The 121,573-nt window shown below is 39.5% G+C and overlaps 2 protein-coding genes, 1 long non-coding RNA gene and 1 pseudogene across 3 annotated transcripts; 2 read left to right on the top strand and 2 right to left on the bottom strand.

The window, feature by feature from the left end:
- The first annotated feature begins 16,492 nt into the window (after positions 1 to 16,492).
- On the top strand, positions 16,493 to 27,979 carry LOC130095073 (nucleoside diphosphate kinase A-like). Its single transcript, XM_056261736.1, has 5 exons — positions 16,493 to 16,661; positions 24,246 to 24,376; positions 24,464 to 24,565; positions 24,776 to 24,888; positions 27,826 to 27,979. Exons 1-5 carry the CDS (start codon positions 16,547 to 16,549, stop codon positions 27,944 to 27,946), a joined length of 582 nt encoding a protein of 193 aa, XP_056117711.1. The 5' UTR covers positions 16,493 to 16,546; the 3' UTR covers positions 27,947 to 27,979.
- Positions 27,980 to 28,949: 970 nt separating this feature from the next.
- On the top strand, positions 28,950 to 84,835 carry LOC130095104 (exportin-6-like; annotated as a pseudogene).
- Positions 84,836 to 88,461: 3,626 nt separating this feature from the next.
- Positions 88,462 to 106,585, bottom strand: LOC130095103 (butyrophilin subfamily 1 member A1-like). Its single transcript, XM_056261759.1, has 9 exons — positions 106,458 to 106,585; positions 106,123 to 106,164; positions 105,968 to 106,041; positions 105,493 to 105,840; positions 105,128 to 105,397; positions 104,764 to 104,871; positions 97,610 to 97,683; positions 97,389 to 97,413; positions 88,462 to 89,583 (listed from the first exon to the last, which is right to left on the bottom strand). The coding sequence occupies exons 3-9, from the start codon at positions 106,023 to 106,025 to the stop codon at positions 89,060 to 89,062; spliced, it is 1,407 nt and encodes a 468-aa protein (XP_056117734.1). The 5' UTR covers positions 106,026 to 106,041; positions 106,123 to 106,164; positions 106,458 to 106,585; the 3' UTR covers positions 88,462 to 89,059.
- Positions 89,495 to 97,526, bottom strand: LOC130095077 (uncharacterized). The gene is made up of 4 exons (XR_008808038.1): positions 97,389 to 97,526; positions 96,960 to 97,004; positions 96,672 to 96,698; positions 89,495 to 89,583 (listed from the first exon to the last, which is right to left on the bottom strand). It is a non-coding gene; the product is annotated as an uncharacterized LOC130095077 (long non-coding RNA).
- Positions 106,586 to 121,573: the final 14,988 nt, after the last annotated feature.

The following is a 121,573-nucleotide window of genomic DNA, read 5'->3' as shown; positions in this document are numbered from 1 at the left end:
AGCAGCAGTGCTTCTCAGTGAGGAGAAGTAGAAAATAAGTGTAGTAAGTGAGTTTAAAGAGAAAAATCACGGATTATGAATCAAATCAATGGAGCTCAAACACAAACAACGCGTTGTTGGAAGTTGTTGCGAACGCGCAAACACACAGCAGGCAGCGAGGCAGACAGGAGCAATCGATCGAGCAAAATCGAGCAACCAGAAAAAGGTAGGTAGTCACGACCTGACATGTGGCATAGCAATGCCACATGTCAGCCAAGAGCAAAGAATTAAACCAGAACTGGACTTTATCTGAGCCACAAAATCTGTGTATATTAAATATGGAGTCATCTCAGCCTTATAAGCCTGTTAACAAGCAGAATCACTGAAGGAAAGAAGAGAACAGAAAACAATTCTGTTGTTAAACAACTCCACAAACAGCATTACCAGCTTCACTTATTCTTCGGCTGGGATTGTGTAAAGCCTTTGAAGCTGCATTGAAACGGCAATTTGGGCCTTCAACCATTGGACCCCATTGAAGTCCACTATATGGAGAAAAATCCTGGAATGTTTTCCTCAAAAACCTTAATTTCTTTTTGACTAAAGAAAGTCCTGAACATCTTGGATTACGTGGGTGAGTAAATTATCAGGAAATCTTAATTCTGAAGTGAACTAATATTTTAAGTCTTTAAGTAAATACCATTCTCTTCTGTCATGATCATTTTACGATCTAGTTTTCAGTCAACTGGTGAAATGGTGAGGTTGTGTGGTTGTTCTATGGAGATGTGTTAAGGGTGAGTTTTAGGGTAGTGCTGCGGGGCTACCGGCCCGACAGTGGGAACGCACCTTGATTTTGGGCGAGAGGCTGCAGAGCCAATGGGTGGAGCTTGACGACTCTATCACTAAACATAACGTCTCAGGTTACGACTGTAACCTATGTTCCCTGAGAACAGGGAACGAGACAATGCGTCATCGACGCTATGGGGAACGCCTCAGGCGTGACAGGTGTCTGAAATCACTATCAAATCACGTCAATCACATTGACCGGCGACAGCCCGTGAATCATTTGAGGTGAATGATTAACGTGCGACCTGGAAGAATATAAGGGCGCCTTGCAAACATGACAAATCACCTTATCGTCTGAAGGGACTGTACGGTAGGCAAGCCCCGAGGCATGGCAGGGAGACGTATTGTCTCGTTCCCTGTTCTCAGGGAACATAGGTTACAGTCGTAACCTGAGACGTTCCCTTTCGAAGTGAACTCAACAATACGTCATCGACGCTATGGGGAACAAAATACCCACTCTGCCATGCTGAGGGGAGTGCATGCCCAAGGGCAGTGATAACTGTCAGAACCAGCAACTTCAAATGAAACGCTAGAACCACTCACCGTCAGGTCACACTGGGCTGTCAGTGACAGCATTCCCTACGGTCATAGCCCAAGCTATAAGCCTCGCAGGACAACCTCCATAAACAAGGTTAAATGAAAAGGCCTACCTGGGCCTGCTCAAAGGCCTAGGACCACAACTTCAAATTAGAAGGGGTCCCTTCTAAGGAATGTGGCTAGGGAACCCGAAGGAACCCCAGCCAGTCACTATTCAGGGGAACGTACTCACCCCGAAGTGCCACCAGGACGGCCTGACCTGGCGTCAGTTGCATAGACACTTAGTCTGGCCACTTCCTGTCTGTCTGAAGACAGAGCCCCTGGACACTTGCCTTTAGGTAAGGCATCCAACCCGAGGGACTGCGAAGCTGGCAGTGAACCACTCGACCTGGATCTCAGAGACGGGATATCCCGGAGAGTATGACTCAGCATAGTGCTTTCCCAACCCTTGCTAGCGAGGGGAGTTTCTCTACTCGATCCATGGATCAACCCAGTGTCTGTGTTTCAAAACACTGAGGAGGCCTGTGAAGGCCTAAGGGCTGATCTAACTGGGAGGCCTCACGAGAGGCCTGCGACCGTCTGACCAGACTCAGGAGGCCGCATGCTCATACTGACCCTCGGTGAGGGGAGCACGAGGTCCGCCTGGTAGGCAAACCAGGCTGTAGGCAGGAAAGGTTCCGGAAGGGAAGCCGTAGCAGAGAATGAACACTTTACCGAGCCAGGGCGCAGGCTCGCCTTCAGCAGCTGCCTACTAAGGCTAGCTGAGACTGATAGCAAGAGGCCACTAGCTTCATAAACCCAGCACCATTAGGGAACCATGCACAGGGAGGCCTGTAGAGGCCTACAACCTGATAACCACAGTATGTGGGGACCCTCAGGGAGGCCTGGAGAGGCCTACAACCTGATAACCACAGCATGTCGGGACCCTCAGGGAGGCCTGGATAAGCCTACAACCTGATAACCACAGTATGTGGGGACCCTAAGGGAGGCCTGGAGAGGCCTACTACCTGATAACCACAGCATGTGGGGACCCACAGGGAGGCCTGGAGAGGTCTACTACCTGATAACCACAGTATGTGGGGACCCTCAGGGAGGCCTGGAGAGGCCTACAACCTGATAACCACAGCATGTGGGGACCCTCAGGGAGGCCTGGAGAGGCCTACTACCTGATAACCATAATCTGTGGGAACTTACCTTCAGGGAGGTCTGGTGAGGCCTACTACCTGACCGTACTCACTCAAGGAGGCCTGGGGGAGCCTACTACCCGATAACCACAATCTGTGGAAACTCACTGTCAAAGAGGCCTGGTGAGGCCTACTACCTGACCGTTCTCATTGAAGGAGGCCTGGAGGAGCCTAGTACCTGATAATCACAACATGTGGGAACTCACCTTCAGGGAGGCCTGGTGAGGCCTACTACCTGACAGCCAAAATATTTTGGAGCTCACATTCAGGGAGGCCCAGGGAGGCCTACTACCTGACAGCCACAATATTTGGGAGCTCACATTCAGGGAGGCCCAGAGAGGCCTACTACCTGACAGCCACAATATTTGGGAGCTCACAGTCAGGGAGGCCCAGAGAGGCCTACTACCTGATAGCCAACGTAGGTGGAAATTCGCCTTCAGGGCGGCCGGGTGAGGCCTACTACCTGATAACTATCTTAAGTGGGAATTCACCTTCAGGGAGGCCTGAGTAGCCTACTATCTGACAACCACTGGTAGCTACGAGCCCTGAGTCCAGGTGATAGTACAAGGTGGCCTGCTAAGGCCAGCCAGCTGGGGACTCGCCTATCAGGGAGGCCTGGTCGGGCCTACTAGCTGATAGCAAGTCACATTCTGCTATAACATACACTGTTGGAAACCATACTACACAAGCATATTTTACTACGGGTCTTCCCGTAGCGCTATAGAGTATGTCCTACAATGTTGGGACTCACCTCCGAGGAGGCCTGTTTAAGGCCTACTACCCATCAGTGAGTCAACTGCCCGAACCACCAAGGCCAACCACGCAAAGTGAGCTGGCCTACAGCGCCCTCTTGGGGGCTGTCCAATCAAGGAGGCCTGCTGAGGCCTACTACCTAATGGCGCAGCCTTCGTTGGCAGATAAGCTGTTTACACAGCACCTACAGCATCCTGGTGCCTAATCACATTGCCCATGGCAGTGTACTCCGCAAGAAAGCTAGCACCCTTAAAGCAAGGGGAGTACAACATACGCCACTCTGCCTCAGTTAGTCAGGGGCCTACCATCTATGCATGGGCGTCAGCTCAGGGCAGTGCTTTAGCTTCAGGAGAGCATACTTCAACCAAAGAAGAAGTGAAGGCTTACTTCATACTCTACCCGAGCCATAGTGGTGCGAGGTTGAATAAAACAGAACTGGGAGTGAAGTGCTCAGACCTACCCTGTATCACAGGGGAATACTCACACCTCACCCTGAAGTTACCAGGGTGCGGGCCTGCCAGCGGCTCTAGGGGTGACAGAAATGTATCTGTGCCCAACCTAGGGGAGTGGGGCTTGAATGAAAGCCAACCACCTACAACTGGTGGCCTAAATCCGTAGGCCAGTTCAGCACGGCAGGGTCGGGCAGGAGACCCAGTCTTCTTCGTGAAGCGAAAGACGGCCTAACCCTGCTCAATGAAGACATGTATACCACGGAGGCCTGTTTGAGGCCTACCATGTCCTTATAACCCATCCTCTGCACCACGCTGCATTACTCTAGTCACCCCAGAATGCAGAGAAGGGGGCGGGCCTTGGCCTAACGACTCCCATAGGAGGAGGCTGTTTATACAGGGATGCTAAAAACCTACATTCACACAGTGAAGGGTCAGAGGAAGAAATGCTAATTTTAGCAGAACGCCTCTATTGTCCCTGGCACAGCCTAGGCCAGCTACAGAGGCGGCCCTGGTGAGGCCCAGCCTGCAAGCATAGATCTATCTGAGGGCTCGGAGGAGCCACAGCCTAACAAGGAATAAAGTCTGTATTATTCTATACAAAGGGCTGCAGAATCGCTCAGCCTAATGAAAACCCAAACAGAGCTCAAGGGGGGAAATACTCAGGAAAAGTCAAACGGTCCCGTGGGCCGGACTTAAGATCTATCTAAAGCTCTAGCGTCAGTCAACACTCTAGCGTCAGTCAAGTAAATATTTCTAAGAGAGAGACCAACTACTCTACCCTGAGGTGGTTAACAGCCCGAAGGCTAACATAGTTATCGTTCTGGCCACCTAACGGGGAACTGTAGGGCCCTAATAATCCAGGAAACTTCTCTTACCTTATTACCTTGACATGACCCCATAGCTCTATACAGGGAACGAGGTCTGTAGAGAGATATATTTCGGAATTTTAATTCACACAAAAAAATTACTCTTAAAAAAGACCAGTCAGCTCACCTGCTGCGTGCAGAGTGAAGACTCCCCAGATTGTTCATTATGAACCTGGGGTCCACCACTTTACATGCCTAAAAGAGGCGTTTCTATTAACCAAGCCTAGGCGGGCCATTGGAACATCGTCTTATCATAGGCCCAGCCCCAGGCCTGATGTAATGAACGTTTGGGGAGTCAGAAGAGAGGAGAGGGCTGTGATGTAATGAAGCCCTCCGGGGATATTATCCATCAGCGACGCTGTGTGCGCTTGTGCTGGATAACCTCCCTTGGATCCCTCTTCTTGCGGGAGTCACTCCTCTGCGCCCTGTTCCTCCACGGAGGGGGCGTACGAGAGGCGACACTGGCTCTCTGGCCCTGTCTACGGTCCTCAGACCGTGAAGGGCAAGGCCCTCCCGCCTGCCTGGGCGTGGAACCGGATCTCCGCGATATGCAGGCCTGGTCTGCCTGCAGCACCGCCATGGTGTGCAGGAAAGCGCCAGCCTGAACCGCTGCCATGTATGCTCTCCCATTCAAACGCGCTGTTGTCTTAGCGGTTTGGATGGCAGGGTTGGAGCTCTCAGTGTTGACGCCTGCCCCGACACGAGATAGTTCGCAAACGACTCGTCAATGGGCGGCATCGACACATACCCATGCTCTGCGATCCCCTCAACATCAGCGAAACTAACCTCGCTGTACATTTCATTTTCTTTCTCTTACCGTTTCTTTGAGTAGCATTTTCAAACAGACAGTCCCTGAAGACGATGAGATGATTTGTCATGTTTGCAAGGCGCCCTTATATACTTCCAGGTCGCACGTTAATCGTTCACCTCTAATGATTCACGGCCTGTCACCGGTCAATGTGATTGACGTGATTTGATAGTGATTTCAGACACCTGTCACGCCTGAGGTTCCCCATAGCGTCGATGACGTATTGTTCGAAAGGGAACTCCACCCATTAGATCCACAGAGGTAGAGCTGGTCAGCTGGACTAGATCAAACTCCACCCGTTACGTTCAGAGAGGGGGAGCTGGACTTCATTTGGCTCTGCAGCAACACTTGATTTTGGGCTCAGTGCTTGGAGGTCTGAGGCCATTGGGCTCGGGCTCGGTGCTGGAGGTCTGAGGCCACTTTTTGTGTATAAAGGACAACATTTTATTTTTGTAATTCAGTACCGGGATAATACCATATAATATGATAAAAGCTTCAGCAATAATTGTGACATGTATCATAATTTTGCTTGTAATGTCTCCTTGTATCACTTTATTAAGGAAAGACACATTATTTGATACATTTGCATTGCACTCCTAAAGTTTTTTTAATGTGCTCCTACATTTTTCGACTCACGAGCACATGTGCTCCTTGGGAAAAAAGAAAGCGTCAAGCCCTGGAAGGCTACTCCCCGTTCACTGCTGGCAGTGCTTATACCCGTTTAATGTAAACTACAGGCTCCTGCCAGAATGTTATTAACTAAGATTAATAACTAACAAATGTATTCCTCATTGTTCGTTAATGTTAGTAAATGCATTAAAAGTAGGGTAGGCAATTTTCGGAGAAGCTGGCAATACCAAGCTATATTGAAAGGATTAGATCCGACCCTCCCTTCGCGGTGCTATGACATCATGATTGACAGCTGTGATTGACAGCTTCTCTGTGCGAAGTAGTCACTGAAGTCCTAACAGACTTTTTTTCATAATGTTGACTATGTGGTTAGTAGTTGTATTTACCTTATTTTAACGAGGTACTGCAATCAGCAGACATCATTGGAGAGGAACGGAGCAGACAAGGCCACTTAAGAAAAGTGCAGGGCGTGTGCTTACGATTGATTCAACGAGAGTGAGGGCAGGGCCTTGATTTCGCGGCTTTACTTCCTGCTCACGACTGCGCATGACTGGTCCCGAAAACGCTACTGCGCAGACTCAAGTTCCAATATGTCAGCGCCAGAGCCATAGAGAGAAAGAGTTGCGACACCATAGATATAAACACTAGATGTCGCCTTGGCTACGGCAGTTTATTGGAACGAATGCGTCAATAGAGCAGGGGAACCCCTCATCAGCGTCAATGTAGGAAAAGGTCTAACGGAAATAAAATCACCATAAATCGTCATGAATGCGATGTTTATGTTTATATCTATGTGCGACACTCCCATAGACCGCCATAGGAACTTTGGAATGCGGAAGTAACGCGTGTCGAGCCAAATAGTTCCAAACACTGATAGTTTCTCCATTGAACCCCATTCATTTTCAGTGCTTCCGAAGTACGCTCGCTAGTAAATGAATGAAATTACTGTATTTTTTTTTACCTTTACACACATTAGCCGACCTCTTGTGAATCTAGTCTGTAGTTATATTTCATGTAGCCAGTTTTAGTAAATGTTTATTGGAAGATAATAGGTTTATTTCAGCTATAGCTTACGTGACCAACACTTCACTAACGTTAGCTAACTTACGGTAACCTGATGTATATAATATATAATATTTTATATGTATGTATATATATAGCCTATATATAATATTATATATACACACACACACACAATTCATTTATTTAAATGGGTTAGGGTTATGCATATATGTGCTTATATGTATTTAGGTACATAGTTAATTCACTCATTAACTATCTCTCCGGTTTAATTTTATGAAGACTATTTTTCGGTTGAATATTTACCGAACATTGCTGTATATAGTCGTTGCTTTCTACGTTATGGGAGCAGTCTATTTCCCTCCTAAATCATTCATTTGTACATGCACAGCGTAATTATTTATATTTTATGTTGGTTGGAGTTCTGAACGGACTGCAGTCCTCTTTGCGTGATCACGAAGGTATAGGCTAATGGCTGAATCGGAATTTAAAAGCAAGATCACGGGAATCAATAGCCTAATACAGCCCAGTTGTGCTAAAATAAATATCATGAGACATCCATCATCAGATGAATGACATGGAAAAGTTAAGTTAGAGCCGTTAAGCCAGTGCTACTACCCATGCGAACATGAACACTAAGCTTTTCCCTCCAAAAAAATAGCCTAAAACTTATCTAAGTTGTCACCCTGCCTCTCCAAATGCAAAACTGACATTAACAAAATGCAATAACAGCTTAAAAAGTATTTGGGTGTGTGTTTTATTTTATATTTACCGTTTAATAATGCAATCGCTGCTGTCTGTCCATAGAAGAACATGACAGCCCGCGTGTGTTTTGGAACTATTGGGGCTTACATGAACCACGTGACAGCCGTCGCGGCGGCATCAAAGAGTGTCGCAACTCTTTGGTCAGCGCCATATCGGGACACTGGCGGCTTCAGTTCTCTCCAATGGAAAAGAGCGAAGGGGCGTCGTCCATCTTTTTTTACAGTCTATGGGCTTAATGCATTAGACTGATTTAAAAGAAATGAATGATATTATCAAACTTAGTAAACACCATACTAATAATGCATACTACAGAAAAGCAGATGAGCACAGAATATGAACAGTGGTATTAAAAGACCAAACTCAGGAAACACCATAAATAGGCCTAAAGCATACAGAAATCAGAAGAGCAGAATATGAACGCAACTCGTTTAATTGTATGTTAAGCATTTTCCTCTCATAGAAAACCAAGAAAACGCTTAATGAAGCAACAGTTATATATATAAAAAAAACACAATTCGTTATACATTATTAATAAAACACAGGCAGCTGAGCTGGTTTAATTGCACTGAACACAAATTTGCTTCCTTTCGTCATATTCTGTGCTCATCTGTTTTTCTGTAGTATAGCCTACATTATTAGTATGGGGTTTACTAAGTTTGATAATATCATTCATTTCTTTTAAATCAGTCTAATGCATTAAGCCATGTTAGCGTTTCCGAACATCCACGAGGAGGCGGGTTTCGTGACAGATGAGCACAGAATATGACGAAAGAAAGCAAATTTGTGTTCAATCCACGTTCACGAGTCCGCAGTGATGCTGCTGACGTAAGACGCTGCTGACGTAAGACGCTGCTGACGTGTATCTGGTGCGTCCGTGTATTCGGGTTCAAATAAATATGGCTGGGCAAAAAAATACAAGACTTACTCAGTGTCGAAATCCTTAGACATGTTTGCGAAGATTGTTTTGTTTACAGCGTGCGTCTCCCTCAGACTGTAAACGAAGCTCGGAAGCACCAGATACACGTCAGCAGCGTCTTACGTCAGCAGCGTCACTGAACGTGGATTGACAACAGAGCCGGAAGACAATACAATGCTGAATAAAGTCGTAGTTTTTTTTGTTATTTTTGGACCAAAATGTATTTTCGATGCACTCTAACTAACCACTGATGTCACATGGACTACTTTGATGATGTCTTTATTTCCTTTCTGGACAAGGACAGTATATCGTACATACATTTTCAATGGAGGGACAGAAAGCTCTCGGACTAAATCTAAACTGTGTTCTGAAGAATAATAGTCTTACAGGCTTGGAACGACATGAGGGTGAGTCATTAATGACATAATTTTCATTTTTGGGTGAACTAACCCTTTAACTTAGTGATTGCTATCAGGATGTGTAGAGACTTTACAACAATAACATAAAAATTCCCTGCCTTTAACTAATGTTATGTAACAAGTTCTTGTAGTAAAGTGCTAGCCTGGCAAGCCAGACCTACATCAAGATGTTAGGTCTGGGAACTCACAATTGGCATACCTCAATAAACGGTTGTCTTTCAATATCCCTCGGCACGCAATAGGATACAACCAACCAGAGCAACGAACGGCTGTGGCTGAGTGAGTCCCATGCCTTTTTCCACCAGTGAACCAGCTAGTTGGTATATTAAACTTTTGCCGTATCCGGTCGTCAAAACTATGAACACATCTTCCTTTTTTAGGAATGACTTAAGTGACGTTCTCTTAACTCCAAGTCATCCAGAGTCGCGGGCAAAGCCGATTCGAAAGACCGCTGTTCGCCAGCAGCATCTTCTTTGTTTTCAAGCAGAGGGAAATCACCTATGGAAATCACGCGGAACCGTCATAACTCTGCCGTCATATGTTAAGCCCGCCCGCCAACTCTACACGATCTGATTGGCCGGACCAGTTTTTGTTTTTTCCAGGTCAAAAGTCTATGGAGAGTTGCTAGACCACACTTTGCTGCAAAATAATTTTTGCTGCCGCTAGGGCGCGTCTAGATTTCTAGGCTAGTAAAGTGCAGGAATCCTATTTAACTTCTCATTCCAGTGTGATTTCCCTGTTTACATCACCTTCATTGAGGCAAGTTGAGGCCTGTTCTTCCAGTCTTGGGAGGAAAGCCTTTTTTCTTTCTTTCTTCTTTTTTTTTTTTTTTTTGAGTGTGTGTGTCTGGAATTTATAATGCAATAAATATTGAGCTGGTTTAAAATGACGCATCTAATAAAACCAGTCATACAACCATGTTAAAGGTATTGTAGGTAGGAATTTTTTTTAAAACTTTTTGCCAAATTTGTTTAAACTTTCTATATATATCAATGCATAATTAAAATATAAGTACTCTGGAAAAGAGAGTATAAAAATCGAGTGTCTGTAGTCCTCTCGGGGCTGTAATAAACACAGCTACTTATCTCCATTCACTTCCACCCCCTCCATTCTGGGCTCCTTCCAAAACCACGCCCCCAAAACACATGAACGCGCGATGCCGACAGCTCACAGCTGGAGGACGCGCTTACCAGCGCCCAGCGGAGAGGAGCAGTGCATGTAGTGACATCATGTCATACCACTGGCGTAGCCACGGGTGTGCCAGGGTGTGCCGGTGCCACCCACAGTGGCAGCTGGCACACCTAAAAATAGTCCAGAATAATTTTTTAAGTCTTGATATAAAGAAAAAAAATCTAAACTTGACCTATTGTTATTTACTTACAATTTGTTAATTTAAAATGTAATTAAATGTTTTAATTGTTATCGTTAAAAAAAATCTGCCGACATTTGGACTGCCAATCCGCAAACATGCCTCTGACTGTCTTAACACGGTTGCGCTGTTGAGGCTCGTGCCTCATGAGAAATGGAAACAAATGAGCCCAGATCACACAAAGAAACTTAATGAACATACACAGCGGTAAAAATTCATGTGGAGTTCTTATATTTATAACATATGATATGATACAGTTAAGCAACATCACACAACCACAAGTGCAATACCATCACGATTGAAAATGTACCACTGATTTCATATGATATGACAGTTTAATAAACAAATTAATATTAAGTCACTTACATTTTAGACACAATATTGACTGTTTTTTGTTGTATTTGAGCAGCGAAAATAGTTCCAAACAAAGATCACAGCAGAACCACAGCACATCTCACCAGAACACATAACCGCATTACTGAATCATGATTCAGCGTTTTGAATGAATCGGTTGAGTCAAAGATTCAATGACCCATTAAACAAATGCCTCATTCTTAAACAATTCAGCGTTTTGAAAGAATCGTTTGAATAAATGGCTCAACGACTCACTCAGTAAGACGGCGATCTGCCGCCACCTATTGGTGGTTTAGTTTTGTGTTTAAAAGTATCATTCTTTCCAATATTTCATATTTGTATATTCAAAAAACATTTAAAACAATCTCATAACATTATTTAATGCCATTGTAATTTTTCACTGTAAATTATTTAATTTGATTGGTAGCAGCCAGTGTCTTATTATTTTAATTTAATTTATTGATCAAATTTAAGAATTTAAAATGAAAGATGAAGCATAGCTATATTTAAAACGATTAAGGAAAAATGCTCTTTATAAAGGTTAAAATATCATAAATATGCTGATTTAAATATGTCAAAGTTGACTCAACACTGATGAGAATATTGCTTTATTATTGCATTTTTAGTAATTTTTTTACTTGACAAGTGACCGATTTACTTGTTCGAAGGACAAGCACATGAAGAGGCTTTATGTCGAGCCCTGAGTTATATTTTATATAGTATTATGGTTATTTGGCGCTGAGTAGCCTATAGTTTTACACATCAGCCCAGTCTATTCTGTAAAGTTAGAGATAGGCAAAGTCTGGGTTTATTCCACATTAATCTGACAATAAATGTGGCACACCCAGTTTTTCTTATGCACACCCAGAGACTCTTTTCTGGCTACCCTAGTGTGTCATACTCACATGTAATAAAATACCTAACTTTATCATTATGAATATAAACAACTAACATGGCTGTTAGTACTCACTATCAAGCTAGCATATCGATACTGGTAAAGTTTAAAATATATTGAGTTTGATTCGTTAACGAGCTAGTAACATAAAGCAAAGCTAAAAACAGGTTGCATTGATACACGTTTTCCCATTACAATCAGTTACACTGTGATGAAGGTGAATTTCGTGTAAGATTCATAACATATACGCCGTGTTTTGCATGTAATTGTGTCTCTTACTAGTCTCTTACCCTCCTCGAGTCAAACGAGTGCGCGCATGTGGGCAGCGCATGTAGCAGCGGGGGTGTTGCCATGGTTGCGAGAGAGTGACAGTCGCCTAAGCCAATCCATGTTTCCATCCACTTGTCAATAGCTGGGTTTCAGTCACGTGATTATGATGACGCGCGGAATTCAGATGGAGGGCAGGGGAGTGAAGAGCGCAATGGACGAGATGGAGGAAAGTCCGTACTGTACTACTTTACACGCTATTACAAGAGAAAGATGTAAACAAAAAATCAAACATATGTTGGACGTGATCCTTACGTTATGAAGAGGAGCGATTTTCAACTGAATTGAAAGATTTTCCTGCCATCGAGGTGGTAGATATCAGCAACTACCTCGTCTTAGAGACATACTTTGACTTTACAAAGTTCGTAAATGTTACACGTTACACAAACATAGCCACTTAAGTTGTATTAACTCACCATTGACGAAGTGATCACTGCACAAACGGGCATTTTCCCATTCGGCTCCTCCCGACCGCAGACGTAGGTTTGCAAGCCGTTTTTCCGGAGTTTTTCGGTCAATTTCTTGCATTTTCCCCCTTTATGAACAACAACTTTTGGTACACGATAAAAACTCCTCGTGGTTTGATCGATTTAAGTAACCATAAACGACGCAAAACATAGGCATTTTGCGTTTGTTATAGTGCTTTCTAAATACAGCAAATCACTTCCTGCCCTCCATTTGCATTTCGCGCCATGGCAACGCAGTGGCGTGACGTCATATGAAAACAAGCTATCGAATTATCTGAAGTTCGGTAAAAAACCTCATGCGAATAAAGCTGGTGAAAGTGTGTTTCCATCAAACGGCTTTAAAGCGGATAAAAACCTGTGCGTAATGACGTCACATGCTGTTTTGCGATCAAATTGGTATATCGAATTGATTTGAGACATGTTAAGGTGTTTCCATTCATTTTCTCATCGAATTGCACAACATTCAAGCCAACATTTGCGAACAAAGTTTTACTAGGCAAAATGGATCGCACCATAATAACGTTTCCATCCGCGTTTATCGCATAAGACGTATCAAGATCAAATTCGATGAGACCGATCGTATTTCATTTGAGTCGATATTCATGAAATTCAATCGAATTTTACTGTTTCCATAAGGCATTTTTCATTCGATATCACTTAATGCGGATAAAAGCGTGTGGATGGAAACATAGCTAGTTTCGTCCCGGAAGGAAATAATGAGCTGTGTTTAGTGCAGATTAAACGGTCTAGAGTCACTCGATTTTTATACTCTTTGCATCAGAGTACTTACATTTTAATTATGCATTGATATATATAGAAAGTTTAAACAAATTTGGGAAAAAGTTTTTTAGACCAAAAACGACCTACCCTACCTTTAATTACACATGCACCTTGAATGTCACAGAACGAATGAGATTAAATGAAGCGCTACTGGTAAAGTATGTAAACCGGGACCTCTAGTGGTCAGTGATGATGTATATTTACATTCCCTCACGTCATTCATGATAGATTTAAGATTTCTGGAGTAAAATTTCTAAGTTTAGCTGAATGTTAAATTCTCTTAATAACACTTAATCATTTGCAATACCCTTTCTCTGCTGTCTCACATTATCAGTGATCAAGGCTAGAATTATTCACCCGTGGGCCGTGGCCTACATTTCTACTATCAGTTATCAGTTAATGGGATTGAATCTTCTGTTTGAAATGATCAAAAGTAGCCAGTTCTATTTGTGCTTGTTCTCCAAAGGCTAACATTGTTTCCCTGCCAGCAATCGATTAATGTGTGTTTGTCTTTCGACCTCACTTCACTTTTGGGAAAGAATAGCTGAAAAATGTCCCTTGAAATTAAAATAAAATCTGACAAAATATTCTTCTATTGAATCAAAATAATTTAAAGAACAAACTATTAATTCAGTTCCGTTTTTTATTTAGCTGTCTTTTTCATATGGCTAAATGCATTTTTGTGCGCCTATAAGATATCTTTCATGGGTCTCTAAACAGGAAATTGTGTTAATTAAGAGGTCGTGTTTGTGCAGTGCACGTGATGACCGGTAATTACTTTGCGGGTCTTTTGCGGGTCTCTTCTTCCCATGACACGCACTTCATCTGAACATCATAGCTGAACATATAATACTGTGACTGCTCGTGCTCGCTTGACTTTGACCTGTCATGTGAATGACCGCGCGCGTGCGTATGTCTGTAACGGTCCGGGGGTTAAAAGTATCGGACCTCTCTTAACCCTTTGATGCGCAAGCTATGGATACCCCTTCTAATGCGCAACATGGGTCTAAAAAGACCCGTATTCATTTCCTATGTTATTTCAGTGATGGCTGAATGTTTCTTTGCTGAATCTTTAAAATATATGTATTTTATCATTTGTTATTCCAGGTATTGATTAAATATCTTGTTTTTGATTTCCACAAATCATTATGTTTATGTTTCCTTTCTTACTTTATAAACAAACACAGTTTTTGTATTTCTACATCAATTTTACATACACAGGTCTAAAAAGACCCGTATTCATTTCCTATGTTATTTCAATCATGGCTGAGTGTTTCTTTGCTGAATCTTTAAAATATATGCATTTTATCATTTGTTATTCCAGGTATTCATTAAATATTTTTTGTTTTTGATTTCCACAAATCATTATGTTTATGTTTTCTTTCTTACTTTATAAACAAACACAGTTTTTGTATTTCTACATCAATTTTACATACACGGGTCTAAAATGACCGTATTCATTTCCTATGTTATTTCAGGTGGCTTTGACAGTTACAGATTTTAAAATCAAAAGGCGGGGAAAAAAGGACCCTAAACTCTTAACACATCGAACCATTTCAGCATAATGGCTTATTCAAGACTATACGGTTCTTAATAGAACTTTTAGGCCTATTACATGTAAATAAGCTTTAAAGGGGCATTTGGCAACTATTTCAACTTAATAAAACCGTTTAGAAATCATTTGGATGGTTTAATAACCTGTTCTGGTGAAAATGGTGACTTTCTCTGCTCCCCCCAACGTTCCTAGGCGGAAAACCAACCTTGCAACATGGGGACTAACGTCCCAGTAAGTTGGAAACAGGAAGTCTTGTGAGAAGCGAGAACGAGTGAGAAACACTAAATGCTTTATGGCAATTCGACATAAACACACACGCCGCCCTCAATGTGTATGATGTATTACCCACCTCGGTATAGCTCCACACGATAAAGTTGGCCGGCTCCGATAATAACAGATGCACATGAGCAGCGGTAGAAAGGGGGAGGAGGGGCCGCAAGTGAGTTTTTTTTACAACATTGTTGTGAAATATACGTCCCACAGCTGTAGGGGGAGCTCGTTGAGAAAACATGCGACAACAAAAGTGAAAATCAGCGAAGAAATAGCTAGAGTTGCTGAGTTTCCCTTTAAAAACCCATCTTTTTTTAGTGTAGCTAACATTAGCTAGCTAGAATAGAATAGGTCGACAGCTAGCTAGCTAATAGTATTGGATATGTTTCTCTTTCTCACAAGTAATTTCTCACTAGGATTTCATGGTCAAGTAACCTAATATTCAAATATTATGTCCAGTTATCTTTTACAAAATATCAAATATTTTCTGTGGTTAAAATAAAATAAAATAAGACTTGCATCAAATATACAAAAGCAGCAGTGTTGAGTTGTGAAATGTGTGGCAGGTGAATAATATTATGTAATAATACTATAGTAATAGTATTTATGCAGTAAATATGTTCCTACTTGCAAATATGTGCAAATATCAAAGGTTTCTATATGGGTCATTTTTGACCCATGTATGTAAAATGTATGTAGAAATACAAAAACTCTGTTTGTATATAAAGTAAGAAAGAAAACATAAATATCAATATTTAATGAATATCTGGAATAACAAATGATAAAATGCATATATTTTAAAGATTCAGCAAAGAAACACTCAGCCATGATTGAAATAACATAGGAAATGAATACGGGTCTTTTTAGACCCGTGTATGTAAAATTGATGTAGAAATACAAAAACTGTGTTTGTTTATAAAGTAAGAAAGGAAACATAAACACAATGATTTGTGGAAATCAAAAACAAGATATTTAATGAATACCTGGAATAACAAATGATAAAATACATATATTTTAAAGATTCAGCAAAGAAAACACTCAGCCATCACTGAAATAACATAGGAAATGAATACGGGTCTTTTTAGACCCATGTTGCGCATTAGAAGGGTTGTGATACAAAAACTATTTTTATTCAAAAAGTAAGAAAGTAAAAATAAAAATAAGGATTTGTGATGATCAAAAACAAGTTAATTGAGGAATACCTGGAATACTGAATGATGAAATTAATTTCTTGCAAAGATATAGAAAATTAAAACTCAGTCGGGTCTATTTAGACCCATGTTGTGCATCAAAGGGTTAAGTTTCGGAGTTGTAAAAGCGCCAGTCGCTGAAGTTTTGAGAAGGACTTGACCTGGAAATGAAGATGATGTTTGTGAGATTTGCTCTCGGCGTCCACGGAGCGCGAGCGGCCACACGGAGCTCCACGCGCGCTTTGGGACACGGGCACGCGCGCAGCCTCAGCAGTGACACAGGTCTGTTTACATGCATCTCTCTCTGTGTGGAGAACAAACAGGTTTAGTGCAAAAAGTGCTCTTTATGAAAAAGGTTTAGGACAGGGAAAATTAAAAGTACCATGACAATACCATTTTATTGGACGCTTAGCGTGGAAATAACATATGCGTACCATAGTAATGCTGTATAGTAAAAAAGACGACTACGATGAGTTTTGTACACGTTAGTACCTCAGAATAATACATGGCAAATACATTTCAGTACCGTTGTATTAGATTTGATAACATTGTCTTTTCTCTAGATATACGTCGACGTAACTTACCAAGAATGATTATGTAAAGGTTCATGTTGTATACAGGCCTAAACGAATGTACCACGGTATATAACCATCTGTTATCAGTACTATATATTGTAACAACCCTTACAAAAATATATCGAATTATATTTTTTAAATCAAAGTTTTATCTATAGGATAAAATAGGCTTTATGCCCAGCTGCACTACTTCCTGAACTTCAGCCAGCTCCTTGTTTCCTGTCTGACATTATTGGACAAACTGATTAACCCAGGTGTGTCTGGTATTTGTTACTGGTCAGGCACACCTGGATTAATCAGTTTGTCCAATAATGTCAGACAGGAAACAAGGAGCTGGCTGTCTCGCTGCATCCTGCGGTGGACATCCAACCCAACCACATCCAAGTGTGACGTCAGAAGCCACCACGCCCATGCCCAAATTGGACGCATTCTCATTAACATTTAAAAACAGGAAGAAGCATCGAGAAGAGAAGACTAGTAGACGAAGGTAACTGCGAAACAAAATGCACAAAACACACTTGCGGTTTTAGTATAAACACTGTTCAACATAATACGGATGAGTTGTATGAGAATGAGATGTTACCTGTTGAAAGCAGCTCTTATCACTTTAATAATAGTTTGTAATGAGGTCAGTGCGGTGCGGCTAATCACTTGACTAGCATTGTCAAAATATCGATGTAATTCGAATCAATAAGGTTTGATGATGTTGTTTTAGAGCTATGAATTATCTTCAACTTACATATTTGGTCATTTAACTCCCCTGTAATGTCTCAACTGAGTTGTGTGTTACATTTGGCTGAGTGAATTTCGTATCAGTAACTCCGTTAGATTCTCAACTGAGAATTTTGTTTTGTATACTATTACTATTATACTATACCAACTAACTGCATTATTATATCACCAATGTCATGTTGTTATTTGGATTAAGGGTAAATATGAAAAATATATTATTTCAGTGCTTATGTGTGACGTTACATCCTGTAAATCTTATTCTGCTTGTAAAGAATATGAGATTTGATTGTCACTCTGTCAGTTGTAAATACTCCATATTGAAAAAGTTTGAAGTTGTTCTGTCATTGCTTATATGCAAAGAAGTTATACATGTTTAGATAATGTAATGTGATGATAAACTGTTGTAATATGAATAAGTTTTATTATTGATTCATAGTAAATACAGTGACAGCAAGCCAGCCATCACATCAGCAGACTTTCCTAACTATATTATACTTCTTTTCAGGAGTACTACAATTTTGAAAGCAAGTGATTGTTTGCCATGTCGGTAAGTAAAAATAAACTTTGGTTTGTATCCTAATCAAGTTAGCGTAATGTTAACTGTCGGGCCAAAGGTTTGTCTGAATTGGAATTAACAACTTAACGATAGCTAGGTTAAAACGTTTTGGTCTGATCACTTACAACCCTAACTTATCACTTCAAAGTAACTTGGTTGACCAACCGAATCATTTCACTACATCTTACTTGATAACTCTGTGTATGTGCCAAATTATCTATCTATTCTAGATTAATGGAAAGATCACATAATTATTGTCATTGTCATGTTTTACAGCATCCTACACATTTTCAGTTCAAGCCTGATGCAGATCAATTCTGCCTGGATGGGTGGTTCGAATGTCCCTGCTGCAGTTTTATGACTAAAGAGAAATTCTCATTTTCTATTCATCCATTGCAGGTCAGAGTAGATTATTAATTATTTTTGCACAATGCCCAGTGCACCCTTTTGTTACTGATATTTCTGTTAACACAACAGTGACTGTTCTCTGAAAACTATTTCAGTGAAGTAGAAGATTTTAACCGACAAATTGACAAACAATTGAGGAAAGAAGGGAGACCATTTAATTGATAGGTGTTGCTCTTACATTTACACATTTGGAGTTTGGAATTAGATGTCAGTAACATGAATATTCTTTTTGACTTTCTCTCTCTACAACTCCAACATTTCATAAGTGTTAAGTGTTAAATCAGAAATAGACATTTGTTTAACATGTTCAACTGAAATATATATTTCTCTCTCTCTCTCTCTCTCTCTCTCTCTCTCTCTCTCTCTCTCTCTCTCTCTCTCTCTCTCTCTCTCTCTCTCTCTCTCTCTCTCTCTCAGAGTTGAAGCCATTCTTGCAGCAACTGGTGGAAAAGGGGATCTTTTTGGTGCTTTTGTTCTAGCACAAATAATTTTGTTCTTTCATATAATATAAATAAATACATGTGTATATATAAATAAATTCATGCTTGAATCATTCTCGAGTTTTGCCTTCTGATATCTGGCCATATCATTTAGTGACTGCATATGCTGATTCCATCGTTATTTTACCTGATAATGAGCAAATTAGTTAAACTTAAGGAGGTTTAACAATATACAGTATAATTCAAGAAACTAAGACTCACTCAACTTTTTCAGTTGTTTAAGGATTGATGTACATTTTTTATTTGTTTTGTGTAAATAAATTTTTTTCAAAATGCCTCTGATACATTTTGAATAAAAAAAAACACATTTTATAAAAATACTCCTGAGATTAAATGTCTTTCGACCTATGTATGTACAAACTAAAAAACTAGGGTCCTGTAACCGGGGTCCTAAAGCTGCAGCCTCCGATTGTGCAGGAATATACTATTGATTTTAAGTAGTATAGTGAATGTGTTGCTCTGAACAACTGTGACATTGGTTATTTTAACTAAAAGTTATCACACTTGCATAGATGGGTCATTTTAGACCCATGTGATGTATTAACTTGATGTATTAACACAAAATATTAAATAAAAAATTAATTTGTGACCAAGATATTTTGAACTATGATGATATTTTGATATGTTAAACTCATAAAACCTGTACAGAAGGTGAAGCGAGAGATTAACTGTTTTTTATGTATTAGAATATTGTGGAAAAGTTCATTTATTTCAGTAATTCAACATAGCTGTAAGCCATAATCATCAAATTTATAACACATAAAGGCTTGAAATATCTCACTTTGCATCATGTAATGAGTCTATATTATATATTAGTATCACCTTTTAGTTGAATTACTGAAATAAATGAACTTTTGCACGATATTCAAATTTTTCAAGTTTCACCATATTGGTTCTTTACGGTTTACATAAATTCCATTCTGCTGTTTTATTATTTGATTTCAAAGTCATTTGCTATAACAGGCATTAACTAATAAGTGAATTCTTAATTTGGTTGTAAAAATGCAATATTTCTATAACCACATAGAAAGAAATGTAAAAAAAGTTTACATTTATTTTTTTTATTTAGGAGGGGTAACTATAAGTGCAGTTTGGATCCCATATAATTAAGAAAGTGACAAAAACTCGTTTTAGTTTAAGTATAGATGCTCCCTTATACGTTTATAATAGCAAAACCATGATTATTTATTACCATTTGTGTAACAGAAATACAAGAGAAATACAAAAATATCGTTTTAAGGTACATTGTTTACTTGTACTACCATGTCATTAACTTACAAAACCAGTGAGCAATGCTCACTGTTAAGGGAGTGATTGTGATTTAGACCATTCCAAGCCTGCCAAAGCGTCACAATTTAACTGCACCAATAATAGCGTCACACTTCTATACAAATAAATAACCTCATCTTTAAATCGAGTCACGTGCCATATTTGGACATGGGCGAGGCTTCCGACGTCACACTTGGATGGGCGTGGCTTCTGACGTCACACTTGGATGTGGGCCGGGTTGGATTGGATATCCACCGCAGGATGCAGCGAGCTGTACTTGGAAGTTCAGGAAGTAGTGCAGCTGTGCATAAAGCCTATTGTATGTGCTCTGTTTCACTACTTGCTCTGTCCTCAGGCGATCAGTGATTGGTTAATTGTGTTATTGCGTCCTCACGTGGGTGAGTGCTGACTACATTAGGAGCTCGTGCAAGTCGTTGTCTCACACTAGTTGCAGAGGTCAACATTGAAATGGATTTCTGTATCACACACTGAAACTGAAATCATACACAAACTACACTTAAGCATAGAAATACTCCCCATCTCAAACTTGAAACTCCTTCAACTGTAATCCACCAAAAAGCACATTATATTTTGCATTGATATCATGGTAATTCCATTGGTTTGCACATGTGTTGAATATATTTCAGTTAAATGAAATAAAGCTGTTTTTTTTTTTTTAACTAAATGAAAACAAGAAATGTTGCCTTGGTAATAAGCTGAAATTAGTTTGTTGAAGCACTAAAATTATTAAATAGAAATACAGTAGTCAACATTTGAAGTGGATCAAAACCTTTCATCAAAGTTACATTAATTTTTAACAATACCTGTTCTTGTCTTAGGACAACTTTGAACTTTTTTTTTATCCACTTCCACTTGACTGTAAATACATCTAAATCTTAAAAAGGCCGGTTAGACCTGACTAACTGGTGACCTCGAACTCCCTCTTCACAGTGCGTGTGATTGGTCCGTCTGGAGGCCAATCAGAGTGTTGTATGAATGCATCTTGGCAGCATTTGGGCTCAAACTGAGCACATTAATCTCTCTCTCTGTGTGTGTGTGTGTGTGTGTGTGTGTGTGTGTGTGTGTGTGTGTGTGTGTGTGTGTGTGTGTGTGGAACCACCTTAATTTTATGAAGCTTCAAGGAATGACTGTAAGTGATCGCGTGTCTGTCACGTTTGCAGGAACTTTTCTTCATAGAGACTGTTAGTGTTCCTGTAAGAGATGGTCTGGCAAAACTCATCATTTGTCTGATGATATCAGATGAAATATCACTCTGTTCCTGCAATGAATATTCAAAATGCTGCTAAATGACCAATAATGAGAGACAATGACTGAATGTTAATGGCAGTAAGCTTTTAGTTTATAAAGTTTCTGCATTTTCTTTGTTAGGATCCCTCCAAATCTTACTTGAACAACACCTACTTTCAGAAGAACATGTTTTCAAATTTATAAGACAAACAAGTAATACATAATTAAAATGTAAGTGCTAAAATACTCTAAACATTTAAAGGGACACTTCACCCATTTGCATTAAGCTTTGTATTGTTAGAAACCCAGTCATATTTTATAATGATCGTGGATTTTTCCTTTATTTTTCCCTGAGATGGGAGAAATAAGGATTTAAGTGTTTTACTTCCTGCTTATGACGTAAAAATCGTCATTTTGCGTCATAATAAGCAGGAAGTCACATTTCATTGAAAAGTGCAGAGACTACAAACACTAGCTCATCATTTATTCAGGGTGTGGGACCCACTCACGCTACATGACTGTTACCGTCAGCGTTAATCACAGGTTCGTGTTTAAAGTCTGATCATTTCGACGGAGGTGAATCAATCAAAGTTAACTTTAGCTGGAAGTAACATTATTCAAGAACCGCTATAACGCCAAAACAATCTGTTACCTTAAATGATATGTTTATCTCTGTAAAGCTGCTTTGAAACAACCCACTGACTTGACTTGACTATTACAGATGTGGGTGGTACTTCACTTGCAGATACTGAAATCAATATCAGCCATCTTGTTTGGAAGCTAAGCTAACAAGCGCTGTGGAGATTGGAAGTTACGACAATGACGGAAAAAATAAACATGATATGGAAGAAGAGGATTTTAATGGAGGAACAGGAGGCGGCTGCCTGTCGCGGACGAGCTCGAGCTGGGCGGACTGCTGTTGCCTGTGCTCTCGCTGTGCGCTACGGACTCTGTGTCCGTCTGCTGCAGAGAATTTCAACGATGGCAATTTCCTGGACGAAATCTCTGAATCGAGATAGGTCCGACTGCAGAACCGCAGAACCATATACGTCATAGCAGTGTGAGGATGACAGCGCCAGCCTAACCGTCTGATGCCGGAAGTGGGCGTGGCCAGGCATTGCGCTACTTCTGTGTTTTCTGAAGGAAAATCAACAGTTCTGCGGTTCTGCAGTCGGTTACTATTGTCTGAATCAGACGAGCACACGGATGTTTGTGTTGTGATGTGAACCATCCTAGTGTCGCACCGCATGTTCTGACTGAACATCCAGGTATCATGTAATAATTCACCATATAGAAAGAAATACAAACGAGGAGTAATTCACTAGCTGCTAATGAGTTTGCCAATGTAACGGGATTCGTTGTTGTGGGAAGAAGGAGGCGGGAACCGGCGAACATTTAAACATTTTAATAGTAAAATAAACAAATACAAAACAAAAGTATAAGCCAGCAGCCCCTCGCGGACGACTGCTGGCCACACACAACAGAAACAAAACGCAACATAAAATCAGGCCTGTTCCTCTCTCGATCTGCCCTGTCGTCGCTCCTCCTTTTAAGCTTCAGCTCCTCCGTGAGAGATGCGAGCCCGGTGCGTCTCACAGGTGTCGTTTAATATCACTCACGCCACCGGCCTCGCGCCGTCCTCTCACGTCCCTCGCCCTCGTCCTGCTCGCCACAGCCAACTAACTAGACATTTTGTGTGAAATGAATTTCTAACTCTGGTGGCAGCTAAAGTTAGCCTTGTAGACGAAAGGGTGATTTCTCTGATGTTTGCGCTGTTCTGGATTAGTGGGAGTGGCTTGCGGAGCTGTGCAATGTGGTGCATTGCGAGAGTTGTTGTCTTACATGCAAATGCGCCCTAAAGTTATTTTCTGTCTTTTCTCGGTCAAGAGGGCACAAAATTCAAAAATGATTTTACATTTCGACTACATATATGACCCACTTTCAATAAAGATTAATGTTGAAATGGGTGAAGTGCTCCTTTAAGTCTGTTGTCATTAATCCAAAATGTGTAATTATTACAACAGCCACAAACAGTGTAAAAAGCATTGACATTCTGATTCATAAAATGCCAGATTGTCATTATTTTAGTAAACAAAATATCAAAGCAAGTATAGTGAATAAAAACAACACAAGTCAACACTTGAAGCTAAATATTTTTTTACAAAAAGAAGTTTAAAATAATAAATGCTTTGGTATTTTAAATTTAACAAAAAGACATCCAGATATTATAAATGTAGTCCAAATTAAAAATTTTCTTGACCTAAAATCTCAAAGGAAGTGCATAATTTTAAAGTCACAATGACATCAAATTGGACAGATCTATTTTATTTTATACAAAATGTTTGCCATTTTTATTATACAGGATTTATCATTGCACTTTTTTTTTTTTTAAATTCGTGTGCACTTGTAAACTTTAATGTTAACCTCCCCCTGGAAACGGCATTGTTTGGTGTGTCTCACACTTGGGCAGTAGATGGCGCTGTTTGCTTTTTAACAAATTTATCAGTAATCTGAAGAAAAAAAATGTGTAGTCGCCATGAAAACGGACATGTATTGATATGTTTCTGAACTGCTGTAGATTTGTCGGGCTTTAAAGAACGGACTTTGGTCGCTGTGAAACCTGATGGCGTTCAGAGGCGTCTGATCGGTGACGTCATCAAGCGCTTTGAGCAGCGAGGATTCCGATTGGTGGGTCTGAAGATGCTGCAGGTGCGGGATACACACACAAGACGTTCATGAGTGTGTGTGTGTGTGTGTGTGTGACGTGTTTGTTCATCATGTGTCTGTATTTTTCAGGCTTCTGACAAGCTTTTGGCTCAGCATTACATCTCGCTGCGGAAGAAACCCTTCTACTCCAGCCTTCTGTACTACATGACCTCTGGCCCTGTAGTCGCCATGGTAGAGTAACGGCCAGTTATGAATATCATACAGCTGTAATACTATTTCTGCAGGATGCAAATAAGAGTGCAAAACCCTAATGCATGTGACAAAATGTGTCCAACCAGAACATACTGTGCGCAATGCACTTTGATTTCCAATGTGATTAATGAACATTCAAAAGTAGTTTTACACAATTTATTTGAGGAGTTCTCATTGGCTTGTTTTCAGGTGTGGGAGGGGCATAATGTGGTGAGGTCATCGCGTATGCTGGTGGGAGACACTGACCCTGCTGACGCTTCACCTGGAACTATTAGAGGAGATTTCAGCGTTCACATCAGCAGGTACTTACATACATAAACTCATTATGAATACCAGTGTACTGCACACTATATATTTCTTTTTCCCCCCAAATATTGTTCAAATATTATGTTCAATAATAAACTGTTTTTTTAGTTTGTTTAAAGAAATAATAAATACAATATTAAAAATAAATAAATAGATAGATATTTAAACAGTAGTATACTATATTGTTGCCACATGAGCAGAAATGAAAAATGTTTGTTTTGGGTTTTAAACTTTTTGCAAAAACTCTTGGTAACATTTAAAAAAAAAAAATCAAGAAACATATTTTGTAAAATTTTACAATAAGGTTCCATTTGTTAACATTACTTAGTTCATGTTAACTAATCTAATTAACAAAGAAAAATACTTCTAAAGCATCTATTAATATTTATTTAAATATTTGCAAACACATTATTAAAGTGCTCCTATTATGCGATTTTAAGGTTTGTTTGGGAATTTTCTAGGGCTGGGATAAACGATTATTTTTTAAACGATTAATCTAGCGATTATTTTTTCGATGCATCGATTAATCTAACGATTCATTTTTCCAGTCCGATTCGATTTCGATTCGGTTATCGATTATCTCCCCATTAATTGACTAATAGCAATTTATACATGTTGATTTACATATCTGAATGAAAAAACATGAATTCCTTAACATTGCAATATATGTTTATTGCTCTTAAAATTCCAAAATAAAAGACTATACAAGTGCAAAGTAATGCATTCTTAGTCAGAGGTAGCATTCAATAAAGCCTTGAAAACACATAGGCCTAGCTTACTGAAAAAAGTGCATCTTGTAATTCTTCTTTAAGATGAAAATAATAACTTTATGTCTAGCATTCAAAAAAAAAAAAAAATTCTATAAATATTTTTGAGTCTTCATTTTCTTTTCTGACATACATACCCACTCCAGTTCTTGTTAAAACACACCAGACATGCAAATTATGTGCATTTTCTGCACTTTTTGGGTGAAATCATATTTATTTTGTCCATCAAAAGTGTGCTTTCACTTTAATTGAGCGTGGGCAGCAGCAAATTAAGACTCTGCGCCGAAACCCGCGCTTCACTGTTGCTCACGCGCTGCTCCTGCTCCCGCTCCCGGTGTGAATGCACTCATTGATTAACATGCACGCCAGGGGGAAAAAAACCCGCACTCAGACATCCCAAACCTCCCGGAAGTTCCGGGAGTCCCCCGCATATTGATAGCGTCTCCCTGATGCCCGCAAATTAGTTCAGATCTCCCAGAATCTAGAGCGCGCATGCGAGACAGAACATACTGCGCGCATAACATACATAGCGCGCGCACGGCTGAGAGAGACCTTGCGTGTGTCTCTCGCTCTCTCCCTCTCTGCCGTACGCGCGCTATGTATGTTATGCGCGCAGTATAGTCAACAATCCAGTCAGCTACTACTCTCCGGCGCCGCCATCTTTGTTTTGGGTCTGACGTATTTTTTGCGTCGACTTCATTGATGACGTCGACGCGTTGTCCCAGCCCTAGAATTTTCCTAGAATAGGTTTACATGCATCAAAGGTCAAAAACACTTTAATTTTTTCATAATATACATCGCACATCACCTTATTTTTCAAATAGTCTTAAAATGGTTTGTACGAAGATTCATGCTGCGTATGAAAATGCCTACTTCCATTCTATATAGTACGTGAAAAACAGTATGTGAGCCGATGAGTGTCCAAAATCATGGTATTCATAATAAAAGAGTAAGCGAAAAGTACCCGGATGACCAACTACTTCTGGCGTGATTCTGAAGTGAGCATATGATGGACACTTTACTATCCCATGAGGCCACGGGAGAGGATTTATGAATGGAGGTGAAGCGATGCAACTGACAACGTAGGTCACATGACAATGATCGCATGGTGAATTTAGTATGTCCGGTTTACATTCATACTACACACACACTCATACTATATAGAAGGTACTTTTTCAACGCTCACAGAGTAAGTAACTACGTGAACTATCTCGAGACCCACAGAGTAGGAAATGAATAGTTGAATAAAGTTTTTTTTTTTTATGCGCACAAAAAGTATTCTCGTCTCGTCTCGTCTATTCTTTTAAGAATGTCTTTAATAACTTTTCTGGGCCGGCAAGTTTCAATCCCTTAGAAGCCTATGGAGGAGTGAGCCAGCTCTCAGATTTAATCAAAAATATCTTAATTTGTGTTCCGAAGATGAACGAAAGTCTTACGGGGTTGAACAACATGAGGGCGAGTAATTACTGACAGAATTTTCATTTTGGGGTGAACTAACCCTTTAAGAAGAGGATCTTTGATAATGTCAGTTTTACCGTATCAATTTGAGCGCTAGTCCTCATCCTTTGGAAGTGCAGTAAAGTGGATTTGCTTTCGCAGTGATGAAAACAGCGTCTTCTCAACATGTCGACAACACGAACCAAACTCTTCCAGTCTCGGCTTCAACTACAGTGTTTGAAGTAAATGATGTTCACGAGCAACCAATGAAGACTGTAGATCTTCACTGAGACTGGAATTACTACAGTTCAGTATTTTTTTTTTTTTTTAGGAGATAACTTTATTTATAGTGCATTTTGATCTTTGAAACTTTGTAGACAAAGTTTACATTCACAAACAGCTAAATTTCACTCTACATGGAAGATAATATTTTAAAAAGCATAATAGGGGCACTTTAAAAACAAAAGGTTTTCTATTAATATTATTTAATGGAGCAGACATTAACTAACAATGAACAGTTGGTTTACTTGAACATAGATGAATAAATAATACTGTAACAAATGTATTACTCATTGTTAGTTAGTGCTATTTAATGCAATAACTAATGGGGCTTTGTTATAAAGTGTTACCAAGAATCTCAGCTGTAATTATGTGTTTAAACCCTAAATGTTTGGCATGTATATGAGAGGCATGGTTGCAATGACTTTCATGACTGTTATATTCCTTCAGAAATGTGGTGCATGCCTCTGATTCTGTGGAAGGAGCGGAGCGGGAGATCTCGCTGTGGTTTGATTGCTCAGAGCTCATCGACTGGGAGGGATGCGATCATAAAAACATTTACCACATTTAAGAGGGGCCGGCGACTATGCGTTCAATTTACTGGTCCGATCACCCTCAGCTGGGACGATTTCAGGTCAATTTACTCAATAGCACATAAATGCTGATTAAAGGCAGTTTTTGACTGTAAGTGCACAAATGATGTACTGTAATTTTAATTTTTTTGCATGTAAATAAATTGAAATGTTATATATTATTAAAATAAAATAAGTAAAAAAAAAAAACCTTTTGGAGAAAATATTTACAAATATTTTGAAAAGAACTTATTTTCGCTTTGATGCACTAGCGAAGTCAAGTTTTATGGTTCATAATTATTTCTAAAAAGCTATTTTTGTTACATTTTTAATTGGTTACATTCTTTAACAAGTGACCACACACACAGTGTTTTAACTAACTTCTGTAAACGATATACTTTAATGTTTTTTCAATGTTTTTTCAAATAAATGACTACTCGCCTTTTACCAGATTTTTGTGATCCGAACACAATCCTATGGGGGAAATTCATTAAATAATTATTTATAGACTGTTAATTTAACATGAAGAAGGTACATTAAATAAATACTCAAATGTAACTTAAAAATGTGTTTGTGAATATATTTACATATTACATTGGAGCTGTAAGCCCATCTATTGGTCCAAAGAGGGTTTCCAATAATACGGGTTTCCAATAAGGTCTCTGCGTGTTGCTGTCTTTCCATTTATGCAACACAACAAGATTAAATGGAACATAGTTTCTCATATGTATTTTCTCGTTATTTCATCTGACTCCATAAATGAAAAAAGGTTTTAATGATATCTGTGTATCATCAAATGTTAACGAATGTTTGAACTTTTTAACTCTTATTTTACCCGCTCAGATTAGGAAACTATAGCACTTTGAGGTCCGTGCGTCTTTCGCAGGTCTCCGACACAATCTTGCCAGTTTCCAGTCATCAAACAGGGCGATTGGCTAAATATCTGAGATTTGCCGTATTCACACGTACACAATCAAAAGATACTTTAATAACCCCGTTGAAATGCCTCCACGTGAATTTAATTCAATAGATTTACTTCAATAGAGTTTTTGGCCCCCATTAAAAGACGTCAGTCGATCAGCTTCACTTCTCTAAAAATGGTTTTTGATTGGCCAAGCCCGTGATCACTCACGCACGCGTATCAAAGTAACATTAAATCAAAACAGAGGTATTCGAGACACACCCGAATCTAAGCTGATCAAACAGCACATTTGCCGTTACTTAGACAGAAATATCTTGTCTCTGCACCCAAGCACGCTTGAAGTGATGTCGGATACTAGTCGTCACTAATCTGATGCAAAACTTGTGGAAGTATACGGATCCGATAATCTATTTGGGAAAAATAATCTTAGAGTCAGTCAGAATAAAATCAAACGTTTACAATTTATTGACCAGGTAATGAAGCAATAATTCAAAATCCAATTCATGAAATCATCAGTTGTTCATATCATAACAACAATTCAGAAATCGAGAAATCTGGAGAAATTATTACCTGGCAACGGAAATTACACACAGCGGTTGTGCGGGAAGTCAACCTACAGACTCCTCGAACTTTTCTGCTCCTTTTCCTTATAAACCCAGAAATTCAATATTCTTTACCAAATAGTGGTCTGTCATTATAATTCGATTTTGGTCCCCTAACGAGGGGTTCATTGCTTGAATGGGTTCTTGTTTTACATACAGGAGGTAGTATGAATGGAGGATCTGAGGGAGGGAACACCTTTAAGGGACACATCACTTTTCTCATACTTTATAACTTCTTTTAGCTTTTCATTATAGTTGGGAGAATGAGACCATTTTACCAGGCGCACTGAGACACTTAAAATGAGACCAAACATGTATTGTTACTTTTTGTACACACATAATATTGCATGGGTTTTCAGTGAGGTGAGGAGGAGAAGAGGGGGAGCAGGGGCATGTGATGAGTAAGGTGTGAACTGCACTGTGTGCTGCGTCTGCGTTAATTCTCAGGAGAGCCTTTTGCTCTCTCGAGGGGGACGTACTCCCGGCTTACTGAGCATGATCAATATGTTACTAAACCAGTGATTCTCAACATAGAAACAGACACTAATGAGACATCTATGTATATTATCTATATATGTTCACTCTGTATCTATGTTGGAACAAGTTGACTGTGCATCTGCAATAGACATTAGCAGATGATTTACACAGCATTTAGTGTTGATCATTTAGGACATGGTATTGCATATTGAGTTATACATTAAAGGGTTAGTTCACCCAAAAATGAAAATTATGTCATTAATGACTCACCCTCCGAAAACTTATAAAACTTAGTCCGAGAGTTTTCTGAAAATGTATGTACGGTATACTGTCCTTGTCCATGGTATGGCAGTGAAGTTTCTTGATTATTACGCAGGAATGAGAGTATAGTTCCTATATCAGCCTAGAAAATCGCAACTTTACATTTTCCGTCGGTCTTAGTGCACGATGTAACTACAGAAGAGTCAAGTTTTAAATAGGAAAAATATCAAAACTCTTTGGTCATTTTTTTTTTAGAAATGCTAATGGTCTTGTCCACTTCAATGATGTATGCTAAGCTATGCTAAAAGTGGTACCGCCAGAACCGGAGATCGGCTGAATGGATTCAAAAACGGTAAAACTCAACATTTTAACTCTGGGGGAGTTGTAAAATGAGCCTATTTCCAAAAAAAGTGGAGTATCCCTTTAAAGGCAACAAACCTAAGTAAACATTACTAACTTTCACTGCGTGCTTTGTTTCAATTAGATGAGAATGTGTTTTGTAATGATTGTTGTGTGGTGTTGTTTATCGCAGAAGAGCTGCTGAACAGTTTCGCGGGGCAGCCCGGCTCGTGGAGGCTCTGCCTCTACTTCCTCTCCAACAGCAGGAACGAATATGTCATGATGTACAGCCTTACTGTGTTTGAGGTAAAGTTAACCCTTCACTTCATTATCTTATGTAGAGTGAACTTTGCCAAACATTGCCAATGTTCAAGTCACACACTAATGTTCAAAAGTTTGGAGTCTCTTCTGCTGAGGCAGAAATACAGAAAAAAAACCCAGTAATATTGTGAAATATGATTACGATTTTAAATAACTGTCTTCTATTTGAATATATTTTAAAATGTAATTTATCCTTGTGATGAAAAAGTTGAATTTTCAGCATCTTTACTGAAAATTATTTATAATTATTCTAAAAAATCATTAAATATGCTGTTTTGCTGCTCAAGAAACACATATTTTTTATAAATGTTGAAAACTGTTGTGTGTAATATATTTTTTATATTTATTTGATATTTATAGAGGGTTCAAAAGCATTTATTTGAAATAGAAATCTTTATGAATTGAACATTATAAACTTTATGAACATTATGAATGTCATTCTTGTGACTTTTATTCACCCCCTAATTATCATTGCTGTATTTTTTTAAAAGAAATTATCATTATAATGATATATTTAAATCGTACATTAAAGTATACCATGTGACCTGCATAGTAGCATTTATTTGTACTGCATTTATTTTTATTATAATTTTAATTAAAAAAAGAAGTTCCTTTGGAGGATTTTTTTCATTAGTACAATAATGCCAGTCTTTTGGTTTGTAATTTTAAGGGAAATTAGCATGATGATAATATCACAATGCAAATAAACAGACCTTACTTGTAAAAAAACCCAAATAGGTTTAATTTTCTTGAAATATGACCTGGATATACACTCACCGGCCACTTTATTAGGTGCCCCATGCTAGTAACGGGTTGGACCCCCTTTTGCCTTCAGAACTGCCTCAATTCTTCGTGGCATAGATTCAACAAGGTGCTGGAAGCATTCCTCAGGGACTTTGGTCCATATTGACATGATGGCATCACACAGTTGCCGCAGATTTGTCGGCTGCACATCCATGATGCGAATCTCCCGTTCCACCACATCCCAAAGATGCTCTATTGGGTTGAGATCTAGTGACTGTGGAGGCCATTTTAGTACAGTGAACTCATTGTCATGTTCAAGAAACCAATTTGAAATGATTAGAGCTTTGTGACATGGTGGAAGTAGCCATCAGAGGATGGGTACATGGTGGCCATAAAGGGATGGACATGGTCAGAAACAATGCTCAGGTAGGCCGTGGCATTTAAACGATGCCCAATTGGCACTAAGGGGCCTAAAGTGTGCCAGGAAAACATCCCCCACACCATTACACCACCACCACCAGCCTGCACAGTGGTAACAAGGCATGATGGTTCCATGTTCTCATTCTGTTTACGCCAAATTCTGACTCTAACATCTGAATGTCTCAACAGAAATCGAGGCTCATCAGACCAGGCAACATTTTTCCAGTCTTCAACTGTTCAATTTTGGTGAGCTCTTGCAAATTGTAGCCTCTTTTTCCTATTTGTAGTGGAGATGAGTGGTACCCGGTGGAGTCTTCTGCTGTTGTAGCCCATCCGCCTCAAGGTTGTGCGTGTTGTGGCTTCACAAATGCTTTGCTGCATACCTCGGTTGTAACGAGTGGTTATTTCAGTCACTGTTGCCCTTCTATCAGCTCGAACCAGTCTGGCCATTCTCCTCTGACCTCTGGCATCAACAAGGCATTTCCGCCCACAGAACTGCCGCTCACTGGATGTTTTTTCTTTTTCGGACCATTCTCTGTAAACCCTAGAGATGGTTGTGCGTGAAAATCCCAGTAGATTAGCAGTTTCTGAAATACTCAGACCAGCCCTTCTGGCACCAACAATCATGCCACGTTCAAAGTCACTCAAATCAACTTTCTTCCCCATACTGATGCTTGGTTTGAACTGCAGGAGATTTTCTTGACCATGTCTACATGCCTAAATGCACTGAGTTGCCGCCATGTGATTGGCTGCTTAGAAATTAAGTGTTAACGAGCAGTTGGACAGGTGTACCTAATAAAGTGGCCGGTGAGTGTATTTGTGTAATTATCCTAAAACACAATAGGCAAGCACAGGTATCCTCTGCTGTGTTTACGATATGAGATATGATGACAATAAACGTTTCGGTCGTCCTCTGCAGAATCTTGTGAACAAGATGTGGGTTGGCGTAGCCAGTGAGGACAAAGCAGAACTTCGGAGCTGCTTGCCCAAGCTTCTGCTATCCCAGCATGCACTGCTGCCTTTCTTCATCCGAAACAAACTCTGCAAAGTGATCGTTGACATTGGACGCCAGGACTGGCCTATGTTCTACCATGACTTCTTCAGCAACACCTTACAGGTACCTGTTATTCTTTACTGCAGTTACTATTAGATTATATTAAACCGAACTGAACTGGCTCCATCTTTGTGGTTTGTGTTGCAGTTAGTGCAGTCGCCGTCTCTCGCGCCGCTGGGTTTGGTTCTGCTCAAGATGACCTCAGAAGAGCTGGTCTGTCCCAGAGAAGACTTGAGCGTCGCTCGTAAAGAGGAGCTGAAGAAACTCCTGCTGGATCAGATCCCCACCGTACTGAACCTTCTGACTGGTGAGACACTCAGTACTGATTAACTGAAAGTATATGCGGGTGTAACTATTCGTTAAGCACTGGAACGTGTATCATGTGATGTATCAAGCTCTTCAATACTTTTGAAGAGTATTCACGTAAAAACAGTGGGTTATGACTTAAAGGCACACTGTGGAACTTTTCAACCTTTATAATATATTACCAAAACCCATTGAGATGGTACATCGACTTACAATAGGTTGAATGACACGTCTGCCGTAGCCTGAAGGTGTCTGTATCGCTTTTCCTAGCACTATGTAACTTCGGGTTTCGGGTAGGAACCCGAGCACAAAAAGAACTACAAAATTCGACCGCTTTACGGCATACGTCACTTCCCCCACCACCCACAACTTCCTCAGATTCTGACGTGAGTGCTCAACTCGCGTTTGATTGCCGTCTGTATGTTTTCGTCATGGCTGAACCAACAGCTACAAGGAAGGAAGAAGGCAAAGGTTTTGTCAGAGGACACAAAAAAAAAAGAAAAAGGCATAGCTGCTAGTGACAAATGAAAAGCCAGGACGAGGATCACCATTGGTCCAGCGTTCGCTCGCTGGCGTGAGCTACAGGAGGAGGAGGGGTGCCCGACCGATGCTGACGCTTGCCTGCACACAAATGCCGTTTCCAAGGTGACACAGATAAATCATATAAGCAGTGTAGTATTTTCTGGTATTCCGGCCACAGCCGATGGTGTTATGAGTGTAATAAAATGCCCACAGCCCATTGTTCATTTCTACACACAAACACAGCCCGCCACAGTGCAGGGCTCGCACAAATAAAATCGACTCATGTCAAATGTACATTAAATGTAGTGAACGTTCCCACGACTCAGTGCCCACAAACACTACAGACAACATGTCCCACGGTTTCTGTAAAACGAAACCAACACACATAAGTTACAGTCAGTTATGAGTCTTCCCCTACCATCCTGTGGAAAAAAATATCGCGCCCGGCCCGCCGTCCCGCGCCCACATTCACTCACAGACATGTTAGCACTAAGCCGCTCGCTCTCTCTCAGCAGACTGCTATAAGGGAATCGAGCGCGGCCAGGCTGCCCGCCTCAAACACTGCAAGCACACACAATCTAAAGACACGGGAAGCTGACCCACTGTCTATGGGCGGACCGGTTGACTGTTTGTTGACTTTTGCGACAGTGCCGCGGAGCTTGTGGCCTCTAGGGACGCTAGACGTGAAAGTTACAGGTCGAGCGCCACTAGTGGCCAAAAGTTCCGCAGTGTGCCTTTAAGGAAACGTACACAGTTGAGGAAAAAAAATGCATGTGTAACAGAATTGAATCTGTGCATTAGCTAAGAACAAAGAAAATAATTACAAACAAAACAGACAAATGAATACAACAGAACGAAAATGCAAATCAAATAAACAAGTTTTTCTGGAAGATGTACTAACAGTGGTATTCAGATAAGTAATGGCCTTTCCTACAACAACAACAAAATGTATAATCAAATGTAAAATAATATTTCATAGTCTTACTGTAACACATGTATAGTTTATCCTTATTAAAGCTACTTCAGTTATTCGGTCAAGATCAGTGAGTGATATTCTTTTGTTATTTGTTGTTTGATTCACGTTACTGACACACACAGCTCAGGTTTATTAGGCTGCTGTCACTTTAAAAGTGTATTGCTGACTGTTTACTTGACTTACGTAATTGTTTTGAGGACCTTTTTCTTACATTATTTAACCTAGTATTAGTTTTTCCTGAAGTATTGATAATTGTGAAATTTCACTGATATTTAAAATTACTCATCGTATCGCCATCATATCATCCTCCAATAATCGTGTTAAATACATTCAAATATACATACATAGCGCGATTTCAACATTGACCAAAAATTATCGTGATTATGATTTTTGTCATAATGAAGCAGTCCTAGTCATCAACCAGTACTGATATGATAACCACAAAATGGTCTGTCACTAGTTGAAACCAATAAATGACGGTTGTCTTTTGTCGTGTTCTGCAGGTGTTTTGGGGGGCAACAGCACACAGATGATCCTGGAAGCTGAAAGTGCCGCTCTGTGTCTGCTAGCGCTGGAGTGTTTGGCCCATCTCTTTAGCTGGATTCCTCTCTCCACTTCTATCACTCCATCCCTCCTCGCTTCTAATTTTCATTTCGCTCGCTTCGGATGCCAGCAGCCAATCAAAACGAAACATCTGCCCACTTCGAATGGAGACTCCGCCCCTGGAAATCTCCCAGCCAATGAAGGCCGTGGACACTGCAGGACTGGTCAGATGGTGGGCCAATCCGATCGCGCCAGGCTGGGCGTCATGGCCATGAACTGCATCAACGAGTTAATGTGCAAAAACTGCGTCCCCGTGGACTTTGAGGAGTTTCTGCTACGCATGTTTCAACAGACGTTCTACCTACTTCAAAGACTCACAAATACACACTCGCACACCAACACACACACTATCAAAAGCAGATTGCAAGAATTAGATGAAAGGTAAGAGATAGATGCTCTTGATTCAAACATTTAACTCATTGATGCTGCTGCTTTTTAACCCTCTCCATCTGTCTGTCTGTGTCTATCAGCTATGTGGAAAAGTTCACCGATTTCCTCAGGCTTTTTGTTAGTGTTCATCTGCGGAGGATCGAATCTAACGCCCAGTTTCCTCTAGTGGAATTTCTCGCTTTGCTCTTCAAATTCATTCTGGAAACTTTTGGCCCACATCAACCCGCTCACAAAACCCAGACACCTCTGGCTTGTCCACAACAATGGGCTGAGGAAACACCTTACCACCAGCAATATCGTTGCCTAATATCAAACCTACTCCTTCTATCGGAAGCTGAGCACGTACTCCCAAACATACAACTCCAGTGAACAAATCAGATTGGAGGTAAACAGAGTGCAAGGGAACTTTAACACAACCGAGTTCAATGCCACGGATTAGCACGCTAGATCCGCAGTATGACCGTTCTGAGAAGTCGAGTGCGCTCTCCACAATAAAAGATTGAACCGAACCAGTATCTCGCAAGATTGTAATCGGCTTCAAGTGTCCCTGTTCACCTGAGAGAGATACTGAACCGTTCATAATAAATGGGCAGTATAAGTTTGTATGCGAATTAATAGAGTTCCACGCAGAGGGCGCAATATGAACTAGAGCAACTCCCTTTGGTTTCTCAGATGGTTTATTCTGATTCCAGCGCTTACAATCTGCAATCAAATGACCCGGCTCACGACAGAAAAAACACACGCGCCTCTCTCCCTCACGAGCCACATTTGTATTACGAAACACACTAGAGGCTGCCTCTCTATTCTCTCGTTTTCCCTTACCCTTAAAAAAAACCCTTGAATCGTTTCTCACAGGAAATTCAACAGATGAACCATGTTTCTCTCTACACACAGACGGAGTAAAAACAGTTTTGTGCGTGAGCACAAATTCATCTGCCAAAACAGCGCCATTAGTCACGGATAAGACCTTCTGCTCATTCAGATACACCACGATGTCCTCTGAAACACAACTTTTAAAGTCCTCTAGCAACAAGAGTTCGCGTAATTGCTCAAATGTTGTAACTCTGCTTGCGGCACACCATTTGTCAAACAACACAGTTTTCTCGCGAGCAAACTCGCCAAATGTTTGACTGGAAATTTTCTGATGGTTTCTGAATTTCTGACGATAAGCTTCAGGTACTAATTCGTATGCTCTCAAAACAGCAGCTTTAACAGTATCGTAATTCAAACTTTGTTCAATAGGTAAAGATGTGCACACTTCCTGAGCTTTACCCACTAATTTACATTGCAATAACAGCGACCACAACTCTTTTGGCCAATGTAATGTAGCTGCTATGCGCTCAAAAGCGACAAAATACGAGTCTACCTCCGTCTCTCTGAAAGGAGGAACAAGTGTAATGTATTTACTCACATCAAAGCTGGTCACAGACGCACCAACAGAGGAGGTAATGGGTAGACTTTGATTCGGTGCAGGTGAAACAGTTATCCTTTAACCAGGTAAAACTCTTTCATTTAATGTTCCTGGAAGCACCAACTCTAACACAACATATTCATGTCTAATGATATTTCCTTTTCCTGTACTTTGATTACCCAAACTTTCCTTGTTCCTCTAACTTTTGACACATCACCATACTTTTTTTTATTGTTTTTGAACATATTTTAATGCACATACCTGGTTTGGGGGTATTTTCATTAATGGTTTCCTGGTAATCTTTGAATTTCTGTTGAAAAAGACTAGACGTGAAGGTGCTTTTTTACTCTTGCCCATGGCTTCATTGGTAATGTCATGTTCAGTATTAAACCACAAGATGTGCGTTATCATGACTAACATTAAAGGGGTCATGTCTTTTGACACATGCAAGAGGTTATTGTACTATTAAAACATCCTGTAAGTTTCACAACTCAACTTCCTCATTAGTTCAAAAAAAGCTTTCATTGAATCCAAGCTCAGAAAACGACTCGTTTCGGATTGTCAAGTTATGATGTAATAGTGCAACCAAATACCGCCTTTGCAGAATTAGTGCGTTAGTGAGATAAACAGGAGAGATACAAGATCACTGGACTAAAGATATCATTAGTTTCCAAAGGATCCTAGTGCTAAGACAGTGGTTATTTATTTTCAGATTTAGCATATTAATAATGCATGCACCTCATAAATCATGACACACTGCTCTAGCACAGGAAAGTGCTTTTAAAATGAAAAAGTATCGTTATCGATATCGGCAATACTGGCTCTGTATTTACTTGGTAGCGTTCTCTCTCTCTCTCTCTCTCTCTCTCTCTCTCTCTCTCTCTCTCTCTCTCTCTCTCTCTCTCTCTCTCTCTCTCTCTCTCTCTCTCTCTCTCTCTCTCTCTCTCTCTCTCTCTCTCTCTCTCTCTCTCTCTGTGCGCATGTGCGAGTGTTTGCGGAGCGAGTGAGAAGAGCGTGTGGTGAGTGACGCCTGAGTGTGTTTTCTAACTGTTTTTGTGTTTTGTTTTGTATGTTTATGTTTTTCGTGTGTTATTTTGTGTAGGGGAGTAGTTTTCTTTAGAGAAAGTTGTGGGAGTCTACTCCCGGCGTCCTTTTTTTGCCGGGAAGCATGGCTGCTTCAGGTGTTATGAGTAGTGATGGTCTAACTCGGCGTCATGGGATTAAGATTTTGTGCAAATTAAGTTTAGAGGAATGTGCGTTAGCGGTTGGCAATGTAGTTGGTTATAATTCGATTGTTTCTGCATCTAAAATGAACAACGCGGTTGTTTTATTTTTAAACGCGATCGAAAAAGCCAACGAGGTTGTTCAAACTGGAGTCGTAATTGATGATACGCTTACACATGTACTGCCTCTTAGTAGCCCATCTAGAAAGATTGTTGTGTCAAATGTTCCTCCTTTTGTTTCTGATGCAAGTATTGCTAAAGAATTGTCTTCCTTTGGTAAGATAGTCTCTCCCATTAGAAAAATTGCTCTTAGCTGTAAATCACCCTTGCTGAAACACGTCGTATCTTTTCGGAGACAGGTCTACATGATTCTGAAAAATAATGCTGACGAGCTGAACCTGTCCTTTAATGTTAAAGTTGAGGATTTTAACTATACAGTTTATGCAACGTCTGAAAGTGTAATGAAATGCTTTGGCTGTGGCAAAATTGGCCATCTGATACGTGCTTGTCCTGACAAACTGGACGAAAACGCTCCTGTACAGACAAACTCTCAGAGTAATCGTTCTGAAGCTGTGTCTGTCGCAGAGGATGCTGTGGCCCCTGCTGCTGTTGGGTCAGGTTCTGGTGGGTCGGTTGGGAATAAACCCACTATGGCTGAGGTTACTGCTGGTCTGTCCACTGTACCTGATCTCATGGTTTATGAGACGGGTAATTCAAGCAGTGACATCAATACAGATAAAACGACAACCACTGATAAACGGGTCAGTGAGGGTGTTGTTGAATTGGAGATGGAAACAGAGGCAGTCTTCAAAGTTCCTATTAAAAGAAAAAAAGTCTATCAGAGCAAGGTCATTAAACAAGTAAAAAAAGACAAAAATGAGGCTGAAAGTGTAGTCTCAGATAATGACAGTGATTCTACAGTTTCCAATATTTCTGATTGTTCTTATCTTTCATCGCAAAATGAAAATAAAAATTCAACTACAGTGTATAAAGTTGAGGACATTAGTAAATTTGTGAAAGAAACTAAGGGCTTACCTGGAGTTCAGGTTGAAGATTACTTCCCTGATTGCTTAACTTTCATTAACGATGCAAGAATTCTAATGAAAGAAGGTGCTTTTGCAGATAAAGAAGTTTACCGTCTCAGGAAAATTGTGAGTAAACTTAGAAAGTAAAATCTTAATGATGAAAAACAAGATATGGTATAATATCTTTTTTTCTGGTAGAAGTCTTTGCCTTGCTGACTGTTTCTCTTAATTACCTATGTCTTTTTAAAACATCATTTTTTATGAGACTTTAAAATTGGAACTCTCAATTTAAATGGTGCCAGAGACAGTCAGAAGAGAATGTGTTTGTTTGAATTTATTAAACAAAAACATTTTGATGTTACTTTTGTTCAGGAATCACATAGTGACTTAAAAAATCAGGTAGACTGGAAAAAGAATGGGATGGACAAATTGTTTTGAGTCATTTGTCTTCTAATAGTGGAGGAGTGGCTGTTCTGTTTTCAAAGAAATCCATACCAATTTCTTGTGAAATAGCTTTAACTTTTAAAAAACGGCCTTTAATTATTTCTTCTAAGTTTGAAAACACTATAATGACTTTTTTAAATATTTATGCCCCCACAAAAGGGGCTGAAAGAATTGTTTTTTTTTATACAATTAGTGTTGTTATGAAAGACCTAAACTCAGAAGAATTATTTTTCCTCGGTGGAGATTTTAACTGTACTGAAAATGATAAATTAGACAGAAATCATTTAGAGCCACATATTGCCTCACAAAAAGCGTTCACGCAATTGATAAGAACTTTTGATCTATGTGATGTTTGGAGGAATGTGCATCGCAACCATAGACAATACACTTGGGCACATAGTAGAGATAATCTTATTTCTATGGCAAGACTAGATAGGCTCTATGTGTCTAATTATCAAGCAAATCTGATTAGAGAATGTAAAATAATTCCAGTTGGTTTTTCCGATCACTGTTCTGTTGTTTGTAATATTTTTATTAATTCTGTGTATTTAAAGAGTGCTTATTGGCATTTTAATACATCCCTTTTAAATGATAAAAAAGTTTATTGAAATTTTTAATTTGTTTTGGGAAAACTTTAAGAAACAAAAGCAGTTTTATACTTCCTTACAGCAATGGTGGGATTGTGGCAAGGTCCACATTAAACAGTTATGTCAAGAGTACACTCTTAATGCCACTAAAGATATGGCCCAATCAATGAAGTTTTTAGAAAATGAAATTATAGAACTTTTAAATACAACAGTTTCTACAGGTGATGGTGAGTGTTTTGAAAGCAGTAAATCCAAAAAAGAATTGCTTGCAGATTTATTGGGTACGAAAGCTCAAGGGGCGTTAATTCGTTCGCGTTTTCAAAATATCTCACAAATGGATGCACCATCTAAATTTTTTTTCAATTTAGAAAGAAAAAACGGCCAAAGTCGTATTATTCATTCACTACGCTCTGACACAGGGGAAGAGTTTACTGAGCCTAGCGAAATACGCAAACATGCAGTTAGTTTCTACTCAAACTTATACAAATGCGAATTGTCTCAAAGAGATAATGAAGATTCAAATTTTCTTAATGATCTTCCAAAGATTGATGAAGAGTCTAACACTATGCTTGAACAAACTCTGTCACAAAAAGAATTATACACAGCTATGATGAATATGGAAAATGGAAAGACTCCTGGCATTGACGGGATTCCTGTTGATTTTTATAAAATTTTATGGCCAGTGATTGGTGAAGATTTCTTTTTAGTTCTTAACGATAGCTTGAACAAAGGACTGTTACCGTTAAGCTGTAGAAGAGCTGTTATTACCCTGTTGCCCAAGAAGGGAGATCTCCAGAACATAAGCAACTGGAGACCGATATCTCTTTTATGTGCAGACTATAAAATTCTATCAAAGGCTTTAGCTACAAGGTTAAGTCAAGTTCTGAGTCAAGTTATACATTCCGATCAGAATTATTGTATACCCGATAGGTCAATCTTCGATAACATCTCATTGGTTAGAGATGTTTTAGAGGTTGCAAGGCTATTTGGTGTAAATGGTGGTCTAATTTCGTTAGACCAAGAAAAAGCCTTTGATCGTGTAGTAGAACATGCATATTTGAGAGATGTTTTAGAAGCTTTTGGTTTTAGTCAGGTTTTTAAAAATATGATTGAGGCCATGTATCGTGACATCGAGAGTGTACTCAAAGTCAATGGTGGTTTGAGTGCTCCTTTTAGGATTCAGAGGGGAGTTAGGCAGGGATGTGCTATGTCGGGTATGCTATACTCCCTGGCTATCGAACCTCTGCTTCATAAATTAAGAACTGAGTTGAGTGGGTTTACTATACCACACTGTAATGTTACATTGCACCTTTCTGCCTATGCTGACGATGTAGTTGTTTTTATATCTGGTGCTGATGATATCGAAAAGTTGAAGATTATTGTTAACAGTTTTAAAAAAATTTCCTCTGCAAAAGTTAACTGGGGGAAAAGTGAGGCCCTTTTAATGGGCGATTGGAATAGAGGTCCTCCCAGTTTACCTGGAGGTAATAATCTGGAAGAAAGGTGGAGTGAAATATCTTGGAATTTTTCTAGGTAATGATGATTTTGTTAGACAAAATTGGGATTGTATGCTAGAAAAAATTAAAGGACGATTACAGAAATGGAAATGGCTACTCCCCAAATTGTCTTATCGAGGGCGTACACTCATAATTAACAATCTGGTGGGGTCCTCGTTATGGCATAAACTTGCTTGTGTCGATCCGCCTCTGGGACTGTTACCAAAACTTCAAGCAGAAATGGTCAATTTTTTCTGGGACAATCTGCACTGGACACCTCAAAGTGTTCTTTTCCTGCCAAGGGATGAAGGAGGTCAAGGTTTGGTGAATCTGGTCACCAGAGGAGCGACTTTTAGGTTACAGTTCATTCAACGATTGCTGATGGGACCCCAGAATCTAGTGTGGAGACCATTAGCACAAACTATTTTATCTGGGGTGAACGGAATGAGACTTCATGCTGTACTGTTTTTAACGGAATATAATCTCCTGGATTTGTCTAGACTACCTTCATTTTATAAAAGTCTTTTTAAAGTGTGGAGACTTTTTAAGCATGAATGGGTAGAGTCAGCCACATCTCTTTTCTGGTTGCTCGAGGAACCTGTGGTGTTTGGAAGTCGCCTTGATCTGTCAGGAGTTGACCTTCCAGGGCTAAAAGACTTCCTTGTGTCAAAGAAACTATTGCAATTGAAAGATATTGTTGAAAAAGCCGGACCTGGACTAAAAAATGCAGAAACTGTTGCTATACATCTGGGAATAAGATCAGTGAGATTTGTTAGAAGTTTTCTGAACAAACTGGATGGGGTTTTAAACTCCAAGGAAAAAGCTCTACGAGAGTTACAGTATGGGTGATATTGTCCCTGATGCTAATGACCTCTTCCCAGGCATCAGAAGTACACCTGATCTTGAGGAATCCTCACATAATAGTCCTCTGTTGTGTTTGAATGCAAATGAAAATGTTGATTTTTGTACAGTTAAAGGAAAGATCTTATACAAATGTATTGTGAAGGTAATAAATAAACATACATTAAAAGGCAGAATTGACACAGTATGGAGAGACAAACTAGGAGTGGTAGAGGAATTAAAACCAGAGTGGAGAGTACTCTACAAACCACCATTGACTAAAAGAGCAGGCGATCTCCAGTGGAGAATCCTGCATGGTGCAATCGCTGTAAACGCCTTTGTGGCGAAATTGAATCCCACTGTAAATGATAATTGTCCTTTCTGTTTAGAGAGAGAAACAATATTCCATTGTTTTATGAATTGTGACAGACTTCTTCCGCTCTTTGATCTTCTAGAATTTTTATTCTCTTTACTAGGGATTTCTTTTACAAAGCAATGTTTTATATTTGGCTTCAAGTATAGTAGACTACAGAAATACAAGTGTCAATTAATTAACTTTATTGTTGGTCAAGCCAAATTAGCAATTTATATTTCCAGAAGAAATGAAATAGAACAGAGAAATGGGCAACACATTGTATCAGTTTTTAAGAATATGTTTAAATCAAGAATTCTTGTTGATTTTAATTATTACAAGATGATGAATGCAATCAACGTTTTTGAGATTGAATGGTGTTGTGATGTTGGTATGTGTTCTATACTTAATGAGTTGTTTTTTATATGTGATTTAAGGTAAAGTCATGTAGTGTTGTTGTTGTTGTTGTTGTTTTTTGGTTGTTGTTGTGTTTTCTTTTGTTAAATAACAAATAACTGTTGTCTGTTGTTAAATAAAGCGTTTTAAAACTCAATTCTCTCTCTCTCTCTCTCTCTCTCTCTCTCTCTCTCTCTCTCTCTCTCTCTCTCTCTCTCTCTCTCTCTCTCTCTCTCTCTCTCTCTCTCTCCCATCCATCCATCCAGCATTCATGGAGGATTTATGATTTTAAATCAAATTCTGCTGTAATCCACATGAGGAAGAGTATTAGAGCTGTCGATCAATATAAATGTTTCATCAAATGCCCAATATAAATATATCTATCTGTCTGTCTGTCTAATTCTTTTTTTTTTTTTATCCATCTAAGTGTATTTTTTATTAGATATTTTAGATATAGATATTTTATTATATCTATTTACTGTATATTTCTTATCTTTCTATCTATCAATCACATTTTTCCTGTTATTATTAATTCCATTAAATTTGCATGTTAAATGACATTGAGTATATAATGAGCAGAGCATGATTATGTGTGTGTTTTAGTTTCCGGTGCTCCAGGAGGATCTGGACGTTTATCTTGGGCTGCAACAGTATATCGTGAGATCAGGATCAAGTGAGTTTCTCTTCATGGTCACAGTCTGAATATTCAGCAGTTTTGTAGATATTAGCTTTGTTTTCAAACCCGTTCAGCTGCACACCCAGATTACACCTTTAAATGCAAACGCAGTTCTTAACAGAATTATTAGATGCATTGTTTTGGATGAACTGTTTGTCTTGGAGAACGCATTGCAACAATGCTAATGTGTCGTTTTCACTCAGCATCCAAATGTCACTGTTTGTATGTCTAATCCACTGAAGCATAAAGGGGGAATTTGTTGGAAATATGATATCTTTGACAAATGTCCTTGTTCTTCAGGCTGTACTTTTGTTTTCTTCAGGGTTTTTTCTTCTTTTGCTATCTGACTTCCTTCTATCAAATATCTTGTATAAATATGTTGCTGCCATGGCATGTGGAATTTGATTTTTTTTTACCTAAGTGTATAATAATCAGCCCAAGTAAGCAGGCTTATTAAACGAAGGCAGACAAGATGAAATATAGAGGAGGAAGTTCTACGAGAACTGTAACACATACTTTACCGTTCAGAAGTTTGGGGCAGTACGGTTTTTGTTTGTTTTTGAAAGAAGTCTCTTATGCTCACCAAGGCTAAGTAAAAACAGTAATATTGAGAAATATTTTAATTAAAAATGTGTTTAAACATTTAACATTTAAATGTGTATTAAATTGTAGTTTATTCCTAGCCTGGTAATACCAGACTCTGCTACTTCACTTTGCTTCGTAGACAGAGTCTGGAATGGCATAATAGAGAAGTGTTTTCTCTCTCGCTAGGGGGCGCTTGTCTGAAGTTTAAAATCATTGGTTACCCGTAAGCCTTACAGATAAGTTTATATATGACTATGTTATGTGCCAACACAGCCGCATCGAACCACAGACATCATGCATCGAACTCAAATCTATGATCGAACTTCCACTGTAAACCTGCTGTAAACACTTGATGATGCGAGCGAAATACCGGAGTGAACATGGCTGTAAACGACTTTTGCAGATTATGCGAAGTTAATCTACGCATCCACGGTACAATCAGGGCCTCTAAACTGATATTTGACAGTAGAGAGAAACAAAAAAATATTTGCAGCCAACTGTCAAAGTTAGGATTAGTTCTGTTAAACACAGCTCTTTGTTCATCTCGAGTCTGTCGGAAGTGCTGCAACTTAATTGCAAGATTACAGCATGTCATGGCAATATTTAAGACCTGGAAAAGAAAGGAGACACTGACCTGTCAAAAGGCTCCCCAGTTTCTCGCTGACGATCGGTAATAGTTGATAAATTAAACTTTTCCCAAAGGGAGTAGGGCCACAACATCACCTCCATTCAAAATGTTTCATACACACTCTTCTTGTTCGGGCTTCAGTTTGCTAATGCCGGGAATATTCTCCACAACAGAGCGAATTGCATACGCGTCTCCATATCCGCGGTCGTTTTCGATTTCCCTGAACTAATCTTAAACTCAGCGCTTAGCGACTACGTCACGGCTTTCAGCCCGCCCTCTGTTCGTTGATTGGCCGGCTGTTTTCAGGCCGGAGGAAAACGGATAGATAGGCCGCTGTCTCAGACTGAGTACAGAAGCGAAATGAAATTGAGCGGAACTATGAAGTCTGACGTAGTCAGGCTAGTTTATTCCTGTGATCAAAGCTGTATTTTCAGCATTATTGCTCCAGTCTTCAGTGTCACATGATCCTTCAGAAATCCCTCTAATATGATGATTTGATGCTTGAGAAACAATTATTATTATTATCAATGTCTTAAACAGTTGTGCTGCTTCATATTTTTGTGGAAACTGATACATGCATGTCTTTACTGACACTTTTGGTTAATTTAATGCATTCTTGCTAGAAAAAAAGTATTAATTTCTTCTTTTTAAACTTACTGACCCCAAACCTTTGAACAGTAGGTTACCTTCTATTGATTGCTTGAGCATTTAGAGACTCAGTATTTTAGTAGTATCTGGTCTTGTAATGTTCAGTCTGATGGTGCTTTGTGGCGGGTCTGTTCTCATGTGGCTTGTGAGCTGTTGTCAGCTGTTGTTGAGTGGTTTTACACCTCTCTCTCTCTCTCTGTGTGTGTGTGAACAGGTCGCCGGCTGAACATCACAGCGGAGGCCGACTGCAGAAGACTTCACTGCGCTCTCAGAGACCTGAGCTCTCTGCTGCAGGCCGTGGGACGCCTGGCTGAGTTCTTCACAGGGGACGTTTTCACCGCCCGCTTTAATGACGCTCTCGCCATCGTGCAGAGGTCAGTTCCTGATTCCCAATTCCTCATTTAACAACAACACTACCTCATGTGTGCACTTCAATGTCCTCTGTATTTGCTTATGTTTTATGCCATGTTTTTTTATGTATATTATAAGTGGTCTTATTACTGGTTTTGTTGTGTTGTGTAGTGTGCTTCACATGGCTATTGATGATTTCTTTTTGCATTACGCCAAATTTAGTTGTTTTTTTACACTTTTCATAAATAACTTTTGCTATTATGCCCTTTTACAAAGTCTTGTCACGTAAACCTGTTACGATCTGTGATTCACATCTTGATTTTGGGTCTGATACAACACATCGAAGAAGTCAGTGTGTTTGGGGAGTTAGGACTACTTAAAGGAGACCCCATAAAAATAGTCCTAAAAGAAAACGCTAAGCCATACAGCGTCGCAGCCCCTCGCCGTATACTCATTCCACTGCTACCTAAAGTAGAAGAGGAGCTGAACCGAATGGAAGAAAATGGCATAATAGAGCGCGTGACGGAGCCCACAGAATGGGTAGCGCCTAGGGGTGGAACGGTACATGTATTCGTATTGAACCGAAACGATACGGGCGTCACGGTTCGGTGCACGGATTTACACGGAATAAAAATAAATAAAACTCGCGTGCAAATTAATTAATGTAATGCGGAACTACTGTTAGATACGCGGGTTCTTTAGGGACACATAATCTGTACCATCGGCTTAGCTCTGAACGCGCGTTCACTTCAAACGTTGGCTTTATACGCGCGTCCTACTCGCTTTGGACTAGCGTCGAACTAGACGCGAATTTGACGCTCTATTCGCGTTTGGTGTGACCGCATAATGAACAGGCTGCGATGTCAAGATTGCAATGCTGGAGTGTGTGTGTGTGTGTGCGCGCGAGAGAGAGAGAGAGGCGGGCGCGATCGAACAGTGGAAACATAAAAAACATACTCCGTCATTTTGTTCATACAGATCATTAAACCTGCAAAGTGTTTACTTATATTTGTGTACACTCGCAATAAAACACAACATTGTGCTTTTGTCACACTGTAACCTACAACTGTCACCAGGGACGGACTGGGGCTAAAAAACAGCCCTGGACTTTCTCCCAAATAGGCCCATCATCCAGCCATTCGCCCCTAGCCACTAGGATGTCCTGATACTATGCCACAATACTGTAACCTATATGAGACAAGGTATTCACAGCAAGTAATATCTCAAAAACAATGATGACAATTGGGGTTTTGTTTATTAATGAAGCCTCAGTCTTCAAATAAAAAACAACAAAATGTACAATGCCATTACATCTGCATTGAAAATAAAATACAAATAATGAAATGTCACTGGCTACAGAAACCCTAATTACACAAACTTGTAATTATAAAACATATAGTTACTATATACCAGGCGTCTCCAACCTTTTTGTGTGCGAGGGCTAAAGGGATAAAATAATCTAGAAGGGCTATACTCAAAAATATTTATTATACATATAACATGGTGGTGTGTTTTTTACCTTACCTTTACTTTTAACTTTAACTTTTTTACTTTTCACCATCATATGCGAAATAATAAAATATCTTGATATTCTGGTTCAACAATTCCTGAAAAATTTGTAATATATATATATATATTATTCTCTAAAAACCTATTGTAGCATAAACATTTAGTATAAATATTTAATGCAAAATAAATAAATAAACTGCCATAACTTCTAAACAAAAACATTACTGCATTACATTTAATAGCCTACAATTATAGGCCTACATGACTATTAATATAACAGCATTTTTAATATGAAAACAGGCACATTTCTGCCAAAATTTTTTTTTTACTAAGTTACAGTTAATTCATAAGTTGTGGAGTGAAATGTCTTCTAACTGGTTTGTTCTTGGAACAATGTTTCACCTGTTTTTTTGCGTCAAGATGTTGAGAATATCATCGCTGTTTAATCTGGCTTTTAACTAGCTTAAATCACAGCCATCTGTGGGTTTATAATAGAGATAGAGAATTCTGCACTGAATTGAAATGCTTCTCAGTGCATCGCGCAACTCTGTGTAATAATGTTCGCGTGATCAGGGCCGGCTCTAACCCTTTGGTTGCCCTAGGCGATATTGAGTTTTGCGCCCCCCCCATTTAAAAAAATTATAAGTATTTATTAAACTAAACATGCTCTTATAGTTACTCAAAAACTTAAACAATAAATTGTTCATACAAATGCTACAAAGAACGTTCAAGGATATTTATATCATAGTATCATAGTTGCATTGTACAACTATATTTTATCTGACCATAAATAACTTTTAGTAGATAAATTACAACTACTACCACCATAGGCCTACTATTATTACAATCTATATGGCTGCTACAAGGTTAAGGGGGTTTCGGGGGTATTTCCCCGTAAGAAAATTTTGTGCATTTTATAAACTAATTATATATAACTATTGTCAGTGCACTACAAATAAACTGGTTCTATGCCTTTATTAATAAAACTTATTTAAAAAATACAATGCCTTCTGCATTTTTGTTTTTCTTTTTCCCTCCATTGTACCGAAATCGTACCGAACCGTGATGTCTGAACCGAGGTGTGAACCGAACCGTGACTTCTGTGTACCGTTCCACCCCTACCGGCTATATAGTGCCTGTGATTAAGCCGCTGATACTGTTTTAAACGGCTCCCATTCGGCCAGGTTATCAGTCAGGAGGGCGTGACTCCAACCCCAGAAAGAGTGTCCGCCATCACCGCCCTGGAGACACCTACAAATGTGAGTCAGTTAAAAACGGTACTTGGTATGGTGAATTATGTTGGCAGATACATCCCCAACTGATCCCCGGAGGCAGAACAAGTGTACAAATCATTTATCTTGGAGGATGACGAGGAAGTTTTCAAGAAGGTAAAAACACTGATATCCTCTGCACCTGTTCTTCAGTACTTTGATCCAAAACTGCCCACTGTAGTGGGTGCTGACGCATCCAGTTATGGATTAGGAGGACTACTGCTGCAAAATCATGGAGGCACACTCAAACCAGTAGCCTATTGCTCTCGTACACTAAATGAAGCGGAAAAGAAGTACGCACAGATAGAAAATGAGTGTCTAGCTAGTGTATGGGCTTCAGAAAAGTTCAATCTATATCTGTGTGGTCTGGAAAGCTACAAATTACTTACCGACCATAAACCACTGGTGACACTCATCAACCACAGAGACCTAGACAAAACTCCACTGAGGTGTCAGCGACTTCTGATCCGCCTAATGAAGTTCAACCCTGTCGCTGAGTACATTCCAGGTAAGAACCTGATAGTACCTGACGTGCTGTCGAGACTTCCCAGAGTCAAAAGTGGACGACACAAAACTGAGCGAGGACATTCAGGCATACGTGGATGCCATCGAAGAGCTGGAAAGGCCTAAAACCGTGCTGGAGGGCATAAAGGCAGAGACAGAGAAGGATGAAACCCTGCAGAAGGTCAGACTATACATCAGGTCTGGCTGGCCGTGATATAAAAGGGATGTCGTCAGACCAGCTTTAGACTATTTTATGGAGAGAAGTAGTCTTAGTGAGCATAATGGACTGATAAAGAAGGGAAACCAAATAGTGATCCCACAAACAATGAGAACTGAGATGCCAGAGAGGATCCACCACGGGCCTAAACAAATCCAGGGAGAGATACAATAATGCCATCTGGTGGCCAAAGATTAGCCATGCGGTAAAGGAGAAAGCCTCCTCATGCCCACACTGTAATGAGCACAAACCAAGCCAAAGCCAGGAACCACCCATCACAACGCCTTTGCCGGAGCTCCCTTGGCAAAAACTAGCTGCAGATCTTTGTGAGTTTAAAGGAAAGCACTTCCTGGTTATTATTGATTATTATACAAGATGGCTTGAAGTATTGAGTCTCACCCAGACCACAAGTGAAGCAGTTATAAGTAAGCTGATGAGCATATTCACACGGTTCGGGATACCTGAAGAGCTGATTACGTTCCAGGTCTTCACATCCAAGTATGACATCCAGCATACTACATCGATCCCATACTATCCCCCAGCTAATGTGATGGCCGGCGGAGCGAGCTGTCAGGACCGCTAAAAGCATCCTTAGGCAACAAGACCCCGAGCTAGCTCTCCTGATCTAAAGGGACACAGCCACGAAGCCAACAAAAGAAAGCCCAGCCAGACTCCTTAAGGGAAGGACACTGTAAACACATAGTCCCCAAGCGCCACCATCAGTTGAGACTGGCATGGCCCAATCTGTCTACAGTCAGCCAGACCGAAGCCAAATATAAGCAGGCCTACGAATACACCTACAACAGGAGATACACAGGAAAGCCGCTTCCTGCCTTAGGTGTCACGTCAGAGTGCGGCTGAAAACAGACTCAGAGAAGACATGGAGAGGGACCGGGGTGATCCAGGCTTCGGGTGCCACTCCACGTTCGTTTGTGGTGAAAAAGCCACAAGGAGACACCACTAGACGAAACCGGAGGCATCTGCAGATCGTCAACCAAGAAAGGAACGACACTCCGACACAGTCGACAGAAGTCTCCACCCCACCGGGTAGCATGGCATCCGCCACCTGTCCAACCCAAACTGACTCTGAGACTGGTAGCATAACATCGTCACCCAGAGTTTTGAGGACACGCTCTGGACGTGCTGTGAAACCTGCTGTCAAGCTGACTTACTAGTCAGAAGAGATGTGTTAACTAGTAATGGAAATGATTACAGACCAGTTATGTTAAAGGAAAAAGAGAAAGGTCTGAGCAGAATGTTTGTTTATATTTGGTTGTTCATTCGTATTACTGTTAATGTCTACTTAAACAGTAAGTTTGAAAAGAATAATATTGATAAAAAGAATAAGAGAATTATGCTTATTTGATATTTATTTGGCTTATTTGGGTTTCTTAAAAGGAAGAATGCAGAAAATATTGTGTTTTCATACAAAAGGTCATTTCAGAGTATGTTTCTTAGAAACAGTTGTTTTGTTTAATACTGAATGAAACCCCAGACTAAAAGGGGGAGATGTCACGTAAACCTGTTTAACATCTGTGATTGAGCATATGTCAGTACCTACGTATACGTATGTTAATACAGGAAGTAAACAGAGCAGATTCACGTGTGTTAGGTTACGACATGTTGGAATAAAGTCGAGCTAAAGACAATCTACTGTCTCCTCATAAATATATATTATACGAAGATAGCAACACTTCACATCTTAATTTTGTTTCTGGGATCTACTAGAATAGGTTACCATGCTTGAATGTTAAAAAAAACTTTATTTTTCTCATATTTGTCATTGTTGGATCACCTCTCTTCTCAGTCTGTCAGTAACGCTCTGTTTAGTTCCTCTCTCTATGAAGCCCCTCCTTCTTAGAAGCTCAATGTGCTCTGATTGGGTAGCTGGATAAATATGTTGTGATTGGTCAACCGCTTCGGCGTGTTTTGGAAATGTCCCGCCCCTCACCATAACCGTTATTTTCAACACACTACTAACTAACTCAACCAGGTCTCGTCCTTTATTTTTGCGTATACCTTATTTTTTAAATAAGGAATATTGTGACGGGTTTGTTCCCTGGACAGACATTTTTCATGCTCAAACAGCAACATTACACACTGAAGACAGATGAACATGTTAAAACCCCATTTGATATACTGTTTACACCCTGGCTCAAAAAACACTTATCTCACTAAACAAATTATTACTAATTTAACTGTGTGAATTTGTGCAGACTGTCCAAATATAAACTAAACCAAACCTTTTTCAAAAAGCAAAGGTTTTGGTTTTGGTGCAATGTATTTTCCTGTTGACGCCAACACTGTGTCAATGTAATATGCAAATAAATGCAAACAAATACCATATTATTCATTTAGGAATTAAAAGCTTGAATTATTAATACAGATTGATTGGTGTTTGGTCAGATGTAAATAACTGAAATATGTGATGTTTAATTCTTGGTTATTGTGTTTCTCCTCCTCTCAGATTGGTGGAAGTGTCGTGTTATGGCTCTCAGATCAGCCTGTACGATGTAGAGATGGCTGTTCCTTCAGTGCTCAAACCAGATCTTATAGATGTGTAAGTAGTCATAAACATAGTTCAGTGTGCTAGTTGATGCAGGTTAACCTAAATGAGAATAGTTTTATAATAAAACCTAATGAACGTCTCTGTTTTGCAGCCACGCGCAGTCATTGGCCGCTCTGCAGGCGTATTCTCATTGGCTGGCTCAGTTCTGCGGGGAAGTGCAGCGCCAACAAGATCAAACGCAATTTGTGGATCTCATCAGGTCCAGCATGGACGCCACGACCCCTCTCATCAATTCCAAGGTCACTTGATTTTTATAAATGATAATACTTTAATGCTAATTTAAAGCAGAACACAGTTTAAAGAATTGAAGACATTTTATTAAATATGTGTATATTGATATGGCTACTACTGCTATTATGTTTTTATTTATTATTGTGAGAAATAAACTCGTAAATCTGAGGGAAAAAAGTAAGAATTTTTAGATAAAAAGTTACAATTACCTTTTTTATTTATTCCGTGTCAGAAACGAGCTTCCATAATAAACAGATTATTGTGCCGATGCTAGGAAAATCTATCTATTGTATACTAATAATTATAAACAAGCCTGAAATACACAGGGACTCTTATTTTGAAATGTATATGCTTTACTATTTCCAGCTGCTCATTCAAACAGATGAGGGAGATAAAATATGCACTACATTTACATTTACATTTATTCATTTAGCTGACGCTTTTATCCAAAGCGACTTACAATTGCTATATATGTCAGAGGTCGCACGCCTCTGGAGCAACTAGGGGTTAAGTGTCTTGCTCAGGGACACATTGGTGTCTCACAGTGGATTCGAACCCGGGTCTCTCACACCAAAGGCATGTGTCTTATCCACTGCGCCATCACCACCCCTGTTTGTTGTTTGTTGCACTTTTACAACCATCTACATAATATTGCAATATAAACACCCTAAAGTAAACATGGTCATAATTTATTCAGCCATGTCTTCATAATAAGGTTTGTAGTAGCAATGTACAAAACTATATATTTATTCGAGGGCTTGTCTTGAAACTGAAGTGTTTCTCTCAGCTGTGAGATCTACAGTAGATATTTAAATTAGACCGTCTTCTGTTTAACCAGATTTTCTTCATTCTTTCTCTTTGATAAACTGTAATCCGCCCGATCTCCGTGTGTCACAGGTTCCAGAGAAGTTGCTGTTATCGGCGTGCCATCTCTGGTCTCCATGTCCACCACCGTGCGACCGGTGTTCCTGGTGTCGCTGCCGGCGGTGCAGAATATCTTCAACCTGATCACAGAGAATCATAACCACAGATTACCTCAGGAGGTGTGTGTGTGTGCATGGGTTTATATTGGTCCGACAGTGTGTACTTGGATCCTTCTGTTGTGATGTAATGTTGTTTGTTGTTTTTTCCTCAAGGCTCACGTCCTGGGGCTCGTTCTTCGTACGTTGCTTAAAACATCCGAGATCAAATGAGACATCCAAGATGATATCATCGTGCTAATCATGATCCGGCTAATTGGATTCTTCAAACACACCTGTTGTTTATGATTAGTATCGCTGGATTGAGTTATCTGAGATAATTGCGCGTTCATGCGCTGGTTTAAAAGGGGATATGTATCGATAGTAGAAACATTGATCAGCAACGCTGCTATTGGCTGCTCACCGTGACCAAAGAGCGCGCTCAGTTCCCTTTCGAGAGGTTCCTCCTATTGCGTAAGCTTACGCTATGGGAAAACTCCTTTTCTCGAGAAATATTGAAGTCTTTATGTAAAACGCATTGCAGCTGCACAGCATACAGCAATGAGCGAGGCAGCTCGGTCATTGGCTGTGCTGCGGCAACTTGCACGAACCAATGACGGGGCGACTCTGAACCCGCTTCCAATGAGCGTGCTTCGCGCCTACGCGCGTCAGAGCCCGCCGAGATGGGCGTGGCCAAGGGCTATATATTGGGCGCCCCGTCGTCTGAGTTCTTTAGATTTAATCTCCTTCAGCAAAGAACCTTCTCTTCGCTGGATCCTCCGGATTTATTGGAGTCTTTTCGCCGCCGCCGTCGACAAGCCTACAGCAGGACTGCTTCGAGGACGCCGGCGCCTTCAGCCGCCTTCGATCGCCCTTCTGCTAAGCCATCCGGCGCGCACCATCTATATCCTTTTTCAAAAAGCTATCAGTGTTCGCCCCCGCGACACTTTTTCTAAAAGAGTCAAATTTCTCAAGGCGTTGTTTCAAATGCCTTCCTGCGCCTCGTGTCGAGGCCCTCTTCAGGACGGGGATCGTCACATCATCTGCGCCCGCTGCTTGGGACCGGACCACGCAGAGGCTGCCCTTACTCGAGGCGGATGTCCCGAGTGTGACGCCCTGGGCCTCACCGAGCTGCGCGCTCGCTTCGCCGTTTTCACCGCGAAAGAGCCCACCTCTTCCGTGCTGCCATCTCCTCTAGTCGAGCCGCGAAAGAAAAAACGCCGCTCACAGAGGCCGCCGGAGCACGCGGTTTGCAGTGATGTCACGCCGGGCCAATCCCCGCGTGCTTCACCACCACCCGAAGACTCCCCGCCGCCAGTCCAGTTCACACAGGCGGACCAGCACCCCTCCAGCGGAGCGATGGGGCTCGTCTCGTTTGGCGCGTCAGGGGATGACGATGATAAGGATGACAGTTTTTCCTGTGATGCTGCATCCGACGATTGGCCGGGCTCGTCCTTCGACCCCGCGCCATCGACATTAGCGGGCACGAGCGCGGGCTCCAGCATGGACTCTGAGATCGTCCGCATTCTCTCTAAGGCCGTGGAAGACCTCGGGCTCGATTGGTCTTCCCCGGAAGAACCCGCCCGCAGCCGACTGGACGAGTGGTTCCTGCAGGGGCGCCGACAGGCCCCTCGACAAAGACCCTCCCCCTTCTTCCCGGAAGTTCACGACGAACTCACGAAGTCGTGGAAAGCCCCGCACTCCGCTCGCCTGAAGCCTTCTTTTTCTTTGTCGCTCTCCTCTGTGGACGGCGCAAAAGAAAGAGGCTATGAGGGGACTCCGCCCCTCGAGGAAGCTGTGGCCAATCATCTGTGTCCACCCTCCAACGCTGGATGGAAAGCTAAAGCTTCTCATCCCTCGAAGCCTTGCCGATCTACTTCAGCTCTCGCCGGTCGCGCATACGCCGCCGCCGGCCAAGCTGCATCAGCGCTTCACTCTATGGCTGTCCTCCAGGTTTTTCAAGCCAAACTTCTCCGCAGTATGGACGAGTCTGGACCCGATCCTGAGGCATTTAAGGACCTACGCAGCGCCACTGACATAGCGCTGCGAGCTACAAAAGCCACCGCCCAATCCATCGGCCGTGCTATGGCTAACCTGACTGTCCTTGAGCGCCATCTGTGGCTGACGCTAACAGAAATGAAGGATGCAGATAAGGCGTCATTTCTCGACGCGCCTATCTCCCAAAGCGGCCTGTTTGGACCAGCGGTGAAGGAGTTCGCCGAGCGCTTCACCGAAGCCCGTAAGGACTCACAGGCTATGCGTCACTTCCTGCCCAAGCGATCTAGCTCATCGCAGAGCCGCCAACGGCCGCCTCAGCAGCAGCGAGCTAAGACGGCGCCCCCCGTCTCTCAGCCCAAACCTGAAACGGATTTTCGACGCCGCTCGCGCTCCGCCAACAGGAAACAGCCGCCCGAGCGACGGGGACCTCGGCCCAGGATTGTGCTGAACCCAGAGCCTCGTAAGTCCTCCTAGCTACAGGGAGGAAAAGGGAGAGCGCGTGTCTCGCAAGAGCCGGACCGTTCTCTCCAAAACGTTTAAAGCATTACCCAGTCCCCTTACAGGCGGTTGGAAATGTCTATACAGCAGCCAATGTGCCAGCCACACAGCTCGCCCACCTGCAAACAAACGCCGTTTTTACGGCGACACACAGAAATCACATAAAGAGCTATTTTCTGCCTGTGTCATTAAAGGGTCACGTGTCCACACCAAAGTGCGCATTCCCACATATCAAAACTGTAAACTCAGTGCCAAATGTTTTCCCAGCTCAGGCTGGACGCCCCATAAATGTAGATTGTGTGCCAACTGTTACGTATGCACCACTACACACAGGCACTGTTCCCACAGTTATAAACACTTCCCCAGTAAAAGCGGGAAGTTGTATAAGAGTAGCGCGTGTGCCCGCTGTTATGCACGCACCCCATCTCACAAACACTGTTTATATGGCCAAAAACCTCCCGCCACGAGCGGGAAGTTTTATGAAAGTGGCGCGCGTGCCTACCACAGTCTATGCACCCCCACCCATAAGCACTATACACACAGTGTTAAACATTTCCCCATCTCACTCTGTGAGCGTTACAGCGAGCGTGCCTGTAATCTCACACGCACCCCTGCACTCGGCATTCAACAAAGCTGCTCAGCGCGCGCCCGCGCCGCTGACAGCTGTGAGCTCGGTATTTACACAGAACGATTCGCTGGCGGGAGCCATACGTCACTGCGACACGCCCCCGGCCAGCATTCAGCCCATATCTGTGCGAGCGAAAGCTTGGGAAAATATCCCCGACATGCCGAAATGGGTTTTGAACATAATAAAACACGGTTACTCGCTCCAATTCGCTCGCAGACCGCCCCGCTTCACAGCAGTGGTAGAGACGAAAGTGAGAAAAGATGTTTCACATGTTCTACGCACCGAGATGCTCAAACTGATAGAGAAAGGTGCTATAGAAACAGTGCCCCCCTCTATGAGCGAGGCAGGTTTTTACAGCCGCTATTTTCTCGTCCCGAAAAAGGATGGCGGTCTCCGCCCCATCCTAGATCTCAGACATCTGAACAAAGCTTTAATGATTCGCTCGTTCAGAATGTTAACAACCAAGCATATCCTCGCGCAAGTTCGCCCGGGGGATTGGTTTCTGTCAGTGGATCTGAAAGACGCTTACTTTCACATTCCAATAGCGCCTCATCACAGGCCATTTCTGAGATTCGCTTTCGAGGGACAGTCATACCAGTACAAAGTACTACCATTCGGCCTGTCACTGGCACCCCGCACATTTACGAAATGTATGGATGCAGCACTTTCCCCCCTGAGACAGCGGGGAGTGCGAATACTGAATTATCTCGACGATTGGCTAATCCTAGCACAATCAGAGAGCCAGTTAGTGACACACAGGTCTTGGATTATCAGTCATCTAGAGTGCCTGGGTCTAAAAATCAATTTTGCAAAGAGCATGCTATCCCCCAGCCAGAATATTTCTTTCCTGGGAATAGTGCTAGACTCAGTGCAGATGACGGCGCGCCTCTCATCAGAGCGCGCGCTCACTATCCGGCGCCTTGCAACATCGTTCAGAGCGGGTGCGCGCGCCCCCGTCAAGCGATTTCAAGTCTCATGGCCTCAGCATCAGCTGTACTCCAGCTAGGATTGTTGCACATGCGTCCTCTCCAACGCTGGCTCAAAAGCCGTGTCCCCACTCACGCGTGGCGCTCGGGCCACTTTTTAATCAGAGCAAATCACGGCTGCATAAAAGCCCTGACGCCCTGGAAAGCTGTCGACTGGTATCAGTCCGGTGTGAGTTTGGGCGTGAACACAAGGAGAAAAATGATCACGACAGATGCCTCCAAAATAGGCTGGGGGGCCCTTTACGAGGGCAGGCCTGTCTCCGGCTTGTGGTCAAACCCGGAGAAGCGCCTACATATAAACTGTCTGGAATTGAAAGCGGTCACTTTGGCTCTCAGAGCCCTGCTCCCGTACCTGAAGGACGAGCACGTTCTAGTCCGAACGGACAACATGACGGTAGTCTCGCATATAAATCGTCAGGGTGGACTCAGATCGAGCTCCCTGCACTCGATGGCCAGGGAGCTCCTCCTATGGTCCCAGCGCAACCTGCGCTCACTGAGAGCAGCGCATGTGCCAGGCGTTCTGAACCAGGGAGCGGATATGCTGTCCAGAGACAAAGTTCTCCCAGGAGAATGGTCTCTCCACCCCCTGACGATTCAGTGGTTATGGCAAACCTTTGGCAGAGCAGAGGTCGACCTCTTTGCCTCCAAGGAAAATGCGCACTGCCCTCTCTTCTTTTCAAAGAGCACAGACGCGCTCGCCCAAGTCTGGCCGAGCCGCCCGCTGTATGCCTTCCCTCCGGTCGCGATGCTACCTCAGGTCATCAGTCGGATCAGGGAGGAGAAATGTGCAGTGCTCCTGGTAGCCCCACTCTGGAAGAACCAGACGTGGTTTCCAGAACTGATGCAGATGATGCAATCTGCCCCATGGCCGATTCCACTGAGGCTAGATCTCCTCAGGCAGGCCAACGGGATGATCCTCCATCCCCGCCCCGATCTGTGGGCCCTCCATGCGTGGCCCCTCAACGGATTCCCGGGAACCTCCCCAGTGGAGTGTTGAGAACCATCACTGAGGCGCGAGCGCCCTCTACGAGGCGCTTATATGCCCAGAAATGGAAGGTGTTCAGTGACTGGTGTAAACCCAGGAACCTGAACCCTGAGACATGCGAAGTACCGAGTGTGCTCGTTTTCTTACAAGAGCTGTTGGAGGCAGGCCGCACCCCCTCCACGCTCAAAGTATATGTGGCTGCCATAGCGGCATCACATGAACCGGTCGAAGGACGCACACTAGGGAAAAACTACCTAGTTGTTCGTTTCCTGAGGGGCGCCAGGAGGATGAATCCCCCACGCCCCCCCTCGGTGCCGATTTGGGACCTGGCCACGGTCCTGGACGCACTTAAGCGTGCCCCGTTCGAACCCCTCCGAACTGTGCACCTTAAACAGCTCTCGCTCAAAACTGCTCTCTTGCTGGCTCTCGCCTCGGTCAAGAGAGTGGGCGATCTGCACGCGCTGTCTTCAAGCGCTAACTGCCTGGAGTTTGGACCTAACGACAGCAGGGTTGTCCTCAGGCCAAAACACGGGTATATTCCTAAGGTGCTCTCTACTCCTTTCAGAGCACAGGTGATATCTTTGGCCGCGCTATCGTCCCCAGCAGACGAAGGTGACGCTAATTTACTCTGCCCGGTCAGGGCACTCAGAGTATATTTGGAACGCTCTGCCCTGTTCAGACAGACAGAGCAGTTGTTCGTATGCTTTGGCGGCCGCACTAAAGGTCTGGCTGTGTCAAAGCAAAGAATATCGCGCTGGATAGTTGATGCTATAGCGCTGGCTTATGAAGCCAAGGGCCTTCAGTGCCCCTTGGGCATCAGAGCTCACTCTACGAGAGGCATGGCCTCCTCGTGGGCGTGGTCGAGTGGGATACCCATTCAAGATATTTGTGCGGCTGCAGGCTGGGCCTCACCGTCCACATTTATCAGGTTTTATAACCTACAGGTCCCCTCATTGCATTCTAACATACTGTCGGTCTAACCATCATAGGCTGGGGTGTGTACATGCTGAGCATTGTCTCCTCCCTCATAGAATCACATCTTGAAACTGATGTGGAGGATTTTTCATACATGACAGTACATGAAAATGTGCTTGTGTGTGTCTCTGGACGCCCATCGGGCCGTTCCACGTTGTCCTTTATAAAACCCGCCTTCGGCTGGCTTGTTGGATAATCACTTTGCTCAAAGGCTCAGGCTCCGGCCTCCGGCTTGGTAGAAGCGAAGTCAGCACGCACGGCGTTTTACATGGCGTTCCCATAGCGTAAGCTTACGCAATAGGAGGAACCTCTCGAAAGGGAACGACTCGGTTACTAACGTAACCTCGGTTCCCTGAGAGGAGGGAACGAGTATTGCGTAATCTGCCGTGCTTGTGCTTGGTCAGTTTGCTTCAGTCGAATTGAACCTAAAGAACTCAGACGACGGGGCGCCCAATATATAGCCCTTGGCCACGCCCATCTCGGCGGGCTCTGACGCGCGTAGGCGCGAAGCACGCTCATTGGAAGCGGGTTCAGAGTCGCCCCGTCATTGGTTCGTGCAAGTTGCCGCAGCACAGCCAATGACCGAGCTGCCTCGCTCATTGCTGTATGCTGTGCAGCTGCAATGCGTTTTACATAAAGACTTCAATATTTCTCGAGAAAAGGAGTTTTCCCATAGCGTAAGCTTACGCAATACTCGTTCCCTCCTCTCAGGGAACCGAGGTTACGTTAGTAACCGAGTCGTTTTACTCTGCAGCAGAGCAAGAGTTATTGCTAGAAGGTTATGCTGAATTTGAAAACTTAATTACGTTAAGTTTTCACCTAAAATGTGCAAAGCCAGGAGAGAGGGCTGGCAAAAAGTAGCCAATTAAGTTTGTAGTGACCATTTAGATGTTTTTATCACTTATTACAGTATATATTTTTTTATTTGAATAATTTCTAAATAATTAATAACTTTGTTCATTGTAATCTCAGTCACCACCCACTACTAGAACATGGGAACAAGTAAAAGTGAAGTACTAGAATATTCTACATAATGGTAATTTGTAGCCTACTATAGGCTACTATAGTCTCTTTTAAAAAGGCACTGTTAATAAATGTTTGCTTGTTTATAAAAGCAACCAAGAAAAAGGCTGAGAAAAAAAGAAAAGAAAAACAAACAGGTGGTGGTCCTACACCCCCACATTATACCCCGGCAGAAGAGCTGACCTTTGGGTAGAATGTGAACCGACCCGTCCGGGGTTCAGCTCTTCCTCAGACACACAGCAGGGACCAGTAGCAGCAACTCCTTCATTACTGGTAAATGAACTTTAAATGATCTTACACTGTAAAATATTTGTTTGCTGCATTATAGGCCTATAATCCCAATGGCTGGTCCAGTCATATCAACTGTTAAACCTTGAGTAGGCCTAGTGATGAATTGCTTACTTGTGAAAGTGTGCATGTGTGAAACTACATGTAGCCTAGTTAATGAAAAAAAAATATGTTGCCATGAGTTATTGATCACATTTCCCCCCAGTGTACTTCATTGTAATGAAATTGTGTTTTCCTCTTTTGTGCAGTTTTAAACACCAACACTTGTATCTGTTCCTGGCTGAAGCATGTGCAGTAAGTGGACTTTTCCAAACTTTACATCAAAAGGGAAGAAAGTACAACACTTTGTAATGCCCATTTCCCCACCAATGCACAGGACAGTGAAGAAACTCTCTCAGATGACTGTCTTTTGGAGAAAGTATCTTTAAATAACTTTACTTAATTTACACTTGAGTACCTATTATTTCTGAATGCAACATGTGTTGCAGGAGTCCACATCTACAGAAAGGCCTACAGAAGAGTCTGCACAAAGCAGTTATACAGAGGTGGGCAGTGTATACTTTTCCTTTTATTTTTTGTTGCATAAGGCTTGTGTTGACAGGTTTAACCCAAGCCCCCCTGCCCCTAGAAAATAGAGTATTTTGAGGGGGAAAACTTGACAACTTAAAGAAAAAAAAAAACAGGCACTACAGAGTTAGAGATAGAGTTGCTTCAAAGGAACTTCAGAGTAAGTGCTAATTATTATTTCACACACAGTACTTTTGCTGACCTTGCATAGTATCTCTTATTGCAGGCAAAATATGACTTGATCACTGGCTTTTCTTTACAAAGAACAATTTAAATAAAAAATCAAAGAACTAAGCATATTTGTCTTGTCTTTTATTAAACCTTTAATGAAATGTTTTATATTTTTGCTGATGGTGGAAATGTTGTGTAAATGGCACATGTAATGTCACAGGCCCTGTCAAGTGCAACCCTCAGGCTTTTCAGACACTGAAATCTTCCCTTTAGTTGGCCAAAGTTCATTTCATTGTGTGACCATCTCTTGGCTAGAGCTGCATTGTAACTGTGTATGTAGCCTAATACAGTGAGCTTGATATTGATACCATGTTCAAGTAATGTGCATAAATGTGAATTTCTGTGCTTCCACATTTGTGATACGGAACAGTCACACACCATCTAGAGATTTTAGTCTGTCAACTGCCTTTTTTTAAATTTGATATATTACTAATCTGGAATATTAAGAATTGTAATAGTAACTTGGCTGCACATTTACATTGTGATCCTCCTTTCTGTTCACAAAATCCCCTTCATAGAGGCCTTGGGAACATGTGTGCAGTCTATTGACCAATCACATTAGTGAAGCCTGAGGGACATATCTGTGTCATATTAATCGGCGTGTTCATGATTGCATGATCTTCATTAAAAATTATAATACCTGCGTTGGCTAACATTTTTTTTTTTTTTAAACCTGCTAGCCTACAACCTTGGGTCTAAACTGGCTTGGAAATGCCACAAAAAACACCCTAAAAACTGCTTGAGCGCCAGGGTAAACTTTGTGAATGACACGACAGACAGCACTTATCAAGTCCTCCGCATCTCCAATAGTTTAAAGGAAAAGAGCCACTCGCAAATAATATCAGGACAATGCACACAATTTGTGCTGTTATTAAAGGCCGACTCCGACGAGTCGAACATTTAATGTGCGTTTCCAAAAAATAATTGATGTAAATGACATCCTCACGAGTCATGAGAAAAATTATATCTCTCAAAAAGTACACTATCGCGCTGCGTTAAAAGACTTCTCGTTTCACCTCCGCTTATAAAGCCGCGATCTAATCCTGTTTACATGAAATAAGCCTGCTCACGAGCAGGTTCAAGCTAGCGCACCTGTTGCTATGACAGCAAGTCTAGGATGAGCTTCGAAGAACCAAACGATCCAAGATCATGCCAAATCGTCAACAATCAAATCCAGCTAACTGAGTTAGCGACGTACGAAGAACGAGCCCCTGGTGTGTCGAGCTCTGTCCAACATGTTGCTGTTGCCGTGGCCCAGTCTACCAGAAGCGGAGCAGCAGTGGCCGAACCGTTCATCCAATCACGCGCGGCTCCTCAGCAGTCTGACGCAGCAGTACCGCCTCCTGCCCCGCCCACCCAGCCAGCACCCCAACAGTGAGAGCAACACATGAACATTGATCGCAATGTTAAATATTATAATATATACCATATAAAAATATGTATAGCATTTATAGCAAAGTGAATAAAGACATTTATTATGTTACAGTTTCTAAATAGATTGAAATAGATTTCTATTTCATATCAATGCTGTACTTTTGAACTTTATATTCATCAAAGAATCCTGAAAAAACATCATATTTACACAAAATATTGATAATAATATGAAAAATAGTATGCCACAACTGTTTACAACATTCATATGTTTCTTGAAATCATCATATTAGACTGATTTCTGAAGGATCGTGTGACACTGAAGGCTGGAAATATTATTACAATTCAGCTTTGATCACAGGAATAAAATGTAAAATATTTAAAAAAGAAAATGGTTAATTACATTTTTTAATAATATTTCACAATATTACTATTTTTACGGTATTTTTGATAATAAATGCGCATTTACTGAGCATTTACACTGCAGGTCTTGATGCCCAATTCTGATTTGTTACTGACCCCAAACTTTTTGAATGGTATTTTTTATTTATATATGGGTTTATTTATATATTTTTTTGATACAGCCTGTTTTTACCAGTTATTCTTCCTAAAAGTATTTTCAAAAATGGCAGTAATGTAAATAATGGTGTGTCCCTCAGGTAAAGCGGTGATCCAGCAGACTCTGTGTGTGTTGAAGGATCTGGTGGACAGTATATCAGGAGAAGCCACCAAATCACGTCAGATCTGTTACCACAGCCTGCAGGAGTCAGTCCAGGTCACGCTCGCACTGTTCCCTCACTTCATCCAGCAGCCAGGTGAACAAATCATCATCAACATCAGCGTTTATGACCACCGCTTCTCCACTGCCTTCTTCTTCTGCTGCTGGAATGCTGGAATGATCTCTCTCTCTCTCTCTCTCTCTCTCTCTCTCTCTCTCTCTCTCTCTCTCTCTCTCTCTCTCTCTCTCTCTCTCTCTCTCTCTCTCTCTCTCTCTCTCTCTCTCTCTCTCTCTCTCTCAAATTCAAATTCAAATGAGCTTTATTGGCATGACTTATACAGTATTGCCAAAGCATTGGCCATTACATAGGCAATGAACAAATAATCGATAAATTAATAATGTAAACAAATGCATGAATATATTACATTTATATCATAATGAATCAAAATGAAATATATCAAAATGAAAATAAACACACACACAAAAAAACAACAACAACACACAGTTTTGAACCAACATTCAGACTTTTTGTCCACTGGCTGACTCTCGTAGTTTGTGGCAGGCTATTACATACTTTGCTGCTGTTGTGATTGAGCAAGAGTTTTCTCCCAAAATATGAATTAATTTTTCAGAATTTGGCAATGCCATAAAATTTGGTTCTAGCTGTTGAAATCTAGTGAAATAGTCCGATCTAATGCTGTGATAGTGATCGCAGTGTATGAGGAAGTGTTCTTCTGTCTCCACCTCTCTCTGAGAGCACAGAGAACACAGTCTCTGCTCTCTCGGCTGCCATCTCTGCCGGTGCCGGCCTCTCTCTACAGCCAGACTGTGGTCACTCAGCCTGTATCTGGTTAGGGTCTTTCTCACTTTATGCTCTTTCACACAGCTCAGGTATTCTGCTGGTTTATACTCTCTTTTCAGGTTTAAATAGAGTTCCATCTTCTTTTGTAATTTAGTAGCATCTTTCCAATAGTTAATGTAATTTAGTTTTTGTAATTGTATAATTTGGTTTGGCCAGAGAGTGCTGTGCTGGTCTGGCTGTAGTTTGAGCATCAGCTGTGAGAGTGCGCTCCGGGGCCGGTTCTGCTCCTGACACCGCAGGGCTTCGGCCTGGTAAGAGCTCGGGTCACTGCGCTTCAGGTGCTGGAAGAACTTTATAGCTCTTTTTTGGATAGTGATCAATAAGGGGTATTGTCCTAATTCAGCTCTGCACGAGTTGTTTGGTGTCGCTCTGTTTACTTTTAGGATGCTTTTACAAATTTGGGTATGCAGAGTTTCAATTTCCTCTTTTTCCCATTTTGAGAAATCTTGGGTTTTTAGAGGTCCCCATACCTCACTGCCGTACAGAGCAATCGGTTCGATTATTGCTTTTAGGATTTTTAGCCAGGTTTGAATTGGAATTTCATGTCGAATAGTATTTTTAATCATGTAGAAGACCCTCATCGCTTTCGCCTTCAGTTCAGTCACAGCCAGATTAAAGTTCCCTGTCGAACTCAGTTTTAGCCCCAGATATGTGTATTCGTGGGTGTGTTGGAGAACTTGGTTTCCTGCTCTGAAGATGTATTTATTTTCCCTACACCTGGATCTATTTTGAAAAATCATTATTTTAGTTTTTGCGAGGTTAATTTTGAGAGCCCACGTTTGGCTGAATGTCTCTACGACGTCGAGGAGCTGCTGTAGTCCCTCTTTTGTTTTTGACAGAAGGACTAAATCATCTGCAAAGAGGAGACATTTAACTTCTGATTGCGTCAGGGTTGGGCCGGGGGCCGTGGAGTTATTTAAGGCTTTGGCTAGTTCGTTTATATAAATGTTAAATAGAGTGGGGCTCAATGGGCAACCTTGTCTGACTCCTCGTTGTTGGGAGAAAAATTCTGTTCGCTTATTCCCTATTTTTACAGCACATGTATTGTTTTTATACATGGTGCTTATCAAATCAAATGTTTTCCCTCCAATCCCATTTTCCAGTAGTTTTAGGAAGAGTCCTTCGTGCCAGATCGAATCGAAAGCCTTCTCAAAGTCAATAAAGCAAGCGAAGACTTTGGATTTATTTGGTATACATGTTTATCAATGATCGTGTGAAGAGTGTAAATGTGGTCAGATGTTCTGTGTTTGGGCAGAAATCCAATTTGACTTTTGTCCAGAATTTTGTGGGTTTGAGAAAGTTCTGCAATCTTATATTAATAATTGAACAGATATTTTCCCCAGGTTGCTATTGACACATATGCCTCTGTAATTTGTTTGGCTCATTTTTGTCTCCTTGTTTAAAGATTGGTGTGATTAGGCCTTGGTTCCAGGTGTCGGGGAAATATCCTACTCTCAAAATAATGTTGAATAATTTGGTTATTGCGGTTTTAAATTTGTCATTGGTGTATTTGATCATTTCATTTAATATTCCATCTATGCCACATGCCTTGTTGGGTTTCAAAGCATGTAGTCTCTCTGTAAGCTCATTTACTGTGATTGAGAAATCCAGGGGGTTCTGATTGTCTTTAATTTTTTCTTTCAGGATTTCTAATTTGGTTTTTTAATTCATTTCGAGCAGGATTTGTTTCAGTTGTTTTGTACAGATTTTCAAGTGTGTCCTCCATATGTCCCCGTTTTGAATGGCCAGTTCTTCCTGTTGTGGCCTATAGAGCTTGTTCCAATTGTTCCAGAAGTTACTGGTATTTATTGACTCCTCCATTTCTTGAAATAATTGTTCTGTGTGTTCTTCCTTTTTTACTCTAAGAGTTTGTTTGTACAGTCTAAGGGCTTCGTGATATTGATGGCGGAGTTCTTCATTGTCGGGATCTCTGTGTTTTTGATTTGACAGATTTCGTACTGTTGTTCGGATATTTTTGCACTCACTGTCAAACCACATTTCTTTGTTTTTTTTTGGTTTCCTTTTTGATGATTTATTTTTCAAATTGCACATGGATGCTGATTGGTGGAATATTTTGGTAATGTCACTAAGTGCCAGATTTATGCCTAATTTATTTTGTGAATATGTGTTCATTATAAATTTGTCCAATAATAATTTGATCGTTTGACTTTCTATTGCATTTTGATAGTTTTCTGTGCTGTTATTTGTCCACTTGTAGGGTGGTTGCAGCTTCAGTAAATGAGAGGGCTGTCTGCGTGATTCATTGGTATGAGTTCGTCTTAAATACAGTGTAATTTTACAGTGGTCTGACAGAGGTGTTTGAGGACTGACTGTGAATGCCCTGAGATGCACTGGGTCAATGTCTGTAATGAAGTAGTCTACAGTACTGTTGCCCAAGAAAGAATTAAAGGTGTAACAACCGAAAGAGTCTCCCCGTATACGGCCGTTCACTATATACAGGCCCAGTGATCGACAGAGCTCTAGCAGGCTTTTCCCACTTCTGTTTGTGAATTTGTCATAATTGTTTCTTAAGTGGTATGAGGGCAGAGAGTGGCTGGTGTTTGTGATATATTTGTCTCCCTTAACAAAGTCTGGTTCATTTCCAGTTCTGGCATTTAAATCGCCACACATTAACACATTCCCTTTAGTCTGGAAATGGCAGATCTCCTCCTGCAGGATGGAGAAGGTTTCTTCACTGTAATAGGGGGACTCAGCTGGGGGAAGGTATATAGCACACAAGAATATATGACGATCTGTGGAGACGATGTCTTTTTGGATTTTTAACCAAATATTAAATTTTCCGATTTGTATATCTGTGATTGAGTTTATGAGGTGTGCTCTATACCATATCAGCATTCCCCCTGACTCCCTGCCCTGAGTCACCACTCTTAGTTTCGCCGATGGTAGGACTATTTCCCTAAACCCAATTGGACAGCCAGTGGACAAATCTCTAACATTCCATGTTTCCTGTAGAATTATAACGTCAGAGTTCTCAATTTCTTTTTTAAAGTCCGAATGTTGGCTCTTGATACCAAAAACAGAGGACCTCAGTCCTTGAATGTTCCAACATGTGACTTTCAGGGAATATGAGCTCATTAAATAATCACATTTGTTATTTCAAAACAAGACAGACATCAGTATATTGAATTGACAAATCAAGAAGAATATATTAAATGATCCAAGAAAATAAATTAAATGTATAAATCAGGTGAAATAAATATAAAAGATATCATATTCATATTACAAATACATAGTTTTTTTTTTTTTTGTTTTTTTTAAGTATAATAAATAATATGAGGTTTCTAAAAATCTGGTATAAAATGAGTATAAAATAAAAATAAACACATAGTACACATGCATACACTTCCATACTTTTTTTCTTTTCTTTTTTTTAAGAGTAATAAATAATATGTTTCTAAGAATCTGATTTAAAATAAGTAGAAATAAAACACTCTCACACATACACACACAATCATACATACATTTTCATTTTCTTAACTCACTTTCTTTTTTTCTTTTGTCTTTTTTTTTTGTGAGTCACTAACCCATGAGATGTGAGCACAGCAGAGTCAACATGTGCTGGATGTTTGTGAGGTCTCTGGATGGAGATGAGGCCGGCTGGCTGTGGGCTGTGCTGGGGCTGCAGTGGCTCAGGATCTGCCGGCTGCTTCAGCATAGCTCCGTCTGTCCGGGTGTTGCTGCTGCTGCTGATGATGATGATGATCATGTGGATGAGAAGGCGAGGGGGCTGCAGGCCTGGTCATGCGGTGTGTTCCAGGGGGGAAGACAGAGCCTGTCGTGGGGTTCCTCCGGTCAGGGCTGAAGTGGTGGAGGGGGTGGTGTTTTGAGGGGTGTCCCTGCAGTAGCTCTATGGGGTGTCCATGAGGACGCTGCGGTGCGCTGGAGCTGCGATTGAGTGCGATGTCCTTCAGGGTTTTGGCAAAGATGGGGACTGCCCTTCTGTGGAGGTGGACATGGTCATATAGGCTGCTGAGATCCAGTGTGGGGTGCTGAGCCAGGTGTACATTGGGCTTTAGGGCACAGTCTCTGGATACTCTAGCATTTAGATGCCGGATGGTGTCTGGGTGGAAGTCCGAGCGCAGTAGCAGGGTGGAGAGGATGATTTTGGAGTTGGGGAAGTTGGAGGATGCCTTCTCAGTCACGTTTATGAGAGCTGTAGCTACTCTCTCTCGCTGAGCTCGGAGGTCGTTGGTGCCGGTGTGGATGATGATGTGGCTGGGGGAACCCAGCTGCTCTTCACACAAGAGCTCCAGGGCCTTCTGTGTGTTTGGGCACCAGATTTTTTTGACATTTTTTCTCGGAAACAGTCTCTTTTCATCTATAAACTTGCCATTGGAGTCCATGAGGAGTATAATCTGAGGCTGTGATTGGCTGTAGGAGTCTGCTGGAGGAGGGCTGCTGGGCCGGGTCTCTGTGGGCGCTGGAGAAGGAGTCTCCTCTGAGCTCTGCTGTTCTCCTCTCGGTGTCGGCTGCTTCTCCACAGCTGACAGGTGTATTGTGTGGGACTCTCTGTCCTCTCTCAGCTTTCTCATCTCCTCCCTCATTACAGACAGCTGATTGCTGTACTCCTCTCCCTGTTTTTTAATTTCTTGAGTTTCTTTCTTAAGGATTTCTATTTCTTTCCTGTAATCCTCTTCTTTCTCAGTTGGATCCGTCTCCTTCACTACTCTATGCATCTCCTCTCTCAGCTGCACCAGCTCCAGCTCCATCTCCCTGAACTTCTCCTTCATGTCGCTGATGATGCTGTGTAGAAGGGAGATCTCCTCACTGTCGTCCCGGGACTGCTCAGCTGTGGACTGATGGCTGGAGGTCGAGGGGTCTTCTGCACGCTTCTCTGTATTAGGGCTGATCTTGTTCAGCTGAGCTTTTTCTTTAATTTGCAGGAAATCCTTTTCAAATTGTTTCAGCTTCCCCTGAATCATTATAGTCCCATTTTTATATAGGTTCGCTGTTATCGTGACATCTGAATCTGGATCTTCCCCTTCCTTAATCTGCAGTTTCCATCCATTACTGATGCCCTTTCTGATTACTGTGGGGTAGTGATGTCTGATTGCTGAGTGCCAGGCTTCGGGGTCTTCTGTGTAGAATATGATGTTACTGACCTCTCCATTCCTGTACAAGTCTGAGTACAGGGTTTCTGGGTTGTCCTTCAGGAGCTTTTCTTTATGTTTTTTCTTTAGGATCTCATTGGTAGCTTTGGATGGGTATGTTATAGGGACTGATTCTGTCATTTTTCAAATATTCTGACAGTTGCTGGCAGTTTGTTGTTGTTGTTGTTTTATGAATGTTTATATCTACTGGAGTTAGCCCTTATATTGTAGCTTAATTAAATCACAGTTTTTGGGCAAATCTTCCTCCAAAACAAAGGTGGTTGATTGTAGATATTGTAGATATTTTGTGTACTCACTCGGAGTTCTTCTTTTCCTCTCTCTCGTGGCAGTTGTGGGACCTTTAAGCCTTCTGTCAGCCTTTTGTCTTTTGGTTGTCAGCTAGTTGTTTTCTGCTGATTTTTCTTGATCAATTCAATGTCCTTTTGTAGTGAATATGTTGCAGAAGGTCTTATTTGATAGATTTTTATAAAAACTGATTGTCTGTCTTGTCTTAAAACAACATTTAAAAAGCAAAAAATCAGGAGCTCATTTTCTTGCTGCTGTTGCTGAACGGAATCTCTCTCTCTCTCTCTCTCTCTCTCTCTCTCTCTCTCTCTCTCTCTCTCTCTCTCTCTCTCTCTCTCTCTCTCTCTCTCTCTCTCTCTCTCTCTCTCTCTCTCTCTCTCTCTCTCTCTCTCTCTCTCTCTCTCTCTCTCTCTCTCTGTGCATGCGGGGAGCGTTTGGGTGTGTGTGAGGGTGAACTCGTTTCGCGACTTGTTTGGAAAGTGTGACGGAGCTGAGATGGCATCCCTTCCTGAGGGGAGTGCAGCGTCTCTTTCGCTCCGTCATGGCGTCAGGTGCATGGCAGAACCTGGCGTTAAAGTGGAGGTTGTTTTGATCGCGGCTGGGGAGCAGATCGGTTACGACAATATTTGCTCGGCTTCTCGAATGAATAAGGCGGTGGTGATTTTCGTGAAAGAAGAAAATTTGGTTAATCGTCTGATAAGCAACGGTGTTGTGGTAAGTGGTACTTATATTACTGTTTCACCGCTGGTTACACCTACTACCAGAGTGACGATATCAAATTTGCCCCCATTCATAAAGAATAGTGAAATTGAACGAGCCCTTGCGAGTTACGGAAAGTTTGCTAGTCCAGTTAAAATGATTTCTCTTGGATGCAAAAATGAGGCCTTGCAGCACGTGTTGTCATTCAGAAGACAAGTTTTTATGTTTCTGAATGAACCAGATTTGAATGTTTCTTTTAGACTGTGGCATGAAGGAAAATCGTATTTGGTGTATGCGAGTACCGGGAATAATAAATGCTTTGAATGCGGAGACATTGGGCATAAGAGGGTTGCATGTCCGCATAAGGCTCAGAATGTTGAGAATTTGCAACCGAATGTAGAGAATTTGCAACCTAGTGTTGAGAATATGCAGCAGAATGTTGAGAATTTGCAACCGAATGTAGAGAATTTGCAACCTAGTGTTGAGAATATGCAGCAGAATGTTGAGAATATGCAGCAGAATGTTGAGAATATGCAGCAGAATGTTGAGAATATGCAGCAGAATGTTGAGAATATGCAGCAGAATGTTGAGAATATGCAGCAGAATGTTGAGAATATGCAGCAGAATGTTGAGAATATGCAGCAGAATGTTGAGAATATGCAGCAGAATGTTGAGAATATGCAGCAGAATGTTGAGAATATGCAGCAGAATGTTGAGAATATGCAGCAGAATGTTGAGAATATGCAGCAGAATGTTGATGATGCAGATCGTGGAATCGATCAGGGAATACAACCTCAGGTTGTGAGTGAAGTACATGATAGTGGCGTTGTTGTGGGTGATAATATGAGGCCTAGTGAGGAGGCCACTGCTATTGTGAACCAAAGCAGGGATCCTGAGGGAATGATGAGGGCTGATGAAGTTACAGTGACAGCAGGAGTAAGTGGAGTAGGTGTAGAAACGGTGATTAGTGAAGCTGGTGGAAGTGAAATTGAGCCACAACCTGAAACATCACAGGGCTTTGAATTGAGTAACGATGACAGTGAGATGGTGGATGACGATGCTTGTTCGGAAATTTCTGATTTTGGTTCCCAAGTTATGGGGGAATTGTATACATTGCAGGAAATAAATGATTTCTTGGATGTAACTTTTGGTAAAATAGTTGAAGTAAGCGACTTTTTCCCGGATGTGGATAAGTTTATAGTTTCGGTTATTGTGCTACAGAGAACGGTAAGCCATGATGAACTAAGTAAGAAGAAGAGATATCGTTTGAAGAAACTCTTAATGAAATTACGTCAGGGTAAATCTCGTGCTTCAAATTATTAAAACAATGATTAAGTTGCACGGGGTGTCTCTCTTACTATGGTTTCTTTTTCTATCCTTTTTATCCTTTCATTTTTCTATGGAGTGTCTGAGGGTTGGCTCCTTAAATATAAATGGGGGAAGAGATAGGAAGAAACTGGCAATGGTTCAGAATTTTTGAAAATAAAACAGATTAATGTTGCCTTTTTACAGGAAACGCATACTGATGATAATAATGAAATAGAATGGGGTATGTGGTGGGATGGAAAGCTCGTTCTAAGTCATGGGTCAAATAATAGTGCTGGAGTTGCTATTTTATTTTCAAAGAGCATGAATGTTAATATTTTAAATGTGGAGGAAATTGAAAAGGGGAGGATTATAATAACAAAAATAGAGTTTGGAGGTTTTTTGTTTGCTTTTGTTAATGTATATGCCCCGAACAATGGGTCAGAAAGGGTTAGGTTTTTTATGAAATTGAATGAATCTCTTAAACAAATTGATGATTGTGTGTGTATCATTGTAGGGGGAGACTGGAACTGTACAACAGATTTCACTGTTGATAGAAATGGTGAAGAACCTCATAATCAATCTAGTTTAGTATTATCCAAAATAATGGAAAAAAGAGGTTTGGTAGACATATGGAGAGTAAGGAATGGAAGGGAAAGACAGTACACATGGGTTAGAGTGACTGACAATATTGTCTGTGGGGCTAGATTGGACCGGTTTTATCTTGGAAAAATATGGAATAACAGAATAATGAATGTTTTTCATTCACCAAATGCCTTTTCAGATCATCATATGGTTGGTTTAGATCTTAACATGAAAGAATTGTCGAGACGTACATATTATTGGCATTTCAATGTTAAACTGTTACACGATGGTTTGTTTTGTGAAAGATTTACAATGTTTTGGAATGAGTGGAAATTGAAAAAGAGTTGTTTTGAGAATATTAGCCAGTGGTGGGAAGTGGGAAAAGCCCAAATAAGAGTCTTTTGTCAGAATTATACCTTGCATTCTTCATCTCACATTAAAGTAACAATACAAAGATTGGAAAGAGACATTTTGCGGTTAGAAAAAGAACTTATCGATAATTCTGGAACTGTGCAGCAAAAATACTTTTTGGAAAAGAAGAGAATGGAACTTGGATCTTTTTTACAGGAAGGGACTAAGGGAGCACTGATTAGAGCAAGGTTCTGTTCTATTAAAGACATGGATGCTCCTAGTTCTTATTTTTTTAACCTGGAAAAGAAAAATGTTCAACAGAAACAGATGTACCATCTTCGTTGTGCAAATGGAACTATAACCTCTGATCCGGTGAAAATCAGAAAAATGGCAGTGAATTTTTATGCGTCATTATATAGTAAAGAACCATGTGACTCTAAAAGTACTGAGGAATTACTGTGTGATTTACCAAAGTTACCAGATGGACATAAAAAATTGCTGGACAATGAAATTACTTTTAAGGAACTCACAGAGGCAATGCAGCAATTATCTTCAGGTCGGTCTCCAGGAATAGACGGACTGCCGGTTGAATTTTATAAGCAATTTTGGAATGTCATTGGAGTGGATTTGTATGAAGTATTTTTTAATTGTTTTAAAGAAAAGTCACTCCCGTTAAGTTGTCGTCGTGCAGTCCTCTCATTGTTACCAAAAAAAGGGGATTTATGTTTATTGAAAAATTGGAGACCAGTGTCCTTACTATGTCTGGATTATAAGATACTGTCAAAATGTCTGGCTAATAGAATTAAGCATTGTTTAGAGTTTTTGATTGATAAAGATCAAACGTATTGTGTCCCAGATAGGTCAATTATAGACAATATTTTTGTGTTGAGAGATTTAGTTGACTTTAGCCACTTTAATAATCGTGATCTTGGAATTTTGTCATTGGACCAAGAAAAGGCTTTTGATTGGGTGGATCATGGGTATCTGTTTAATGTTTTAAAACACTTTGGTTTTGGTGAAACGTTTGTATCATATGTAAAATTGTTGTACTCCAATGTGTTTGTCATGGTAAAGGCTGGTGGGGGCCTTAGTGCTCCAGTACCTATTGGCAGAGGGATCCGACAGGGCTGTCCACTGTCTGGGCAGCTGTATAGCCTAATGATTGAACCTCTCCTACATAGACTAAAAAAAGATTTACAAGGTGTGTCATTCCAAAATGGAAGTGAAAGTGTAAAATTGGTTTTGTCCGCTTATGCAGATGATATTACGGTGTTTATCACAAGGCAAGAGGATATTAGAAGGTTAAATGAGAATATTAAGCTTTATGAAAAAGCGTCCACTGCCAAAGTAAACTGGGAGAAAAGTGAGGGTTATATTATGGGTCAGTGGGATGAGGTAGGACATCCAATACTTCCAGGTGGCTTGAGATGGGGAAGGGAAGGTTTAAAAGTTTTGGGGGTTTTTATAGGCAATAGACAATATCAAATGAAGAATTGGGAGGGTATGCTGGATAAGGTGTCTGCCCGATTGTCTAAGTGGGAATGGCTGTTACCACAGTTGTCTTATAGGGGGAGAGTTCTGGTCGCCAATAACCTGGCAGCCTCTACACTGTGGCACAGGTGTGTAGTCATGGATCCACCTGAGGACATAATATGTGAAATTCAGAGGAAATTGGTCAACTTTTTCTGGAGTGGCGAGCACTGGGTCCGAGCATCAGTGATCTTTCTGCCAGTTTGCGAGGGAGGACATGGCTTGGTGGATGTTAAGAGTCGTATCCACGCGTTCAGATTACAAGCAGCAAAAAGATTTCTTTATCAAAAAGACTTATTATGGACTCCTACAGCATGTGCCATCTTGCAGAGGGCAGGTGGGCTTGGTCTTGACAAACACCTGTTTTTAATGAGACTGGAGGAGATGAGTTTGTCTGAAATTACACCTTTTTATCGGACAATGTTTCATGTTTGGAGGAATGTTTTGAAGGTGGACAGAGATAGGAGCAGTTCTATTTACTGGGCTACTGAGGAACCACTGTTTTTTAATAACTTGATCCAGACAAGACTTTTGTCCTCAGTGAGTGTGCGAGCATGTCTGCTCAGGAATGGTATCGTGAAGCTGGGTCATCTAATGGATAAAGATGGATGGAAATCTGTGGAAACTATTAAGGAAGTGACTGGTTTACGATCACAGAGACTTGTTTCAAAACTGATAGAGGAAATCTCTCTGGCAATACAAAGAACTTATGGAGAAAGTATATCAATAGCACAAATGTTAAACCAGAGTGACGTGAAAAGTTTTCCAAGGATCAGTATTTCGTCACTAATGTGTGATGAGAATGAAGGGGAAGTTGCCGATTCAATCTTGAATTCCCAGACACCTCAACTGGAGTATCTGGACTGTGCTTCAAAGAAGGCGCTTTACCACACAGCAGTAAAGGTGATACATCAGAAGTCACTGAAGAGACAGAAAGCTTCTAGATGGCTAGGGTTGTTGGGACCAGACTTCCTTGTAAGAGACAGGTGGAGGACCCTGTACAAACTCCCTGTAGAGAAGCGGACCGGTGATCTGCAGTGGAGGATAATACACGGGGCGATAGCTACGGACAGGCATGTGGCGCACCTGAACCCAGCAGTGGGGGGGGCAGTGTAGGTTCTGTGGGGAGAGTGAAGATGTAGAGCATCTGTTTTTAAAATGTAATCGATTAAATGATCTGTTTGAATTACTTGCAACTTGGTTTCAGGGGTTTGCGGAAGAATTTTCAGACAAAATATTTATAGGGGGTTTGAAGTATAGTTTTTTATTAAGAAGGAGAGTATGTTTATTGAATTATTTAATAGGGACAGAAAAATTGGCCATATGGAAGACAAGAAAGAATAAGGGCCTAGAGTTGGCAGCAACGAATTCTAGTGTAATGTATATGAGTCTGGTGGCAGCAAGATTGAGGATGGAATTTGAATATTACAGTCTCACAAATAATGTACCTGCTTTTTGTGAAATGTGGTGTATTAATGAGGTTTTATGTGTTGTACATGGTGATCAATTGGTCTTAGGTTTTTAAAAGAATATGTATTTTTACTTATTTTTTTATTTAAAGAAAAGGTTTTATTTCCCTTTCAATATTGTTTGAATTAGTGATGTAAAAATTTGTACAAGTTGATTTGTTATAATAAAGGCGAACTTAATCCTCTCTCTCTCTCTCTCTCTCTCTCTCTCTCTCTCTCTCTCTCTCTCTCTCTCTCTCTCTCTCTCTCTCTCTCTCTCTCTCTCTCTCTCTCTCTCTCTCTCTCTCTCTCTCTCTCTCAGACGTGACAGACGAGATGCTGAGTTTCTTTCTCACGCTGTTTCAAGCTCTGCGTGTTCAGATGGGTGTAGCTTTCACAGAGCAGATCATTCAGACGTTCCTCAGCATGTTCACCAGGTGACCTCGTCTTCCTCACGCTCACTCATCATCATGTGTCACTGCGTACACTGATGCTAACCGATCCTCATGTTCCTCAGGGATCAGCTGGCCGTCAGCATCTTACAGGAGGGCAGCTCGGGATCCAGAGTGGTTCAGAAGTTTCTCAAGATTCTGCAGGTGAAGCCACTTAGTGTTTGAGTTTCAGTGGTTATTAACCCTATGAAGCCCACTGTGTCATATCTGATACACAGTCTGAGGCCTCTAAATTATCAACATGATAAAACTGTTGTACACAATCTAGTACATGCCCTCTGTCTGATTGGTAGTTTATAGTTTTTTAGTAAGTTAAAGGCCTTTCGGTATATTATACAGTATGTCCACCTTCGGGTTTTTTTGCTGTGAAATCTTTACTGAAGTAAAAGCAAAAATAACTTCTATTGTTGTTAGTAATATTTTAAGATGAACTGAAGCAACTTAGGTTTACTTGATTATTCATAAATATTTTCAGAATATAAAACATCCTAGTTAACAGATAGTTAAAAGTGAGAATTGGACCCTAAACTAAAGTGTTACCCAAAACGTTCAAATGTGAGTATCAAATACATGAGGCTTTTGAGGAACATTAATTTGTTCATCTCTGTCATCATTGTATTGCATTGTGTTTTAAAACTACCAATATTTGATCATAAAACTAAGCATTTAAATATAATTTTACTAAGACATTATTTGGAGATATAAAGTGACAATTGATATTTGTATGTATTTTATGTAAGTAGTCTGTTATGCTGGTATAAAGATTTTCATTAAAAGCTATCAGAATTTCAACTTATTTTGACCATATAAGTAACATCTGCATCATATAGCATATTTCTGCTCAGTTTGGGCCTCTAATTAAAATTGAAGTGTTTTTCCTCCTCGAGTATGTGCTTCATATTCTCACTATATCAGGCAATATGAGTCATAAAAGCCTGATGTACCAAATATGATACTCAAAAAGCACACGTGCAAACTTTTATTCTCTCTCCCTAAAGGTTCAATTAACTCTTCCATTCAAAATATAGTTTTTTTTTTCTGACTTATTTCATGTCAAGCATTACAGGATTGAACATGCTGTTCATCTTTGCTTTATTGTCTCAGGTTGTGGTTCAAGAGCCTGGCCAGACCTTCAAGCCTCTGTTACCCAGCATCCTCAGCCTTTGTTTGGACCAGGTTTACCCAATAGTGGCAGAGGTACGAGACATGAATTAAGACACCCCACCTCAGAATGCTTATGGTTAAAATCCATTTCCCAGCATCACTTGATTTTCAGCATAACATAATTTTCAGCAAAAAAATAAATAAAAACGTCAACAATGTTTGCCATAAATTTACTGTAAGGAATAAACATACATTTTATTACTCGTTACCGTATATTTGATCTAATTTTCTCACAATGTACTGATAATCACCATAAAAACACAGTTTGCACAATAGAAAGTCGCATGATAAATCAGAGTTAATTGTAAGTGACATGACACTAAAATTATGCAATAAACAAAAATAACAGAAACTGTAAGACAACACACTCATAACAGAAACGATACGAAGAAACAAAATTTACACAATATAATCATGTGTTGTGCCTCGCTGGGACTTCTGGGAATAAACGTTTACTGTTTTTCACTGTATATTATACAGTAATTCATAGTTTTTACTTGCAAAAACTGTAAATTTGACAATATTTTACAATAAAATTACATATGTGATGTTGAAACATGTAGTTCTCCACCATATATTGTAAGATAACTTCGTTACCATAACCCACCTCTTTTTCTGACAAACATTTTTATAGTCTAGAAGCCATAATGCAGAACATTTAATTCATTAGCATTTACAAGACAAACACTAATCATTGTTTAGCAGAACAAAGAGTTTAGCGATTTAAAGGTACATTAAAGTCACCATGAAATCAAAATTGACTACTTATTTTATGGAATATTGTAGTATTTATTATATTATATTGTACTATTATATAATTTTTCCAATCAGTTAATCCAATCAATTCCAGATGGATAAAATGATGTTCGACCCTATTTTTGGTTGTTTGTATTTTAAAAAAAAAACTTCTGAAAAGCCGTTTCACTAGTATATATACGTCACAATAGAGAAGAAAAGATTATTGCAACTTTCATGCCGACTTTAACGGTCTTCTTTCTGTAAGCTCCTGTAATTCGCTCCTCTTCACCTCTGTGTTCTGCAGCGCTCCTGTCCGGATGTGAAAGCTGAGATGTTCGAGCTGCTCTTCCAGATTCTTCATCAGAACTGGAGGTTCTTCTTCAAGAGCTCAGTGTTGAGCAGCGTACAGAGAACCGGAGCGGAGGAACTCATGGAGAACCAAGCGCAGTTCACGGCTGCCATGCAGGTATCGACCGCACGCGTGTCACTGCCCTCAGAGCCTGGGTTACAGCATGACTTAAAGACACACTGTGTAAGAGTTGTGGATCAAAATATTCAAAAACCACTACAACAATGTTATATATCTTTTTGATTTGTGTACTTACATTATCCCAAATGTTTCTAAGAATGTTTAAATCCAGAGAAATAAGAAGTTTTAACCAGGACACGGTTAACCGTCACCTATCAATGACATCATACCCTCGATTTCCGGTTATATTTTGTAGAAACCATGGAAACACCAAAGACGCTTTATTATATTATGCGTTTTATTAGAAAGGTGAGCAACTGTTTGGATACATTCATCAACAGAAAACGAATCATTGTTATATAGCTCAACACAGTTAGTCTTTTTGTTTAATTCTTGATTTACTGCGAGTGCCATATTGACTAGGGCTGTCACTTTACGTTCGAAAATCAATTGACCTATGGCTAAGCCACGCCCCCAAACGCGATGAGCCAATCACAGTGCGCATAGCTAACCCAATACACTCGGACATTCTCTGCTTCCACGTCCATTGAAATGCATTGCAGTTTTCATTCGTTTTTATGTTTTTTCTTGTCATTTTAAGTTTAAAATGGTCAAACGGTGTGCATGGCGTACATGCAACTCCGACACTAGGTATCCCGAGAGGCAGGGTGACGGTGTGTATTTTTTACCCTTTCCCAAGCCACATCTTAACCTAGATAAGTGTCTGCTCTGGATAAAGTTATGCGGTAGACCACAACACCAACTAAACGTGGATAAATTAAACAAGGATGTCTACATCTGTTCTAAGTCAACAACGTATTTGAACGTTATCTTTAACATCTCTAACGTAACGTTAGCCTAACATTAGAAAACGTTGACGTTAGCTTCTAGCTGCGTTGTACATAACAAATGTTGGCAATGTTGTGCTGAAAGATTCATGTTAATACTGCAGTGCATGTACAATGCTGATTCTCTATCTTGTTGTCTGAGATGATGGTGATGGCAACGAGATGCGGTTTATCACGTTTACACTGTGACCTGTACATTTTTGCCTGGAGCTGAAGCTTTTCATCGATTAATATAACCCTCCAATGAATAGGTAAGGCCCTTTGGTGACTTTGAGATTATATATAATCTTTCTGTCTCCAAAAATCATCAATTGCCTCCCGTGAAATGTCTCCTACTGTGACAGCTGCCATAGCGCCCGTCACCGAATGTTGACTGTTTGTCCGAGTGAGTGGAGGGGGCGTGGCTTAGCCATAGGTCAATTGCACAATCGATCGGACCAACCAACACAAGTTTTACAATCGATTCATTTAACACTTATGTCTCAAAAATCGAACAGGATTTTTTCACAAAAGTGACAGCCATAATATTGACCATGTCTAATATCGATCTCGCTCACTGTGCAACAAGAGTCTCATATAGCAGATAGTATATATCAGCGGTCCCCAACCTTTTTAGCGCCACGGACCGGTTTAATGTCAGACAATATTTTCACGGACCTGCCTTTAAGGTGCTCCTAAAAACGCGTGGAAAACGCTAGGCGCGAGGTTGCACTCCGGAGGCGTCTGTCGTTGCTAAGCAACCATCAGCTGCGCTCTCCGTTACAGCAAGGAAATTTCAGCAATGGATTTCCACCACCGAAAAACCCTTGCTGTAACTCTGTTACAAGATTTATTTACTAAGAAGAGTAAAAAAAAAAAACGCTGCAGTGTTTGGGTGCAAGACCGTGCAACCGATAGGCCTACTACAAAAACGCAAAAACCATGGGGAATTTCACCAGCTGATTCAGGAGCTCCGCCTGGACAATGGGAGGTTCAAAGCCTATTTCAGAGTGGACAAGGACCAGTTTGATTATATTTTAAGAAAAGTTGGCCCAAGCATCAGTAAACGGAGCTTCTGCCGTGAAACTAACTTATCTCTCCTGCGCAACGGCTCTGTATTTGTCTGAGGTTAGACTATAACTGAAGTGGTCATAAAACACCAGAAATAGCAAACACATACACATTTATATATAGAATATAGAACAATTCTGTATAAACAATGATGGATTTAACAAGGAATCAGTTGTGAGCATTAATATTTTTAGTAAAAATATTTTTTACTAGTAACTAGTGCAGCAGTTTACAGTGTGGAAGATGATTGGTTGGTTCTTGTCACGTGACCTAAGTTTCGGCTGTAGAGGTGAAGACAACAACTCCCATGATTCCACCAAATCAAGGAATAAACGACCTCTAGTGGCGGAAAGTTACACAGTGTGCCTTTAACCAAGTGTGCTGTGCTGAAGCAACCTCTCTTCCATGTGGATCGAAGTGTGTGCCCTACAAGACATTTTGTTAGTCGCTATGTTCCAACTTTATTTTATTATGTTGTGTTATTTTAGTTTTATTATAATTGTAATCATTTTTTAATTAGCTTTTATTTATATTTAGTTTTCGTGTTCATTTTAGTTAAATGTTTTGTCATTTCGTTTGCTTTCATTTTGTTATCATTATTATTTTAACCATTTAGGTTTACTTTATTTTTATTTCAGTGTTAGTGTTAATTTTTCTTCATATCCAGTTAATTTTGTACTTCAACTTATTTCAATTTATGACTAAGTCAGGGCTCCAGACTGCGACCAAATTGTTTCTTGCCAGTGCGACTAAATTTTGTTAGAGGTCGCACTGCTGCGACACCGCATGGCCAACTGATAAGATATTCTGTTGCATATGAAAATGCAAATGCATTTGAATTCGTTGCAGTCTTGATAACATCGCTGTGAGATAAAGTGAGAAGCAAAAATATTCAGCACCGAATTCTGTTTTATAAACCATATCCGATCAAACAGCGCTGACGTGAAAACCAGGAGAGACATTGTGCCATGAACAAACAAGTTAAAGAAGGCTTTCAGTCCACAAATCAGCAACATTCACCATGGATTTACTGCAGTAACACTAACTGTAACCATGATATTGTGGCAGAAAAAGTCAAATGTTTTAACATTATTCATTTCAGGGTTCGTACAACTTTTTGAGAGTGAAATTCAAGCACTTTTTTCAACGACTTTTAAGTGCTTCACACTTTTTCCAGCACTTCAAAGCTCTAAATATGATCCTATTTAAATATTATTTAAATATTTAAATATTAATTTTAATAAAAATAAGTAATATCAAAAATTAAAAATTAGGTTTTTACATGTTACCGCGAAGTAATTTATTTCAATTAACGGAAATGTTTTTAATAGTTTCAGTTTTATTTGACCAATATAACCCTGCTGTTTGGTACTGAAATCCCATAGCTGTATAATAATTATTTTGTCTTTTTACTTTCTGTAAATTATTTTGCAGTTCCCAGACATTTTTTACAATACAAGACATAGTTTATAGTGTCCCCGTCACTATACTGGGGCGTTAGGACCCACACAGACCACAGGGTGAGCACCCCCTGCTGGCCTCACTAACAGCAACCTGGTTTTCTCAGAAGGTCTCCCATCCAGGTACTAACCAGGCTCAGCCCTGCTTAGCTTCAGTGGGCAACCAGTCTTGGGCTACAGGGTGATATGGCTGCTGACGGGGGGTATGGGCGGCGCCATCTTGGGAAATCCTAACCCCGCCCACCTTCTGGCCAATCCATATATGGGTAAAAGGGCGGGCTTTGTGTGAGACTGAGCCGGCCGGTGGACGCGGCGCCTCTTCAGCCAAGCAGCCTCAGCTATCTGTACCGTTACAAGATCGACTGGCAGACTAGGCTACTTTTTACAACCAGTATCATTCTTATGTTGAAACTCCTTTTCCTCGGTTTTCTGAAGCCTATATGTAAAACGCATTTGCAGCTGCATAGCTCGCTCATAGGCTGTGCTGCGGTAAACTGCACATCCAATGGCGCGGGCGCCTCTGACGTGCGACCAACTCGCTTGCAGATCAGTCTGTTCTTATGTTACATTTATTCATTTGGCAGACGCATTTACAGTGTTTCAAACGTCAGTTATAACCATCAGTAAAGTACCTCGGACGCTAACTTATCTGAGGCGATTTAATGCTAACTGTTGCAGTGCCACTGCCCACAAACATTGATGCTAAATAGTGCTAACTACGTGAAATAGTAGTGGAATGTCACTTACCAGAAAAAAGGAGCGAAGTACTCCTGGTCCTACAGTGTCGGTTAGTGCAGTTTATAGCAATGCAACCCATGTTATCTACGATATTTCAATACAAATGTTCATAAAGGATACTGAGGTGGTATGATGTGTTGTGTCAGATCATGGCCGAGACGTCAAATTTCAGGAATTCCACTCCACTCAGCCCATTATCAGCTGTCAATCAAGCTGTCAATCAAAGTTAACCACGCCCTTATTTGTCATACATTTTATATCTAAATACGATCTAAACTAACGAGTTAGAAAAAAATTCATCCCCCTCACAGTTGTCAGGCACTCGGAACCTATCGAAAAATACAATAAAAGTCCATGGGACCAACCTGTAAAAACATGAATTTATGCTGTGAAAACGGACATTTTAACATGGGGTCTGTGGATATTTGCTCCCTTTTGGGACCTTCCTCTAGCGGATTTTCGATGTATTGCAGTTTTTCGCACTTCCGGGTAGGCTTCATTTTTCAGATTAGAATGTTGCCGCTTGGTAGGGGACCCTGTCGAATGGAACGCACCTACAGCTGTCTGAAGACATTTTTTAACTTTGATTAATAAAATCAAAGTTATCTTCTTTTTAACTTTGATTAATAAAAAGTTAAAAAGAACATAATTTATTTAAAATAGAAATCTTTTGTAAAAGTATTTCAAAAACATTAAAAATAGTAATCAATGTTTCCAAACTTTTTATTTTTTATATAAATTTATTTATTTATTTATTTTCTCTTCCTCTCTCTCTATGGAAATTAGAGTGCAATACGACCAGGACATTTTTAAGACCGGTTTGGATGATGATGTCATAGGTGTACAGTGTTGCATTGTGAACCGTCTTCATGTTTTAACACGCAAGTCACGTCTCTTTTTCCCTGTCTTCTCCGCCCCTCACAGGACCTGCCGTCGTTCTCTCAGGGAGTGTATCGTATCGTGAACGATCTGCGCTTCTACAGACTGTGCAATGGAAGTCTTCCAGCGGGAACACTGAAACTATAGCAGCGCATCACGCCTGTCACAGCCAATCCCGGCCCAGCTTCTGCTAGAGGACGCGGTCACTGCTTCAGTGCTCATGTGTTTCCTTTCACACGGGCCAGCCTGAGATCTCAGTGCCGGCGTGTCCTGAGAGCCGCACGGCTTCTAGCGTCAGCTTGTTTTATGTTTATTTCTGCTAGATTTTACACGTTGCCAATGATCAAGAGGCCAAAGTGGAGGTTCAACAGATGCTGTCGAGAAACTCTTACAAAGTCAGCCGATGCGGTTCGGGTTTCACTGTTGTGTTTATTTAAATATGAGCAGTGCTTTCCCAACGACCTGTTGTTTTAAAAGGACTGGTGTAACTGAAAGCACACTTATTGTGTTGAAATGAACAGACGGCGTTTGAAATGCAGTGTGTAGAGTTGAACGAACACTTCTCAAGACGCTTCATGTGGATGTTCATACGGCTGTTGTTGAGTTCTGAATGGTTTTAAAGTGAACGGGTGCAACGCAGAACACTGAACTTTTCTTTCTCTTAAATGTCTGGTTTTATCAGTCTCTGGCTCTCACATCTTTTTCATATCATTCCATCCTGATCCAGGAGAAACAAACCTTCAATAAAGTTTTATAATGAAATACATTCTTTGTCTTTCTCGTTTTGTTTCTGTATGTGTTATCTTGTTTTCTCACACAGCAGCAATGCATGCTGGGAGCAATGGGTTTTAAACTATGGTGTCTCCCAGCATGCATTGTGGCACGAAGCATGTCACCATTGTTAAGATTCATATGCAGATTATTGATGTCTGTGTGAGTCCAAATGAATCAGTTTAAAAAAAAAACTTCAAACAAAGTCAATGTACAGTCAGATCTACAATAATACACATATACACACAGAAAACCAGACAGCCAGGGGGAAGAGAAACATAAATATATCAAAGGATTCAAAAACAGAAACAGTTTTAAGTGCTTTCTTATTGTGTGAGTGAAAAATACTCTATATACATCTGCATAAATCTTACATTTATGTATATGGAATTTAGCAAAAATGATATTTATAATATAGTATTCTTTCCTTTTATTTGAGGGGATATTAGTAAAAGTGTGGTCAATATTGTCAATTATAAAACTAGACAAATCTTTCCAAAATGTTCTTACATGGGCGCAATGCCAAAAAAAATGAAACCGGTTTCAGCCAATGTATTGCAAACCGAACAGTTCAGATAAAAATAAAATAATTTACTAGGTAGTACCTGTGTAAGATTATAAAAGTTATTTCCTTAATTTTATTTTCGAATAAATACTTGTTTGGTAAATTCCAGATGGTCTTCCATAACAAACATTCAACCAGTCTTTTACAATAAACAATACAGTCTTTGTCAGTATATGTCTTTTTGAAATAATGAACAGTTCGGCCTGGAGACAATGTCTTTTTGAAATTGAAATTAACATTTAAGACTCCGGGGGCAAAACAAAGTTTTTCCAGTATCAAATAAATGAAAGTTAGAAAGAGGCGCAATAATGGTTTGAGTGGTTCTGAGTAACGCCCAGACCGCTGTGGGAATCACATCCGACAAGAGAAACTCCCTTCATGGAAATCTAGAAACTCCGAATAAAAGTCCTTCTTGATTTAGTAATTGATCTACTCGTATTAAACCTGGCGAAACCATCTTTCAAAAAAATAAGGATTTAAAAAAAAAATATATATATATATATATTGCAATTGTTCCAAATGTAATATCTATGAGGTAAAAAATGCTATTTGATTGTTGTCATATTAATAAAAAAATATATAAAAACATGTCTGTAATTAAAGTAAAAGTGATTTATAAACAGGTTGTTCGAATGGAAATAAATAACAGTACTTGTGGGTGTCTTGTTCATTATATTTATTTTCATATAAAAGCAACAGAACTTAAATTGCATCATCAACACTGAACATGAGTGTGAATCCTGTGATATCCGTCCACTACAGCCGTTAACTCTGAACACACACTATATGATACTCATTTGTAAAAATCAAGCAAATGTGAGCTTAGAATTATACAATTCTATCTCCGTTTAGGGTAGTTCTGAGAAATCCTGGCACATTTGGAAATGGGATTTTTTAAGATGGCCCAAATGGAGACAGAACCTTGTAATTCTGAGAGCTCTGATTCTCTATCTTCACTTTTACAAATAAAACCTCACATTTCAAAGAATAAATGTATATAACCATTGATTTTAATCAATTTATATATTTATAATACATGCACACAGCTTGTAGTATATAATATATAGTATAGTATACATCAAAGCCAAGCAAGTTTGTAAGAAGAAAAAGCTTATTTTTATTTTCAAAGAACATGGACATGGAAAAATTACAGCTAAACAAAAAGTTTTTTCTTAAAAAAAATGTATTATCGTGATATAAATGGGGCAACTTTTATCAAGACACCAATAATCTAGCAAGCTTAAAAAGCTAGTTAGCGTGCATTTATGGATGGGGAGTAAGTTAGAAATTGGTGTTATGTTAGCTAAGCTGCAGTTGCCCATCTACAAGGATACAAGGATGTTTATTTGTCACATACATAGATTTACAGGTGCAAAACTGTAAGCGAGCTGTTGCTGAGCTAGTAAGCTAATGCTAACGTTCGCTAGCAAGCTAATGCTAATGTTCGCTAATGCTAAACTACCTTGGCAAACAAGCTGGTGTACATTAGCTAGCTAATGATATGTGCTTCAACTACCGATCTCTTCTAGTGCTGGCGTCTGTACATTTACGTCTTTTGGGCGCCATCGCCGGCTAGAATGTACATTTCCAGAAGAAAATGTGAAGTGGTGCTTGCAGTGGCAAAACTCACCGCTCAGTTGCTAGAGTGTGGTACATTATTGCATACGAGCCAACAACCATGTCTGTACGATGTTCTGGTGCTGAGATATGTCTTATTCATGTGTTCAGGTGGTTGCTAGGGTGTTTGGGTGGTTGCTAGGCGGTTGCTATGGTGTTCAGGGTGGTTGCTATGGTGTTGCTAGGGTATTCTGGATGGTTTCTAAGGTGTTCCTAGGTAGTTGCTAGGGTGTTCTGGGTTGTTGCTATGGTGTTGGTAGGCAGTTGCTAAGGTATTCTGGGTGGTTGCTAGGCAGTTGCTAAGGTATTGTGGGTGGGTGCCAGTGTGTTCTGGGTGGTTACTAGGCAGTTGCTAAGGAGTTTTGGGTGGTTGCTAGGGTGTTTCTAGGCGGTTGCTAGGGTGTCCAGGGCGGTTGCTATGGTATATTTGATGGTTGCTATGGGGTTACTAGGTGGTTGGTAGTTGTCACAGATGGTTACTATGGAGTTTTTATAGAGTTCTTTAAATCTTTAGTAACATGTGCCTTTAGTATGGCACTGAATCTCAGCCATTCTCATTCCATCGCTTCAAATGTCCAGGCTAATGTCCAGCCCTGAGCTCTGTGTCCAGGCTAATGTCCAGCCCTGAGCTCTGTGTCCAGGCTAATGTCCAGCCCTGAGCTCTGTGTCCAGGCTAATGTCCAGCCCTGAGCTCTGTGTCCAGGCTAATGTCCAGCCCTGAGCTCTGTGTCCAGGCTAATGTCCAGCCCTGAGCTCTGTGTCCAGGCTAATGTCCAGCCCTGAGCTCTGTGTCCAGGCTAATGTCCAGCCCTGAGCTCTGTGTCCAGGCTAATCTCCAGCCCTGAGCTCTGTGTTCAGGCTAATGTCCAGCCCTGAGCTCTGTGTCCAGGCTAATGTCCAGCCCTTAGCTCTGTGTCCAGGCTAATGTCCAGCCCTTAGCTCTGTGTCCAGGCTAATGTCCAGCCCTTAGCTCTGTGTCCAGGCTTAATGTCCAGCCCTTAGCTCTGTGTCCAGGCTTAATGTCCAGCCCTGAGCTCTGTGTCCAGGCTAATGTCCAGCCCTTAGCTCTGTGTCCAGGCTAATGTCCAGCCCTTAGCTCTGTGTCCAGGCTAATGTCCAGCCCTTAGCTCTGTGTCCAGGCTACAGAGCAAAGAGGTGGGTTTTGATTGGTCCGTCCGTGTTCATTCAGAGTTTTGATTGGATATTGAATCTACTGGAGATAGAACCTTATAATCCCAACTCGGTTTATGTTTTGTGAGATGGAACCTTTTTATTTTATTAATAACTACTAACAAAATATATATTTTTTTTTTTACAAAAATAACACCACACAGGCATTAATAAACACCTAATGGATCAGATTATGACAAAAACTCAATTTCGACCAAAAGTGGAGATAGAACCGTATAATTATAAGCTCACGCAATGGCTCAGACTCATAACATCTCAATATTGTGTTTAATAGAATAATAAAAACAGGGTTAGAAAGACATGAACATTTTCTTTTTGGGGGAACGATATCCATCCTAATAATAAAAGAATGAAAATGAAGAATACAAATGAGCACTTAAGAATATATGAATAAAGTTAAACTCATCTATTCATCTGTGTCCAAAATCTAATAAGTTATGATCAGAAGTTTGGACACGGCTAATTCTTTACACGATCCACATATAAGTCATGAAATCTGAATAACACGCATGGCATTGTGGGAATGATGTAGTGATGAAAACGTTACACACATGAATATGTCTAATATTTGAGCTTGTTTGATTCCAGCTTTCCTCAATCTGGACATTCATCAACAAACACTATTGAGGGAGGAACAGTTCCTGTGATCAGCACTTCATGATGACTTTCATTCACTATCTAGTGGAGATGAGGAGGAGCTGACGGGGAACAGGGATCAGGTGAACGACTCACACACACTTCTGTGACCACATTTGTGATTAATACTTCATATTTGTGGCTGTTACACTTATTGTATTGTTTTTCCTTCTATTTCACTTGATCATGTAAATTCATTCACTGACGTCATTAATAATCATCACAGATAATCAGTGGTGTCGAGTTATCATTCCAACTATACCCCAAACCAACAAATGGAAAGAGTTTCTCATTAAAAGACTGACTGGTGTAAGAGTGGATATGAGACATGGACTCCACATCATAAAAGGAGACGAGACCCTTCTCATAATCCACAAACACACCGATCCTCTGTGGCTTCACTCTCAGAGACAGACGGACGAGTGGAGAATCACGAGCCGAATACTCCTCATATCTCCGACTCACAGTCCAGTATCCAACATCAGGCCTCAGATAGATCAAGCTCTTCCTGTTAACAGATTCTCTGGCCACTCCTAAATCCCACCAAGTTTGATCCTTCACCTGCACCTCAAAGTAAAAACTCCCTGAGGAGAATCCGTCCTTCCCGAGAACACCAAGATAATTATCAAACCTGTGTTTTCCTGCGTTCCGGCTGTTTCCATCTCTCACTTGTTTCCCATCATCAGACACGACGAGACGTGGATGAGCTGAATCAGCATCCAGAGTCACTTTCACTGCAGAAAATATAGAAATACTGCTTTACAGACGAGCATATGACAACATACAGACAATTATTCATTTTCATAAGAATCAGGGAAACTTTAGAACAAGATAATAAAAATAATACAAAATACTGCATTAATTGTAAACTTGCAAACTTTGAAGTTGACTTGAGAAAACCAAACTAATCTTTCTTTCTTTTTTATTCTAACTAATCTATCTTTCTACATAATCTTTCTTTCTTTTTCTTTCTTTTTTTAAAACTAATCTTTTTCTTTTTTCATTCTAACTATTTCTTCATTCTTTCTTTTTTCTTTCTAACTATTCTTTCTTTCTTCCTTTCTTTCTTTTCTCTCTCTCTCTCTCTCTCTCTCTCTCTCTCTCTCTCTCTCTCTCTCTCTCTCTCTAACTAATCTCTTTCTTTCTAACTAATCTCTTTCTTTCTAACTAATCTCTTTCTTTCTAACTATTCTTTCTTTCTTCCTTTCTTTCTATTTTCTCTCTCTCTCTCTCTCTCTCTCTCTCTCTCTCTCTCTCTCTCTCTCTCTCTCTCTCTCTCTCTCTCTCTTTCTAACTAATCTCTTTCTTTCTAACTAACCTCTTTCTTTCTAACTATTCTTTCTTTCTAACTATTCTTTCTTTCTAACTAATCTCTTTCTTTCTAACTATTCTTTCTTTCTTCCTTTCTTTCTAACTATTCTTTCTTTCTTTCATTCTTTCTTTTTTCTTTCTCACTATTCTTTCTTTCTCACTATTCTTTCTTTCTAACTATTCTTTCTTTCTAACTATTCTTTCTTCCTTTCTTTCTAACTATTCTTTCTTTCATCCTTTCTTTTTTCTTTCTTTCTCTCTTTCTTTCTAACTATTCTTTCTTTCTAACTATTCTTTCTTCCTTTCTTTCTAACTATTCTTTCTTTCTTTCATCCTTTCTTTTTCTTTCTTTCTCTCTTTCTTTCTAACTATTCTTTCTTTCTAACTATTCTTTCTTCCTTTCTTTCTAACTATTCTTTCTTTCTAACTATTCTTTCTTCCTTTCTTTCTAACTATTCTTTCTTTCTTTCTAACTATTCTTTCTTTCTAACTATTCGTTCTTTCTTTTATCCTAATCTTTCTTTCTTTTTTCTTTCTAACTAATCTATCTTTCTACATAATCTTTCTTTCTTTTTTCATTCTAACTATTCATTCTTTCTTTCTTTCTTTCTAACTAATCTTCTTTTCTTTCTCTCTTTCTCACTAATCTTTCCTTTTTTCTTTTTCTTTCTTTTTCTTTTATTTTTCTCTATCTTTTTTAAAACTAATCTTTCTTTCTTTTTTCTTTCTAACTATTCTTTCTTCCTCTCTCTCTCTCTCTCTCTCTCTCTCTCTCTCTCTCTCTCTCTCTCTCTCTCTCTCTCTCTCTCTCTCTCTCTCTCTCTCTCTCTTTATTTCTAACTAATCTTTCTTTCTTTTTTCTTTCTAACGAATATTTCTTTATTTCTAACTATTCTTTCATTCTTTCTTTTTTCATTCTTTCTTTGATCCTTATCTTTATTTTTTATTTCTTTCTAACTATTTTGTCTTCCTTTCTTTCTTTCTAACTATTCTTTCTTTCTTCCTTCCTTCCTTTCTTTCTTTCTTTCTTTCTAACTAATCTTTCTCTCTCTCTCTCTCTCTCTCTCTCTCTCTCTCTTTATTTCTAACTATTCTTTCTTTCTTTCTAACTATTCTTTCTTCCTTTCTTTCTTTCTAACTATTCTTTCTTCCTTCCTTTCTTTCTAACTATTCTTTCTTCCTTCCTTTCTTTCTTTCTTTCTTTCTTTCTTTCTTTCTTTCTTTCTTTCTTTCTTTCTTTCTTTCTTTCTTTCTTTCTTTCTAACTAATCTTTCTTTCTCTCTCTCTTTATTTCTAACTATTCTTTCTTTCTTTCTAACTATTCTTTCAGTTTTTTCTTTTTTCTTTCTAACTATTCTTTCTTTCTTTCATCCTAATCTTTCTTTGTTTATTGTTTCTTTGATCCTTATCTTTTTTTTATTTCTTTCTAAATATTCTTTCTTTCTTTCTAACTATTCTTTCTTTTTTCTTTCTAACTATTCTTTCTTTCTTTCTAACTATTCTTTCTTTCTTTCTAACTATTCTTTCTTTCTAACTAACTATTCTTTCTTCCTTTCTTTCTTTCTAACTATTCTTTCTTCCTTTCTTCCTTCCTTTCTTTCTTTCTTTCTTTCTTTCTTTCTTTCTAACTAATATTTCTCTCTCTCTCTCTCTCTTTCTTTCTAACTATTCTTTCTTTCTTTCTAACTATTCTTTCTTTTTTCTTTCTAACTATTCTTTCTTTCTTTCTAACTATTCTTTCTTTCTAACTAACTATTCTTTCTTCCTTTCTTTCTAACTATTCATTCTTTCTTTTATCCTAATCTTTCTTTTTTCATTCTAACTATTTCTTCATTCTTTCTTTTTTCTTTCTAACTATTCTTTCTTTCTTCCTTTCTTTCTTTTCTCTCTCTCTCTCTCTCTCTCTCTCTCTCTCTCTCTCTCTCTCTCTCTCTCTCTCTCTCTCTCTCTCTCTCTCTCTCTCTCTCTCTCTCTCTCTCTCTCTCTCTCTCTCTCTCTCTAACTAATCTCTTTCTTTCTAACTAATCTCTTTCTTTCTAACTAATCTCTTTCTTTCTAACTATTCTTTCTTTCTTCCTTTCTTTCTATTTTCTCTCTCTCTCTCTCTCTCTCTCTCTCTCTCTCTCTCTCTCTCTCTCTCTCTCTCTCTCTCTTTCTAACTAATCTCTTTCTTTCTTACTAATCTCTTTCTTTCTAACTATTCTTTCTTTCTAACTATTCTTTCTTTCTAACTAATCTCTTTCTTTCTAACTATTCTTTCTTTCTTCCTTTCTTTCTAACTATTCTTTCTTTCTTTCATTCTTTCTTTTTTCTTTCTCACTATTCTTTCTTTCTCACTATTCTTTCTTTCTAACTATTCTTTCTTTCTAACTATTCTTTCTTCCTTTCTTTCTAACTATTCTTTCTTTCATCCTTTCTTTTTTCTTTCTTTCTCTCTTTCTTTCTAACTATTCTTTCTTTCTAACTATTCTTTCTTCCTTTCTTTCTAACTATTCTTTCTTTCTTTCATCCTTTCTTTTTTCTTTCTTTCTCTCTTTCTTTCTAACTATTCTTTCTTTCTAACTATTCTTTCTTCCTTTCTTTCTAACTATTCTTTCTTTCTTTCATCCTTTCTTTTTTCTTTCTTTCTCTCTTTCTTTCTAACTATTCTTTCTTTCTAACTATTCTTTCTTCCTTTCTTTCTAACTATTCTTTCTTTCATCCTTTCTTTTTTCTTTCTTTCTCTCTTTCTTTCTAACTATTCTTTCTTTCTAACTATTCTTTCTTCCTTTCTTTCTAACTATTCTTTCTTTCTTTCTAACTATTCTTTCTTTCTAACTATTCGTTCTTTCTTTTATCCTAATCTTTCTTTCTTTTTTCTTTCTAACTAATCTATCTTTCTACATAATCTTTCTTTCTTTTTTCATTCTAACTATTCATTCTTTCTTTCTTTCTTTCTAACTAATCTTCTTTTCTTTCTCTCTTTCTCACTAATCTTTCCTTTTTTCTTTTTCTTTCTTTTTCTTTTATTTTTCTCTATCTTTTTTAAAACTAATCTTTCTTTCTTTTTTCTTTCTAACTATTCTTTCTTCCTCTCTCTCTCTCTCTCTCTCTCTCTCTCTCTCTCTCTCTCTCTCTCTCTCTCTCTCTCTCTCTCTCTCTCTCTCTTTATTTCTAACTAATCTTTCTTTCTTTTTTCTTTCTAACGAATATTTCTTTATTTCTAACTATTCTTTCATTCTTTCTTTTTTCATTCTTTCTTTGATCCTTATCTTTATTTTTTATTTCTTTCTAACTATTTTGTCTTCCTTTCTTTCTTTCTAACTATTCTTTCTTTCTTCCTTCCTTCCTTTCTTTCTTTCTTTCTTTCTAACTAATCTTTCTCTCTCTCTCTCTCTCTCTCTCTCTTTATTTCTAACTATTCTTTCTTTCTTTCTTTCTAACTATTCTTTCTTCCTTTCTTTCTTTCTAACTATTCTTTCTTCCTTCCTTTCTTTCTAACTATTCTTTCTTCCTTCCTTTCTTCCTTTCTTTCTTTCTTTCTTTCTTTCTTTCTAACTAATCTTTCTTTCTCTCTCTCTTTATTTCTAACTATTCTTTCTTTCTTTCTAACTATTCTTTCAGTTTTTTCTTTTTTCTTTCTAACTATTCTTTCTTTCTTTCATCCTAATCTTTCTTTGTTTATTGTTTCTTTGATCCTTATCTTTTTTTTATTTCTTTCTCAATATTCTTTCTTTCTTTCTAACTATTCTTTCTTTTTTCTTTCTAACTATTCTTTCTTTCTTTCTAACTATTCTTTCTTTCTTTCTAACTATTCTTTCTTTCTAACTAACTATTCTTTCTTCCTTTCTTTCTTTCTAACTATTCTTTCTTCCTTTCTTCCTTCCTTTCTTTCTTTCTTTCTTTCTTTCTAACTAATATTTCTCTCTCTCTCTCTCTCTCTCTTTCTTTCTAACTATTCTTTCTTTCTTTCTAACTATTCTTTCTTTTTTCTTTCTAACTATTCTTTCTTTCTTTCTAACTATTCTTTCTTTCTAACTAACTATTCTTTCTTCCTTTCTTTCTAACTATTCATTCTTTCTTTTATCCTAATCTTTCTTTTTTCTTTCTTTCTAACTAATCTCTTTCTTTCTAACTATTCTTTCTTTCTTTCTAACTATTCTTTCTTCCTAACTAACTATTCTTTCTTCATTTCTTTCAAACTATTCATTCTTTCTTTTATCCTAATCTTTCTTTTTTCTTTCTTTCTAACTAATCTCTTTCTTTCTAACTATTCTTTCTTTCTTCCTTTCTTTCTTTCTTACTTCCTTTCTTTCTAACTAATCTCTTTCTAACTATTCTTTCTTTCTTCCTTTCTTTATTTCTAACTATTCTTTCTTTCTTTCATCCTTTCTTTTTCTTTATTTCTCTCTCTTTCTTTCTAACTATTCTATCTTTCTTTCTTTCTTTCTTTCTTTCTTTCTTTCTTTCTTTCTTTCTTTCTTTCTTTCTTTCTTTCTTTCTTTCTTTCTTTCTAACTATTCATTATTTTTCATCCTAATCTTTCTTTTTTCTTTCTTTCTAACTATTCTTTCTATCTTCCTTTCTTTCTTTCTAACTAATATCTTTCTTTCTAACTATTCTTTCTTTCTTCCTTTCTTTCTTTCTTTCTTTCTTTCTAACTAACTATTCATTCTTTCTTTTTTCTTTCTAACTATTCTTTCTTTCTTTCATCCTTTCTTTTTTCTTTCTTTCTGTCTTTCTCTCTCTCTTTCTTTCTAACTATTCTTTCTTTCTTTCTAACTATTCTATCTTCCTTTCATTCTAACTATTCTTTCTTTCATTATTTCTTTCTAACTATTCTTTTTTTCTAATTATTCTTTATTTATTTCTAACAGCTGCTTCAAGCATAACAAACACCTGCAAGATATTAGTTTTGACCGTAATCCACACAGCAGAACTGAATGTGGATGTGAGGACTATGATCTGCACACTCGTCGGCTTTGGTTTAAAGCATTATTGTAATGTGTGAACACGCTGGCAATGCCAGTTGCTTGTTATTTTTACGTTTTAGTCAAATAGTTAACAGTGTGTCTGATGCATTAACCGTTCAATCACCATTTTGAGTTCTTTGCACGCACATGTTTAACGTGTGACACGATGCAGTGCATGTTTAATGATGTTAATAAGGTTCCGGACGCAGCAGTAGTTTATGTATTTCTCTTGTGTGTGTTTGAGCGACACATTTGTGAGGAACCGCAAAAATTTCCACACTTTTGCTCTTTCCACTTCGTTAATGGCAGACCCACGGATGATCCTCCCTTTAATATTTGGCCACTTCTTTACGATAGAAATGTTACAGTCACTGTAATTTCTGGAACAATAACATGTGGACATCAAAACACGCAAACTAATGAGGGTTTAAACTTTTGTTTTGAAGTCACCATGAATGAACAGTTTGCCAATTTAGAAACACATTGATGTATTCTCCTGTTGGCGTAGGTTAGAGGATTTACGTTACAAATCTGGTGAAATGGCGTTCATGAACGTCATAAGTAACCCAAACTCACAGCATATGCAGAGATGGCATTTGTTAAACAAGCTGCTAAAACGCACATATATAACACACAATAATGGAATATGTTCACATAAGATATCAGGCCACTTCTTCATTTCATCCCCCACTGTGTTATACACCGCGGGAGTGATAAATATGAACCATCATGTTTAACAGTGTTTTGTACGTGCTCACACGACATGGCTTTACCTACGGCTAGTGAAACGGAGATCTTACACACTAGAAGGAAGTGCGTCATCGTATTTACTTCTGCGTTGCAAAATAAGGTGAATAGGGTCTCCTGATGCAGAGATACAGGTCTTGTTAAATCAGGGGCGTCCTCGGTCCAGCAGATTCTGTTTAGCTTTAACGTTCCTCAACACGCTGGCCTGAAAGTTTGTATGTCTAAGACCTTGATTATCTGTTTCAGGTGTGTTTATTTGGGGCTGGAGCTGAACTCCGCAGGACTGGACACCCCTGTGCTAAACGGTTGCTAGGGTACTCTGTTTGGTTGCTAGGTAGTGGCTTGGCAGTTGCCAGTGACGATGAAACTCCAACGACTGCGTGTCAGAATGAATGATATAAACCAAGCGCAATCCCTTTATGACATTCAGATTTGAAGATATCTCTCTTTGGGTTTGGGTTGCTAGGGTTCTTGACCATGGTTGTTATGGCAGGGCTAGGAAGTGTTGAAGGTGATTCGTGATTGGCTGTTTGCTGCCCACCCTCATGTTTCTATATCACACTTCTATCCCAAGATATACCATTTGATCTCTTTGAATGGAAGTCTATGGAACTTGTTGCTAGGGTGCTCTGAATAGTTGCTAGGGATCCAGTTATGTGCAATACAAAATTCGGTTACACTTTATTTTAAGATGTCATTGTTACAGTGCATTATACCAAAAACTCAAAAACAATACATACATTTATAAATGTTTGACATGATAATGAATTTGGGAAATTAAAATAAATACTAAATACTTAGATTTTACTCACCTGTGTGTGTTCTTAAATGTGGGAGAGCTAAGTATGAAACAGAAAGTATGGAGTTATAATGGGTTCATAACAGAATTCATATTTAGATCAATAATGAGATCAATCATTTTAATCACTGCTTGAAGAGCAACAAAATCCAAGAAAACTTTACACAGTTTATACTGCATATCCTATAATAAAATATAATGAATTACAGACATATATAAATACACAGTGTATGAATTCATTGTTTTGCAAAATAATTCAAAAGTAATTAATAGTTTAATAAAGGCATATAAACAAATTCACCTTTTGGTAGAATAATCTTCTGACTGTGTAAAAGTTGATCACGTTCTAAAGAAAATTCAGAAATAGACGATAAAATAACATTACAGATCTTCTGTACAGCAGAATCAAACTTGTTGCATTATTTTCCTGTTATCACTGTAAAGCTGCTTTGAAACAATCTGTATAATATACAGCGCTATACAAATAAAGGTGACTTGACATTGAAATTACAAACAAGTTACAATCATTAGTTGTGTTTATAGTGTGTGTTAACATCACACAAGTACATCTGTGACTGAATAAATTATACATAATATATATAATATAACCATTTATAGGAACCAAGACACAAAACTAAATGAATACAAACAGTCTGTTAAGTAGATATTTCATGGCTGAAATCAGACTTTAAATGAACAATTAATCAATAACTTAATAAAGAGGATTTACCATGTTGTATTGTGCTCTTCTCATCCTGTAGTTGATCGTGTGCTGAAGAAAATTCAGGATAAAGACAAGAGAAAACATAATTCAGACAACATTAGCATTAATAACATATCATTTCTGATTGAAGAACAAAAACTACAAATTACAGGAGATATACAAGTATGTGAATACATAATCTCTGTTAATTAAATATTCTGTGGATAAAAAAAAGACAACATTTATACTGAATTAAACGATTCAATAAAGACAGATTTACCATGTTGTATTGTGCTCTTCTCATCCTGTAGTTGATCGTGTGCTGAAGAAAATTCAGGATAAAGACAAGAGAAAACATAATTCAGACAACATTAGCATTGATAACATATCATTTCTGATTGAAGAACAAAAACTACAAATTACAGGAGATATACAAGTATGTGAATACATAATCTCTGTTAATTAAATATTCTGTGGATAAAAAAAAGACAACATTTATACTGAATTAAACGATTCAATAAAGACAGATTTACCATGTTGTATTTTCCTGTGCTTATCCTGTAGTTGATCGTGTGCTGAAGAAAATTCAGGATAAAGACAAGAGAAAACATAATTCAGACAACATTAGCATTGATAACATATCATTTCTGATTGAAGAACAAAAACTACAAATTACAGGAGATATACAAGTATGTGAATACATAATCTCTGTTAATTAAATATTCTGTGCATAAAAAAAAGACAACATTTATACTGAATTAAACGATTCAATAAAGACAGATTTACCATGTTGTATTTTCCTGTGCTCATCCTGTAGTTGATCGTGTGCTGAAGAAAATTCAGAATAAAGACAAGAGAAAACAGCATTAATATACTATACTGTAGCTTATATAAATACATCTCCTTCCATAGTGTTTGGGGCAAAGACATTTTCCTCAGTACTTCACATCAGGGAACATGATGCGTGAGAGCCAATACCTGTCTTACAAGCACTGCACTGTCAACAGTCAACACTTTACTTAACTTTTTGGGTTATCTTTTTACATGGACCAGTTAAGCTGTATATACTTATCAACTTGAAAATTTTAGTTATTTGATCTCAGCAGAGGAGGATGAAACTAGCCTGACAAGCCAGACCCACATCAAGATGTTGGGAACACACCATTGGCACGGCTCAATCCGAGGGGCGGGATAAACGGTTGTCTTTCAAATTTCCACTGAACGCAATAGGATAACGCTACAACCAACCAGAGCAACGAAGAAGGTGACGTAGTCAGAGCGAAGGACTTCAGTGCCGTTGTTGTGCCGAATTTCGACCCCCGCCAAATTATTACCATTGGTAGGTTTAGGATTAGTTGTGGGGGAGGGGTTAGGATTAGGGGCGGGGTTGGGATTAGGCAATCAGGTACTGACTTCAACGAGGGGGGTAATAATTTGGCAGGGGGTCGAAATTCGGCACAACACCGTTCTTTGATCTTTTCTCAAAGAAAAGCTGAACTCCAAGTCTTCCGGAGTCGCGGCAAAAGCCGATTTGAAAGACCGTTGTTTGACCCAAAATGGCAAAAATGACATGATTGTAACAGCGCGCGCCTCCGCATCCACTAGACACCATTTACTACACACAATAGGCTTTTTTCTCTGATTTTGAAAACTCTTCGCGATCGACTTAAAATGCTTCCAAAATCGACTTGTCGACCGCGATCGACGGATTGGTGATTCCTGTAACATACTGTTTTACGGTCAAGAGTACTAATCAGCTGTCTCACGAACGTAACCAGCTCATTTTTCCCAACATAGCAAAGCCATAACACAGCGAGGGAGAAGAACTAAGTTACATGAAACAATCCAACTACATATTTTACACCACTGACAAGGGAAAAGTCACTACTCACGGTGTCTATGGCTAGCTTCTAGCTTTCTGCTGCTTCTCTTTCAAGGTAGTGACGAAACGCGCTCTGTAGCGCTGTTTGTTCGCGTTCGGCTACGGTAGAAACATGACGTCACAATATGTCGACCTTCATAGAAGGGGGTGCCCGCGGTTATGTAGATATAAATGTCTCAATAAACCGTAATGTTTTTATTACCTTAGAATAAGTAAGTTCTTTATACACCACCGAAAACATAGTTATGTTAATAGATACTCAAAATGTTTACACATTGCACCTTTAAGATCATCTGCCCCAGTAGCATATTTCATATCAATAGTTAAAGCTGCTGTAGGTAACTTTTGAAAAAATGTATTTGCTAAGACTGTCATTATGTCCTGACAGTAGAATATGAGACAAATAATCTGTGTAAAAATCAAGCTCCTCTGGCTCCTCCTAGTGGTCCTATTGCCATTTGCAAGAAACACACGCACCCGGTCAGAAACAACCAATCAGAGCCAGGAGGAATGTCTTAGCAGTGTCAATCACGCTCGTTTACGCGCTGATCACACCCCTCTCTTGCACAGCGCGAGCCGTCGTTCAAACTCAAGATTGCCGGCGTGCCGCAGCTGTGCTTATGACGGAGAAACAACCTAAACGGCCAATTCTCGAGTGACACCTGCTCATAAAACAAAGAGGTAAAAGGAAAAAGACTGGTGACGATAAATAAGCGAAAAAGAAAGAATTACACAGAGCCCATTGACTCGGTGTCAAAACTCTAGCCGCATAACATGTAGATAAAATGTCACGCACTCTGCTAAGCAACAATTGAAACCTGCTAACTCACTGGCTTGTCATGTTGCTGAAATAATGTACTAGCACACCTTATCTAGCATTATATATCGCTAGAATAATTACTTACATACTGTAACGTTAGTTACCGTTATATTAACGTTATCTTACTAGCTATTTATAACTTATAGAAAGAGTGCAACGTTATAAAGTTACATGTAGGCTACTGCAAAATACATAATGATTTGAGGACCAAGTTTGTAGTCAAAGTATGGGCAGGCCGTAGTCAATGTAAGGCATATTGTTGACGTTTAGTCCCTATTAGTGAATGTGCCATATAACTTTTTATCCGCCGTCATCGGTGGCCCTGTTTACTAGCCTGCGCGTTCACGACGGGCTCCGCTGTGGAGGACGAGCTGTGGAGGGAGGGCTGTAGTGCAGCAGAGAGCAAGGGGGTGGGACCTGTAAGTTGTGCTTTTTCAAATTTTCAAGCTAAGTCAACGTTTTTCTCAAAACTCCCTACTGGGGCTTTAAAAGAGCTTTAAGAACTTCCTCAGAGGTAACCCACTGAAATGAGAAAGAGGAGTTCACAACTTCATCCAGAGCTATTTCTCTTAGGTGCTACTAGCTTCACAATCAGTCCTTTCTGGGAGCACCACATCATTACAATTTTCACCCTCAAACAAATTACCAGCTGTAAACAAATGTTGATTGAACGCGTCACAAATTTCAATTTTGTCATTTACAGTTTTAGAATGAAATATAATCAGAGAGGAATGGCAACTTCGTTTTAGGTATTTTATGGCTTTCCAGAATTTAGTCGGATCACCTTGACTGTTGTTTAAATGTCAGCCAGTCCCCACCCAGTCCAGTATGTCTGGTTTTAGACCAGGCTTTATTTCTTAACGGAAATAATTCTGAAAGTTTTGTAGTGAACCATGGGTTTATCTATGGTATATTTATCCGCCACTAAATTAAAAATACTTGTAAATGTTTTAAAAGCCAATTCCACATCTGAAATATTAAAAACACTTGGTACATCAGAACAATAAAGATCATGCGATAAACTCCAACAACAGAGACAAACACATTACGAAAGATTTCTACATTAATAACAAGAAGCTCATATTGTTTAGGAACAGAGATACTAAAAGATTGTGTGGCCTTAAAATCCTTATGTACAGTACATACAGACGCCTCAACCCTCAACCCGCCTCAATCACATCTAAAGACATTATAATCATTAATTACAATAACATCATCACCATCAGAGGATTTGAGCCAAGTTTCAGAGCACACTAAAATGTCAGGTTTGGAAATTAGTCTGTCAAGTTTAGGGATAATGCTTTGAACGTTAATGTGCATTAACCCAAGCCCTTGTCTTGTTTTTAAGTCAGAGGGACAATATGATATTTGCAAAGGAGCTAGATTACAAGTGCTTACATTGATAACTAGGTTAATAGATTATTATGCCTAACATAACTAGAAAACCCAACAGTATCTGTAGATCTATGAAAAAAGCACTTTGAAATTACAGTAGGGATTACTTGCCCAGGATTAGAGGTGTTAGCAATTGTATACCACATCTAACCATTAGTGTAAAATTAATGAATAGATAATATTGTCAATATCCACCTTTGATTTAGATGTCCTAGCAATGTCCCTTCATCCGATAGTGTTCAAAAGGAAGTCAATATGAGAAGACAGTAGGTGTGCCCCTTTTTCATTTTGGATGACACCTATCAAGACTAAAAAGTTCATATTTTCCCCAAAAAGAATCAAAATTATCAACAAAGGGAAATCCATTATCTAGTGTGCTAGTTATGTGAGCATGTTAACTTTTTTTTTTTTTTTTAAGTAAAGTGAACCAAATTAAACAAAAACAAGAAACATCCATTTAACTCTAATCTCTTTCAGATAACTGCTAACAACAGCATGAGCTAATATACAGTCATGGTCAGAATTAATGGCACCCCTGGTAAATATGACCAAAACTGGCTGTAAAAAATAAATCTGCATTGTTTATCCTTTTGATTTTTCATTAAAAAAAACAGCAAAATTCTAACCTTTCATTGAAGTAAAAGAATTGAAAGTGGGGGGAAATTACATTATGAAATAAATGTTTTTCTCCAAAACACGTTGGCCACAATTATTGGCACCCCTACATTTTTTTTACCAGTAAAATATCTCTGAAGTATATTCCCATTAATATTTACCTTTTTTAGCACACCAGGGTGACTAGGAACATGAAATTGTCCAGCCATGACTTCGTGTTTCACAGGAGTTTGAATTTGAGGAAACACAAATGCCAAATCCCCTTAATCATCCATCACAATGAGTAAAACCAAAGAATATAGTTCTGATGTCCATTAAAAAATTGTTGACCATTACAAAATAGAAAGTGGCTGTAAGAAAATAGCTAAAGAATTGAAAATCCCCATTTTGACCATCAGGGCAATAATTAAGAAGTTCAAATCAACTAAAGATGTTAGGAATCTGCCAGGAAGAGGACGTGTGTCTATATTGCCTTAATGGACGGTGAGGAGGAAAGTTTGAGTGGCCAAAGACTCTTCAAGGATCACAGATGGAGAATTGCAGAGATTAGTTGAGTCTTGGGGGTCAGAAAGCCACAAAAAAATCAAACAACCCCTACATCAAGACATGTTGTTTGGGAGGGTTTCAAGAAGAATCCTCCTCGCTCGTCCAAAAGCAAACTCCAGCATATTCAGTTGTCAGACACGACTGGATCTTCTGGGACCTGATTCTATGGTCAGATGAAACTTTAAAAAAAGCTTTTTGGCAGCAAACCCACCAGATGTGTTTGGTGCAAACAAGGATAACAAGTACCCCATGCCTACGGTTAAATATACTACTGGATCTTTAATGTTGTGGGCCTATTTTTCTGCTGGAGGTCCTGGACTTCTTGTTCAGATACATGGCATCGTGGATTCTATCAAATATCAACAGATAAAAAATTAAAACCTGACGCCTTCTGCTAGAAATCTTATAACGGTCCGTGGTTGGATCTTCCATCAGGACAACCATCCAAAACAAACATCAAAATCAACACAAAAATTTGTTACGAAGCACAAAATGGAGCTTCTGCCATGACCGTCCCAGTTCCCTGACCTGATGAGTGCAGAACTGAAGAGAAGAAGCACAAACATGGATCTGGGAATCTGCAGGATCTGGAGAGATTCTGTATGGAGGAATGGTCTCTGATCTCAGGTCAGTTGTTCTCCAAACTCATCAGGCATTATAGGAGAAGACTCAGAGCTGGTATCTTGTCAAAAGGAGATTGCAAAAAGTATTTAATAAAAGGGTGCCAATAATTGTGGCCAACGTGTTTTGGAGAAAAACATTTATTTCATAATGTGATTTCCCCCCCACTTTCAATTCTTTTACTTCAATGAAAGGTTAGAATTTTGCCAATTTTTTTAATGAAAGATCAAAAGGATAAACAATGCAGATTTATTTTTTACAGCCCGTTTTGATCATATTTACCAGGGGTGCCATCAATTCTGACCATGACTGTAATTAGCCAACAGCTTTTCACTGCATCAGCAACTACAGTTACTGGTTTTAAATAAAGCAACATGCAGAATATCATCAGTGTTTCATGATCTTCTGCAGGACTGAAGCACAGGCTCTACTCTTCAGCACAATGACCCACAAAACTCAGACAACAGAAACCCTTTCAATCCCCACAGAACATTAATGAGTTAATGAGAGAATTAAGTGCTGTTAACAAGCAGAATCACTGAAGGAAAGAGAAACAACAAGAACAGAAAAAGAGAAGAGACAAGCAGAAACACAAGAACTAATACTGACTTCCAGCCATTACACATCATTACATTTATTACTATCCAGTTTTACTGTATTTCTGTTTTACGTCAGAAGCTATTATTGAGAAAAAGCAGAGGTTTAAATATTTATGTTTAATTTAAATTTTTTTAGTTCAGCTCATGACCCTTGACTTTTTAACATAATTTTTTTCTCCAGCTGCTTTAACTGTGTTTAAAAAACATTTATGGCAGAAAAGAGAGGAAATGTGATCAGTGAATGCTGATAGTTATTTGTTGTGATAAAAACTATCCCCAGGCTGCCATACTTATTTACATAAAAAATATAAAATTACAAGAAAACAAGAACTTTGGATGAGTCTCTTGATCTTATCCAGTGTTCAATCCTTTATCAAAAGTGTTACATTATTAACACTTAAACTTTACATTACTACCACTGTGAAACTACAGCAAGAGATCCAACAGCAATCAGTTATAATGAAGGATTTTAAAAACACATCATGAACAAAAACAGAGTTATAACATCACTTAGACTTAGACATCAATGACATCAAAAATTAGCCCATGAATCTCAACAATGGTGACAGTAAAAAGTAAAATAATACTCTGAACATCACAAAACAGGGTACAAAAAAAGTCAACAAAAACATTAGCAAAAAAACAAGCAAACACAGAAAATGGTAAGACTATATAATTTATCAGCTGTATAATATATTCATGCTGCAATGCATGCTGGGAGTTTTGTACTATGCTGGCACCCAGCATGCATTGCGACATGAAACCTTTGATTGTCACCATTGTTGAGATTCATGTGCAGATTGTTGATGTCTGTGTGTAAGTTATGCATTATATGTTCATAAATAAAAATTAGTAAAAAATTATCCCCAGTCTGTCTTATTTATTTACATAAAACATAAAATAGCAAGAAAACAAGAACCTTACCTCTTTTATTATGAGCAAACACAGTGATCAGTATTCCAGCAATCACAACGAGCACAACAAAAACTGACATCAGGATGACTGACGTCCTCCAAGAAATAAACCTATTATCTGCAAAACAAATTGTGTAAATCAAACATATTTTTACAGGTGTTTACATAATGTTCAGTTCTGAATGGCTCACACACATTTGTATCAATAATGTTGATACAAAACTCTATTCTAAACCTAATGCTGCTATTGCTTTTAGCGTTACATTGCTTTTAGCTTTACATAATAAGCGGATAATCATTAATGTTTTTACTGCATCAAAAATATCATGTGAAACATAACTGACAAGTACAGTAACAGAAGTGTCAGTACTCACTTGTGGTGTTGATCAGTGTCTCCAGCATGTGATGTCTCAGTTTGACTCTGCAGTGAATCTTGCCACTGTGATAAACAATGACGGCCTGTTTGACACTGAATCTGTCTGTGTTTCTGTGTGTCTCTGTAGTTTCTGAACTCAAACTGACTCCTTCACTGTCCAGCCACTCAAGATCAGGTTCAGGATACCAACCTTCAGATTCACACTGTAGATGAAGCCCTCCTGAGCGATCAAACCCATCTACAGTGATCACTGGAGGACGTCCCACAGCTGCAGATCAACAAGAACATGATGTTGTTATTCTGGCTTTTTTTAGTTAGTTTGTTCTGTGAAAAGATCATGCTAGTTCTCACTGGTTTCCTCACCTTCAACTCTGACATCAACAGTGGCGTCATCAGACCAGGATTTAGACTGAATAAAACACTTATAAACTCCTTCATCAGAGACTCGGACTGTTGAGAGTTTGAGTGATGCGTTTCCTCTTTGTAGTTCTTGATGGATCAGTTTTGTTCTTCCTCTGTAGGACTGAATTTGCTCTGTGTTTCTGTCTTCATGATCATCATAGAGATGCACTGAGTCTTTCTGATCAAGTCTGAACCACTCCACTCTCATGTCCACAACACTGATGCTGGGTTTGACTGAACAGGGCAGAATCACATCTTCACCAGCGACAGCAAATACAGGATCTGCTGGTCCCACTACTTCAAACTGCTCTGTTACAAGAGAAAGAGCAGATCTGAACTACACATCCTAAAGGTTTTTACCCTAATGTTGTTCCAGACGAACATTACTGTGCAATAAATAAATATAAAGTTTTGTTCACAATGATGAATAAATTACCTGATCTTGAATCTGTAATTCCACTAACAAGCAGGAGAGTCAAACAAATGAACTTCATCTCTGAGACACAGATGCTAAAAAGAAAATATGAAAAAAGAGAAAACATTACAGAAAACTGTCAGCATTCATGCATTTTGCCGTAGAATAACACTTACACTTAACCTTCTGTCCAAAAGCGAGATACACATTTACAATCACTTTCTGTTCAAAGAAAACCGGTTAAACGGGTCAAGACAAAACAGGATACAAATACACAATGTGTATCTACATGTAGTACAAATAAATACATATAGACACATGTTGAAGGTCGTTGAATCAGGATTTCATTTTCAAAAATGCAAACATATATATAATTTTGATTCAAAAACCTTTAATTTATTTACAAGATTAAGTATTACATGCATTAAACCTGTTGAACTCAAACATGGTCATCGAGTCACACTCGTTCCAGACTTCAGGTAAATGTGTGTCCGATTCTTCCATGACTTACCTTCAACTCAACATTCACTGTGTTCTCAAGACTGTCTTAATAAATTGTGTCCATATGAAAGTTTAGTACGATCGTAAGGAGATCCTTCCTGGTTTATTTCTCTTGTAACGCCTGAACAGACACAGTCCCTCCCATAATTCAGGCTGATAAACCTGCTGCAGTTTCTTCTGTCACAGACTGACACTCCTCACTTTATTCTGATGTGAAATATAGCAGACATGTTACATGGAATTAAACGAAAATGCAAACACAAATGTGGATGATGAAACATGCATCCACAAATATAGGGAGAACTGTGACCCCACTACTGACAATATACCAGAAACACATTTCAAAAGACAGTTTACATTTATAAAAATATCATATAACATTTCATGTAAATTTAAAAATAAAATAAGTTTAGATAATAAAAAAAAAAGTATCACAAAGTTTTAGACATTTATCAAAATGAATCAATCTAAAGTCATTAGTTTACGAATCGTCACAGAAGTTTAGTGTATTTATTGCACTGGTTTTGCTGGTCTTTCTTCCTCATCACATAAAAAGAAAATTAGAGGTGAACTCAAGTAATTTAATTCTCATTGAAAAAGTTTTGTTTAAAATCATGTACTCCCACATTGACTCAAATCAGTGGACTAATAATAAAAAAAAAAAATCATGACCGACTAAACAGAGCATTTCTACAATGGTTGTTGCATGATGTCACTGACGATGAATTCATGCCATTAGGCGTCATTTACTAGCCTGACTACGTCAGACTTCGTACTTCCGCTCAATTTCATTTCGCTTCTGTACTCAGTCTGAGACAGCGGCCTATCTATCCGTTTTCCTCCGGCCTGAAAACAACCGGCCAATCAACGAACAGCGGGCTGAAAGCCGTGACGTAGTCGCTAAGCGCTGATTTTAAGATTAGGTCAGAGAAATGATGGGGAGCCAAGATGGCAGCGGTGTGAATAGTCACGTTAGTTAAGCGTCCAAATAGTTTGAGGAGTTTAAAGTTAACAAGACAAGATGAGATGTAATTTTTGAGTAATGATTAGTGTGTGATTATTTCTATCGATTATTTTTAGCAATTCTTTATTTTTTGACTTGTTGAAATGGGCAAAAAAAGGAAGAATCAGTCCCTTCAAGAAAGCGCTATATTAGCTGGACACCTCCTGGAAGAAGAGAGCTGGAGTCGGCCGACCTGGAGATTGTTAATATTGAGACAGAAGTCGGTGCCTTTGAAGAGGTTTTTGCAAGGCCTGTTTCCTCTACTCCATCCAAGAATATGTCGAATGCAAAAGGCAAGAACGATGTTTCTTTATCTACAATCCTTGACGCGATCCAGAAGCTAACTACTAAAGTGGGTGAAACGCACGGCAAGGTTGCCGTTTCTTGCGAAAAACTCGACAAACTGTCTGAAAAGGTCTCTCAAATTAGTGAAGAAGTCATGAGGCACGATGTCAAGATCGTTCAACTTGAAAAGGAGAATAAGAATCTGCGAGCTGAAAACGTATGTCTAAAAGAAAACCTGGATGAAATGCAGCGGTACTCGCGTAGATGGAATCTCAAACTGCAAGGGGTCCCTGAACGCGATGGCGAAGATGCGAGAAGCGTGACGATCGACATAATGATCCCTAGTATCCAAAACAAATTGTATGATGTAATCGATGTTGTACACCGTCTAGGACCAAGGAGATCCGACGGAGCACACCGAAATATCATCATGCGTTTTACCATGCGAACCTACAGAGACATGGTATGGCGGGCAGCAAAAGACTCTCGCTTTCTAAAGGATAATAAGTTTCGCATCAAAGAGGCGTTGATCAAGCAGGATGTGGATGCTAGAGCCAAATTATGGCCGCTTGTCAAGAAGGCTCGTGAGGATGGAAAGGTTGTTTCATGGAAGGGACCCCATGCTTTTGTTGCTGGGAAAAGGCTTGAAATTAACCCCTGAGATACAACTTCGAGGTGTAACAGCGTTCAAGTTTAATTCCCGAGAGGTGAACTGATTTCTCTAATTCACAGTCTACATTCATGAAGCACCTGCAATCGAACTTGACTCTTGATTTGCACATGGACACTCGATATTTGCGGTCTGCCTTCAGGGAGCAACGTTAACGTTGGTTGTATTCTGTTGTGGTTCCTACAGCATCGTAAGTTTTGTCCTCCCTTACAGTTGCACTTTTGCCTAAGACTCAATATATATGTTAACTTTAACTACCTCCGTGTTAGCTCACGTTTACAGCGGTAAGCAAAACCTTCTGTGTTCTTCTTGTTATTGTTCTGGGTTTCATTCTTATTATCCAAACAATATTCCAAGAAATTTTTTTCTTGTCTTTTTTTTATACTCTTTTCTTTTTCTTTGTGTAAATGCAAGACGTGGAATTTAATTCTTTGAGTATTATTTCATTAAACACTCGTGGCTTGAGAGATCTCACTAAAAGAAAGGCTCTATTCTTATACTGTAGAACAAATGCTGACTTAATACTCTTACAAGAAACTCATTCCTGTGAGAATGATGCTCGTTTTTGGAAATCACAATAAGGTATACTTTAGTCATGGCTCTAATCATTCTGCTGGTGTTCTCATTTTGATCAACAAGTTTAATGGAGATATTGTGGAGTCCTTGGTTTCTACGGAAGGAAGATGGGTTTATCTTGTCACTAAACTTGATAATTCTACTTTTATAATATGTAATATTTATGGCCACAATTTAAGTTCTGCCAACAAGAGTCTTATTTTGTCATTACAGGGTAAAATTGAAGCTTTAAAAAAGAAATATCAACAGGCATTTATTATTATTGCTGGAGATTTTAATGTTGTTTTAGATAATTCAGCTGACAGATTTCCTGCTAAAATGGGCCTCAGTAATAACATTATTTGTAACTTGTGTGACCATCTCCATATTGCAGATGCATGGCGCTACTATCATCCAGATGTTAAGGAATTTACATGGAGTAATAAGTTGCTAACTTCTAAATCTAGAATAGATTTTTTTCTGATTTCTCAACAGATACTGCAGTATGTGTTTGATGTTAGTCACCATTATGCTCCATTCTCGGACCACTTAGTAATTAAGCTGAATTTGCAAACAAAACAAAGGAAGAATACCTTGCGTGGTTACTGGAAGATGAACAATACTCTGCTGAAAGATAAAAAATTTAATGATCAGATCAAGGGATTAGTTAAACAAATTTTTTTTTTTAAATGAGCTTGAGTCACATGATGCTAATTGGGAATTTTTTTTAATTTAAAGCTCGATCACTAGCTATTAATAGAGCTAAGGCCCTTAAAGTGATTAATGCTGATAAAGAAGCTAACTTGTTAAGCAGCATTAATAACTTAATCAAAAAAGAGAATCTCTCTGTTACAGAAATTAGTCAGTTAAAAACCATGCAATTAGAATTAGACCAGATATACACTCACCGGCCACTTTATTAGGTACCCCATGCTAGTAATGGGTTGGACCCCCTTTTGCCTTCAGAACTGCCTCAATTCTTCGTGGCATAGATTCAACAAGGTGCTGGAAGCATTCCTCAGGGAGTTTGGTCCATATTGACATGATGGCATCACACAGTTGCCGCAGATTTGTCGGCTGCACATCCATGATGCGAATCTCCCGTTCCACCACATCCCAAAGATGCTCTATTGGGTTGAGATCTGGTGACTGTGGAGGCCATTTTAGTACAGTGAACTCATTGTCATGTTCAAGAAACCAATTTGAAATGATTAGAGCTTTGTGACATGGTGGAAGTAGCCATCAGAGGATGGGTACATGGTGGCCATAAAGGGATGGACATGGTCAGAAACAATGCTCAGGTAGGCCGTGGCATTTAAACGATGCCCAATTGGCACTAAGGGGCCTAAAGTGTGCCAGGAAAACATCCCCCACACCATTACACCACCACCACCAGCCTGCACAGTGGTAACAAGGCATGATGGTTCCATGTTCTCATTCTGTTTACGCCAAATTCTGACTCTAACATCTGAATGTCTCAACAGAAATCGAGACTCATCAGACCAGGCAACATTTTTCCAGTCTTCAACTGTTCAATTTTGGTGAGCTCTTGCAAATTGTAGCCTCTTTTTCCTATTTGTAGTGGAGATGAGTGGTACCCGGTGGAGTCTTCTGCTGTTGTAGCCCATCCGCCTCAAGGTTGTGCGTGTTGTGGCTTCACAAATGCTTTGCTGCATACCTCGGTTGTAACGAGTGGTTATTTCAGTCACTGTTGCCCTTCTATCAGCTCGAACCAGTCTGGCCATTCTCCTCTGACCTCTGGCATCAACAAGGCATTTCCGCCCACAGAACTGCCGCTCACTGGATGTTTTTTCTTTTTCGGACCATTCTCTGTAAACCCTAGAGATGGTTGTGCGTGAAAATCCCAGTAGATTAGCAGTTTCTGAAATACTCAGACCAGCCCTTCTGGCACCAACAATCATGCCACGTTCAAAGTCACTCAAATCACCTTTCTTCCCCATACTGATGCTCGGTTTGAACTGCAGGAGATTGTCTTGACCATGTCTACATGCCTAAATGCACGTAGTTGCCGCCATGTGATTGGCTGCTTAGAAATTAAGTGTTAACGAGCAGTTGGACAGGTGTACCTAATAAAGTGGCCGGTGAGTGTATATTAAAATAGTTAAAGGTGCCTTCGTCAGGTCTAGGGCGAGATGGATTGAGGAGGGAGAGAAAAATACAAGCTATTTATTTTCACTTGAGAAAAGGAATTTTAAAAGGAAAAGCATTTCTGCTTTGCAAATTAAAAATTCTGTTTCAAAACACCCGGAAGAAATAGAGAATTTTGTCACAAATTTTTATAGAAACTTATACTCCTCTGATTTTCAAGCAAACCAAAGTGATTCATACCTACATCAAATTAAGAACTATATACCGCAAATTAGTGATGAATTTAAGTTATTATGTGAGGCTCCTGTGTCATTAAATGAAATTAGGGATGCAATGAAATCGATGAAAAAAGGGAAGTCGCCTGGTTGCGATGGCCTCACTTTAGAATTCTTTATGCACTTCTGGGAAATTTTAGAGCAACCCTTTTTATCAATGCTTCAAGAATGTATTAAATCAGGAACGATGATTCCCACTATGAAACAAGGAGTGATATCTCTTATTCCCAAACCGGACAAAGATGTAACTTTAATTGATAATTGGCGTCCTATTACACTTTTAAATTTTGATTATAAATTATTTGCTTCTATATTTGCCAAGAGATTAAAACAACATTTACATCATATCATTAATGAAAAGCAGACCGGCTTTATGAAGGGACGTCATATTAGCTGTAATACTCGTCTTGTTCTGGATCTTATTGATTACAAAGAAGAAATTGAGTCTGATGCAATCATCTTATTCCTTGACTTTTACAAGGCTTTCGACACTGTAGAGCACCAGTTCCTTATAAGCTCTTTAAGGGCCTTTGGATTCCCATCCAGTTTTATTAATATTGTCCAAATGTTGTACAAAGATATTGATAGCTGTTTAATTTTAAATTCACGAACATCACCAAGGTTTCCTATTCTTCGCGGAATAAGACAGGGTTGCCCTTTAAGCCCATTGTTATTTTTGGTGGTTGTAGAAACATTATCCATTGATATTTTGCGTAATGATAATTGTGTTGGTCTTAGTGTCTTTAACAGAGAGATTCGTATTTCACAATAAGCAGATGATACTACTTTATTCTTAAAAGATAAAATGCAAGTTTCTCCAGTATTAACTACAATTAATGCCTTCTCTAATGCTTCTGGACTCAAACTTAATTTATCCAAGTGTGAAATTATTTGCTTATTTGACAATGTAGAATCTGAAATTGAAAATATACCAGTTAAAAATGAACTGAAATATTTGGGGATTCATATAACGAAAAATTTAATTAGTAGACAGTTTCTGAATTTTTCTTCACGTCTGTCCAAAACTAAATTTATTTTTAATAGTTGGCAACAAAGAGATCTGTCAATTTTAGGCAGAGTCTTTTTATCCAAAGCAGAGGGATTATCCAGGTTTGTGTACCCTTCCCTGTCTTTAGCTGTAGATAATCACACCTCCAAAAATATTGATAAAATTTTTCTTGATTTTGTTTGGAACAATAAATCTCACAAATTGAAGAAATATATTTTAGCAAACAAAAGAAGTGAGGGCGGTCTTGAAGTCCTGGGGCTCGTTCTTCGTACGTCGCTAACTCAGTTAGCTGGATTTGATTGTTGACGATTTGGCATGATCTTGGATCGTTTGGTTCTTCGAAGCTCATCCTAGACTTGCTGTCATAGCAACAGGTGCGCCAGCTTGAACCTGCTCGTGAGCAGGCTTATTTCATGTTAACAGGATTAGATCGCGGCTTTATAAGCGGAGGTGAAACGAGAAGTCTTTTAACGCAGTGCGATAGTGTACTTTTTGAGAGATATAATTTTTCTCATGACTCGTGAGGATGTCATTTACATCAATTATTTCTGGAAACGCACATTAATTGTTCGACTCGTCGGAGTCGGCCTTTAATAACAGCACAAACTGTGTGCATTGTCCTGATATTATTTGCGAGTGGCTCTTTCCTTTAAACTATTGGAGATGCGGAGGACTTGATAAGTGCTGTCTGATCGTGTCATTCACAAAGTTTACCCTGGCGCTCAAGCAGTTTTTAGGGTGTTTTTTTTGTGGCATTTCCAAGCCAGTATAGACCCAAGGTTGTAGGCTATAGCAGGGTTTTTTTTTTTGCCAACGCAGGTATTATAATTTTTAATGAAGATCATGCAATCATGAACATGCCGATTAATATGACACAGATATGTCCCTCAGGCTTCACTAATGTGATTGGTCAATAGACTGCACACATGTTCCCATCAAGGCCTCTATGAAGGGGATTTTGTGAACAGAAAGGGGGATCACAATGTAAATGTGCAGCCAAGTTACTATTACAATTCTTAATATTCAAGATTAGTAATATTATATCAAATTAAAAAAAAAGGCAGTTGACAGACTAAAATCTCTAGATGGTGTGTGACTGTTATCACAAATGTGGAAGCACAGAGATTCACATTTATGCACATTACTTGAACATGGTATCAATATCAAGCTCACTGTATTAGGCTACATACACAGTTACAATGCAGCTCTAGCCAGGACAAGGTCACACAATGAAATGAACTTTGGCCAACTAAAGGGAAGATTTCAGTGTCTGAAAAGCCTGAGGGTTGCACTTGACAGGGCCTGTGACATTACATGTGCCATTTACACAACATTTCCACCATCAGCAAAAATATAAAACATTTCATTAAATGTTTAATAAAAGACTAGACAAATATGCTTAGTTCTTTGATTTTTTATTTAAATTGTCAAGCCCCCCCCCCCCCCCCCCCCCCCCATTTTCTAGGGGCAGGGGGGCTTGGGTTAAACCTGTCAACACAAGCCTTATGCAACAAAAAATAAAAGGAAAAGTATACACTGCCCACCTTTGTATAACTGCTTTGTGCAGACTCTTCTGTGGTATTTTATCCCAAATAACATATTTAAAAGGGTAGGTGGCCTTTCTTTTTTGATGAAATGTAATTACTCCACTGGTAAATTACCCATTAAATTGGCTAGTTTTCATCAACAAGCTCTGTTAGCATGGAAATTGGTTTACAACCACAACTTTTCCCCCCATAAAACCATCTTATGGAATAATTCAGACGTTAAAATTAGAAATAGATCACTCTTTCGTGAGAAATGGTTTAATAAAAACATAATTTTTATTGCAGATCTATTCAACTCTAATGGTGATTTGTTATCCTATGAGAGTTTTATGAATATCTACCAATATCCTGTCCCATTTAAAGAATTTAACTCTGTTACAAAGGCTATTCCGAGTGGTTTATTATGTCTGATGAAAGCTTCCCTTACCTATGAGGCATGTTCTAAACAATTATCCTTGTTATGTTTGGGTGGTGTTTCACTTTTAAGTAAAGATTGTGATAATAAATTTATTCGGCAACTCTCTCAATCTAGAAATCTATGTACTCCAAAAGGAAAATTCTTTTGGAATTCTATAATAATAATAATAATAATAACTTTAATATATATAGCGCCTTTCATAAAACCCAAGGACGCTTAACAAAAGCAAGAGGGGGGGAGAAGGGAGGGATACTAGGAGAAAGGTAAGAGGCCAGGAGAGCTAAAGCCCATAAGCCTCAGTGAAGAGGTGTGTTTTAAGCTGGTTTTTAAAGGTCACTAGAGAGGGAGCAGAGCGGATGGCATGAGGAAGCTTGTTCCAGAGTGATGGAGCACCAACACAGAAAGCTCTATCACCAAATGTCCGGAGCCTGGACTTAGGGACAGCGAGCAGGTCCTTGTCAGAGGACCGCAGGGACCGTCGCTGAGTGTAGGGATGGAGTAAATCAATAAGGTACTGAGGTGCAAGTCCATGGAGAGATTTGTACGTCAGGAGGAGGATTTTATATTTGATCCGAGACTTAACTGGTAGCCAGTGAAGCTTCTTCAGGATGGGAGTGATGTGAAGTCCAAGCTTTGTGTGAGTGAGCATCCTAGCCGCAGAGTTCTGTACATACTGGAGTCTGTCAGTAGCCTTGCTAGGCAGACCGAACAGGATACCGTTACAGTAATCAAGTCTGGAGGTGATGAAGGAGTGAATGAGGGTCTCGGCTACAGAGTTGGAGAGACACCGTCGAAGTCTGGAGATGTTCTTAAGATGGTAAAAAGCAGTTTTAATGGTGTTTTTGATGTGTTGTTGGAAGGAGAGAGTGGAGTCCATGATGACGCCAAGGTTGCGTACTTGAGGAGATGCAGAGATTGAGCAGCCATCCACATCCAGTATAATGTCATTAACATTTTTAAGAAGTGACAGCGGGGCAAACACCATAAGTTCTGTTTTGTCTTTGTTGAGTTTTAGAAGGTTGCTGTCCAGCCAGTTCTTTATGTCCTTCAGGCAGTTGATAAGTGGCACTGGTGGAAGTGGAGTAGAAGGCTTAGTACTGATGTAGAGCTGGGTGTCGTGAGCGTAGCAGTGGAAGTGTAATCCATGTTTCCGGATGATCATCCCAAGAGGTAGCATGTAGATATTAAACAGCAGTGGGCCAAGCACCGATCCTTGTGGCACACCGTGTAAGACTGGCGCAGTTTCAGAGCAAATGCCCTTAAGGGTGGTGTATTGTTGCCTGTTGGTGAGATAGGATTTAAACCAGGAATACACAGTACCAGTAAGGCCAATAAGTTTGGAGAGTCGAGTGAGAAGAATGTGGTGAGAGACTGTATCGAAGGCTGCAGAGAGGTCTAGAAGAAGTGAGAGACTGTATCGAAGGCTGCAGAGAGGTCTAGAATGTTATCTATAATAGATAACATTCAGTGGAGGAAAACATGGTTACTACCATTTAAATATTGTATACCCAATAAAATGAGAGAAGTGCACTTTAAAATTTTGCATAATATATACCCTTGTAACGCGCATTTATCCAAATACTGTGATGTAGCTGAGGTATGCACCTTCTGTAATAATGAAGTTGAAGACGTCTGTCATTTGTTTTTTTCTTGTAATGTTTCTTCAATTTTCTGGAATGATTTAAGTGCTTATTGTTTTTCGAAAGTTAATGTGATTAGTAATCTATGCTTAAAGGATGGAATTTGTCGTTTTGAAAACCCTAACAAATCTTTAGAGTCTACTGTTAACTTTCTTATCATTGTGGCAAAATTTTACTTTCACAAGCAAAAGTTTCGTAAGAAAATTCCTTCTTTTAATGATTTCCTTTGTGAAGTCAATTATTTAATCAAATCATTAAGAACAATCGATAATAGAAAATGTACGTCTTTTCTGAAAAAATATGATGAGATCCTTCATGTTCCATGAGCTATATCTCTGCCGTTTTTATTTTATTTAAAATGTATTTATTTTTATTTATTTATGTATTTTTTGTTTGTTTGTTTTTTCTCGTTCTGTATCCTTTGATTGTGCAAATTTGACTATGTATAATAGATGCTTTTTTTGGAAATGTTCTATATTTCTAAGAAATGTATATTTGCACTACTGTAAAACATTTCTTCAATTAAAAAAAAAAAAAAAAAAAAAAAAAATAGGTCAGAGAAATCGAAAACGACCGCGGATATGGAGACGCGGATGCAATTCGCTCTGTTGTGGAGAATATTCCCGGCATTAGCAAACTGAAGCCCGAACAAGAAGAGTGTGTATTAAACATTTTGAATGGAGGTGATGTTGTGGCCCTACTCCCTTTGGGAAAAGTTTAATTTATCAACTACCGATCGTCAGCGAGAAATTGGGGAGCCTTTTGACAGGTCAGTGTCTCCTTTCTTTTCCAGGTCTTAAATATTGCCATGACATGCTGTAATCTTGCAATTAAGTTGCAGCACTTCCGACAGACTCGAGATAAACAGAACTAACGTTAATCCTAACTTTGACAGTTGGCTGCAAATATTTTTTTGTTTCTCTCTACTGTCAAATATCAGTTTAGAGGCCCTGATTGTACCGTGGATGCGTAGATTAACTTTGCATAATCTGCAAAAATCGTTTACAGCCATGTTCACTCCGGTATTTCGCTCACATCATCAAGTGTTTACAGCAGGTTTACAGTGGAAGTTCGATCATAGATTTGAGTTCGATGCATGATGTCTGTGGTTCGATGCGGCTGTGTTGGCACATAACATACGTCAAATATATAAACTTATCTGATTGGCTTACGGGTAACCAATGATTTTAAACTTCAGACAAGCGCCCCCTAGCGAGAGAGAAAACACTTCTCTATTATACCATTCCAGACTCTGTCTACGAAGCAAAGTGAAGTAGCAGAGTCTGGTATTACCAGGCTAGTTTACAACACAACATAAAATTACTGTTAATATCTCTGCTTATTATGTACAATAGTTTCTAAACGTATTATCAGTACTAACATATGGTATTTTCTGTTTCTCATTGGTCTTTCTCACATCATAACTTTTGGCCTCAAATACTTCCCCAGATAGCAACATTGTTTCGGCCCAGATCCGGCCCACATCTGGCACTTGTGGAATACTGATCTGGGGCCGTATTCACAAAGAATTTTATCTTACCACTAGGAGTACTCCTAAATCGCACTAAAATATTTTAGCTAGGAGTTTTCTCTTAAAAGTTATTCACAATGCCTTTCAGACCTACTCTTAGTAAGGAAAAATGATGACGTCAATTCTCATGCACGAGCTTCCTCGCAATAATCACGGTGATTGGTTGTTAGATGACAGGGCCATCATGTTGTGGAGCATAACACAGACGCAACAAATCATGGAATTACGACATCTAAATATTTCTGTGTCTTACACAAAATAATAATAGTAATGTCATCGAAATGCATATATAATGACATGTTTGTGCAGGCCCCCGTTAAGTGTAATTCTAAAAAGGCAGAGAGAGAGAAAAGTCGTGAATTAAATTAAATCAAGGTAGCCTAATACCCCAATGAAAACCGCCACTTGCCTAATAATGAAAAAACGACACTTACATTAACACTTGCTTGGTTAATTGACATCCTATTAGCCTAAATAGACTACTTAAAGCAAGGAAATGTTGCTCCTATTGAAGTAATGTAATAGTTGAATGACGGTGGATTATGAACTCGCCAAAACGGAAAAGAAAGCCCAACTGGACACAGGATACAGTTAGGCCTACTGCCCAGTTGGTGCAAAAAAAAAAAAAAAAAAATTTATAAAAGTGAAATTCGGCACTGGGATATCAAGCAAAACTAAGCGTGAGACATGGGAGAGGATTTGTTTGCAGATCAATGCAGCGTTCCCGTTTGTGTCGCGGACCCTGGACGACTGCGCTACAATCCTTTGTGAATAGGTCTTAATGAGTTAGGAGTCCTCTCGACTTCTTTTAAGCTGTCCCAGACTTAGGTGCTACTTTTAGGGCTAAAATGCTTCGTGAATTACTCTTAGTGAAAAAAATTAGGAGTCCTAAAGTTAGGAGTGACACGCCCATTATTTTTAGGAGTTGCTCCTAAATTCGCCAGTTAAGAGCTACTTTTAGCCTTAAAATTCTTTGTGAATACGGCCCCTGGACCACATGCAGCGTGGAATGACGGCACTTGGGCGGCCACTCCTGTTTGCCAGATCTGGGCCACAAGCAGGCCATAACAATGCCACATGCAAAGAAATAAACCAGAACTGGAACTTATCTGAGCCACAAAGTCTGTATTAAATGTGGAGTCATCTCCACCTTAAGCCGGTTAACAAGCAGAATCACCAAAGGAAAAAAGAGAACAGAAAACGAGATAAGCAGAAACACAAACACTACAACTGACTTCCAGAAACAGTCTTAGATGAAATCACCTGAATATAAAAGAAGACATTAAATCTCTGAAGTTATTTTTGACTGAAAAAAGAAAGTCCTGAAAATCTTGGATGACGTGGGGGTGAGTAAATTATCAGGAAATTTTAATTCTGAAGTGAACTAATATTTTAAGTCTAAGTAAATACCATTCTCTTCTGTCATGATCATTTTGCGATCTAGCTATAGTTTTCAGTTAACGGTGAAATGGTGAGGTTGTATGGTTGTTCAGAGACGTGTTAAGGGCGAGTTTTAGGGCAGTGCTGCAGGGCTACCGGCCCGACAGTGGGATTTTGGGCAAGAGACTGCAGCAGGGGCGTCATGCAAGCCAAAATTCTAGGGGGGCACAATCTGAGACGTTGCAATTGTTTTCTGACGGGTGATATTGATCATGTTAGGAGGGGTCAGGGGGTTTCTCCCCCTGAATTTTTTTTAATTCTGGCTGCTAAACATACCATTTCAATGCAGTTTGGGAGGGACGGAAATACCTTAACGGAGCTAGCAGCAACCCTCCTCTATCTGAGCACTAAGTTAAAGTATCTATTTTGTAAGTTTATGTAAAATACAGGTTGATGAAAGAACTGTAAGCTCAAATTCAAAAGCTTTTGAAGTCTACTTCATTAAAGCATGTTTACACACACACTTACTGTACACTTAGGCCTACACTACACATGATTTTAAAAACAGTACCATTGCAGTTTTTATGTTATGATTTTAAATTGGTATGTGACCTAAGAACGATCTTACATTAAAGGTACATAAAGGTGCTGAGGTCTGACTTTGTGGTGCTCTGAAATTAAGTTATTTTAATATTAATATCATGTGATGAAGGACTTTGAAAGAAGTTTGACAGATTTCAGTTCTGAATAAGGTTAACACTACCCGTTTATCAAATGTAATATGTAACATTACTTTAGTAAAATCATTGAAATACTGTAGTTACACTGCTCATTATTATATTTTAAATAAGGGACCTTGTAAAGAGTAATTAATGAGCTAACAGAAAAGCTAGTAACTTGTAACTTGTACATTTAACCTATGAACCAGACAGAAGGGCTATAGCTAGCCATTGGTTTATAATTCTGTGCAGGGGCGTAGAATTTAGTAGGGACGCCAGGGACGTGTCCCTACCAATATCCAGTGACACTGATATATCCCTAGCAATATTTTCGATCAAAACTTTAAATATATTAAATATTGATGTCCCCGTCCCCACCAATTTCAAAATCAAACCTACGCCACTGATTCTGTGTAAGACTAGGCTAGCTATAACGTTACACTGACACAACTTAAGTTAATGCTCTGAATTCGCAGCTAATATCAAATCCATAACTTTTTGATCAAGTTAAAATTTCCAGATCAACCACAAATAATCCCACTACCTTTTAATATCATCCGATAACTAATTCAATGCCGATTTGTTGCTTTTGCCCACTTACCACTTCAAGACCATCTGTAAAACATTGCCAGCTCAACGTGCGAGACGAGTGAGCTGCTTGAACATACACAGCAAAGATTCTAGAGCGCTCTAGATTTGATATACACAGACACTATATTAGGAAAAAGGGGCGGGCTGATGCTGACCGATTTATTACACATCCAGAAGAATACATTTGAGTCGTTTAATAGGCTCTGGTAATTATGGAGCATAATAGGAATAAAGTTGTGACAAAAAAATTATCAGGGAGGAAAAATCTGCGGGGGCACGGGCCACACTTTGAATGGGCATGACGCCACTGGACTGCAGAGCCAATGGGTGGAGGTTCACCCAAACCCTAACTCTATCCATAACCCTATCACTAAACATAACTTCACCCAGTAGCAGTGGCAATCGGGAGAGTCAGGACTTTTCCCGGTGGGCCGGTAGTTTTTCGAGGCTGCGAGGGCTGTTCTGATAGTTATACATAGCAAGTTCTTAATAAGCAACACACTATTTGGCGGCCTGGTGTGCGGTCGCTGCTCGCTGGTCAATGCATTGATCCGCAGGTATTGTTTTAGTTCTTCAATGGTCTAGTGGTAGATCTTTTGCCAAGCGTGTCAGAGGTTACGGGTTCTAATCCGCACTCGTCTGTTTTTTCTCTCTCTCATCAAAACCGAATATGTTCATCATTGGTTACAGTCTATATCAAGCAGGGACACGTTTGTGTGCATTTTATTTTGTGATCTCACCGGAACGAATAGAGAGTCTCCGCAACGGCGATAGATTGAAGAGCGCGTCCGAGTGAAGACTGTGCGCGCGCCACAAGAGAACATGCGACTGATCGCAGCGGCAACGAGTGCTCAGCTTGAGTTCAAAAACAACAGATTTTAGCGCTAGATTTCTTATTTAATAGCGAACTAAATGAATGCTCTGCTAGTTAACTGGAGATGTTTTATTTATTTGTATTAGTTATAGCCTACATCCATGCCTCAATGTTTCAAAAAGTGGTGGGGGACAATATCGATCTTGAGAAAAAGTGGTGGGGAGTGGGGACATGTCCTACCCGCAAATTAAGCCTATGATGACGACGACTTCACTGATCTAAACAAATGGAGATCTGAGGCCACTTTTTGTGTATAAAGGACAACATTTTTATTTTTGTAACTTAATTCAGTATGTGATAATACCATATGATATGCTAAAAGCTTCAGCTATAATTATGACATGTATCATCATCTTGCTTGTAATGTTTCCTTGTATCCCTTTATTAATGTAAGACTCTGGACCTGGAAGGCTACTCTCCGTTCACCTGTGCTTATACCCGTTTAATGTAAACTACAGGCTCCCGTAAGACTGCTATTAACTAACATTAATAACTTCTGTAACAAATGTATTGGTCATTG

The sequence above is a fragment of the Rhinichthys klamathensis genome, unplaced genomic scaffold (genome assembly GCF_029890125.1).
Source record: "Rhinichthys klamathensis goyatoka isolate OS25496 unplaced genomic scaffold, OSU_Roscu_1.1 h1tg000185l_1, whole genome shotgun sequence".
Lineage (NCBI taxonomy): Eukaryota > Metazoa > Chordata > Actinopteri > Cypriniformes > Leuciscidae > Rhinichthys > Rhinichthys klamathensis.
Note: the sequence above shows the minus strand (reverse complement) of the source record. Positions and strands in the feature narration are given on the sequence as shown.

Bases quoted from the DNA above. Each gene is read 5' to 3' on its own strand.
- LOC130095073 (XM_056261736.1), top strand. From the start codon at position 16,547: ATGAAGATGATGTTTGTGAGATTTGCTCTCGGCGTCCACGGAGCGCGA. The intron at 24,377-24,463 runs GTGCGGGATACA...TGTATTTTTCAG, and splicing joins TGGGTCTGAAGATGCTGCAG to GCTTCTGACAAGCTTTTGGC. The intron at 24,889-27,825 runs GTACTTACATAC...ATATTCCTTCAG, and splicing joins TTCAGCGTTCACATCAGCAG to AAATGTGGTGCATGCCTCTG.
- LOC130095103 (XM_056261759.1), bottom strand. From the start codon at position 106,025: ATGAAGTTCATTTGTTTGACTCTCCTGCTTGTTAGTGGAATTACAGAT. The intron at 104,872-105,127 runs GTGAGTACTGAC...TTTGTTTTGCAG, and splicing joins GACACTGATCAACACCACAA to ATAATAGGTTTATTTCTTGG. The intron at 89,584-97,388 runs GTAAATCCTCTT...TATTTTCTGCAG, and splicing joins GAAGAGCACAATACAACATG to TGAAAGTGACTCTGGATGCT.